At 43.0% G+C, this 144,179-nt stretch overlaps 5 protein-coding genes across 7 annotated transcripts; 3 read left to right on the top strand and 2 right to left on the bottom strand.

Annotated features, from left to right (window-relative positions):
• Positions 1–15,075: 15,075 nt before the first annotated feature.
• fndc5b (fibronectin type III domain containing 5b) lies at positions 15,076–41,213 on the top strand. Of its 3 annotated transcripts, none has more exons than XM_075450091.1 (6): positions 15,076–15,574; positions 22,382–22,500; positions 24,009–24,207; positions 29,942–30,031; positions 35,656–35,846; positions 36,812–41,213. In XM_075450091.1, the coding sequence occupies exons 1-5, from the start codon at positions 15,499–15,501 to the stop codon at positions 35,793–35,795; spliced, it is 624 nt and encodes a 207-aa protein (XP_075306206.1). In that variant the 5' UTR covers positions 15,076–15,498; the 3' UTR covers positions 35,796–35,846; positions 36,812–41,213. The 3 variants fall into 3 exon arrangements, with proteins under 3 accessions (XP_075306206.1, XP_075306205.1, XP_075306207.1); XM_075450090.1 differs by having other exon boundaries at positions 36,824–41,213; XM_075450092.1 differs by lacking the exon at positions 29,942–30,031 and having other exon boundaries at positions 36,824–41,213.
• Positions 41,214–56,356: 15,143 nt separating this feature from the next.
• ldlrap1a (low density lipoprotein receptor adaptor protein 1a) lies at positions 56,357–69,803 on the bottom strand. The gene is made up of 9 exons (XM_075449598.1): positions 69,652–69,803; positions 63,242–63,384; positions 60,966–61,078; positions 60,725–60,839; positions 59,046–59,118; positions 58,818–58,913; positions 58,539–58,660; positions 58,311–58,345; positions 56,357–56,515 (listed from the first exon to the last, which is right to left on the bottom strand). The coding sequence occupies exons 1-9, from the start codon at positions 69,734–69,736 to the stop codon at positions 56,371–56,373; spliced, it is 927 nt and encodes a 308-aa protein (XP_075305713.1). The 5' UTR covers positions 69,737–69,803; the 3' UTR covers positions 56,357–56,370.
• Positions 69,804–72,829: 3,026 nt separating this feature from the next.
• maco1a (macoilin 1a) lies at positions 72,830–84,413 on the bottom strand. Its single transcript, XM_075449313.1, has 11 exons — positions 84,135–84,413; positions 83,067–83,208; positions 82,817–82,943; positions 81,940–82,063; positions 81,559–81,737; positions 79,763–80,300; positions 78,708–78,866; positions 78,395–78,577; positions 78,168–78,288; positions 77,734–77,908; positions 72,830–74,969 (listed from the first exon to the last, which is right to left on the bottom strand). Exons 1-11 carry the CDS (start codon positions 84,212–84,214, stop codon positions 74,767–74,769), a joined length of 2,031 nt encoding a protein of 676 aa, XP_075305428.1. The 5' UTR covers positions 84,215–84,413; the 3' UTR covers positions 72,830–74,766.
• On the top strand, positions 84,394–87,262 carry srfbp1 (serum response factor binding protein 1). The gene is made up of 3 exons (XM_075449314.1): positions 84,394–84,503; positions 84,970–85,431; positions 85,594–87,262. The coding sequence occupies exons 1-3, from the start codon at positions 84,501–84,503 to the stop codon at positions 86,887–86,889; spliced, it is 1,761 nt and encodes a 586-aa protein (XP_075305429.1). The 5' UTR covers positions 84,394–84,500; the 3' UTR covers positions 86,890–87,262.
• Positions 87,263–89,021: 1,759 nt separating this feature from the next.
• Positions 89,022–94,571, top strand: e2f3 (E2F transcription factor 3). Its single transcript, XM_075449329.1, has 7 exons — positions 89,022–89,179; positions 89,483–89,617; positions 89,774–89,993; positions 90,158–90,289; positions 90,513–90,627; positions 90,714–90,909; positions 92,475–94,571. The coding sequence occupies exons 2-7, from the start codon at positions 89,581–89,583 to the stop codon at positions 92,720–92,722; spliced, it is 948 nt and encodes a 315-aa protein (XP_075305444.1). The 5' UTR covers positions 89,022–89,179; positions 89,483–89,580; the 3' UTR covers positions 92,723–94,571.
• The last annotated feature ends 49,608 nt before the right edge of the window (positions 94,572–144,179 follow it).

A 144,179-nucleotide genomic window follows, 5' to 3' on the forward strand; every position in this document is an offset into this window, starting at 1 on the left:
CTGTGTCCTGTGAGCCGAGTTCCAGCCGAGTTTTGGTGTTGATGAAGGTAGTCCGGCTAGTTGGCTGGGGTTTAAAAAATAAAGCGTTTTGCTTCTGAAAACAATATGTGTTCAAAAGAGTAATACATTCGCATCACAAAATCGTTCTCCAGGAAAAAGTCAGACCTCACAATCGCTTGGCGCTATTTCTCTCTCCCTTCGTATCACTGCGGGCTGTGTAAACCGTGCAGACCGAAGTGCAGACCGAGCAGTAAACACCGTAACAGGCGCGGCTGTCGGCAGGTGGCTGAACGCATTGATATGAAGGGAGGCAAAAATAGCGCCAAGCGTTTGTGAGGTCTGACTTTTTCTGGACGGACTATTTTGTGATGCAAATGTATTACTCTTTTGAACGCATATTGTTTTGAGAAGCAAGACGCTTTATTTTCGGGACCCTAGCCAACGAGCCGGACTACCTTCATCAACACCAAAACGAGGCTGGAACTCTGCTCACAGGACGCAGCAGGGGGTAAGAACATGTTCATAAATGATATTGCTAATATGGGATGTCATACAGCTTCATGTCAAAAGAGGCGAACTATCCCTTTAACTCCCTCCATTGGCTCCCTGTCCTTTATAGAATTGATTTTACTGTAAAATATTTTTAAGGGGACATGTTGAGGGTGACACAGTTCACTGCATCAATAGTTCTATCATCAGTCCATGTGCTCGTGTCTCCTGAAGTCTCAGCCCCCCCCCCCAGTCCGATCCTTCCACCTCTCTTGCAGAATGTTAATTGTGTTTCTTAGTTTTGAAAACTGAGAACTACCAACTACACTATTCAGCACAACACTAAGAATGCTGGCTATACGTTTTTTTTTTTTTTTGAAAGGGCTCCATTATTTAGATATGAAGGGGCTCCATATTTCATAACACTGACTTACCTGAGACTCTCCGCCTCTCCCTGTCTGAGCCCAGCTCTGCTATCTGTGTTGCTTTCTCCTAACAACACAATTAGGAAACTTTTTCATTGAAACTTCATTCCTTTCTTACAAAGACTTTATTAATTTATTATTATAAATATAAATTATTATAATATTTATTTTTTGTTCTCTCGGCTATCCTAACTGACCCGACTGCCTAACTGATAGACACACGAACAAAAACATCCATTATATACATTTACCCCAGAAACAACACCTCTAGATTAAGCTAAAGCCAAAACATAAATAAATAAATACCAAGAAATAGTTTTAGTTTTCTTGATGAAACAGATGTCAGTGTGTGTTTTTCAAATATATATTAAAGTACACTTTCAAACAAAAGAAAACATAATGGCAGCCACGTAATAGGCAGTATAAAAAAAAGAATATTTTACTGTATCATCATCTATGAAAGACAAAGCATTGGGTCCGGCCTTTCAAGTAAAGAAGAAACACTCACAATTTTTGGGGAAAATTGACTTAAATTAAGTTATGATGATTTAAGCTTTGTGTACCAACTTGTCTCCATAAAGGCACACGGACCACAGCGGGTGCAGCAGTCTGAAAAACCTGATTTAACACAGATTCAGTGGAGGGGAAAAAGTGCTGTCTGGACCCAGCTGTAAACAAGTGCCACGGCTGCTCTTAATCAGACTTTTGTGTAGTGTGTCTTTCTTTGACTCTTTGTTAGACCTATTGCAAAACGTTTCGGACCCAACTAGTCAGGCTTCAGTGTCAATAGCAATTCTATTAATTTAAATTCAATTCAGATAGATAGATAGATAGATAGATAGATAGATAGATAGATAGATAGATAGATAGATAGATAGATAGATAGATAGATAGATAGATAGATAGATAGATAGATAGATAGATAGATAGATAGATAGATAGATAGATAGATAGATAGATAGATAGATAAACTCCCACTTAGATGTTGTCATGGTGGGGTGGGGATGGAGGACACGGATGCGGACTTTCAAAATATAATGGTTGATTTATTAACAAAAAACAAAGTAACAGAAAGCGCGGCTGAGCCGGAGAAAAACGTAGCTATAAAGAACAAACAAAAATACTTGACATGGCAAGGAATAAATAAATACTTAGCTTTGTAATATCGACGTGGAACATGGATAACAATAATCTTGGCATAGGCTGGCAAGCAACATTCAACAAAGATCCGGCAAACTAAATAGGGAGTGAGAGTGATTGGAGAGTGAGTGCAGCTGAGGGAAAAAACACAGGTGAAGTGAGTGAACTAATAAACTGAGTGGAGGGGAACTAAGGCATGACTAAAAACTAAACATGGACTGAAAACAAAAGCATAACCTAAAACATGAAAACTAAAAACTAAAAACGAGTCCCTGGGCCTGACAGATGTCTGCATTTACATTTTAATTAAGGTTTCAGGAAGTCCAATTTTGAAAGGTAGGTTTTATTATTTGAAATTAAATTCAATAAATGTTCTTTCATTGCAAGTATGACAAAAACTATGAGATCACTCTGTTTTATTTAGTTTTCATTCCAATAATCAGCCCATTTAGTTACTGAAAACCAACTGATGGGGACTATGTATCTTGGATAATGAGCCGGATGTGCTAACCTTTGCCCAGGTTCTACACAATGGCGGAATACTAGAATTGTTGTAAATCATATTAAAAAAAGAAAGAAAAAAAACTCCTTTGCAAAACCTACTAGTTCCTCACTTTAATAGGTTGTATGTTATATCAAACCTTGATCATCTTCTGAACTTATTAACTTTTTAAACTGACCAGTTTTGGTTGCGTAACTCACAGGAAGATAAAAACGTGATAGGTGAAAAAACAATGGCTTCACTTTTTGAGTTCGGCCGGCGCTCTCACAACTTATTCTACTGCTGCCCCTCCAACCTGCTATTGTGTTGCTGCAAAAGTGTTTGGTGAATGGCTGAGAAATGTCGAGCGTGTACGTGTCAGTAGTTTGTAGAAACACAAGTCTGCTGTGTTCAAGAGGGATTAGACAAAACTCATTTGACTTGAAGGAGTCTTGAATGAAAGACTGGAGGATTGAAGTGATGAAGATTTATTAGTACTGAAGAGAGATTCAACAATGGATGGGCCCCCTGAGGTGTTACCCCTGCTAAATGAGTTCAATTTCACTCTAAATTCAGTCACATGAGCATATCCCATTAGGGTCTGAATCAGAAAGGACGATTCAATAGTTTACCCCATCATCGCTCTGATGATATCCCTGGAGAGATAGCAAACAGTTGTACAATTAAATATTAAACAATCATTAATGACAGCATTATGTGAGGGTTCAGGGACTAATCTGGACAGCTCTATCAACTTAACCTAATCTGTGGTTAACTGAAACAAGCATACGAATGTATCTATCTGTAATATACCGTTAGATACCCTTTGATCAGAAAATATGCCTCAGTTCAAAGTGACTTTTACACATCTATGCGGCACATGGACACACATGCTTACACTGTAACACACACAGCTGCACCTGAGCCAGCAGCATCTTCTTCCTGTTAGGTAACAGAGGGGGCTGCACCCTCAGCGCAGGACATCTGTCCTTGTAGAAAGAAAGACGTAGTCAGGTGCTAAGAAAAGACGCTGACATCACAGCATTGGCCATATACATTCAGCTCTCTTCCACTCCATGCATTTTCTTTCCCTTTTGACCTGCCTGTCGATCTTTCCTCCCCCTCTTTCTCCCCTTCTAAGGAGGACAGCCCCTCTACCTGATGCCAGCACTTCAATCGGAACCACTTTAGAAAATAAGCTGTTGCCATCTTTTTTCGCTCCTGTTTGCTGCTACCTTTCCCCTCTGCAACCCCGCTGAAAAGCAGGTGCAGAATTTCTGTGAGAAAGAAATAAAAAACAATATAAAAGTTTATATGTATCCAAAAAAGCTTGATGCTTTGGTTGAATCCATGAGGTTAAGGTTAAAATAGTGAATGTCTTAAAACTAGGTTTTGACATACGTCTCTGAGGTCATGTAATTGAATACTTTTACGATGTGGCCAGTAGTGAATTTGAGTTGAGTGAATATTTTACATTTGATAACATTTCAGAAGTAAACTTGTTCTGTATTCAGATCCTATCAGTGTTAACTGGGGTAACTATGCTATAAAAAATATCAAATAAAAACAAAAATAAAGGAATATGAAAAATAAAACCCTCAGATACTTTAGTCATTTTTCCATTACGTAGTAGCTTTATTTATTTTTTACATCGTAGGTAGTACCATGTAAGAGATACTAGCTAACTCTTTTTGGTACAACCTCAAATCTAGCGAGTCCAACCAAAAAACTAAAAGGTGATATAAAGAATCTACCAGTTAAAGAATTGTCACACTGACAGATCCGACACACAGACTTCAACAACATTTTATTTGTTACATAATAGGAGTAATTAAAGACCATTCAGTGCTTTTTAATGTGTTGGAAATACAGCGACTGTAAGTTGAAATCCATTGTTAGCAAACTAGCTTCCTGTTTAGCCTACATTTCTGTCGACTTTTAGCAAACAGATTGGTCATCTCAGATTTAAGGTGGGAACTCCAAAACTCTTCTTTTCTTTAACAGTGTCCTTTTTTTCTTGCTGCTATCATCCGTTTCAGAGCCTTCAAAGCGGAGTACGGCTCAGTGAGTAGCTTGTCTGACTGTGCTGTTAGAGAGCTGGTAGAGCTGGGTGGGAGTGTGAAATGGTTTTATCATGGCACGCTCATACAGCTGCCTGCCAACCTTGGGCTTGAGAGTGCAGAGAATGAGCCAAAGTAATAATGACAAATTCAAAATCCACAGCCAGCATCACAACACATCCCTTGATGATCATTTTCCACCTGTCAGCAGAGGCATCGCCAATTTTCAAATTTTAGGTGCCATGTTTCTTCTCAAAGTTTCATAGATGGCTGCAGAAGTAAGCAAAATGAACTATAAAGCACAATTATATGACATGCATTGTTTTATCTGCCAGCAAATTGTGAGCATAGGGCCACAACAGTTCACTAAACTCTAGTAGAGTAACTGTCATAATTTCTACCTTGTATTTTTAAGATTCAGTAAGTAATACATGAATTATGGGGGAAGAGTAAGTTTTACTTAGGTTTGTATGTACATAAACCTAAAAATACTACATAAACTTTACTCTGAAAGTGTATCGTTAAAATCTACTAAATTACTTCATAACATCAAATACTACAGATGTATAAAATTTACTTAAAATTTTGAGTAAAATGACGTTCCTGTCTATGAAAAACAAGTAGACTTTACTTAATTTGTTTAAATAAATATAACTTAAAACTTAGATGTAATTAAGTAAATGTTACTTAATATCTTCAAAACTGTTATGTTTTATGGTAAGTAAAATTTACTTGATACTGGCAAGTGAGTGTTACTTGATATTGCAGCATTAAATATTACTTAAATCATTTGAGTGCAAATACTTACAAAGGGTTTTTTAAGTAAATCTTATGAGTTGTTTTTTTCAGTGTGTAGTCTTCATCACATTCAGTAGGTAAAATTACACAGCTACATCACAGGAATAGCGCAAGAACAAGCCTTACAGTTGCTGTTCGCAATGTTGGCAGTAATGATCCTATCATGATGAACAAGATGCTGTTACTCACTTGATTTCTTACCTAATGTGTCTCATGGCCTCTATATCTTTTTTTAAATCGTATTCAACTTCCGGATCTTGCTGGACCTGCTCATCACCTTTGTTAAATTATTAGCATCAGTAGGTTGCTTACTATGATTGGTTGTTAGGGCTAGGGTAGGATAACAGCAGCGCTGATCCAATTCAGCATCATCCCGCTCACCACTGAGTACAAACAACTCCCACAAAAACGCAAGGCCATGATCTGAGCCCCAGAGCTGCTCAGCAGCAGTTGCTAACAGTGTGAGGTAGAAAAACTATATGTAAAGATTACACACATTTATAGATGACAGCTTTAGGAATTCCCTTTTTCAATATTCCAAACATTTGTTGACCCATAAACATTTAACACTGCCTCTAGCTTGTTCTCTTTTTGCCGTTATTAGTGGCTACTGCACTGAAATAAGTAGCACAATATGGGAAGGACTTTCTTCTTAAGAGTGAACAGTTAAGTAGCGTACAAAATTTTAGCGTGATGTGGGGAATGTGACCTTTTCTTTCCACACCCTAAATAATCTGCACTGTCGTATATCAAGCCTGCCCTTGTTAACTGAACAAACACATTATCTCTGTTGTGCAATAAAACCTATGTTGCATGTTTTTTTATGACTGTAGGATTGTGCAACAGCGCCGTCTCAAAAAGGAAAGGAATGATGAAATGAACACCCTTGGCTTTCTGTATGTACGTGTTATGAGGGATGGTGAAAATATTTCCATAAAATCAGGGAACAGAATCAAAAGACAGGCTTTTATCATGACTTTAAGGGAAGGCAAGGCAAGTTTATTTGTAGAGCACAATTCGTACACAAGGCAATTCCAAGTGCTTTACAGCTACATAAAATCACAAGAAAGCAAATAAAATCATTCCAAAATACATAAAAAATAATCATTAATTCATTCATTTAAAAGCGTAGAGTGCAGATAAAATACTTTCATTTGTCATATGCACAGCTAAATAGAAATGTTTTCAGCCTGGATTTAAACATTGTCAGAGTTGAGGCCTGTTTCACATCTTCTGGAAGACTGTTCCAGATGTTAGGAGCATAAAACGCAGCCTCACCTTGTTTAGTCCTGACTCTGGGCACCAGCAGGAGACCCCTCCCTGAGGTTCTCAGAGCCTGAGTTGGTTCATGTGGCTTTAACATCTCAGAGATGTACTTTGGCGCTAGACCATGAAGAGAATTGTACACGAGCAGAGCTGTTTTAAAGTCTATTCTCTGAGCGACAGGAAGCCAGTGCAGAGACCTGAGCACTGGACTAATATGGTCGTATTTCCTGGTTCTAGTCAGGACTCGAGCAGCAGCGTTCTGGATGTACTGCAGCTGTCTTATAGCCCGTTTAGAGCCCAGTGAGCAGGCCGTTACAGCAGTCTAACCTGCTGGAGACAAACGCATGGATCAGTCTCTCTAAGTCTGACTCAAATCAACATGGAAGGCTTGCTTTGCTCATGTCGGTTTGGGAACTAGTTTCCGGTGCGGAAAACACAGCCGAAGCACACTCCCCACTACGTCATTGGGAATCCCCACCCCCGCTTTCCTCAAACAAACCAGCGTGAAGCAGCCGGGGGGTGGTGATTCCCAATGACGTAGTGGGGAGTGTGCTTCGGCTGTGTTTTCCGCACCGGAAACTAGTTCCCAAACCGACATGAGCAAACCAAGCCTTCTGTGTTGATTTATACAGTCATTTGCACTCGATGTGAAAGTACACCACTCACACAATAATTAGAAGGTAAATCAAGTAAATTAATTCACGTTGGCCGAAATATTTCGATTGGCGACGCTGGCGACGCTAGCATGTATGTATTACGCGCAACCAAGCAGTGGTCAGTGCTGTGAGATTCGGACAATGCCTGGGTCGCCAGGAAAACGCTCCCACACACTTATTTATGTCTCGGGAATGCGGGGATACACTTAATTTGGCCTGGGGGTGGCGTATCCCTTTAAGAGAGAGAGTCTCAAGGTGACTGATAACACTTTCTCTTTGTTTCTGTGGGCCAGAGACAACGATTTCAGTTTTGTCTGAGTTTAGCTGGAGAAAATTGTTTTGCATCCACACACTGATCTGTTCGATGCAGCGACACAGTGTATCTACAGGCCCGTGTTCTCCTGCCGTCAGTGACACGTAGATCTGAGTGTCATCTGCATAGTTGTGGTAGGACACATTATAGCTGCGTATTAGCTGGCCTAGTGGAAGCATGTACAGATTGAACAATACGGGTCCCAGGATTGACCCCTGGGGAACCCCACAGCTCATAGCCATTTGGTCTGAGACACAGTTACCAATTTCAACAAAATATTTCCTGACTTCGAGATATGACTTGAACCAGTTTAAAGCACGACCAGAGACTCCCGCCCAGTCTTCTAACCTCTGTAATAAGATTGCATGGTCAACTGTGTCAAAGGCAGCACTCAGGTCCAGCAGAACTAAGACTGAGACTCTGCCTGCATCTGTGTTCTCACTTTTTCCTCTGCTACTCCTTTAAGTCAAAGCAGCCATCGGTGCAACTGGTTTGACCGTGAATTTTGAATGTCCTTGCATTGCCTTGCTGTTAACAGTCTCATCTTAGCTTGCAAAGTGCATGAAGACGGATGCATCAGGTTTTTAATTTGTTCCCTTTTTTTCTTCTATTAAAATCTGTTCTTTTTCCCATTGGTGAGTAAGTAATGTATTTAGATAAACAGAGTTTCTTGTGTTACTGTTGTGCTGTGTGCTAATGCACCCGCATTAATGGAGATTAGGGAGGTGAATCACTTGAGTCCCATGAGCCTGACTACTGAATGCATGCCCAAGGATAAAATGAACAGATATTCAGGAATGAAAGGAGATTGTAAGATGTCAGCATCTCTTTGGCAATGGATTTTCATTTTCTTTTTTTTTTTTCTCTTTAGGATGGCAGAATGCGTGGGCGACATACACGTGCAAGGGCATATGCAACACTGCAGAGGCACCTCCATGCCAAGTTGAACAGGTTCAGTTTGGCATCGGAGGGACTAGAGTTAGGTAATGAGCTGAAACTCATTTTATTAGCTCTATATCACATTCTTGACACGTCTTCCTTTTCCTCTGCTACTTATATCCTCTTTATTTTTGTCTGTCTCCTCTATTGTGTTATTCTACCGTCTTTTTTTTTCTGCCCAATTTCTAATGTAATTCCTTACCCCATTTCACTCGTGATCCTCCTTCATCTTCATTTGCAAGACAACCATAAATATTCCTCTTTCCCAACACACACACAAACACACATGTAATTAAACCTCTCCAGGGGCGGTGTGGAGGTTAGCAGTGAGGAGACGAGGAAAAAGTGAGCAATAATGCTACTTCAAAGCGGGCTGCAGAATTCCTCATTCCCCTGCAGCTTCAGATGGATTAAAGCCTCCTCAGACCTGTTTTCTACCCCATCAAGCATGCCTTCAATTCCAAAGGCAGCATACTTTTAGACTCCCCCGTTCAACGAATGATGGAGAGCAAACCATACAATATGATGGCTGTAAACTTCAATATAAAGGTACTGGAGTAAAATAATGGTTTACGAAGAAATGTGTGGTTAATGTGTCTTTTGCTTTTATCCAGCCTTACCTGAGTCAACTCTTTAATAGCATTGCTAGCAAGCTAAGCATCCAGCAGGGGGATTTATTGAGAAGGGCCCCTCATAAACAGGTTATTGTCAAAGAAAAACTGGAAACAGTTTTGGACCTAAAGTCCTTTCACATCCAGCACAATTATTTAAAGTTATGGCCATGGCCCAACTGGTAGAGTGGTTGTCTAACAATTTGAAGGTTGGTGGTTAAAATGTCTTTTGGCAAGACATCCCACACTGCTCCTGATATGTTCACTGGTTTGTGATAATAGAGAAAAAGCTCTGCGTATTGTATATAGGGTGCATACTGTAAATTAAATTTTGGAAGAACCAGTCCCAACAATTTACTGGGTGTGGCTTTTAGCACTGTCAGGAACCAATTAAATGAGTAGCTGGTTCAAGCGAGAGGAGTATTATTATAATAGTGAGGTGCATTAGCGTTCTGATATTTTTACCTCCACCTTGTATAATTTAGCTTCCTCTTCTGAAGAACTGCTCTCTGGTTTAGCCATTTAGAGCTGAATTACCAGTATAAGAAGTGCTAAATGAAGCATAGCATGAACCCAGCCAGAGTAGAAAAGGCAGGCAGTGTCGTGTGTCGTCGGGAAGAGATATGGGCTGTGCCAGATTAGCATATTCATAGATCCCCATTCACCGAATGAAGAAATAAAAATGCAGTCACACATCAAGCGATGAAAACGTTTAAATGGCAGAAACGTTTCAAAGCGTTTCAATGTGGGACACTAAAACACACTTTAACAACACTATAAACACAAACAGAGACTGAAAATAAGACTGATGAGATTTAAACTCGCTTCAGTCACGACAGTTTCCCAAAATGACTTGAGACTGCACTCCTGTTTGCGGGTATTTAAATGACCCTGCCACGGAACACAAATCAATGTGCAATTTGTTACTCTTCCACAAACTTCCGTGAGACTGTTTTCACATCGTGAAAATCCTTTTGGCTGCTGAATTTGAGTCAAACATTTTGTACAAATTCGTTATTTTTCTATTCTGTGCTTTAATGTCAGTGTACACTGATGTATTGCACTGTGTACATTTCTATAATAACATGTAAAAAAATAATATAAAACAATGTAGGGTCTTTTGTGGTTTTGTGGATAATTTGTTATGTTCATTTGGTTTTAGTTCACATATTTTTTTGTATTCTAGTTAATCTTTGCCATTTCGTCTTTCTTAGTTTTTAATGTACTTATGACCATAGTTTAGTTTTTTGTTATATGCTCAGGTTTAGTTATTCTTAGTGCCTTGATCTCTGTTCTGTGTTTTTTTTCCAGTTCCTGTTTGACTCGAGGTATTTGGTTGGATTTTTATTCTTTGCGTGTTCTCCTTTAGTCTTCAGGTAGATTCTGCTGTATTATTCTTTTTAAGGTTTCTTTTGCTGCCAGCTTGGCAGTGTCCTTTGTTTGGTTTGCTGACCTTTTTTCACCATCCATCTACCTCATGTGAGACTCACTGACTTTGGATTAATCCCCTCAATCTTCTCTGCCATGAATCATAAAAAGGTGTATCTATATTTTACACCCAGGCTTTCAGTGCCACCCCCTGTCATGACCTAACTTGAATAACCTAAGTATTACTCTGGGGCTGCATGCTGTTTGCATTTTATGCAGGCACCTCATTAAAAAAATGACAGTAACCTTTTATTGAATGGAGCTGAGTGAAGACTCAACACCTGTGACTGTTACAGTACACTGATTGGAGAGAAATGAATACATTACTGAAAGGGTAAAAGTTCTTAACTCTGTTACATTGTTAAAATGCTGCCTCACAAACAGAAACAAAACACACCTTCACAGCAACCATTAGATTTATTCATTCAGCTGTCTAGTATTCAAGACTGCTATGAAATACAACTGACACAATCAGAATTCAAATGGCTTCCTCACTTATTATAGCCGGCCCGTTGGGCCAAAATGCACAAAGCAGCAAACACACTCAAGACCACAACCAGGCTCGTAAAGACCGAGAGAAAAGTGTTACAGTGTTTCATTGATAAGGTAGGTCAGGTGTACCTGTCCTAATTCTTTGACTGAAAGTGGAGTTAAAAGGGATAGTTCGCCTCTTTTGACATGAAGCTGTATGACATCCCATATTAGCAATATCATTTATGAACATTGACTTACCCCCCGCTGCGTCCTGTGAGCCGAGTTCCAGCCTCGTTTTGGCGTTGATGAAGGTAGTCCGGCTAGTTGGCTGGGGTTTAAAAAATAAAGCGTTTTGCTTCTCAAAACAATATGCGTTCAAAAGAGTAATACATTTGCATCACAAAATCGTTGTCCAGGAAAAAGTCAGACCTCACAATCGCTTGGTGTTATTTTCTCTCCCTTCGTATCACTGCGGGCTGTGTAAACTGTGCAGACCGAAGTGCAGAGCGAGCAGTCCCCTGCTTCTGAGCAGCAAACACCGTAACAGGCGCGGCTGTCGGCAGGTGGCAGCACGCAGTGATACGAAGGGAGAGAAAATAGCGCCAAGCGATGGTGAGGTCTGACTAAAAGTCTATGGTGTTAGGGTTATGTAGGATATGCCCAAACTTACAAATGATTGCTTAAAACGTGGCATTCTATAACGTAGTCTCTATTAGTTTCAACAGCAAAGAGTATTCACGTGAGCTTGAGCATTATGGGTAATTTGGTGACCTGGTGACCCACCTGAGTTTCTTGGGTAACTTTATCACTGTTGTATGTTGAGAAGTTCTCAAGCAGACAACATTTTACCTCAGTACAGCCCTTCCAGAACAAAGCTCATGCTCAAAGCACAAACAAGTAACGATATCAACCAAAAACTGAACATTTTTACATAAGGTCATCAGCATTTATTACATTTTCCTTTACACTTTTTATGCAGACGCTTGTATATTTTGCATTTTGCTCCCACAACATGTAGTTTAATAACATAAACTGTGATAAAGTCCCTACAAAATCCCTACTGATCACCATGAACAGTTGTGTTTATGTAGAATTTTCCTCACTCTTCTGTAGCTGATTCCTTCACCCTTCAACATCCTCACCATAACAGCATTCTAACAGGTTCTCATTACTGCTCCCAATACATTAACCTTTAAATGGATTTCTTCAAGAAAATATAAATCTCTCTGCATCATGTCCCATGAAAATAAGTAATGGGACCAACAACAGACGGATAGTCAAGGTCTTCTTTTTTCATGCTGAAACCTGCGGCCCCTGAGGGAGATTTTCCTCATCCGAACATAAGTCGAGTGATAAAAATGTCGGCGGCGGAGCAAAGAGATATGATTGTTGTCGTCTAAAATGTCTTGTAACCTTCAAAGACTGCGAAGAGCAAAGTGGAGGAGAGGATGAGAGTGGCACCTTGGTCTCCTCTCATTGAAATGAAAGAGACATTAAGGGGCTTCTGTTAGGAATATTAATCATGTATTGATCTGTGTAATCTACAGCCCACTCTCGTCCCAGGATCCCGTTACATGTGAGCAACTAAACTCATTCTGCAACAATGCGGGACAAACAGCGGCCATTTTTTTCAATTCTTAACAAGCACAGCACAATCCCCGTTCCTTCTTTATTAACCTACAGCATAATGTTTTGCTTTTGTCTCCTGGTAACAGTCAGTAGAAAGTCCATGTTTCTTATTTAAATAAGGTATAACAGTTATTCCCTTTCATTGACCAGATGTGGGACACATCTAAACTTAAAGGTCACACTCAGGATTATTTCCTTTCCATAAAGGGTTCACCCATTTTGTTTGTATTTTATGGTGCAAGTTGACCTAAAATTTGCCTTTGCAGCAAGTGAGATAATTAATTGTTATTTTTACATTGTGAAATAAAGATGACTGCAATCCTCTAAAGAGCCAACCAAGAGGTTCAGAATTTCACTGAAATAAAACTGGAGGATTTGAGAGAAACACATAAAAGTCTAAACGAAAGCAGAAGAGGCCAATTTATCCTGACTATGAGTTTGCAAAAGGAGCTCCTGGAGGAGGCGTGAAAAAGGATTGAAAAGGGCCATATCACTATTAACTTAAGGAGTCATTTTCCAAAAGCATTTTAGTGTCGTCTGAGGGAAGCCGGAGCTACAGTAGACCTGATGCCTTCTCACTTCACGGCTGCAGCTTGTTAAGGAGGCAGCAGCACTTTGAAAATGACTTGGCTAAGAATACAGTTTTGTACTTGTGTACCCTGTGGCTCTCAAGCAGAAGATCTCGAGTTCAAAGCTCACATCTTGCTCTGTATTTTCACTTTTGGTCCCACCTGCAAATGTTTAAGGGTTAGAGGTTAAAAGTGCACGCTAGGGTCTACATGTTACAGAATCATGGTTTTATATATCGCTGTGCACTACGCAGCGTAAATCTCATTGTAGCCACTGGCCTACACAAAATGACTGCCGAATGAAATGTTGCCATCTTCCATTTCTGAACCCTAGATTGTAAAATAAATGTTTTTCGACATACAAACACATACACAAACTACATGTTATATGGAGAGATAAGCATGATGACGAAACTATATGGTCTGCTTACAATCACTGACTAAGTTGGTAACCTCGGAGTGTTGATAGACTCAGATCTGACTTTCAGCAGCCACATCAAAGCTGTCACCAAGGCAGCTTTTTACCACCTCAGAAACATCAACAGAATTAAAGGTTTCCTCTCCCAAACAGACCAGGAGAAACTCATCCATGCATTCATCTCCAGTAGACTCCATCACTGTAATGTTCTTTTAACTGGACTTCCCAAAAAGAGCATTAAACATCTGCAGCTCATCCAGAACGCTGCTGCTGGAGTTTTAACCCGGACTAAGAGATCTGAACACATCACAGCAGCTTTAAAATCTTTACTCTGGCTTCCAGTCAGTCACAGAATAGATTTTAAAAGCCTGCTGATGGTTTACAATCTGTGATATGTTCAGAGAATATAAAGCCAGCAGAGCTCTTAGATCCAAGGACTCAGGTCAGCTGGTCCAGTCCAGAGTCCAGACTAAACATGGAGAAGCAGCATTTAGCTGTTATGCTGCAAACAAGTGGAACAAACTGCCAGAGGAGATTAAACTTTCACCAAATGGAGACATCTTTAAATCCAGGTTAAAAACATTTCTTTTCTCATGTGTCTATGCATGAAATATCTTTTAACTTATCTAGACTGTTGCCTGTTTTTAAATTAATTTAAATGATTTTATTTGTTTCTCTTTATATTCTTTTATGTATTTTTAATGCTTCTTCCACTCCCTGCTGCAATGCTTTTATTTTATGTAAAGCACTTTGAACTGTTTGTACATGAAATGTGCTATATAAATAAATTTGATTTGATTTGATTTGCTTCAGAAAGTGAGCAGAGTTTGGTGACACGCTAAAAACCTTTCTTCACAATTCATAAAGGAATGATGGGAAGGCTCGAGACCTGGACAGGTAGCCTGCCTTTTTTTTTTTTTTTTTTTTTTTGGAAAGCACAATAAAGCATCTTTACTTATAACTTTGTTTTACAGTCTTGCTTGATCAATGATCCAAGCAAATCTTGAACATAAACCTTTGAAAAAAGTCATTGGAAAACACACCAAGAATGTTGACCAAAAAATGGCTTAACAGCTCATTAATATGTATATTTCCAGAGTCAATTGAGCCAGTGCTGTCAGAAAAGAGGTGACAAGACAGAAAGGTTTAAACAGACTCTCCATAACTCAAATATATTCATAATGACAATACTGATTAAAAAAAAGGTGGGGTGCTTACGCCAGGTAACGCCAGGATACAGAAAATGTGTCAAAATGTTTACAAAGCTTATCAATGAAGTGATGATATCGGCATCTTTGTGGTTGGATCCGGATGACTGATATTCAGATGTTCAGACTGCTGCAGGTGTTCGCGTGTGTGAGTGTTTGTCTGAGAGAGAAAGAGAGTCAGTCACAAAGCGTGGCGGCACGTTGCACTCTGCAGCACTTGCGCACGCCTCTTACGCTGCGCTCTCCTCGAAGTAACAACCTCTCCAACCAGCAGCCGGTGGTCTGAGCGCCTTCCGCTCAGGTTCCATCGGTAACAGGGCACGGCATCGAGCAGCAGCCTCCACCCAGTCACTCCGCTCTCCTCTGAACGCCCCCACCACCTCCTCCTCCTCCTCCTCATCCTCCTCCTCCTCTTCCTTTGGCTGTTGTTGCGCCTCTGCTGCTGCAGCCTCTAAGTTCCAGAGAGCCTCGTCTCCCGGCACAACAAGTCCATTCTCCGGTACCCCCAACAGGGATGCTCGTTTTCCTCGCTTTAAATGCGATGACATAAATGGGCCGCGCAGGATGTGAAGCCTCTCTAGAATTAGCAGGAGGATGGCTAAACCAGGCTCGTCTGCGGCGGTGCTGCTGCTCCTGCTGGGCTTGCTCTCGGTGTCCTCCGTCCGTGCCGGTGAGTTGTACCACAGGTTGATGAGCGATGATCGCAGGTAAACAACCAGGGGAGGGGGTGTACGCGCTTGTCAGACACATGCCGTTGTGTAGTTTTATGACCACAGCCGTCTGATGTCATGTGTGCTGTGCGTTTTAACGGAGATCATGCCTTTGGAAACTGACGTGAAACCTGGACGTGCGCTGCGTGTCTGTGCTTTCATCTGCATTAACACACTTGCACGAGCTGGTAAACAGTGAGCTTTGTAATGCCAAAAAAAATGGCTGACACAAAATAATCTGATACTGCATTAAGATTGGACTTTCACCCCAGTTTTGGGAGCAATTCTAGAAATGAATGGGATTTTTTGACACGTTGTGGCTCAAGTGAAATGCCCAGATTGTGCGCTAAAAGAAGATCAAACTCCGCTCAGGTTGATGAAACTCAGGAGTTTATCACGATTAACACTTTCTGGCCTTTTAAATAAGAACATATGTCACTTTTTTTCTGATGTCTGGCCAAAACAAGACATTTGAAATCATCTTAGTGGGCTAGAAAACTCTGGTTTCACAATCTGCATCTTCTTTTTTTTTTGGCAACAAGATTGTTATCAATTAGGTAAAATGACCTTTTGTTTTCCCCCAAGGGTTTAAGTGTGCTCCCCAGCTTCACCATCCATCAGTGCTCTGAAAGGCTAGAAAACAAGAATGAGTTACACCTATTTTAAGCCCCAATATCAGAGCATATCGCACAGGTTGGATCAGGTTACATTCAAGAAGAAACTTCATTTCAGGTGTAAGATCTTGGTTCCATTGTGTCCTGATGATAAGCTAAGAGATGACAGAGAGGTGTCTGAAAAGCCCCACTCTTGTTGATAAGATTGTGTGCTCTTTATCTGAGCCTGCAGAGATTTCCTTTGTTTGGCTTTTCTTGAGGCTGGAGATGAGTGTAGTTTTTTCAGGGAGAGCTCTGTAATTCTGCAGCCATCTTTTTTTGGCTCGTTTGGCAGCAAACGACTTCAGAATGGATGGGAATCCCTCGCTGGTGTTGGAATGTTTCTGTGTGAGCGCCGGTAGATAAACAGTGAGAAAACATCTAGTCAAACGGGGAGTCACAGCAATGGATCACACAGTGTTTGGGTGCACGCTGCACACAGGGCCTTCAGAAGCCGCTCAGAGTTTATTGATCACCACAATGAGAAAAGGAGAAATGCACCCAGTGAGCACGAAATGAATGAACCAATTGGCCTCGATTGGGATCTTTGCAACCTGCCAATTTATCTGTGGATCATGAACATTAACATTTGGACAGATATCCTCATGTTCATATGTACCTAATTTCTGTGCTGCAAAAATTCTGCAATTCTCAAGCTTTTTCCCACTTTATCAGATTAAGATCAGCTTTATTTGTCATGCATACACATGAAATTTGACCTCTGCTTTGAACCCATCCAGGTTGGCACCTGTTGACACACACATGCACATGCTCACACACTCACACACACTCATGAGACAGATGCCAACCTTGGAGCGGTGGGCAGCCGTTCGCAGCGCCCAGGGAGCATTGGGGGGACGGTGCCTTGCTCAAGGGCACCCCAGCTGTGACAAGGAGGTGGACGGACACCCCTCCAGGGGTCAGTTTTTTGAGTAGCGAGAGTGGGAATCAAACCCGCCAACCTTCCGGTTATTGGACGACCGACTCTAACCACTGAGCCACGGCCGCCCCTCATGGTATTTGACTTTTGAAGTAGGGGGTTATAAAGGCAGATTAGGAGTGTGATTTAACCATCCATCTAATCGTCAATAATAAACTTAATTTGAACAGATTTGGAGCAAACTTTGTATTTCAAGTCACTTTGTGTACAAATTTCCCTTACAGAAATGACTTGTTATTGTTCCTCTAAGGTAGCCTAGAAATCTAGACGCCCCTAGCGGCCGCAAATGGAATTTGCTCCGGGGCTATGTACTGCTTTTTGCTGTACGGGTCTGGCTTGCTAGGCTACCTCTAAGGTTATCCTTACTAGCTAACATCGAACCCTCGTCCAAATTACAGGCCAAAAGGAGTGTTGTTCCACGTTTTTCTCCATCAAATTCAAAAACATAAACGAGAGATGCTAAATCGATTATAGTGTCTCCAGTTTTTATTATGTTGTAAAAAATACCATCGTAATGATATTGATTGTTTTTACTCAAAAATCACAACACGTTGAACACAAAGTGTTTGTTGCAAATCCACGTGTCTGCGCCTGGATCGCAGTTGTCTCTGTCAGAAATCCTTTTGGTTCTCTTCTCTTTGCTTTTGAGAATTTTGTGAAAAAGAAAACCCACATTTTTTTCTGAAAAACCCCCCAGCTGGTCGAGGCCGCCCTTCCTGAGTGGTTCTGCCAGAGGTTTCTTCCTGTTAAAAGGGAGTCGTTCCTTTCCACGTTCGCCTCAGGCACGCTCAGGACGGGAGATTGGACTGAAGAGAAGCTGCGGTGCAATCTGTTGGTTTCCTTAGCTAGGAAATTGGCTCTGTATGTCTTAATTGGACTCATTTTGAATTTAATTAATCGGATTTGATTGGATTATAATCACAATGAATTGAACTCCAATTGGCTCGAATTGGACTGTATTGTTGAAGTGTCTTGAGATGACATTTGTTGTAATTTGACGCGATATAAATAAAACTGAATTGAATTGAAATTGATGGTACAGTCAGCTGCACAACAGCTCCTCATTAATCCAGACGTATGTTTCGTGTTTTCCAGTCAAAAAATCTCCAGCCATCAAACACTTTGTAACCAGGAGTACAGTCACATGACTGATGACATCACGCGCATTCCCTCTACACAGGCCGTATGCTGCCAACAAGATGCTTGTAGGACATCGTAAAGGGAGCGGTGTAATGCACAAGCATAAAATATCCAATTAAGCTTCGATTTGCATGTGCAATAGCTTTATGTTTGATGAGAAGGGGGTATATATGCAGTCATGGCACAGAAAAACAATTACAAACTTGTTAATGCCGTAAAGCCCAGACATTAATTTCTCATTTCAACCAAAGAAATGCTCAGTGGATGTAAAGCATATGGAGACTTGTTTCTTTTAGGCTGTATTCCAGTGATTCCAGTGAGATTGCATTCTTCTTGCAATACAGTTATTGTCTGAGCAGGTCTGAGGCTGGGAGCTCAATATTTCAAAGGGCTGACAATGTGTTTTCCAAAAAAAAAAGGTGTCAGGCAGCAGTTTCTGCTGGTAATCATGGCAGGTAAACACAGACAGTAAAAACAATGTTGCATAATCAGATTGCAAACACATACACACATATCCAAAGTAAAAGCGTTCAAAGAGGATTCGTGTAAAGGTACGAGCAGCCTGTGTCTTACCTGCAGCAGACTGCCTTCAGAGGGGCTGACAGGCGAGACAAGCCAGCAGCTGCTCAAAAGTGGGACAGGAGAAGAGTGAGTTTTTGGCGTCTAAAAAAAAATCTGACCTCATAAACTTATAGTGGTTTGAGCAAAAGTATATTGTGGATCTTTACACCAGTTAATTTTTGCCTCAGCCAGGGTATTACCCCTCTGAGACCAAAGTGAAGCATTGTAATACTTGACAATTTAACTTTTTGACCCTTTTTCAGCAAATTTCAGGATAGATTTTTTTTTTTAGCTTCACACAGCTGAATCATTTTGCTACAAAACTTCACTGGAAACAAACCCCCTTAAAAAATTTTGAGTCTGGCATCACATAAGAAAAAAAGAATGCTGATGATTGCGTTAGTCTGACCAAAGCCGGACTTTTAAAATGTATGAAAACATGTGGGTCTGAGATCAAATAGGCTTTGGTGCGTTGCTCCGGCGTTGCATCTTTTTGCATATTTTGTAAAAAAAAAAAAGTAAAGTGTAAGTAAAGCTGCTCTCATTCACATATTTATTTTTTCAGACAGCCAAATGTGTAAGAAATTGAAAAGCAGCTAATTAAGACTACAGTTCGCGTCAACTTGCTGGGGCAAGGATGGTGTTCAAGTTAAATAGTACAACGTGGTTGTTACCGTAGCTCGACTCAATTGTGCTTGTGACTGTACTCACTGTCGATCTGTCGTTGGACATTACCTTCTGCCCAGATGTGGAGCTGTAGTGTTCCTCAGATGAGCGGGACACCCTGTCCGTTGTTGCAGCGTTTTTTCAAAACTGTGTTGTTGCAGAAAGAAACTAATTGAAGAAATACTGAACTCCCTTGTTCTTAAGCAGTCGTTGACAGTGCATCATCCTAAAGTTGCCCTAACTGGGCCATGGGTATGTGATAAGCTGAAAGACCCGGCCCCTGGCTCCAGGGGAGCCCCTGATCAAGCCCTGCATAAACCCTGGCAGGGGCAGTGGTCCCTGGCACACTCATCCACCTCTAGCCCAGCATTACAGTATATACGTAAAAGGCTGAATTTCTCATTCATCTCATAATAGCATCCTAAAAGCAATTAATTTGACCCAAAGTGTTTTAGCCACTAAGGTGCAGTAGAATTGAGCTAACACAGTAACACAGCTGCACCCGTCAGTTGGGAAACTTGTTCGCTAACTAGGGTTGCCAACCGTCCCTCGAAAAACGGAATCGTCCCGTATTTAGAAACAACAGCACCCGTCCCGTATTGAGCTGAAAAGGGACGCAGTTTGTCCCGTATTACTGTGAGAATCTAAAAATAGTCAGTATCATGCCAATGGAAATTGATAACAGGGGGCTTTATATGAAAATGTACGGTAAACTTTTTCCCAGGCCCTGTCCTGCTCGGTGACTGACCAATGAGCTGACAGCATATTCACACACGAGAATACGCTCATCCCATTGGTCGAGGAGGTACTGCGCTGGCGGAGAAGATAGCGGAAGACAACAAAGCAGCATACATGGCAGTTACGCAGACGCCGACACTACTTTAAGCAGTGGGAGACAAAGTACTCAACTCCAATACTTGAGTCAAAGTATTGATACTCATGGTCAAATCTTACTCAACTACAAGTAAAAGTTTTCTGAATGCTTTTACAGAACCATGTAACTCTGAAACCACTTAATGATGAACAGACATGTAGACTTTTTGCACCACTCTGCTACAAAATAACAACAACACGGCAACTATGAGCTAACAGTGCAATAGTACTTTTACTCAAACAGGGGGAAAAACATTTTTACATTCATTCGTCTTAAAGTATTGGTGAAATAAAGACACAGGTCCAGGTTAAAAAAAACCGAACTTCTCCTTTAAGAAAGATACTTATTTTATTCAGTTAATTTTGTTATTTTATATTAAAGTGAATTGCTGGATAATAATTAGTTTTCCAGGTGTTCATGTCACTCAAAAATATGCATCTAATTCAATTCAGGTTCGAGTCAAATAGTTAAAAAATTGTTTCACTCACAAAAAAAGGGGCTAAAAAATTCACCAGGCTAGGAAGGGTGAAGGCAATCGGTTTCGGCCGGCCCTTCTAATGAGGTGTCCCTTATTTATTTTTCAGGGAGTTGGCAACCCTATCGCTAACAGTTGCCTAGCTAAGCATTCACCAAATACGGAGCAGCAATTTTAAAGCTTATTTTGTGTTGCATGTCCAACCACTGGATAGACAAACTGCATTAAGACCAATTTTCACCATTTTATTGCTGTCTTGTCCTCCTCCTGTAATTGCTCATTATTATATTATTATTAATATTATATATTATATGTTATAATTGCTCTTTATGCTAATTTGCTAGCTGCTTACTGATGAGAGCAGTAAACAGACATACAAACCAACCGTCGACAAATGCTAGAGCATTCCTACTGAGGAGATGGCTGAAAGTTTTTATGTTTGTTCGAGGGAATATGTTTTATATTTAATGCCAACAAGAGGTGTCAGAGGGACTGGATAAAGTGTGTAAAGCTTTTTTCTGCAAATTTTTATGGAGAAATCGGTGCGTTAGGGGGAGACTTAAGGAAGAAAATAAACTTGATGAACTGGAAATCGTGCATGTGCTTGTCCATCTTGAGTATTTATAGCACAGATAAATGGACAATTGAATGCTAGTCCCGTGTGTGTGTGTGTGTGTGCGTGCGTGTCCTTTGGTGTGTGCACATGTACATTAGCAGCCACGTGTGTGTTCAAGAACAATGTCAAGGTCTGACTCTGACGTTACTCTGTCAAGTCAGGCTCATGGGAAATACAGCTCTGACTCTGTTCATAGAAGACCTTGAGTTGGTCTCACACACAAGCTCTTCTCTGTCTCACACCCAAACACACACACACACACACACACTCCATTTTGTACTCTTTTTGCAATTAGAAAATAAAACAAGTTAAGCGGAACAGTGATGCAATCCATCACAGTTTATCCACTCATCAACAATGCATTACACACTGATAAATGGATTATTCATTCCTTTTAGCAGAAATGTTCAAATCAATTGGCGGCGGCAGAAATATGACCGCCTGAGTCACACTTTAACGAGATGCGTGTGTGTGTGTGTGTGTGAGAGAGATAGAGAAGATGGTAAAGGTGAAAAAAATATATACGAGAGGGAAACAAAGAGATAATGAGAAGCTGACTCTCAAGGGAAGCACCGGTAGCTGGTGTTTGGTTAATTGGGCCTGGTATTAATGAAAGGAGAAAGATTCATTTGTGGGAGGTGGAGAGAAGATCTCAGTGAAGGTGGGCTGAGAGAGCAAGAGGACACTGAGTTCAAAGAGAAAGAGTGATGGTGGGGGGGATGCGTGTTGAGCTTTCCATTGAAGCATCTAATGTATCCATCACAAGGTGTGAGGCGAGAATATTTATGAGCTATATATGGTTTTATTTGTTTCCTTTGGCCATGCATGTGTGTGTGTGTCAGACTCTCTGCTGTCGGCGCCGCTCAATGTGACCATCAGAGAGCTCGAGGCCAACTCTGCAGTGGTGACGTGGGAAATCTCGGAGGGAGACCCCGTCATCGGATTCGCCATCACCCAACAGGTACCTCTGAGCACGCTGTGCACCTTCTATGTGGGATTTACCAATCAGAGAATCTTATTATTCTTGATATTCGTGCTGAAAAAAATGCCCTCTCACTATAAAATAATTAGAAAAGATGCTCCTCGTGATTCGTTAACTTGCTTGCTGGCTTTCAAGTTTCCGTCTGCACCAAATTAATCAGGGGTAGTTGTCCATACGTCCATGTGTACATTACAAGCGAGAACTGCTAAAAGCTCATTTGTAGGGCTGGGCAACGATTAGGAATTTTTATCTAATTAATCACATGATTTCCCTGATTAATCACGATTAATTGCATTTGTACACAAAATCCAAAAATGAATTCAAAAGTAGCGTATAGCTTTTAGCATTTAGCTTTATTTTAAATGTGCTGCCATATGAATGAAAGTGCCATAACATTTGTTGTGCAAACACTTTTAACATCAGCATCTTTCTGTAGTTTTTATGTAGAAGCCTCGCTCCACTGTCTGTTTCCTTGAATGACTTGCTGCTATCAGTTGTGTGTTTTGCCTTTAAGTGATATTTTAGACTGGAACTACTACGCTGAGAAGACAATTCAACTTGGCAGTGTTTACAGATGACTTTGGTTCTGTCGACTCCGCCGTCTGGAAGAACTTTAAAATGAAAATGGCCGAGTAAAAGTTCCGTACCCTTCTCCATGTTTGGTGGATCCGCCGATTACTTTCTTTTCCGGTTCCGCAGCAGACGGCAACAGACTTTTTCAAAATAAAAGCCTGTGAGCAACAAACTTTTACAATATTAAAATAAATAACAAAACCTGCGTTAATGCGCGATAAAATATTTATTGACGTTAAATAATTAAAGAGTTAATAACGAGTTAACTCGCCCAGCCCTACTAATTTGGCATATTTTAGATAGTTCCAAAGAGTTCTTGTTCAGTGTCAAACTTTGAAAACCCCTGATTTACATGAAATATACAAAAAAAACTTTTTTATACACACAAAGTTTAGTTAGTTTTAGAAATTCTCTTCTTTAAATGTGTGATAAATAGAAGTGCCCTCAAGATGCTTTAATCTTAAATCTCGCAGAGGCCAATTGACCTGAGCAAGCAGAAAAATAATGTGCATTTCTAGTAGACTATACATGACCAGAAAAGCACTCTCTTTCTTTTAGCTTAATTGCATTAAGGGGGGGACCCAGCTGGCTTTGTTTAAGCTTTTTTTCTCAAATGTCAACCAAGACATTAGTACAAATTGAGCTCTTAAAAAGGGAAAATGGACTTTGCCACTAAAAAATCTCCAATATTTACTTATAAGGCAGAAGAAAGTATTTGTCTCGAGGGAGCCAACTGTTGTGAGATTACAATTTACGGCAAAGATATACATATATGCCGTTACTTTGTGACAAATACCTGTAATAAGTGGGTCCCCCAGAATGTTGTTATATGTTTAGTGGGAAAAAGGTCAAATCGAACCAACTGCAATGAGGATTTCTCTTCTGCCGCTCGTCTTTTCTTTGCGCGGCTGCAGAAGAAGGATGTGCGCATGCTGAGATTCATCCAGGAGGTGAACACCACCACGCGCTCCTGTGCATTGTGGGATTTGGATGAGGACACCGAGTACATCGTCCACGTTCAGAGCATTAGCATGGGAGGCAGCAGCCCCCCCAGTCAGCCTGTGCTCTTCAGAACGCCAAAAGAGTCTGAAAAGATGGCATCCAAGAGTCCTGGTGAGTTCTTTTTTTTTCATCAAGGAATTTCTCTTGATTTTTAAAAACAAATTTTATTTTTTTTGCGCTTCTGTCTCTGCTTAAATACTTTACTGTATGCAAGTGAGTGTTTCTCTGGGTTCCATGTGAAAACTTGTGTAAGAGGAGATTTATTTTGGTGTGAATACATATTCAGCAGATTGCCTTATTTTGCATTGTTCATTATTTTGAGTCCACATAATTTAACTAATTGTTTCTACATTTAAAAATATTATATTTTGCTGTTTAAGTGTCATCTGGAACTATATGATATGGCGCACTTTACGTGCAGGTAATGTGAGTGATGCTTAAGACTGGCGGAGTGATATGTAAGAGGTGAGCGTTGACGTTTTGTTTTTGGTTGGACATAAAAATGGATCGAGTTTTATGGCCGAAGTTGTCCTTGTGCTCTTACTTTACCCACAGCCCTCCGATAGTTTATGTGAGACAATAATTCAAACATACATCTTACACTTGTATCAATATCCAGTGTGACGTAGTTTTTACAAGAAGAGCACATACTACTAACACACACATAGTGTATAAGAGGAAGATTAAAATGCAATGCATGAGAGAGCACACAAACATCAGTGTGAAATCAAACAGAGAGAGAAGCAATCGTGCATCCTCATGGGGATGCAGATGGCGTAAACAAACATTTCCCCCCTGCGGGCACCCACAAGTCTACACATACAGGTACACAGATTTTAATATCAGCTTTTCCTCCACAGACAATAACAGTAGCGCACTAATATTCTGTTAATGCTTCTCCAGGACATACACAATGGGTACAGAACACAGAAATCTCTTTGAGCACCCCTCCCCACCTCTCATACAAGAGCATTGCTCTCATTCAGACACACACAGAGGCTGCTGTTATCTGGAGCAGCTTGCAATTCTTCCAAATTTTATCATGTCCGACCCAGTTCCGCTGCCAAATGCAGCTGCTTCAGAGGGAACCAGCAAAATGCTGAAAGGCTCATCAGCTGTAAGGCGATAAGAGAGGAAACAGAGGACTTATGGGGGCAGTGCAGTGTATTCCCTAGAGACACCAACATCGAGAAGCTTGTCAAGGGCCCTAATGCAGTGGAACATGTTGAAGAGTGTTACTATACTTATATTAAAAAAAATGTCAATCTTGTGTAATTAAAACCCATTTTAAGCTACTCGAAAACCCTGCTAATGCTTGGCTTTTTAGTGCATTGGGAAAGTGTTTGGTTTGCGATCACACACTAATTTTCATTGGGGATGCTTTGGCCGGGGCTACAAGAACGGGTACAGCTAAGTCTCCCTTTACAGAAACAAATGTTCACCAGTCTCCCATGGAGGCTTCGAAGCGGACACGAACAACTCAAGACTGAGAAATCTTTCTGTCTGTAAAACAGCTGGCGCCTCACTCTCTGTGCTGCTGGGTGGGGCTGGCGTCCACCGTCCTGTTAGAAAATAATTAACTCGCTTGGTTATCCTAGAGAACCTTGATAATCAGATATCGGTCCAACATGGCCTGCAGGAGACCGTGTAATGCCGTTCCTTTGTGTTGTTGTCATCACAAGCTCATTCTGGGGGAGGCAGTTGGATGGCAGCAACGTTGGGAGCATCAGTGAACATATATGTTGCCTTTGTTCTTCCAGTCCTACACTGTAGCTACTGTCTGTTGTTTTTTTAAGTTTAGCTCCAACTCAGGAGTTGAATATGATTTGGCACTTAAGGGGAAAGAAATCAGAAACCAACTTTAGCAGTTTGACAGGCGGATGTGGTCTTTGCGGTGCGTGCATGTGCTATGTTTTTCAGAATTCACAACAGGCGGCATTACATTGCTGCGAGTTCTTGGCATTGCTTTGATATCAGGACCTTCAACAATCCTGTAAATTTTCACTTATAGTGTACACGAACAGGTCATTTTCTCCCAGTTTACAACGATAATGAGGGCAAATTCATCACTCGAATTTTTGGCTAACTTTTTCATCAAGACCAGCTCTGGCCTGCAGTAGCTCATCTTGCCCACAGAAGCAGCAGGTGTTGCAGGGTTGTATCATCTGTAGTTAGATTGATAATAAAGTTAATGCAGCTTAATAAATCCAAGCCTTGGCCAAGGCTAAGGTTACTAAAACACGGTTGAAGAATTGCTTTTTTGTTGTGAGCATAAGCTTATAGTCAATTGCTGCTGCTCGGTTATTAGACTTTTAAAGAATCCTAACTGCACGAAGGTCTTTGTTACTGTCGCTATGTGTTGTTGTGTATGTCTGCGCGTGTGAAGCAGGTGTTTAGAGGGGCGATTTGTCTCGATGTTGAGGGGTTTCGACTTAGATGGATTTATTTTGTGTGTGTTGGTGGAAGCATTCATTAGCTGTCCTGATTAAATCTCCAGGCCATTACTGCTCTCCTCCCTCTGCTAAGCGGGTATTAATCAGCCTGACACAACTTTGTATTTATATCTGAAATACAGCCCCACACACAGCATGTCTCTGTTCTGTGTTTGTGTCAGCCTATCTATCAGGTCACCTTTTTGCACTTAAGCTTTCATAACGTGGTAAAAACATCAGTTGAGGCGTCATGTCTTTAAGTTGGTTGTAACATCTTACGGGAAACTGAAAAATATGAACATTTTGTAAATCCGTCTTTTGTAGCAATAAAATTTTACCAGGCTCCTTATCGTTGGAGCTGTTTAAACATTTAATTGGTCTGCTGAGTACTGTGTTGCTCTGTAGCAGCAGGCTACCTCAGTTACACTGTTGAACTCATTTAAATACAGTATGGAGGATTCCACACAGCTTGTTATTCTTCCATGTTCAGCCGTAGTAGAGTTTTGGCTTGATTTTGTTTTATGCATAGACCAAAATGAGCAGTTGCTTTGGTTCCACTCATAGAGCTTGTTTTTTGGACTTCTTGCGGATAACAGTCCTTTTCATCTTTTTTCTTGAACACATAGCTTCCATTTCTTCCAAAAGAAGATCTTTAATTGCGATTGCTCTGAGCACAATACACGTTTCCACTGTTTGATGGTCTAACCCTGATGCCTCTGAGCCCAAAGAAGTCAACACTGCCTCCTAAAAGTTTAAGGTGGCATTTTTTAACGTGACTCCATGTTGAATTTCTATCCACTGTAATCCCTCGCCAATTTGGTGACGGTTGGGGCTTTATGAAAGAAGTCAAATTACTACCGTTATGTAAAGGCTTTCGGGCTGCACGGTGGTGTGGTGGTTAGCACTGTCGCTTCACAGCAAGAAGGTTCCAGGTTCAACTCCCAGCTGTGTGGAGTTTGCATGTTCTCCCTGTGTATGTGTGGGTTCTGTCTGGGTACAGCTTCATCCCACCGTCCAAAAACATGTAGGTTAATTGGTGTCTCTTACATAGTCCTCAGGAGTGCGTGTGTGGTCATTTGTCTTATTTGTCTCTGTGTGGCCCTGTGATGGACTGGTGCCCGCTCCAGCCCCCCTGCAACCCGGCCGACGGATTCAGCGGGGTATAGAAAATGGATGTAAAGGCTTTCATCACCACATGAATCTCCATGTAGAGACAAATAGTCATTGTGTGTATGGAAATACATTGAACTGATATAAAACTTACGGTGGAGTTTATCCGTACCACCAGCAATCCCATAAGCCCCTCCCTGACTATATACCGTGTCTTCAGAGGCTTGATGTCAGCCATCTACACTCTATACCTGATGTCCTCAAGGCTGACATGGGGACTTCACACCCACATTGCATTCATCTGCTCTGCTGGTATCTGTGGACCTCAGCGTACAGCTTCATGTCTACAGTGGTAGAGGCAGAAGTGTGCCCTCCCGATAGAAATATGTAATCTGTTATTACTAGCCGTTTAGTGAGTAAACCCACCACCCCTTCTGTCAAGCCTGAGGCTTCATGGTTTAGCTCAGAGGGATCACCGTGGTAACAGGAGACTGGACCATAGAGAAATGGAGCTCGTTACCTTGAACTCATCCAGGCAAAGCTGTGTCCTGAGGACTTCGGACTTATGGAAAAGTTACCTCTCAACTTATATTAACCGACTAATGAGATCTGTAGGCCTTGATATTCTCTAACTATCCTACTAATAATTTTCATTTAAAATCCTGAACTATTTAGATTCTTTAAAAAATTCTCAAAGTTTTTTCTAAGTGCACAAAGCATTTGGGGTCAGTCAGAGAGCCCTCAGTTTGCCACAGTAGAACTTAACGAAGATATTCCGTGCACAAAGGTGAACCACGATAACATCACAAATAAACAATTTGGACTTGAATTTAACGGTAGTCTTTGCATTAAAAAGTGAAAGCCCCCCTCAGGTGACTATATTAGCATGTTTTTGTTACATTGTACAGGACAATGCAGCGGGGCTATGGTAGCTTTAATTCTTTTATTTTCATATTTTTTGGATTTTTTATTGTATATAGTATCGTCTAACTGATGCCGATCCTTTTTTCGGTACTTTATCGGTCTTGTCTCCAGATGATTTGGACGCCAGATGTTTACCTTGAACAGCTGATGACAAAGGGGCACAGCTCCACATGTTCAACTCTATCCTTTGCTTTGAAACGCAGCTGCTCCACAGACACTGGAGACTCGAAATACAATTCCAGTCTTCACCACTGACGCTGCTTTTCGGGATCAGGTTGAAAAGCCTGAACTGAAGTCACATGTATCTCACTGAAGGCCACAGAGGCCAAGGCCTTTCCAGCCAGTTGCCATCACTGCCAATTGTGATGTAAAAGGCAATGGCAGACTAAGAGTAGAAGGATTTTGCTTTGTGCTATAAAAACAAAGTTATCTTTATACTCCCAGTGCCAGAGGTAAGATATTAAATCAGACGAGTCGTATCAGTCTGGGATCTTTTGAAAATACAAGAAATAGCTCAGCTAAGGTTTTGGAGTTAGTGGTTAAACCAAGTCAGACCTACCATCAGAAAGGTCAGTCATAATGAACACTGTCGGTATCTATGAGAACATTCATTTTAAAGCCTGCTTAATGAATTTGGGTTTTATTTACTTTGTAATGCAACAATGAAACCAAATATAATGCCATCTTATACAATCAGCAATCTGCATTTTATAACATATTTGATCATATTGAGTTTTTTTTGTCTGTGACAGCTTCATTAACAGCAGTAGAAATGCTGTATATGTAGTCCAGTGTACCTTTAAGACCAACTTGTTTCAACCAGTGTGTGGTCAGTGATTCCTTTGAGGACATTCACATCACGTCGAGACGCAAGCAGAGATGAAACAGTGACAATGGCTTCTTTCTTCTGTTTTAGCTGAATGATGCACAAAGCCAGGGGATGCAGACCTTTTTTGAGATGAGCAGTACAGTTGAACCAGGGGGATATGTTAGGTACTGCTAAGCTTTCTGATGGCAACAGAGAGTAAGGGGCTGTAGTGCAGACTGTGTTCGAGCCTTTAAGCCTGTGATTGGTGTTGTGCTGCAGCTGCCAGCATGCTGTCAGCAAGAGAATCCCAGTGAGCGATGGGATAGGGATTCAGCTCTTACAGTCTCTGCAGACCTCTGCTCTCACTTAGCTTTAATTACACTGACCAGAGAGGGGAATTTACACCACGCGGCCTCTGCACCCTCATGTCACACACCGTTTGATTCTCTGATCATTCGCTGCAGGGTTTCAGAGCAATGGCAAATTTACATTCATTCCCCGGCCAATGAACTGGACTTTGTTGACTCTCCGTACGTGTTTGCGTGCGTGCGTGTGTGTGCTCTCTCTCCAGACGAGGTGACGATGGAGGAGGTTGGTCAGGGTGCCCAGCTGAGGGCTGGAGAACTCATCATCATTGTGGTGGTGCTCATCATGTGGGCAGGTAAAATTCCTTTTCAGCACTGTACATTTATAACCGCAGGCTTTATATGCAGCCACAGCCTTGGGAGCAAATAAGCTCTTTTATTGATTTTTTGATGAGTATTTAGTATTTTTGCAGGGCTTTGAGGATGTTTTGAGTATACTCAGTGAGGGATTGGCTAATTAGTCAAAATATCATATGACAATCTTGAGTCATATTCCACAATTTCTTATGGAGAAGCAGATCATGGTCCAAACGGGAATTGTCTGATCACCCATTACTAATCACACATCAAATCCTTAAACCACTGTTTGGAATGTCTATGTTATATGTCTTCTGTATGTAGGATGATCACATTCACTGCTGTAAAGATGTTCTTTTCTCTGCTAAAACCACATATTGTACATACTTAGTAGGTTAAGACAGAGCCCTGTTTTGCAAAACATCAATCTCCGCCACCACCATCCAACCGACCTCTTCAAAGAAATGCAGCTTGAAGTTCTCCTCGCTCAGATTCTCTGTTCCCTCAGCCTCTTCATCCTTTAGTTTTAAACCTACATATGCCTTTGATTGCTCAATCCTCATTTAAAAATATAAACCTTTTACCTGCCAGTAGTTGGGTTTCCATTTACAAAGCAAATCTGAGGTGATCTTTGAAAAACTGTGAAAAATGAAAACAAATGTGAACGTTATACTTTCCCATCGACTGCAAATAAACTAGGCTGCGTTGTAATTCAGTAGAAGAAGTAGTTCTCCTAACTTTGAGGAAGAAAACAACAACTGTGATGGAGGTCCCCACAAAAGGTAAATTAAGAATTCTTCAGGAGCTACTTTTATCTCAGGGACTATCTTGGATCATATCTGGGAAGATGCGGGTCAATCACTTGAGTTTACTTTTTGATGAGAAAAGAAACAGCGGGTGAGGCATTTTTATCGTGGTCAGTTTTTTTGCCAGTGTTTTCACGTCACCTAATGAGCATCGAGTATCCTTGGAAACAGGCAAAAACCACCTCAAGTGAGTGAACTTTTTTTGTGCATCAATGGAAGTTTTTCAGTTACCCTTTTTTTTATTCACATCTTTTGAATGCAAATTAAAAACCACAATGAAAACATAGCCAGAAAGATCCTTTACAAAGTTACTTGGTTGAAGCCTTGTCCTTAGCACGTTTATCACACATCCCTCCCTAGCTCCTGGAAATGTTTTCTCATCACTTTAAACAGATTCAGTAACCCATACTCAAGAAACCTGATGCCGACCCAACAATCTGCATAATTTTCAATATTTGTCTCTAAAGTTGAAAGACATATTATGCTTAAAATCACTATAATGACCTCTTGGTGGCTGCTGACTCTGGGATTTTAACTCTAAATTGGTCCTTGATCAAAGTGCAGCCTTTAACACAATTTCACATCCTTCTTCAGAGAATACCTTCTATTGGAATTATTGACACCCCTCTTACTTAATTCAGAACATGTATTTTGCACCACACCCCATCTGTTCAACAGTAAAATTCCAGATCACAATCCACATGTTACTCTCAGTGATCTGTTCAGGTTCTTTTGCGATCGATTATTTTTTTACTCTTTGACATATATTTAGTGTCCAATTTCACCGCTATGCAGACGACATCCTGCTCTATGTGACATCCGCGACTCCCTCCTGTCTTCCACCTTCTTCTCTTTCTGACTGCTGATTGTTCATCATATTCAGGTTTTTGTAGAACTAAATATTGCTAAGATTGAGATTCCCCTTAAAGCAAACACATCTTGCTAAACTTGACAGATTACTGCTGACTATTGACAATTCCATTGTTCTTTCCCTCAAGGTTAAACGCGGGTCATTCTTGACAGCACATTATCCTTGAGGCACATAGAGATAATGTAGTTTGGTCTTCCATCTTTGCATTATTAATCATCCTCATGTGTGGCTTTCACCTAAAAGCACTGCCATCCTCAGGCCCTAATTATTTCCTGTATTGATAACTTGAATTCAATCCTCTAATTTTGGCCTTCCTCTCAAGCTTCTCCATCAACTTCAACTTATTCTTGTCAAAAACAGTATTGATTTCAAGATACTGTCTCTTACCTTTAAAGGGCCTCCATAACCTAGCTCCCTTACATCTGTCTGAACACTCTCATATCTACACCTTGGCTAGTTTAAGGCTAATTCACAGTAGCATGCCTATTTATAACATCACAGTGTTAGGGTTGCCTATTACTTGCTTTAAATACCCCCTCCACTGCATTATGGGGCTCTGATTTCTTGACCAACCTTAAGAATCCTGAACAGAGAAGCATTAGAAATTTGTTTGGGTCTAACTTCACTTCACAATTAATCAGAATATAGCGATCGGCCTTAGCTCTTTGTGTTTAAAGCAACTGTTGTTTTAACACATGTAACCTGTTTCCAAGGGATCTCCAAATTTGCTTAACATGGCCTTTAAAATCAAGAAAGTTTGATTTTATTCAAGCACAAGTTGAAGTGGCTCTTAAGCTTGATAAGAGAAAACTTTTTTTTCTTTTTAGTACTATCAACAATGAACCCCTTGGGCAATATAAAAGCACGTCTTCATGGAAAAGCGTGAAATCGTCACAAATCAGAAGACTTTTTATGGGTGCTATAGAACACAAAATCTGTGATTGTCAAGCCAACCAGCACAACTTTAAAGGTAATGTATTGTAGTAGTGTTCAACACGATATATCAGTCCTGCTGGAAAAGGATATTTTGATGCTATACATTACAATCTGTTTTAGCCTTGATGTTTTCCTAACCTTAACCACTTATAATGTAATGGCTAAGCTTCACCACGTAGTTTTCAGTGTGTGAAACAACAACCAAACAACAGTTAAAAGCGCAAGGAAACAGTGACTGAATCCTAAAAAGATCTTTTAAAGTAAAGTTGCTTTAAAACACCAGTGGCTGGGATGAGAATCAAGCGTGGTTGTTCAACTTGACAATCGCTGTGTTGTTCCATACCCTAATCTCTTCGGCCTCCAAATGCAAACGTTGTTGCTCAGTCATTTTGTGACTATCTCACAAAATGTGGTGATTCTGTGTTCCTTGTTTTTGTTTCTGGTAGCAAAAAAAAAAAAAGATGAAAATCACATCTGTGGGCATGAATCAATAGATTATGTTTTTGTGACTATTTAGCTTTTTCCTGCAAAACCCGGTTGAATACATGGTGAAAAAAAAGGGGGCCTAAAGGTGGAGCCTTGAGGAACATCACAAGTAAGCGGGCCTGCTGTTGGAGGATATTTGAGAAGGCTTAGTTCTATCACGTCTAAACACATCAGAATAGGAGAGTTCCCCTAATTAGACCGTCATGCTGGGAGGAACTTGAATGTCTAAATTAAAGGTGATGGAAATCCAAAATTAAAATCTTTATGGCACATTCTTTCAGAAACACGAGTGTCTGTGCTGAGATTTACTTTATTACAGATGTGGAGGCTGGGATATGTAGTGGAATACGAGGAAGCTTTAACCTGCTGCTTTCATCATAGAAAAAGTCAGGGATCAACAAGGTTTATGCACTTCATGTCTGTGTGTTGTTTAAGCTGTAAGACTAATACATCCTTTGGTAAATCTCAGCCCTGTTTCAGAGATGGATGCAACTATAAATATTCCTCCTTAACCTACTTCATGAAGTGCAATGTGATACAAACATGGCCTAAATACTTTATATGGTATATACAACACAGAAAGATAACTACAGTAGCTCTCCCTTGCCATTTACCAGTAAGTGGAGTGAGAGGCTGAGGAGAGATTCAAAGAGAGATAAAGTTGGAGCATTAAGATAAATGAGGGAAAAACTGAGCAGAAAACAGGATAGTGAAAAAAAATGTAAAGTGAACGAGGCGAGTCGTGTTTTTCAGCTTTTAATTGGGCCTACAGGGCGTGCCGGGGGATTTCACAGGGAGATATTCCATCTTGCCCTTTGTTACTGCTATGATCAGATGAGCAGAGGCTGACATAAGCACAAATGCTGAAGCCGTTTTGGGCTTGGATTCAACCCACCGCATGCTCCTCCACCATCATGAATTATTCCCTTTCTCATTTCTCTGAGCTTGCGCTCTATCTGCTCTCGCATCTATAACTCCTCTGCCGTGGTTTTAATCTCTTTGACTCAAGGCAGGCTCCATAAGGCAGTCTCAGTGTCAAATTCAATTCCCCATCTCCATCCGCCCATTTCACACTCTTCTCGTTTCTGTCCCAGCTCACTTTATCAGCCTTATTGACACATCAGGAGTAGATATCTACCATCCACCAGCTGATATTGACAAGAAGTCTTGCTCCGTGTCAGATCAACGCAATGAATGAAACAGTTTCCACTTAGTGTCCATGTACTTGCATATTCTGAAGATTTTGGTACGTTATATGGCTCACGTGAGTCGATGATGTTTGCTGAGTTATCGAAGAGCTGTCCTACATGTTGGAAGTTGAGACTCACGATTCGCTCTCGATGTTTGAAAGCGCATTTGACAAAATAACCTCAACTCAGACTTCTGGAACCCGTCTTTATCAGAAGGGGTATGGTATGTTAACATTAAATAAAAGAAACGACGGTGAAAAAAAATCCCCATCAATAGAGATAGACATTAGAAATATTGAATCATTTAAATTTGCTGTTAGGCAACGTATTTTTTAGAGGCATCCGACATAATAGAAAACTACATAGAGATAAAAGTGCTGAGGAGGTTTTGTTTTTTTGTTCAAATGTCCAAAGATGTTTTAAATAAAAAATTAGCTGAAAATGACCTCGTACTCTGGTACAACTTAAAGTGATAGTTCGGAGTAGATTCACCCTGGGGTCATTTGAACCGTGACATCCAGCCAAGTAGCCCACCCGAAGTTTTTTCGATCTTGGCTGAACATCAGCCGAGTTACTGAGTTATCCCGAATAGCTTAGTACAAGCGCTAATGGACCCTGGCAGTATCTCCAAAATTACCACACTAAAATCATATGCCATGACACCAAACTCCTACAGTAGTACAAATATGGTCTGTACTCACAAAACGATGCATTTGGAAGTTTGTACATAGTCCAGGAGTTTATTATTATCAACACAAGCCTAATAGCTTCTCTGCTGCTAAAGCTGCGTCGACGTCACTTCCTTGATCTGGGAGCTTCAAAGTAAGATGAGGGTTGATCTACTACTGTAGACAACAAAGCAAGGCTGCTCAATTTCTCCATTGATAAAATAAATTCACAACTCTACAACATAAAAATTCATAAAAAATCATGTAGAATATAGCATATACTTTGTTAGGGTGAATCTACTCCGAACTATCACTTTAAGATGTCTATTCAGGAAGAATGGGACAAAATAACTTTTGAAAAAGCTTCATTGCTTGGTATCGTCAATTCTAGAGTGGCTTTTAGGTGTTTCAAGAAGGATGGGCAACATTACAAAGTTGTTAAAGTTTCACCATTCCACCTTTTTATGAATGAGTTTCAGGCCTGAAATGTGAAAATGGATGGAACTTAACATAAAAATGTAATCAAAGAAACAAAACATGGCGTCTAGAGTTTTATCTAGGGTTCATAATGTCTGCAATGAAATAAAGTTCAAATACCAACCCAAATGTATCTGATTTGAAGTTGTATTTGGGATTGTATTAATGTTTGATCCATCCGTCTCTCAGGAGTGATCGCCCTGTTTTGTCGTCAGTATGACATCATCAAAGACAATGAGCCCAACAACAACAAGGACAAAGCCAAGAACTCCTCGGAATGCAGTACTCCTGAGCATCCACAAGGGGGGTTACTGCGCAGCAATGTCTAAGACCAACCCTGCATCGCCTTCTGCAATAACCAACCTAAGACCTCAGGACAGGTGGGGAATTCCGACTGACTACCGTCAATAAGAAGCTCACATCATGCCTCATACCTCTGCATTGCTTGTATACCTATATGAGTCCTCCATACTTGAAATGTTGATATTGTCCATAGTTAGAGCAGGTACCCCCTGCGTCAATAGTTCAAAAACCAAATATCTTTTTTTAACAAGTGTAAAGAATGGACTGTATTTTGTATAGAGGTGTGATGATTTTGTAAAAATTTCATTGGAGTTGTTAGATTAATAAATAATCTAATAGTTTCTGCGGCCATCTTGTTTTAGCGCATTACTACCACGCACCCAGTCATTTCTCATGAAACAAAAACAGAAGAATGCTTCACTATTGTCAGGCTGTAGAATCCTCATAGTGTACAAATAAGTGAAACATGCAAAGCCTAAGACCACAGCTGGGAAAAAGTCATTTGTGGAACTCCTTTAAAAATATAAACAAAGATGTCCTCTGGCAGGTAAAGCTAGCATACCATAAGTATGTTTTACTTGCTCAAGTATGTTAGTTTTACTAGCAGTTTACTTGCTAGTTTTACTAGCATACTTAAGGTATTATTAGAAAAATGGTCAAATGTTCGAGCAACTCCCAGTTTCAAAGCTTGAAATGCCCGTTTTTGGATTATGAAGCAGGGAATGTGAAATATAGCATGTTGGGCTACTAGCTACAGCGGTAACTTGATGTTATTTGAAGCATAAGGGCGTGTGATATGATTACATTTCTTAAAAGTCAGGAGTCGTTGTTCAAATAATGAATATTTATTTTGAGTGGTTACTCTACAAACTGTTTTTTCAAATGCTAAAGTGGAAAGCTTGGTAGAGGCATGGATGGGATGAACAATCAATAGGGAACAGGGAGAGAGATGTTGACTGTGGATTTTATTTAGCTTTTGCTCTCTGTCCATACCATCTCTGAAATGTCACTGCCCTTTGTCTCCCTTAAATTACAATAACAGTGTTTTTTTCAGACCCTGAGACCAACAGAAAGCCTTCCTCAGAAAAAAAATCCTGAAGAGCGGATAAACCACGACAGAAATCTTCTTGACACAATGGAGAACTCTACATTTACAACGTAGACAACCCTGAACTTGCAGAATCACCGGCTCCAAGCAGAATAAAACTTTTCTTTTGTTGCAACCAAAACTGGTTTTCCAGACGATACAGACAGGAGACATAAATGGCTGTTGGTCAATTTCTTCTTGACGAGAACTGCTTGATTCGTACATTTTGGTTACTCCTCTTATTATTGGCATGGAATCCCTGGAGTTGATCATCAAACATGAATGTCAACTTCACATATGGATCGCAGAGATGGCGGAAACTTTGGCTGCCACGCAAGTTTCACTGGTCCAGGTACCAGTCAGCACACAACAAAACAAGCTAAGCTCTGTTTTAAACCAAGGACTCTCTCTTTTTCTATCTGTCCATCTGCATTACCTCCTTTCTGTCTTTATTACAGCCCTCTGTGTAGCAGCTCATGTCTCTCCCTGTCTCTATGTGTCGGTGTTTCTCTTATAAGCACATTCCTGTTTGGTGCTCCTCCTATTGTGATTGCTTGAATCCCTGAAAATCCTGATCTTTTATGGTATGATTTTATTGTTGGATCACAAGTATTGCACGATGAGTTCTGTCTCCTGCCTTGATCTCTCTCTCTTTCTTTTTGTCATCAACTAAATGATGCCTCTCTTCTCTCGCCACACTATCTGGCACTTCCAACCCGTGTATGCGTTCAGGGAGAAAAACCTGGCTCGCTCTTTGCACCTACCACATTTTGGGTTGGTGACAATGATCGAATGCAGCTATGAACAAGGAAGAGTTTGAGGATTGGCCAGCAGTCTCTAATCCACATCAAATGAATAAAAACAACTTCCAGCTTTGAAACCCAGAGGCACGCATCAGTGAAAACTTTTTAGATGAGTAGCATGGCTGGATTTAGAATCACACTGGGCTTCACTGTTCATCACTGAATATTGAGCACCATATGCTGTCTGTATTTTGCAGCAGGATGTGGAGGGAATATATATGTGGCATCATCCCTAATATAATGCATACTGTGGGCTGAGTTTGGCTGGGTTTCCTTTGTGGTTTGGCAGACCACCAACAGGAATACCAGGAAGTGGAGGCCCAGCGATAACGCACTTAGCTGTGTGGCTAAATCATGTCTCGAAACCCCTGTGTGACTGTACATTGTAAGTGTGAACACAATTCGAAAAAAGTTGGGACGCTATGTAAAATGATCATGAAAACAGAATGCAATGATTTGCAAATTTCTTAAACTAACATTTTATTTACAACCAAACATTAAAAAAAACATATTGAATGTTGAAAGTAAGACATTTTACTAGATATAAGCTCATCTTGAATTTGATATGAGCAAGACATCTCGAAAAGTTGGGACTTTTCAGCACCTAATTATGCTAAATGCTAACAGGTCAGTAACATGATTTGGTATAAAAAGAGCTCCTGAGAGAGGCAGAGTCTCTAAGAAGTAAAGATGGGCAGAGGTTAAGAAATGTGCAGAAGACTGCATCTTGAAACTGGAGCAATTTCAGAATAACGTTCCCCGATGTAAAATTGTAAGGTTGTAAAGATTCTGGGAATCTGGAGACACATCAGTGGCCAAGTGACAAAATAAATTCGGTACCTGCGAAATTCATGCCCTCAGGTGACACTTTGTTCAAAATAGTCGTGATTCTGTCATGGAAATCACTACATGGGTTCAAGAATGCTTTTTTTTACACAGCAACTCAACTTTTTTGGAAACTTTTTTGGAGAAAAATGGGCCGAATGCAGATGTAAAGTAGCTAAAGAGGCTTTTGGTAATTTTGGTCAGCCAACCTGCCAACCATGTGTACCACCTCGATGGACCAGATGTGTGATAAAACAAAATATATAGAACAATAGTATATTTATATATGACACTAGATGAGATTTATCCAAATTAAAAGAAAGAAACAATACTCTTAAAACGACAAAAGCATATTCGACAGCTGTCTGATGCCTTACCTGCAATGCTGCCTGACGTTTTTCTCTTACAACCAAAAGTGGTTCGCAATATATTTTAGGTCAACCCCTAAAAATGATGATTCGGGCTCATCAAGCTGCATGTGACGACGCCCTGTATAAAAGGTATTTTATAAAGAAAGAGATTATTTTATTTACCCCAAACCAGCAAGGAATCCCACCAACATATCAGTATATATATCATAGTCAAATCCTGTTGGTATGTACTGTGTTTCCCTCTGTGCCAGAGAGCTTTATTGTTCGATAAAAGCCTATATTAAGGTACCAGAGTGACAAGTTTCTGCAATATAACAGACGTAGGCTGTCATTTATTCTGAGCAATTCCCACAGCATCCTGCTGCTGCTGCAAGAACTCAGTACCACATCAAACGTGTATTAATCCACCACTGAAAATAGTCCAAATAGCCCGGCTATTTTAGGGAAATACAGAGCGTTTTTGGACCCTGGAAACTGGACATTTGTATGCCTGTTTTAAAGGTTTGCGTCTTTGCCAACGCAAAGAAGCAAGAGAGCAGATTGTCGGTTACACACTCTTCTTTGGATTTGGAACCTCAAAGATAATGTAGAAAAAAAAACCTCCTCCTCAAAATGGAAAAGGAATAGTTTATCAGAAAATGGGGGAAATCGTTATTACTTCCACACTCGACACTCATGGAAAACCTTGAGTTGTAGAGTAACCTTCCCACTTATTCAGTTACCGCTTCATCAAGGGTTTTATGTGAAGGAGCAGAGGATTTAATCAGAATTACTTAGCTAAAGATAAGGCTTCATTATCTCCTTTCAGACTTCCTGTTCAATTAAGTAGTGTTATCCGTGCCCGACAACCAGTTGAATTCAGTCAAAACGTCAGACAGAGAAAAAGCTCCAAGGCTTAACTCAGCAGAGCTGCTCTCTTTTTAGAGATAATGAGTGAATGCCTGAGTGCTTCGCTGGTTGAGATGACTGCTAATCATTTTCGCACACACTCCCATATGCGCGCGCACTCGTGCTGGATTTAAGGCCTGGCCTGTTTAAACACAGATCTGTGCCTTTCGTTTTCAGCTCAGTCACCAGTTCGGCGAACGCGCCTCACCCTGCCACCCATTTTTCATCCTTTCCTCCTTCATCAGCCTCCTCTTTCCTCCTTAATCTCCAGCCACCCTCATCCTCCTTCATTTGCCCATTTATCACTTCACCCTCACTTTCTATCACTCTGTCGCAATTCTCTCCCTCATATATCTCTCCACCCTTCCCTGTTTCTCTCCTTCAACGCTCTTGTCCACCCCCAACCCAGCTCCCCTGGTTCTCATTATAGCCACTCTCAGACTCCCGTTAGCCGCCTTCTCCTGCTCCGCATCAGCTGTTCACTCTCCTATTCGGCCCCGGCCCACTGCCTATCCCTCGCTCTTCTGCTCATTTATCACCTCTTGGTCTCAGACTGGCTGGAATGAACACTTTACCTGGTAAATAAGTAAGGAAAAATAGATCAGAGGGTGAAGGTGAATGAAGGAATCGATGAAAAGGCAGAACTCAGTGCAAAGAGAGATAAGATGCGTGAGAAAAAAGAGGCACCTTTTACTCTATTAATGAGCACATACTTGTGCAGGATTACGATAAGAACAAGCAAAGCCATACCCAATGATTCGAAAAGTTTGGCGGATTTGTTACAAAAGAGTATAATAAATGAGTAAAAGTGTTTATTGCTCAAATGTAACCATGTGCTTGTGTTTTATACTGGCTTACAAACAAAGACGGAGACCAAAAGAGCAGACTTGCCATTTTTCTCTAAGCATACACGACTTGAGGTGGTGACAGAGGTGGGGCATGGTTGCCACCAATGTAAAAAAAAAACAGCAGAATTAAGGAACAAACATGTCTGACAAAACAGGCACTTGGGAGGTGCAAGCTTTCCTTTCTAACGGGGTCGTAGCGGTCTGAGACAGCCTGTAAAAAGCTGTAAAGAGTTGGAAGGATTGTCGCTGCTCACTCTGCACGGGTGGGGCAGGCGAACGAACAGGGAAGAGTCCAGTCAGCAAACATAGAGAGGTTTTTAAATCCCCCTCCCACTTGTTTCCTCTTCATTGTCCTGTTTTTTTTTTTTTCCATCTCTTCTCGTAGAGCAGGATCAGGGCCAGATTTCATCAGATGTGCAGCTGTGATCATCGACACGCTTAATTAACATATAGGTCAACATTTGCATATGCTGTACTTCTAGATTATTTAAAGCAGTATTTCAAAGTAGCCTTATTCTGTTTGCTCTACAAAGGAACAGTCCACGAGTATGTTGAATGTGCCTTGCCACCAAATGCAGTCAGATGTTAATAAGTCACGTCTGTTAGCCTGCTAAATTCCAGCTATGCTCAATTCTAGACGACCACAGTCACAGGACGTATCACTGTTTCAATCCAAATAGGTCGAGCATAAAACTACAGAAAGTTCGAGAAACGTGAAAGATGCAATTGCACAAGCTGTTACAATTCGACCTATCTAAATGGAAACTATTTACTTTCCTTTCTTTTCAGAGCTAGGAAAAAACTTCAGGCTAACCGCTCCCTCACTAGTACTGTAGCATGTGTAAAAGCGGCTGACGTTCCGTAAAATCTCCTTTGGTTTGTGGGCTACTGTGTTGAAGTCTTGATTTTAGTGTTTAGTGTCATTTGGGGCTGGAAGTGTAACAAATTTAGACAAGAGCATTAACCTGGAGGGGAACAAATGGTTGACTTTTCAGAGAACCAGCAGGCACTATGCAGGCCCGATCTGTACCAACTTTTCAATCCCAAGGTCGCCTCAACCGAAAGCTTGCTCGTTAATGCTTATTTCAGTGAATATGCTAAGTTAAGGAAAACTTGAGACCAGTGAGAGTAGGGCTGAAATGATTTATCAGATAACTCAAATAACTCGACAACTAAAGATCCTCCGTGCTAATTGTTTGTTTCGGCGTTTCGTTTGATCCACACAGCTTCATGCTGCTCAGGTTTTTTTTTTTACTACTGTGACACAACGTTTGACGTGACAAAAAGACAACAGACAGAGCAGCAAAGAGCCAAATTGGGAAATAGACAAAATTATTCTAAAGTTTGGGACCATTTTATACAAAAGAAAGGTGAAGATACTGTTCGGTGTGCCCATTGTAAAACCAAATGAGCTCATCACAATAGAACAACGGTAATTCATTATCTCAGGAGTGACCCATAGAGTGATCGATTCTGATCATCTTTGTATGATTACGAACTGTTTATTTGGAATGTTGTTTACCTCTGACTTACATTACATAATCTGCGATTAGCCTGAATCCTCTCATGCCTTTAGCTAAATTCCTTCTTTATTTTGTCATTGATCAGAGGAAGCAAACACTTGGGATTCTGTACTTTTTAGGTGCCACTGTCAACCTGATGTGGAGGGTGATAAAAGCACAAATGCGCCCAGTGGACGTGATGCTATTGAGCCCAAAGTGGTCATTTTCCTATATCCGTTTAATCAAAGCACACATAATCTCTCTCACACACACACACTTGCACACACTTTAACACTAGTTTAGGTCCTTTCTCCAGCTGGCTGTGGTCCAAAGCGACACATTTGGGGAAGCAGCAGAAGGCAGGTCTGGCCCAGACAGCTCAGTCACTGTTCATCTCAGGCTGCAGGAGGCGACTGAACAGCTGCTAAAGGAGGACATCCAGTGAGGCATGTGCAAATGTGGAGTGAGGGACTCGAAGAGAGACTTAAAGGGAAACAGAGAAAGAGAGGGAGCGAGACGGACACACACAGAGGGGGAGACAAATCAGGGAATCAGAGGGAACAACAGTGCGAGCGACAGACACGGACTGACCGAGAAGATCATTGCACCCAGGGGGAGGTTTACAGACCAAAGCTTTGAGTTCAGTCCAGTCACAGTGATGTCTGAACGTTAAAATGTCCGTGTGGTTTGAAAGTATCGTAGTTAGTGCAAATGTGGGGAAAATAGTGACAGGAGCCATTCCAAGAAAAGGAACTTTGCATCGTAAAAGACTCTGATAAGTTACAGTATACCGGCGGTCCAATTATATCTGATCAGTCATCAGTCATTGCTCTGCTTTGTGTGCATTTACGCTCCGCTTCAGGGCACTAGCGTGCTTACTCACCATCACATCTTTCCTAAGTAAGATGTTTGTGTGAATGCTTTTAGCCTTCAGTACTGATACGGCTATGTGATTGAAGTAATCTAAAGGTATGTCCCAGTAGTGCAGTTAGTCCTAATGAAACATCACAAGTGACTCAGTAACCCTGACCATAAACCAGCTGACATCATCTTCGTGAACCAACTGAGGCCTACAACATGGCTAAATCCCCACTGGTATGACTGTACTGTAAAGGACTGGATGAACAATTACTGAGAATTACGAATAATCCCCCTTAAGGCCCCATGTCGAGTAGTAAGAAATGGGGCCGTCTAGTTATGGCATATATTTGTACTTTATGTGGAAGAATAACCAAGAAGCATGGATTTAAAGCAGAATAACAGAGTCAGTGTTTTATGTACAATCACGGCGTCTGTGTTTAACCATGTTGATGTTCATGGGATAAAACCTGTTCATGAGGGCTAGCATGACTCTGCTATTGTTCGCTCACATGGTAAACATATATAAATATATATATACTATTTCTATAAAAACTATAAATGTCTAATTATGTATAACACGGAAAAGAAATAAAATATTTTCAATGCACCATTGATGCGTCTTCTTGTTTGCTGCGGTTTGTCTGAGGAAATGCATGTGGATAGGGTAGTTAGCAGGGACAGCAATGGTTCGGTCATTCATCAAGTGAAGTTCTAACGATTTGCTGTTTTCAGTTCCACTAATCGGAGGATTTTCCTCAAGTCTCACTTTTATATTACTATAAAATGAACGTTGTTTTAGTACACAATATCCCCAGAAAGTTAATATACCGATAGGAGCTGGTCTGAAGGATTTAAAAATTTGTTCGTGCATTTTATTTGTAGCGACTTAAGGACTCAGACTTAAGGATTCAAGATTTGTCTATGCTCGCTAAGAAAGAGTTCAGGCCTTTATTGCATTCTTAAACAATTTGTCCTGCCACAATTAAGTCATCAAGACCATTTGTCTGTTTTTCAGCTTTCTAGCATGTTACATGATCTTTTCCTTTAAGTAAACTAAGTAAGTAAAATGCACTCAGATACACAGGAGACCTAAGAGAAGTTACAGAGCAATGTGGTAATAACATTGGGACTCATGCAAGAACATTTTCGTATTTTTATTCTAAATTTCTCTTACTTTTTTCGTAAGAAGGTCTCGTACGAACATGCCACATCAGATTCAACAAACGCTCTTAACTTCGGGAAAAGTGTGTAAACAACTTGCGTAAATGATGAATCACACCTGTGCGTATCTAAGTTCACGTGCACGAGGATAGTAGATTTGCATACTCCACGCCCAAAATGATACCATATAAGGCTGTGCTTCCTCGCTCCTGTGCCAGGAAGTGTTGAGTGCTGAGTCATGAGAATGGCAACAAGGCGCAAAAACGGGCGCTGAGATTGAAGTTCTGCTTTCAGAGATCCAAAAAGGAAAATCTGTCACTTTTAGCAGTGTCAGCAGTGGAATTACGGGACCTGCTAAAGCAAAGAAATGGGAAGTTATTACGAGTGCTGTTAATACCATGTCACCGAAATAAAAAAATAAATGGTTTGATATGAAAATGGCTTAAAAAAAACGTCTCGCCATGGGCAGGCGCTCGATGACTTCAACTAAAGCCGTGCAATCAGTTGTGGCCTCATCATGATGGCTCTTTGATGGGGTGGTCCATGAGGGGGGTCTTCTGCCTGGGCTGATTCAGGTTGTAGGAGACCCTCGTTCATGGCAATTTTGCGCCATGAACGAGGTATCGAGACACACCCACCTGGCCTTAAGCAGTGCGCTCCACAACAGAGGCACGGGTGCTTTGATGCGTATATGTGTCTCGTGCTCCAATTATGATTGGCAGTCCAGTCATGGCATGAAAGTCCCTCTTAATTTGTACTTGTTGGACAGCAGTGTATGGGAATTTGATGTACCATGGGTGATAAACTGATGAGAGCTTTGATGACCAAGGGGAGCACACAACTCACAGAGGACTGGGACACCCCCGATCTGTCTCCAATCTCCCTCTGAAAGGTTCCAGTGGCCAAAAATCCAAGGGTGGTGAAGACCTGGACGTGGGGTGGAATTGGGTTTGATTGACGTGTTTTTCTCTGGAGTTGTGGCTCTAGCAAGCTGCATATTTGCTGCAGCACAGTCCTTGGGAATCTTAATTGCGATGTCAGCCATTCGTTTGTCTCTACACAGTCTCTTCCAAGAGCCTGACGCACTAAGGCATCCGAAAGTAGAAAATCAGCCGCTGCGCTTCCCGTTACAGATTCAAATGAACCTTCAATTAGTGCACAATTTAAGTCAAACAGAATAATGTCAGCATAATTATGGGGTATAATGTATATTTATTTATTTATGTTTTCTTCAAAGTAATTAAATATACAATCCATTAGTCAAGCAAACTTGATTGGAATAACGGCGGACTATTTTACGAAACTCCTACGACAGGTCTGGATCACTCGTAAATTCTGTTCGTACCTGAAAGAAAACGTATAATACGAAAAGATTGGTGAATGCGCAAATTCTCTTAAATCACTCGTACGGACGATTTAAGAACAAATCTGTGCGTACGAACGGTTCTTGCATGAGGCCCATTGTGTTCTAACCTGCATTTTTCTAAAGTCAAAAACAAATGCCAAAAAACAGGGCCTCAGTTTAATAAGGACAGATCAATAGGAAGGGAGTAACAAAATGTATTGATGTACAGAAGTGGAAAATGTCTGGTGACTTCGATGGAACACTATGCTGAGTGAGGTGTTAATGAAAGTAGTAAGAGGACAGGACCCCCGGCGTCTAGACACTGGTGGTGGATGAGCTGAGATAAGGAGGCAGGGACTTCCAATGGTGCCCACTGAGCAGATAGAGGTGAGGTGGAGATGGGGAGAAGATAGGGAGGAGGTGAGTTGTCCGAAAGAATGACAGAGCAGGAGAGAGATTTAAAGGACAACGAATTTACCGATTCTGCAACGGCATGCACTTAAACCTGATTAGAAAGAGGGAAAAAAAAGGCACCACTCAGGTCTACTATCTATATTTGAAAAAAAAGTCACTGCCAGGCTGCCAGCACACTAATCAGAGGCAGTGAATCCAGTAATTGACACCATATTGGTACATTTTCCTCACATATATAATCTAAGTAGGTTCTGCAAAGCTCTTTTCTCTATCGGACCCCCTGTCACACAGAATCTGGGGCTCAGTGTCTCACCCAACACAAAGACAGGGAGGGAATCATACCACCAATCTTCAAATTATTGGACACCTGCTTTATTGGCCAAACCAAGTCTTGTGGTATTTCATGAAAAAATATCTACGCTTTTTATAGTGGGAGTCTCCTGGAATCACGCCGCCATTAACCCTCTGGAGTCCAAGGCCTTTTCAGAGACTTTGAGGCAGTTGTCACCACCTTGACATTTTCAAGTATTTCAACTAACTGTAAACATCTATGCAAAAGTGACACATATGGTTGTATTCTGAAAAGCCTAACAAAAAACAATATGAGAGTGAAGTGAATGTAATACAAACAGGTTTTATTTAAATTGAGGGGAAACACAACTGTACAAAAAAACAGGTTTTAGAGGTCTTCAAACAGTGCAAGAAAACACACTATAAATATATCTAGCCAAGACTTTTGAAGGATGAACCTTGTAAACAAAAGTGTTGGCTGCATAAAAGTAAAAAGTGCAGTCAGAAATGTTTTTTTGTTTTCACACAAACTAAAAAAGTTTTTGTAACTCCAGGCAGTGTCTCTGTTAGGCTGCGGCTACACGAAAACGAAACAAGGTTTTTTTTTAAAACGGGTACGAAAATTCTTGCGACCACACGGCAACGCGCTGCTGTAAAGACTCAGGTCCAGATGAAAACGGATGAAAACGATGAAACGATGCAGTACACACGCCGCTGTGTCACGCCACGCTGTGAGACAATAGAGAAGTGTTAAAATTGGCTCACAGCGTCAACGTTTGACTGACGCAAAAACGTTTTAGCTGTAACAATGGAAACGAAACGAGGCCGTTTTCAAACTTTCCCACTCTGGAACCCGTTCTCAAAAACTATCGTTTTGGGGTAGTGGGAACGCCGGCTCCGTGTGGCCGCGACAGCGAAACGATAAGAAAAAGTATCGTTTACAGTGAAAAACGTTTTCGTGTAGCCGTAGCCTTAGTTGAATACTAATTAGATGGGTGTGTAACACCCCTGATTCCCCCCACCCCCCTGTCACTCTCCATGTGATAATTGTCTGTCACTGGCAGGACATTGCTGCCTTCCCCCACATGCTGGCTGAATGGGGCGTGTTCTCACCTGTGAATAGCCACTCACTCACCTGGTACTTTACATGTGAATAGCGATAGGTGTGGCCTAGGAGGCTGCTGCAGTCTGAGAGTACAGAAAATCCAAAGATTTCTGTTCACTCTCTTTAAAAAGGGCCAGCTATATAATTTTGTATAAATATATATATTTGAAAACTAGAAGTTTCAAGGTTTTTAATGGTGTCACTTATATGTTTCAATAACAAAAACTCACAGAGTTACAGATGTGTTTTTGGAGATGTGTCAAAAATGCCCACCGGTGGGCATTAGACCCCAGAGTGTTAATGGCATTGTCCTGATCTGTCCTCGCTCCACTTCTCTGCGTAAAAAAATAAATAAAGTAACTTCATTCTGATGTTAAGCATCAACAGAGATAGCAGATGCTAAAAACTCGACAAATAGGTTCCTCGTGCTGCTCTTCTCCACCAGCTTTCATAAGACTCAGATTGGTGGAGTCATTGACCTCCTGATTTATTCGTCAAAATGATTTCATCCCCATTTTGCTACTTTTGCTTTGTGGATGTTCTTCTCACCTGTTTCGTGTTCTGCTGATTACACTGCGGCTCTGTTCCACCACATGCACCTGTTTGCCATCAGTCATTACTCCCCAGGTAGATATAATACTGGCTTCTTGTCTCTTCTGCCAGATTGCCTGGTGTGTCTGGAACGGTCCTCACCTGAGTCATAGGTTTTCTGTGCCCACATTACGGCGTTGTTCCTGCATTCTGCCTTTGCCAAGCCCCCTGTGTCAACCTTTCCTCACTGGCGGATTACCTGGTTTTGAGATCTCTGTAATCTTGCTGACAGAAACGGACAAAAAAGAAAAGAAAAAAAAGACATGAACCACAGCTCTGCCTCGGCAGGAGAGCAGTCGCCAGCTGTACCTGGCCTCAGGTTTGCTGTGTATGGAATTGGTTTTAGGTCATCTTATTGAAAACTATAACAACTCAAATACCAAAACAGTCTTTTAGATGCGGCCCTTCTACCAGACAGAGATGCATTGAATGTTTTAAGCTCCAGGTCAGCATGTCCTGCTCCTTGAGCTCTGCACACAACATTTTACTTTTATTAATTAAGCTATTAATCATTTAAAAATCATAATGATTTAAAATAGGGCTGGACAACGATTAAAAGCTTTAATCTAATTAATCACATGTTTCCTGATTAATCGCATTTGTACGCAAAATCCAAAAATGAATTCAAAAGTAGTGTATAGCTTTTACCATTTAGTTTTATTTTAAATGTGCCATATGAATGAAAGTGCCATAACATTTGTTGTGCAAACACACTTTTAACATCAGCATCTTTCTGTAGTTTTTATGTAGAAGCCTCGCTCCACTGTCTGTTTCCTTGAATGACTTGCTGCTATCAGTTGTGTGTTTTGCCTTTAAGTGATATTTTAGACTGGAACTACTACGCTGAAAAGACAATTCAACTTGGCAGTGTTTACAGATGACTTTGGTTCTGTCGACTCCGCCGTCTGGAAGAACTTTAAAATAAAAATGGCCGAGTAAAAGTTCCGTACCCTTCTCCATGTTTGGTGGATCCGCCGATTACTTTCTTTTCTGGTTCCACAGCAGACAGCAACAAACTTTTACAAAATAAAAGCCTGTGAGCAACAGACTTTTATAATAATAAAATAGATAATAAAACAGGGGTGGTCCGTGACGTAGTGGGTTGAGCAGGCCCCCCATGTACAGACGCTACAGTCCTCACTGCAGCTGTCCCCGGTTCGAGTCCCTCATCGGACGGCCCTGTGCTGCGTGTTGTTCCCCCTCTCTCTTCCCCCTGCTTCATGTCTCTCTGAACTTTCCTATCCATTAAAGGCACAATTGCCCCAAAATAGAATTAAAAGAAAAACTGTGTTAATGCACGATAAAATATTTATCGGGTATAATAACGAGTTAACTCGCCAGCCCTAATTTAGAAACATTAGTTTCAGTTTTCCTTGCCAAAATGCAATTTCATCTTTGTAAAAAGAAGTCAAAATTACTGTGAATATATTCATTGTCAAACTGTATCATATTCATCAAATTTGCAGGTGAGAGTTCATGTTGGTTCAAAGTGTGATCCTAATGAAAAACCAGCTCTGACCCAATATATCAGCTCATGTCAGAGCTGGGCAACAACAGATGTCATCTCTCTGAATGCTAATGAAGCGTGTGGGTGGCCAAAGTCGGCCTCCAGCATATGGGGTGTGACAAGGTTAGATTGCGATGAACGCAGCCCAGGCCTGAAAACTCAAGGCTTGTTTATGAGGCTGGATCTGCAGCCGCCGTGTATCAATATAACTACCCCCAACACACACACACACACACACACACACACACACACACACACACACACACACACACACACACACACACACACATACAGAGAGACTCACTCCCAAGCATCCTGAGCATCCTGTGGAACAGAAAACATCAATTCAAGCGTGGCTTCACAGAGTGCAACGACTGCAGGTGTTCACACACTTAGGTCCTCACGCACGTGTTTGCTAATGGTGTTAAAATAAGACTGATGTTATTTCTATGATAAGTGGCATGGACACTAACAGCAGATGACGACTGTGCAGATGAAGGAGTCTGATGGAGCTTAATGACTAAATGACTGCTACTCGTCTTTTGATGGCAAGAAGCTACAGTATATACTGACTGTCTGAAGTGACGTGCGTGTAGAAGACGAAAACAAGAAAATGAAGATGTACGCAGGCAATACAGATACAGGGACATACAATTACTCTTCTGCTTCAAGAGCTCATTAAACCCTGCACTCATCGCTGTCCAAGTCTTTCAAATCCCCCTAAATATGGCTCCCTTGTGAATGTCATTTGAATATGCAGATGGAGGTACAAAAGTCATGTCTCCATCAAGCTGCCTCAGTACATCACTGGTGGCAGGTCACTTTATGCCTGAAATTTATTATCTATGTGAATTAAGAAGGTGTTGATCGCAGTCACTGCAGATTCATTTTCTCCAAAGCTGAAGCCATGAATTAAAAGTTTATTCAATGCTAAGCCAGTTTTACTGCAGTGCTTATCTCAGCTTTACAACGACCCTGAACACACACTTTAGTTGTCCGTATGACATGACGCCCGTATACCCTCTTTGACCGCTGCAATGTGTTTACACATGAGATCTGGCTGAATGAAAGCCAGGCAATTCTAATTGGAAAACACTCTGATTAGCATAATTCTGTGAATTGGATGAGAAGATTGATGCCTCTCCTATGTCTGAATGCTAATTATTAATCCATGGCCAGGGAGTAGCCAAGCATAGAGCAAAGCATGAGCAATACTGAAAGCAGCAAGGAGGAACGTGCTAGCCTTCGTCAGTCGATAAAGAAAAAAACAGGATTCTAGAACTCCCGCTACCAGGATGACATGTTAATGATTCAGATTATACACATCCATAATCTGAAGTGAGAAAACTCTTTAAAAAAATACAACCTGCATTAGATAAATTATTTCCTTTAGATGGAGCTAGGCTTGCTTTTTTAAAAAACGTTTTTATCAGAAGTTAAATACTTCTGTGCTAAAAGTCATGTTTTAACCTTGTTAACATGTCAAAGAAATGTTTTTGTTCTTTTCTTCGCAATGCTAAGGCTGAGAATATCTGCTTTGAATCTGCAGAGCACCACCCAAACTCTAAAAAAGTAGCAGTGGCTGCTAGATGTTGCTGGACTGAGATAGGCAGGCCCAAACTAGCATTTCCATAGTTTCTCATTCACTTAATGAGGAAAAACCTTTGGAGCTACATCCAGTTAAAGTCATGTTTGCTTATTTTTAATGGCAACATCGAGGAAAACTAATTGATTTTAAGGATTTAACAAGTGAGTGGGATTTTGGGATGCCACTTAACTAGCTACATATTTAGCTAAGCACACATAAAAAAAAATATCAGACTATATCCTCTCTGTCTTTCATCACACAATAAGCTCAAGGTTTCCATGAAATAAATATTCATGAGTGAGAAGGTGAAGGTATTCTTCTTGCCAATTAGGCTGCAGTCCCATTTTTCACAGAGACGCTTGCGCCACTATAGGGCAGAAAGCGTTAGGCCTACGCATCACAGTTTGTTTGGCAGAGATAAGCTACTGAACAGAGTGACAAGGCAGTTAACCTTCATCAGCTGCAGTAAAAATGGAAACTTGGACATCCTCTAATTTCTCTCTATATTTTATGCCAAATTTTTTAATGTGGTCCAAGCTAACAATGTAACCAGTTCCAGACTAAGCTAGCTGTTGCTAGCGTCTACAATGGCTGTAATTCTGTTAAATGTGCTAGGTTGTCAAGTATATCGGATTGTGGAAATCTTTTATTAATTGAATTCAGTGAGGCTAATGTAACCACAAAGCTGCTGATATTGTCATAAGCAGAACAGAAACACACAACCACAAGTAAAAGAACAACAAAAAAGAACCCACAGAAACAAGTAAGATAATTCAGAAATATCGGCCTGCATCTTCTGCAAGTCTATGTTAAAGAGACTGGCTCCGAGTAACATGCTCCATGGTGCTACACGATGTTGCAGCCCTGACTGCTTTGGAACGGACAGAATTCTATTCTTCAGGAAGTGCAAATAACTGTCTGAGGCAGAAGTGACGCAGTGTAAAAGCCAGCAAAAGTGAATTCACTCAAACTGCAATGAGATTATGAGGTATGAATTGCTTTAGATGGGGGTGGTGGAATGTTCCTTTGTCCCTGCTGATAGTTGTGAGCTTAGCGCCTTGCTAGAATTTCTTCCCCATTCTCCAAACCGAGAGCACTCCACTTTTCTATTGCGGGTTAAACACTGATTACTTTGGACAACCTCAATTTTTAGAAAAGCAAATATACATTTAAAATGCTGAAGTATGAAATAGTGGTTTGTGATTGAGTTATTTCATTGCTCACTGAATTTACAAAATTTCAACAATTTCCAACAAATAAATGTGTTTAGACAGCATAATGAAAAATAGTAAAAAAAAAAAAAAAAGACTAAATTGAACATTAAATTGTCTGAATGGTCGCACACTGAATATTTCTGCTTCAAGGCCTGTATGTATCGTTTAGTATGAGCTGTGCTTTGGCCGTTGAACTGTGTGCTGATTACAGCAGGACGTTCAGGTGTATTTTCACTTATCAGACCGAAGGACAGGTTTCCACCTCTCAGTCCATCTCAAATGCGCTCCAGCCTAGAGAAGGTGGGAGTTTGTCTGGATCCTGGTTATATACAGTATAAGACTTTTTAAATTTGCACTTTGTCAGATTTTTACTTATTTCAGTGAAAGCAGCAAATGGTTTTAAGAAAAGTTCCTGCGACAATGCTGTGCTTTCCACGACAGAACAGTATCTATCTTGGGCAGCCGAGGACCTGAAAATGGTGGTCGGCATCATCGCCTCCCAGCAGGAGGGTTTGAATCCCAGCTGAGTTCATGGGTTCTCTCTGGGTACTCCGGCTTCCTCCCCCATGTTAGGTGAACTGGTGATTCCAAATTGACCCTTGGAGTGAGTGCTAGCATGCATGGTTTGTTTGTGTCTGTGTAGCCTAGGCTCTGTGCTGGAGCCTATGGATGGGAAATAAACATCACATTTCCCAGAATGTCAAGCCAATCCTTCAATCTCACATGGATGTTTCGCTGTCCTTCTTTATTGTCTTTGGTAAGGGGTACAGTTGTTTGGACATTTTTTGTTCAATGTATATATCAAAGTTACGTGTAGGTTTGTTGCAAAGGCCTTTAAAAGGCCAGAGGGAACAAAGAAAAATGTAGAAAATACCTGAAATGTAGACATGAGCCCTCATTTTTACAGGTTTCCCTGGATGTAGAGTTGGTCAGGAAATATCTGTCGAAACAGAGATTAAATACGCCTCACATTTCTGTGCTGGTATTCATCTGATGGCACTTGACCTTAATGCCTGAGGTACTATTGCCTGTTAAGTGCACACTCGAGGTATACGTCTCTTTTCTGACAGAGGGGACCTAAAGCGTGGCTGTTTCTCCCCGTGCATGCTTTCATTAAACTTACAGGGTTGAGACAGAGAGTTGGAGCTCCCTTTGAGGAAAGACTGCTAAATAATGCAGGTGGTTAAGCAAGCTTGTCGGGACGAATTGTAAAAAAGCCCCTGCTTCACTGAGCCAAAGCCTGTTAGGGAGAGAAAAGGGGGAGACTGCGTGACTTTCAGCCCTCCAGAGTCCTGCTCACACACGGATGCCGAATACAGAACGTGGCAAGGAACGTGTGTGTGTGTGTGTGTGTGGAGGATGAGGAAGTCCTCCTCCCTGCCACCATGTGCCTGTGCTGGCGGTTTGTAGATCAGTCTCACACGAAAGCCTCCTCTCCGCCTCCTGACAAGCTCTCTCGCAGCTTATAAAGTTACGTTTATTGACCTGCACGGTCACTTTGAATTTAAGAAAATGGAGCTGGAGGAGAATGGCTTTAACAGACTGAAGAGGGCATGTTATAGCACCATTGTTGGGCAGAGCACAAATGACTGTCTTGGTGAAGAGAGGAAGATGCGATGAGAAGCGGGCGGCACTGGGCTGCCCCCTGCTGGTGCTACATTACATTACACCATGATCTCATAGAGGCTACAATACATTTAATTCACAAGACAACCGCATTATTGATCAAAAACCGCTGTTTTAAGAGAGTGTGGCAAGGAACTTCATGGAACACTTACTGAGACAGGCCAACATTTTTAATTCACTTTGATTCCAGGTAAATTCCTACATAATAAAGTACTCAGATACAGAATATTTGAGAACCACTCTCTCTGGGGTTTATATTGTAGCGCTCCATGAGGTGTTCATATCACATAAGTTAGCTCTCTAATGTGTAGATGTTCTAATTCTCTATGCTCTCATACCTGCTTTCTGGATAAAAGATAGAAGAGAAGATCTCTGATCACCCAGAGATATCCCAGACATTGAAATGTTTCCTCTTAAACCACCAGTGTTGCTTCAGCAACATCCTGAGGGTTGTGTTCATGCCGACAGGTGAACCCCCGTTGCAGTCTCAGTTCTCTCGAAGACTTAAACACGTAAAAACAATGTCTGTATAAAGAACCAGTCACTGTTCCTTAAATCCCGATGAGTTTCATAAGCCCTGCGGGTGAAAAAACATCCTCACAGCAGGATGCTGCCACCACCATGCTTTGCTTTTGGATTCTCCAAACTCAATTAGCTTTTTCCTAGACGGCCCGATACTGTACTGTGCAAAAGACGAGCAAACAGATACAACAATACACTAAAGGCAAAAAGAAAAGAAATTCTAAAAAGATTGGAAGTCAGTATTTGGTATGAACGCTTTCTGTTCCGTTCTCTGCCAACATGATCCCACACTGCTTCAGTAATGTTGAGCTCCGGGCTCTGGGGAGGATTCATCCCTCCATCAGACCTGCTGCCGCTGATTTTCAGCCCACTTCTTGTGTCCTTTGGCACAGCTCAGCCTGTTCTCCCTGTTTCCCTTCCTTAAGAACGGCTTCCTGACAGCCACCCTTCCATGGAGCCCATTTCTGATGAGACTTCAGTGAACAGCAGATGGATCAGCTGAAGGTCCAGATGCATCCCTCAGGTCCTGTGTCAGGTCTTTGCTGGATTTTTTCCTATTTCTTAAGAACCCTTTCAGATACTGTTATCTGATGTAGATATAGGCGTTTTTTTGTTCGGCCTGCTACTTCTTCCTTTGTTCTCCACTTGCTCAATTTTCTCGATTCCTTTAAGAACACACTGCACACCATGCTGAGATCTGCCAAGTTTTCAGCTAATAGCTCTTTGGGAATCACTTTATTGGTGCATTAGTGGGTTGGCATTTTCATAGATGAAACTAAAGAAATAGAAACCATTTATGTGTCTTTGAGGATTTGACAAATTCAAAGTGTGCCTTCTTCCCTTTTCCCCTCACCACTCTTTGTGGACTGTAGGGCTTAACGTGCTCTGCCCAGGAGCTTTGCAGCTCTTCCAGGATTACCTACGACCTTTTTTTTTTTTTTTGCTACCCCTCTTATTAATACCATGGATGAGTTTTGGAGGTCTGTGATTTCCTGGCAGGTTTAGAGTTTTAGATACTTTTGTCTTTATAACCAAGCCCTTATCTGTTCTTCTCCAGAGCTCCGTTTCTGACCTGTCGGAGGGGCTCCTTCGTTTGTTTGGTGGTGTTCCAGAATCTGGGGCCTCTCAGGCATGTATACATGTATATATGTATATATGTCCATCTACATAGATCATTTGACTCTCTTTGATGACACACAGGTGAAACATGTTTCCTCCTCCTGTTCAGCCACCGTAATCTTAATAAAGTATACCTGTATACCAAAAAGACTGCTGCGTATTCATGAATATATTTTAATTCTATACAAAGCTGGTGGATTAAAGAGTACACCGACATATCTGGGCTTCATTCAAGGCGACACCACAACAGAAAAAAGAACTGCCTGTAACAACGGGCCTCGAGTGAGCCAGTGACATATAAATACAAATATACTGATTTTTCAAATTATACACATAAAACTATTCTCAGTCAGGATCCGAGGCAGAAGAGGAACTGAGCTAAATTCACTTGTGGCGAACCAAAGCAATTGGGCGGAAGCCTGATTGTTCTGCTGTTATTGAGGCCTGTTGATACGGTCTGTGCATCAGTCCAAGTTAAGAGCGAATTAATCCATAAAAAATTGTATTATTTTTCATTATGAATTATGACTAAATGCAAACGGGACACGTGCTGCTGATTCTGCCGCCAAAACCCGGCTACCTGTGACAGAATGTTGGACATAAATTGTAAGTGACATAAATTGTAAGTGACTTTTGCAGCGTGACGGCCGAGCAGATGTCGGGGCGTTACAGGATGTTGTTGTTGTTGTTGTTGTTGTTGTTGCTTTGGTCTGCAGGGGCAGCAGCCTGCGCAGTTTCCACGAAGAAGAAAAACTGCTCACGGGGAGGCTGCACTGAAGTTTCACAGTTCCTCCCGTGCCCTCACGTGGATTTACTGCTGCCTCTCGTTATGTAGGCACTCCCGGCAGGTTAATTCTCAGGAAGTCAGCCCCCTTCATCGTGTATTCCCCCCCTCCCTCCCCTCTTTCTCCCCTTCCCGCTGTGCAGTGGCGGTCAGAAGCCAAAGATATCGTCGCCGTAGGAGCTGAAACAGTTGGGAGCGTTTCCGTTGGTGCTGTCCCAGTCGGGTTCGGTGAGCCAGTCGTGGGGCATCAGCCCAGTGTCCAGGACCTGGGGGTTAGTACGTGACACTGCCAGTCTGAGAGGACGAAAAAGAAATGAAGATGGATTAAAATTTTAAATCCTGGAAATGAGGCTGAAATGCTCCCACTTTGAGTCAACCAGCAGCACGAAAACCAGACCAAAACCAGCACCGTGTTTGCAGGAGTTAAATCTCTCACGTTTCTTTGGGTGTAAGTGTGTATGACAGCGAGGTGGCAGCTGTGGCATACAAGAGGAACTTTTTAGAGCAACAAGGAGATATCACAAAGAGAAATAGTGTGGCTGTTTGGGTGATTTTAGACCCGTCTCTGTCTAAACTGGAGGTCTGTGGCACAGGAGAACAAAACCAGCGAGGCCCAGTAACACAAAGATGAAAAACTCTTACTGCTTTGGGTCATTCTAGCTCATCTAAACAGAATATTGATTATCGACTTACAACTAACACCCCAACAAAAACTCTTTTCCACGTCCGAAGGAGGAATTTAAATCCTCTACATGAGAGGCATTTTAGCAGGCCTTTGAGTTGGTTTTTTGGAGCTCTTCATCAAATCCCGACTTCTTTTCTCGTCTTTGTTTTTTTGTCTCACCCTCACACTGGTGAGCAGGAAAATTAGTTGTAACTTCTATATTTACAAGCCTAAGTTAGGGAAAAGTGGGCTCAGTATGGAAAATACAAAACGCAGTCACTCTTTCATTTACTTTGGTTGACAGCGTGGACCAAAGGCGTTTCAGATTTCTACATAATAAAGAAGAGTTCGAGCAATTCGTACAGCTAGTAATGCCGTAAAGAGTTGATTATAATCTAGTGCGTGACTTGGTCCTTGAAAGGCTGAATCTCTGAGAAGCAAAGAGAGCAGAAGCTCTTCAGTTCGTTAACAAACACGCGATTTAATCACTAAACCGGTAAAAACGCGTTCCTAAAAATCGAAAACTGAATGGGATTTGCATTTTCCTCCCTCCGCAGTGCAGAACGAATCATCAGTAAATAAGAAAATCATCAAATATTTACAGTCTGGAGGAATTTCAGTAAGTAAGGCAGATTTAAATGGGACACCCATGATCCCAGTCATTCATCTACAGCCGCTGTAACCACACGGAGAGGAGATCCCCGTTGGAAACACAGTTCCGTTCACGTTCCACTTTAAAAACATTTACTGTGCACTTTTAGACCGGCGACACAACCACAGGAACAGCGCCAACAAAGGCCGCTGTGTGAAGTGGAGTCACAGAACTCCACTGTTCAGTGCAGTCAGAAGGGGAATAAATTAAAAATGCATGCTGTATCATAGATGAGGGTCATCGGGTGGGAAGAACTCTCTTTGGTGATTAAAAGACGAGCAGACGGAGACATCACTTCACAGGACACATTTTCTAGCTACTTCTAACTACTGGCGGACATGACTGAGCTGTAAAGCCGTGTTATTGGGTTTGGTAGTGACTCAACAGATTGGTGGTTAGTGATTAAGACTATCACACTAAGTCACGGTTGACGGTAAAGCTCAACTTTACCTGGAAATGAACCATAGCTATCCAGAGCACAGCTGAAGACACAAACACACAGCAGATTGAGGGCAGTTTCACATTTAGCTACCGTGTTACTTCCAAACCCCCCCCCAATGTTTTCAGTTTCTAAACAATCAGAGGTCTGAAGGTCAGTGTGCTGCAGTACACGGGAATCATCAGCGGGTGGCGCCGCGAGGCCAAGCAGTCTGCTGCAGGCGGATTTGTGGTGACGGAGGCGTTTCATTGCAAACAAGCAGCAAAGGGAATCAACCCGGGTGGATTTTTTTTTTTTTTGCGTTACTCCGCACATTCGCTGCAAAGTGTCTCACCTGGAAAAGGCTTCATCCAAACCGTCCTCCATTTCCTGGAAGAGAATGGATCTTTATGTGCACCCAACATTTTCAAGCAGTGGAAAATATTTCATATTTAGTGGGCCTGGAGGCGCACAACTTTAGAAAAAAAAAAAAAAACATTTTGAAAAGAATGATTTGCAACAGCTTCATTGTTAAGTCTGCGTAACAGCGAGCCAAAGCCAGGGCAGCAGGAGGGGATCGTACCAGGGAAGGATTGTTTTTGGTCCCTGAGGGCCGGCGGTTGTCCAGCTGATCCTCGCCCACGTTCCCGTTGCTCTCCCCCATCACACTGTCCTCTAAATCCAGTAGGTTTTCTGTGGCAACATCTAAATTAGAAGAGATGGAGAGGCATCCAATGTCAAAAACTAGCCACGGTCCTTTTTCGTGGCCTGAGATGAGTTTATGTGCAGCTAAAAAGAAAGAAAGACTAAACGGATACGGCACGCTATCCGTTACAAAATGTTGGGTCACACTTCACTTTACCTATGCCTTTCAGACTCCCGAAGCTGTTTGATCTCTCCGAGTGGGAACTGCTGCTGGCATCTCCGGCAGAACCAGACTTCACTCTCTTCCCTTTCTCTAGAGGAGACAATCCAGACCAAACACAAGCAGGTCAAGACCCGCCCTCTGAAACCGTGCCGCGGATAACCACACTGTCGGTGTCAGAAAACAACCTGTGTGACTTGGAGGGAGAGGAAAGCGGGCGCCTACCTTCTTTGGCCACTTGCCAGAGCTCAAAAGCTACCGTGAAGGCCTGGGCTACCGTCAGAGCCACAGCCTGAGCCTGGAGAGAGGGAGGAAAACACTTTGTAACAGAGAGGAGAGCAGGGGTAAATTAGTGCCGTATGTATGGACTGAGGAAGAGGAGCGGTGGACATCATCTTCTAGAAGCGCCAGATCACAACACTTTAACTAAGATACTAAGAGATCTGAACACATCACAGCAGCTTTAAAATCTTTACTCTGGCTTCCAGTCAGTCACAGAATAGATTTTAAAAGCCTGCTGATGGTTTACAATCTGTGATCTGTTCAGAGAATATAAAGCCAGCAGAGCTCTGAGATCCAAGGACTCAGGTCAGCTGGTCCAGTCCAGAGTCCAGACTAAACATGGAGAAGCAGCATTTAGCTGTTATGCTGCAAACAAGTGGAACAAACTGCCAGTGGAGATTAAACTCTCACCAAATGTAGACATCTTTAAAGGTTAAAAACATTTCTGTTCTCATGTGTCTATGCATGAAATCTGCACGATATCTTTGAATTTATCTGGACTGTTGCTCGTTTTTAAATTAATTTAAATTATTTTATTTTATTTGTTTCTCTTTATATTATTTTATGTATTTTTAATGTTCTTACACTCCCTGCTGCAATGCTTTTATTTCATGTGAAGCACTTTGAATTGTTTTGTACATGAAATGTGCTATATAAATAAATTTGATTTTGATAAATACTGAGATTACCGTCTCAGAGACTCTTAGAAGGGACAGCATCTGCTTGTTTTTCCATGCGCTCCAAGGAAACAAATCTACCTTTACAGTGTAATACAACAGACATGTGACATAAAAGTGAATCAGTCGCACAAAAGAACATGAAGCTACAACTATATCAGCGAGTCGTGATCTCCATTTTTCATTTGCAGACAACAGATAAGCCGTTTAAAAGGGCCACAGATGTCTCCACTAAGTTTGCTATTGAAGTTCTGGTGAAGCAAAACATGGGTTTGAAGAACACATCTTCGTGCCATCCAATGATGCTTCTCTTTAAACTCCCAACTGAACCAGGTGCTCGACGGGTTGGCGTTTTAGCCCAAAAGTTGTGAGCTGCAGGAGACGTTACCACACTGCGTCCAACACGGATTCTGGTGAGCAGCGCGTCAGTGGAACTGCTGAAGTCTTAACTCTACAGTCCCTTTTTATACAGAGGTCTCAGCTGTTTTGTCTTCCCCAGAGCAAACTGAGGATTTCAACCTGTGAGTGGCTGGGGTTGATAAGACACAGTGCACTGACAGCTCCTTTCAACAGTCGGGTCAAGGGGCAGAGAGAAGCCATCCGAACTATCTCCACAACCGTGATAAGAGAGCGAGGAGGATTAACGAAGGGAAGTGTTACCGTGTCATCCTGGGAGGGAAGAAAAGGGGCCGAATGTGGAAGCGTGGGTAAGATGAGAGGAAAAGTGCCCTTCTGCTTTTAACACAGGAAGACCAGATGAGTTTGACTTCTAGGGTTTCCTCTTAAGGAGGAGGGGGGGGGGTCTGGACATGAAGGAAGAGCTTTCATTCAAGAGGACTGTGGTTACAGGGCAAAATGTGGCCAAAAAGAAGAAAGACAAAAAAAATAAAAAATAATAAAGTTCATTTCTAACCAGTCATAGAAACCCAGATACACTCGACTCACCTCTTTCCTCTTGGAGCACAGGTAGGCGTGGCACTCCAGCGTCCCATTCAGGGTGTTTTGAGCGATGTAAGCAAACACTTTATCGTGCAGTTTGTCCACTGTGCAGTAGGATATTCTGCAGGCCGAGCGGTGACAAGTTAGGCAAACAACACACACACATAAAGACGTCAAGAAGAGTTCAGAGCATGCGCGATCATGTGCCAGACAGGGTACGCACCGGGCTCTCGCTGACTGCACGTACCTGTATATGGAGACGTTTTCCTGCAGTTTATTGGCGGGCCTGTCGAACAGAGCGATTCCCTGAGGAGAAACCTTCAGAGCAACCTTCTGGGGCTTTTTCCCGCTGGCTTTTGCCTGTCAGGGAAAGTTGTAAAGACACACAAATATTCTTATTATCCATCACAATAAAGTTACTTATTCACAATTAATTATCTCTTTTCTGTTCATTTTATGCCACAGTTCAAGTTTTAGGTTGGCGTCAGCAACACCGACCACCATCTTTTCTGTGTAAGGTATATTTGAAAGCTTTGCTTCTTAATGTAACGCAGTGACGGTCTTCCCCGTTTTTCAGTTCTAAACATCCAACAAAGTGGTTACTTGCAAGCGTCACCACTCTGTGTGAATGACTTCCTGCAAGCCGTTTACGCAACGCGTGTCTGGGATCGCAGGGTCCAGTCTGGAGAAAACGCTGCTGTCGAATATCGATCAAAACCTACATCAGACTCGCAGAAGGTCTTCCGGCCTACAAACGGTCCACAACTCAGTAGTGCATCTGGTATCCCCCACTTCAAATTCAGTGCCAACTGATCAACTTCAGGGTCCAAACTCAGCCATTCGGGCTCATTTCTTCTCTCAGTAACGTGTCGGGTATTTACTTACAAGGCAGTTCTGGTCGACCGTTCAAATTGGAAAGACCTTACAATGCAATCAGAGCAGGGTCGTCCCATCGAGAACAGCCTTGTGTGAGGAACCTGCACTCAGGCACTTTGTTACCCTGCAAAGCAGCTGGATTTCTTGCAAGATCACAATCACGAGAGAATCCATCTTAAAAGCATGCAAACTATCTGTTTGTAGCCAAAACATAAACATTCCAACTAATCCGCGTTCCACACTGATGGCTGAGGCAGGGTATGACCAACAACAATGGCCGCCCCCACTCACTCAGATCGGGAATCACGTGTCGACGGCCTTTACTTCTGATTCGCTTGAAATGGGGTGGCGTCTCGTGTTGCCGAATCTAGTCTGGGGTTTGTTTCTTTGCTCTGCGAGCGGAGCTTCAGCAGCAAAGATGCGAACAGTTCAACTTTTTCCATTGGCAGCGGAGACGCTGGACAATTTTTCTTCATGTTCCGGCCCTTCTCAGCTGAGCTGCTCCAAGATGGCTAAGTGAGACCAACCATCTGGTGCGTCATTATTGTCCTTAAAGGGATTGTTCGCCTCTTTTGACATGAAGCTGTATGACATCCCATACTAGCAATATCATTTATGAACATTTTCTTACCCCCTGCTGCGTCCTGTGAGCCGAGTTCCAGCCTCGTTTTGGCGTTGACGAAGGTAGTCCGGCTAGTTGGCCGGGGCCACAAAAATAAATTGTTTTGCTTCTCAAAACAATATGCGTTCAAAAGAGTAATACATTTGCATCACAAAATCGTTCATCCAGAAAAAGTCAGACCTCACAATCGCTTGGCGCTATTTTCTCTCTCCCTTTGCATCACTGCGTGCTGTGTAGACCGTCCAGACCGAAGTGCAGACTGAGCAGCAAACACTGTAACAGGCGCGGCTGTCGGCAGCGTGCAGTGATATGAAGGGAGAGAAAATAGGGCCAAGCGATTGTGAGGTCTGACTTTTTCCTGGACAACGATTTTGTGATGCAAATGTATTACTCTTTTGAACGCATATTGTTTTGAGAAGCAAAACGCTTTATTTTTGTGGCCCCAGCCAACTAGCCGGACTACCTTTGTCAACGCCAAAACGAGGCTGGAACTCGGCTCATATTACGCAGCAGGGGGTAAGAAGATGTTCATAAATGATGTTGCTAATATAGGATGTCATACAGCTTCATGTCAAAAGAGGCGAACTATCCCTTTAAAACAATTCTCACACTGCCCACACACTTTGTTGTGTGCTGGCATCATGTCTGAAGTTCGATATAAGATGGGAGGTGTCAAAATCGATTAACGGCTGATGCACTTTTGAGCTGGCGAAAACGGATTTAATCAAAAGATTTGTGGCGGAATGACTAAAATGTCAACGATGGCGAGGAACTGCGTGAAATCCTCTTATCTTTTTTAACAGTATCACTGCAGCACATGTAACCTTATCAATAAATTAAATTTTTTTTACATTTAAAAAAAAAAAAAAAAAAAAAAGGTCCTAATTTTGATGAGTCGGGGAAGAACAAACTGAAGCATTTGGCAAACCAAAGGGAAAATGCTTCCAGCGGGGCTAGATTTACACATTGATTTACACAACAGGGGAACCTCCGCAGATCCAGCACTTTGTTCCTCGAGCTCTGACCGTGGCAACGATCCTCTTCACAGCAGCTGCTGACAGCTCCTCTCCTTTGGGCTGGTCCACCAGTGTCATGCCGAGGTGACGAAGGTTAAAGGTCATCCCCTCTAAGATGGTCTCCCGCGTGTCCGTCCAGTTCTCCGGAAGCTCTAGAGGGTGTTTTAAAAAGGACAAGTGGGGTCAACACATCGATCGGCAGCGCGAGTGTTTTTGTTGAGCTCAAGACATCAAATATTAACAGACTCAAAGACAAAAAAATCTCATCAAAAAAATCCCCCCCATTTGGCTTTTAAAAAAATAAATAACGGTTGTAAAAACATGAAATGAGTTTGAGAAAAACATAAATCCGAGCGATGTAAACAGCCCGAGCCGAGCGTCTGAGTTCAGCCATTTCATCTGATCTTTCTCTGAAGTGGAGAGCCAAAACAGGGTATTTGGGTCGAGGTTCTGAGGATGTAAAGTAAATATTGCATCTCCAAACAACCTATAGGGCCCGACGCTAAAGAAGGCAACGCATTGGGAACAAGCATACATGGACTCTGGCATTCTGTGATAAGAGGAAAGTGTGTTTTTTTTGTTCTTTCTGAGAGGAACCAGAGTGATCTTTCCAAAACCAGGCCACACTTGTTGTTCTGAAGTTTAAATCCTGGGTCCAGTTTCCTCACATTGGCAGGAAAAGTGCGTTACAACCGCGGCCGGGGAGGGAACAGCTGCTACCTTCGTTGGGGTTTCTTATCAGGGCTTACGTGGTGCCGGCTGACCCTGACCCAGTGTTTACACAGATAGCCTCAGAGAAGGAGAGTGTGTGTGTGTGTGTGTGTGTGGGGGGGGGTGGGTAGGACGATAGCAGAAAAACATCACCATTACCAAGAAATCCATCCTCCCAGCATTTACCTCCTCTGGGATATAGTGCATACCACAAACTCATGCAGGCACACACACACTAGCAGAAATGAGGGGATGAGTGCACTCTTTCTGGGCAGCAAGAATGTCTCGGAGAAGTGATAAAACAAGAGCAGAAATTCCTTCTGCTCAATGTTATCGGTTTCAGGTTCACGAACACCAAACTGTACCAAGAGAAAAAAAGAACGTTTACACCGTGTTCTCATTATTTTTTAATCCTGCCACTGAGTTCTAAACTTCCAGATGAATAAATTCCATCTTTACACACACACACACACACACACACACACACACACACACACACACACACACACACACACACACACACACACACACACACACACACACACACACACACACACACACACACACACACACACACACACAGGTTTTGCAAACTACCGTGAGTGCTAACGGGGGCAAAACTCAAGGTTGATCTGTCGGGCTGTACTTGGTCTGTCGTTTTTAGCTGGCTGCTAACATGCTGATACACAGAGGGGATTCCTCCAACCTTTCTCTGAGTCTTAGAAAACATTGCTATCATAACTGCAATCCGCTCATCACTATGAACGAATGTAAGGCTGGAGTTGATGCGAACCCCACTGGTTTTCGCTGGTATTTGGTCAAAACTTTTAAAGTGGACGCGATCGTTTCCAGTCGTTTACTTCCCAATGTTGGTGTGCGGAGGTTAAAGATGACTCGTTGAATGTGCACTACTACGGTTGGAAGCGACAACATATAAACAAGGGAAAAAAATGCTACATTTTCTAGCATGACATCACACGTTGGGGCCATGTGTGATCAGGTCCCGAATATCAAGCTGTCAACACAAAGTACCGTTAGCCCCCTTATGTTGCCTTTTTACTCGATGTAAACAGGATGTTTGTACTTTAGTCCGTTTATACGTCTAAAGCCAACACAACAGATCTTTGAAGCAGTCTCGCACACCTCTTGGGGTTCAGACTCGTGCCCTTTTAGTGTTGGAACAGCCTCGGTGTTTAGTTTCAGTCTCTCGTTAAAGCCAGCATCGCAACGGGTCTTGTTCATAGCGCCATAGCCCGTGAGGCGTAGCGAACGAATCCAAACCTTTTACCGACTGTGCTGCTGGTCTGGAAAAGCGTTTGGTGCTCTGTGAAGTCCTGGTGGATCACTTGTTCCTCGTGGTGTTAAACTCCTTTTTTAGCTCACTGAGACATGCGAGTGAAAAGTTGTGGGGAAAAAAAAATAATCTTGCTGAAGAGTCTAATTGATATAAGAGTCCTCTTTATCGAGCTCTGGGTGATGTTTAGGGCGATAATACATCATTTAAACAAAGCTAGGACACATAGAAAAGGATGCCACAGGACCTTTCAATTCAAAAGGTAATGAGAACAAAAGTTCAGATTTCTCCTGAAGGCAACACCTGCAACTAAATACGGACCAATTCCACCAGAAATGGCTGAGATCGCAGTTTTAACTAAGAGGCCAGCATCGGTTTTCCAATTCTGGTAATCCTGAGAGCGCAGCAACAGAGCAAGTACCAGGCACCGTTCAGCCTGAGAATGTGGAGGGCTTCGGGGTCAAGGGTCAGCGGCAACTACACGAGAGAGGACACAGCTGTGTGCACGTGTGAACTGAGACCAAGTGACCTCTGCTCCGCTCGCTCGCTCGAAGTGCAGAGTGATTAGTTACTGTTTATGACGGAAGATGGTGAACCTTTTCAAATCAGAAGTGGAAGTGTCTCAGATGATGGGAAGAACAGAGAGGATTCTAATGCTAGTGCTAATAAAGCACGTCGATTTTTTTTGTTATCATATCAGATTGTAGAAGTGCCACTTTGGCTCCTTTGTCTCTGGACACGATCTCATCTAAACACAAACTAAGCCAAAATGCAGAAGCAGCGAGTGGAAATCAAGCACACTCCACGCTTCCGTTATCAGCCCGTGGGTGCACATTGAACACGAACGATTAAGAGTTTGTAGTTTTCTGTGAGACGTCAGAATTCCGGCCCACTCTTAAGGTCCGGCCGCAACATTTCAATCAGGTTGAGATCTGGACTTTTGACTGGACCATTGCAACACCTTTGCTGCTGTGTTTGGGATCACTGTCCTGGTGCATGACTCCATTTCAGCCAAGCTTCAGCTGTCAGACAGATGACCTCACATTGGATTCGAGAATGATCTGGTACGCAGAGGACTTTAGTCGTGTGTGGTGATCTGGTCGGACTGACCGGTTTTCCCTTCAATCAATCTGCACTGTAAAGTCTGTGTTTGCATTTTTTTCCGCCCCTGGGGCTCCTGCCATCACCGGTTCATGACTTTGGTTTGGTGCGTAAGAACTTTGACAACAATGGCGCTAATTACCAGGCAATACACTTTCTGGCCAGTTTGTGTGTCTGCACCAAACACCGGATCGCTGAGGAAACCAACTGTGCTCCTACAACTCTGGGCCACTTCAGTCCAAAACCTCTGCTGCCATTTCAAGTGTCTCTTAAAGGGATAGTTCGCCTCTTTTGACATGAAGCTGTATGACATCCCAAATTAGCAATAACATTTATTAAATTAGACTTACCCCCTGCTGCGTTGTGTGAGCCTAGTTCCAGCCTCATTTTGGTGTTGACGAAGGTAGTCCGGCTAGTTGGCTGGGGCCACAAAAATAAAGCGTTTTGCTTCTCAAAACAATATGCGTTCAAAAGAGTATTACATTTGCATCACAAAATCGTTCATCCAGAAAAAGTCAGACCTCACAATCGCTTGGCGCTATTTTCTCTCCCTTCGTATCACTGCCTGCTGTGTAAACTGTGCAGACCGAAGTGCAGAGCGAGCAGTCCCCTGCTTCCGAGCAGTAAACACTGTAACAGGTGCGGCTGTCGGCAGGTGGTAGCACGCAGTGATATGAAGAGAGAGAAAATAGCACCAAGCGATTGTGAGGTCTGACTTTTTCCTACACAACGATTTTGTGATGCAAATGTATTACTCTGTTGAACGCATATTGTTTTGAGAAGCAAAACGCTTTATTTTTGTGGCCACAGCCAACTAGCCGGACTACCTTCGTCAACGCCAAAAGGAGGCTGGAACTCGGCTCACAGGACGCAGCAGGGGGTAAGTCTAATTTAACAAATGTTATTGCTAATATGGGATGTCATACAGCTTCATGTCAAAAGAGGCGAACTATCCCTTTAACCGCGTCGGAGTCCTGAACTCACCGAGCTGCCGGAGAGATTCTAATGTAGCAGAACACAGATTAGAGCCGACATGTTTGTTTGTTTGGGAGTCTCTGCGGATGTAAGGTTAAAGCAGCATTTCAGAAGAACTTCTCCCCTGATAAGCCGAACAAACAGAGCAAAAGGGAGCAGCCTCAGTCGCGGACGTGGAATGCAGAGTTTGTTCACCCCGTCTGTTGCTTCTGTGAGTCTGTAAAAGTACTCAGCACAAAGGGGCGCATACGTTACAGCAGCTGCAGGGCCAGTTTGTTTGATGACTGCCCCGTGTGCCTTTAATTGTGAAGCAGAGCTTTTTCTTTTTCCGTTTTTGGTCAGTGAGCTGCGTTCACCTGGCGTCACCTGGCGTCCCCAGGGGTCATCAGTCCCCCCCCCCCCCCCAGAACAAGGAGATGTAGGCCAATCCAGACTTGGTCTCACTGGACCAAGGTCAGACTCGGAAGTCTGGCATGAATGATGTGGGTCAGCGCTGGTGAGGAATGCGTGCCCGGCAGTCAGGTGAAGAGCTGTTAATCTATAGTACAATACACTACTTCTCCTACAAGTGGGTCAAGAACGGCCGTTTCCCCCTGAAGCCGCTAATTGGACTGGTACTCAGGGAGAGAGCCCGTGTACAGTGGAAATTAGTCAAAGATTTGAGCTCCCAAAACAAAAAAAAAAGAAAGAAAAATGGGCTCGTTTGAAATAGGACTCAGAAAGTGATGGATGAGGAAGTTTACTCTGATCCGAGATGCCGCTGAAAGGTCTCTCAGTTTATGGTGGAGCAGCTACATGTTCCTCATTCACGCAACTCTCTGTTGGATGGTTAACAACCAGAAGAGATCTAAGAGGGCATCTTAATTCTGGAGAACACGCAAAGAGAGCTACGGACGCGAGATTCTCATGTGATCTCACTCTGTATTTTCTCATGGCCACATACATTCGTCACGGCTCTCTGGACTCTAAAACGGTCCAGCTTGAACTCATTCCAGAGAGGCCGTGCATCGAGCGACCCGCAGCATTCCTGGCTCGTCCTCTTGGTTACAGGCAGCTGGACCGGTCATTCCCCCTCAGAAACTTTACAGCCGGAATCAAGTGAGCTTCGGCTTACCAAGTGGCCCTTGAGTCCTACAATGGGGACCAGAGCCCTGCTCCAAAAAAACCCCAAAACATTTAAATAAGACTTTCTCGTTCAGGTCGCTGTGTAGTACAGCTTTCACAAGAAACAAAGCCGACAGATAAATGCATAAATGGTATCAGTCTCAGAGGTGGGTGAGACCCTGACCTTGGCACTTCACCTGGTGGTGAAGTGGAAATAAAAGAGAGGGAGGGAAGGGGGAGGGGGGGGTCTGAGGACTAGGATTATGAATAAATCCAAAACCCCTGCTGCATCAACAAGGCAATAAAGAAAGTTATTGTGCTCGCCACCACATCACAGGAACCCTGTGAAATCACCGTGGTGAAGTTGGTTTGATATTGGATATTCGACAGATATTCACAATAAGGAAATAAGGTGTCTTTTTTTTCCAATACCTCCCAAGCCATGTGACCTAGTGACTCCAAACCAATGCAGAATAGTTCTCCTATGTAGTACCAACCACACACACCTTTTTTAAAGCCAATTGTATGCACACTCTATTTTATCTGTTGTTTTTTTTAAGGAAAAGCCATTATTTCCTATAGGGAATGGTCTCTATAAAATAGAGTGTGCATTCAATTGGCTTTAAAAAAGTGTGTGTGGTTGGTACTACATAGCAGAACTATTCTGCATTGGTTTGGAGTCACTAGGTCACATGGCTTGGGAGGTATTGGGGAAAAAAGACACCTTATTTCCTTATTGTGAATATCTGTCGAATATCCAATATCAAACCAACTTCACCACGGTTGTGAAATCTTAAAATCCTTCCCCTGAAACTTCTGAGGAATGTGTGAAGTGCGAGGAAAACCATATTCCAATATTTCACAACAAGAAAACTGGGTCCGGAATAAGATTAACTTCCGGCCAGTTATTCTAATTATTTTTCTTCCAAAGAAGGAGAAGAAGAAGAAAGAAAGTAATAAAGTATTGCATGCCGTTACTCAACCTCCTTCGAGAGAAATACAGACATAACAGCACCAGGAGAAATAGTTCATAGCGCAGATATATATACACACATTTATATTTATATATAGAAAAATATATATTTCTGTGTGTCTGTGTGTATAAATTTAGTATGGAAAGAAAATTCGTAGAGCAGTGAGTATAAATCAACTTTGTCCAAACTATAGCTGACGGTGAAAACAGAACGTATTCAACTTTTTCCCCTTTCGGCTAACTTTAAAATCATTTTCTTACTTCGGTGCCTTCCGGCAGTCCACGTCTGTTTCGCCACACTTGGGCTGCGGATAATAGCTCTCCCGGCCGACTTGAGGGCATCCATGTCGGTGTTCTGAAGTGCAGAGGAGCCGCCGAAGTTTGGTGGCGAGTCTTCCAGGAGAAATGTTGTTGCCCTGACTGCTGATGGGGGAGATGCACGCGTGTTGCCTTCCCGTGCACTCAGAATTCACGCTTTTTATGAGCCTTTAAGCGTTGCTGCATTTCTGTCCCGTGGGAGAAAGTCGCACAAAATTTTAACAATGAAATGATTAAATGATACCATATTGTTTTCTTGTTGTTACTTTTATATTGCTGTGAGCGTAAATATCCAATTTAAACAAAGAGTTTGTCTCTGCTTCTTCACTGAAGCACAGCTTGGGCTTCTGTATTATAAGTTAGATTTTTTTTCTATATTTCACCACTTTTTGCTACTTCTGAAAAGAGGGCTTGTTTATAGAGTTTTCCCCTGGGTCCAAGGAGCCAAAAAGATGTAATTAAGAACTAACTTCACCCATCGTGGCACACACACATGCAAGGTATTTGAAAATTATATTTCCAGATGGACCCTGAAGGCTGCATGGAAAGGTACATATTTCCCCTGAGTTTATCTGATAGAAAACTTAAGTAGAGACAGAAAAAAAAAGAAAAATCAAATCGATCAATGAATAAGGCAAGCTAGCTTAAATATCAGGGAGGTGAAAGGTCAAATCAATGGCTTAAATCTCTGTGAACATAAAGTTAATGCTTGATATGATTTTTAATTATTCTATATTTACCTATTAATATCACTATTCTCACAGTGTTGCTTTGCTGTATTCTTTAGCAGGATTTTTTTTAAATAGTTTTAATATATTTTCTTTATTTAAACTCATTTTCTTTAGTTTAGTTGCAAAGAGATTAGCTAGTTATTTAGAAAAGAATAGCTTAATAGATACTACTGTGCAGAAGGCAGGAATACCAGGTTCCGCAGGGTGTTTAGAGCACACTAGCATGATTTGGCATCAGATTCAGACCGCCAAGATTGAGAAGAAAGACTTGCATGTTATATTTCTTGATCTAGCAAATGCATTTGGTTCAGTGCCGCATAGCCTTACGCAAAGCATTTGAGTATTTTAGAGTGCCCGTAGTAGTTGTTAACTTAGTAAGAACATATTTTCAGGATATTAGACTGTGCCTAAGTACAGCAGGTTTCACAACAGGTTGGCAGAGGCTAGAAATAGGCATTATGGGAGGGTGTATGATTTCTCCATTAGCTTTACAATGGCGATGGAGATAATTATTAGAGCTTCCAAGTGGGTTGTGGTGGAGAGAGACGTCAGGATGGCATGCGCCTTAAACCAATTAGGGCATACATGGATGATATGACGTTAGTGACTACAACAGTGCCATGTATGAAGAGAATACTTGAGACTTTATAAAAATCTAAAGTGGGCTGGTATGAAAATAATACATACTAAGTCTAGAAGTATCTCAATAAGTAGAGGGAAATCAAGTGATAGAAAGTTTGTAATTGATGAAGAAAACATTCCAATAATTAGGGAAAAGGCAGTAAAGAGTTTAGACAGGTGGGGCAGGCAGACATGAATGATGGAGAGCGGGCGGTGTAGTTTCGGAAAGCTGTTGATGGACTGGATAGAATAGATAAATCAGAGCTTCCAGGAAAGTTGAAGCTGTGGTGTCTGCAGTTTGGATTGTTTCCTAGGTTGATGTGGCCACTGTCTGTGTATGAGATTCCATTATCTGTTGCAGAAAAAATGGATTAGTTAGTTTTTACATTAGGAAGTGGCTAGGTGTTCCTAGATGCTTAAGTACTGTGGCACTGTATGGGAAAGGCATACTCCAGCTCCCAGTATCTAGTCTAGTAGAGGAGTTTAAATGTACTAAAGTTAGGACAGAGCTCTTGGGCTTGGGGCTTGGCCCAGGCAAACCAGTGTGGAGTAGAGCAGGTCCAAAGAAGAGAAAACTGGTTATTGAGCAGGTTCGTAGACAGGAGGAAATGTTAAGGGGTGCATAGGCAGTGGCTCAGGCTAAGCAGGGACGGTGGTTGAATTGGGAAGGTGTAGAGAAGAAAAAGCCTAGTTGGAAAGAGCTGTGGAGTATGGAGGAAAGGAGTATTAGTATTAGATTTAGATAGGGGCAACATATGTTGTATTGCCAACTCCCCAGAACCTAAAACTCTGGGTAAATGGAGACCCGTTATGTTCGTTTTGTTCAGGTACTGCAGCTCTAAGGCATATTTTGTCAGGTTGTAAGGTTAGTCTGTCACAAGGCTGGTATACGTGGTGACATAACCAAGTATTAAGAAGCTTAGCTGCAGGTAAACTTAGGAGGATCTAAGGTGAAGAGAGTGGCAATTCAGTTTGTTCAAGAGGGGGAGAAAGTTAAAAGACGATAAGGAGGCACGGCAGCTTGGAGGATGCTTGTGATGGGAGATGCAGGTAGATTTAGGAAATAAGCTTGTTGTTCCCCAGGAGATAGCCTCTACAAATCTAAGGCCTGATATAGTCTTGTGGTCTAGGAGTAGAATGAGAGTCTATTTCATAGAGCTGACTGTTCCTTGGGAGGAATTAGTAGCAGAAGCATATGAAAGGAAAAAGCTTAGGTATGTGGAGTTGGGGGCAGAAGCAGAGCAGCGAGGATGGAAAGTTAGAATCTGTCCAGTGGAAGTAGGATGTAGAGGATTTGTTGCAAAGTCTGTTGTCTCATTGTTGAGGGAGTTGGGTGTAAGTGGACAGAGTGTGAGGAAAATAGTGAAGGAAGTGTCAGATGAGGCAGTAAAGTCCAGTCAGTGGATTTGGATTCGAAGAAGCAGTAGTAGCTGGGGGCCCAGCAGGGGGAGCACTTAGGGAAAACCTAGCCTCCTGGAGGTGTCGTGGGTTCCAACGAGATGAAACGCTGATGAAAGGAGGTTCCCACCTGATGACCCCAATGACATGTTGGTCAGCACTGCTCACTGATCTATATAGGATAGGGAATTATTCACAGAGTCTGGTCCATTTTTTCTTTAGCACAAGTTTCTTGTGTTTACCTTGAATCCCAAAGTTTGTGGAGCTCACTGAGCTCAGCTTCACCGTGTTGTGATCAGTTTTACGTGAGACCCTTACAAAAGCCGAAGGAAAAAAAACACAGTAGACAAACACATAATGACGTACACGGACTCCAGAGCTTGCCACCAGCAAGACTTTCTTTAATGGTGAAGATCAAAGTGAAACGTATGACACGGCCACCATCACTGAGTAAAGAAAATAACCATGGTGGAACAATAAAAAGATCAAACAAAGCACTTTTTTTTGTTTGTTTTTTAACCGTCTCTTCCTTCCACACAAACTTGTAAAAAGCAACTCGAGAACTCAATTCACAACGCAAGAGTGATTCACAAACTATACGTTTTTTTTTTCTCTTCCTTTTTTGTTTTTCTTTCCAGGTAGGTGGCGTGACAACACGACATGATCAAATGGTTCGGGGGGGGGTGTCACCCTCTCCCAACACAACACATTCACAGAATCCTTCCTAATTGGAAAAAAACAACAACAAAACAAAACAAAACAAAAAAAACAAAAACACAGGAAACCTAGAGAATATGAGGGGAAATATCAACAAAGTGCCACTCGAGAGAAGTCTGCGACGAATAAATTAAAAGTTTGAGTAACGCGTCTGCTGCTTCACCGTGATCTACCCAGAACCATGTAAACACGACACCGTCCGAATATGTGCTGATGACGAAAGAAAAACCCAAACAGAACGGCACGCTTCCGCAAACATTATGCTAGCTACATCGATCAAAGTATGGATGGAAACCCAACATCAACACTTGGCACTTAAGAACTGAAACGAAATAAGCAAAGAAAACATTCCTCAGTAAGTTAATGTACATCGTTGTAAACAACAAAATGCCAGCTAGAGGGCATGATAATAGACAATCAGTTGGGTTGGCGTTTGGCATACCAAGACTGTGTCGCTATGAAATGACTCGTACCGCGTCGAGTGTTGCGTTTTTTTCCCTTTAAATCTGCAGCACTGTGGTCAGCCGCCTGCGAGAACCATTGAACGCGTCTCGCGAGACACTTAATTGCGCTCGCCTTTGAATACTGACTTGGGGTGCAGGAGTAAAACGAGGCGAGTCGGAGAGAGAACAGTGGCTTTGAAGCGTCATACTTTTAGCTCCCAGGATTTGCAAAGTTTAAAAAAAAAAAAAAAAAAAGAAAACCGCAAGGCACTGTAAAACCTGCAAATGATTGGTAACGACCAGTTACCTCGACATCATTTAATCCTGTGACAAATAGAGCCTACGGGGTTCTAATTTGGTCCAGAAAAGGAGAGGGAAGGTGTCTGCAGCAAACGAGTGAACGTTAATGTATCCTTTTCTTTTTTTTTTTTTTTTTGGCAGTGCCGAGTCCAAACCAGCAGTCGTATTCTTAAGGACAAAACTATCTGCTTCGTCCACCTACTGGCGTCCCTGGAGGATCCACTGTTCCAGGATTAGGAGACTAAACTGTATCAGAGTAATCTGAGGAACACAGCAAACGATTATCTGTTCAATATCACAACCTTAGAAGAAATGCACAGTCAAACTGAAGCGAAAACATTACAAAACAATCACTGATTAAAGTTAATGCTGATATCAAAACATGAACAGTTTTACATTCATGTATCTCTCGCGGAGCTTTACTTTACAGACGAGCTTCTTATTCACATCACAACTGAAAAACACGCCCTTCCGTCTCAGTCCAACCGTCGTGAAAGCCGACGGATTCTTTTAATCAAACGCCTGGGTGTCGGTTTATCGTGGAAGAAAAAGAAGTGGCTGTGGGCGGGGTTCACACTGTAAAGAGGACTGACATAAAGCGATGCATGACGGCTCTTCAGCAGACGCTGTGCCAACCAATCGTACGGCACACAACCCAGACAAAATAATAGTTCTTGTAGAAGAACCCCACCCCACAAAAAAAGGGGGGAAAAGAAAATACACGTGTGTATGGCGGAGTTGTGTCTGTGTGTGCTAAGTGCAAAAACCTGTCAGGGGCTCGTAAACTTAGACATAACCCAAACTGGAACTGAGAGCAAAGTAAAGAAAGAGGATCAGTTCTGTCAGAGTCACTTTTTGAGGGGCTGGTAGACTGAGGCGTTGGGGTCCAAGGAGGAGGGACTATTGTCCATGAACTTGGAGGAGTAGTGCGGGGTGACGGGGCTGAGGTTGTTGCCATCCGAGGAGTAGGACAGGCTGGGCATCACGGCCATCACCTCTGCTATCTTCTGCTTCAGCTCGGCGATCTCCTGCTCCCTCTGGTGGATCTGGCCTGGGTGAGACACAGGGAAGCAGAGTTGTTCTTGTCACATAGATCGGAGCCAAGAAGCAGTGGGCATTTCTTCCAAATACCTCTAGGGATAGATAACAATAAACAGCATCTTTCTAAAGAATGCTGGAGCGTGCCTTAAGAAAACGAGAAAAGCAAAAAAAAAAAAAACGGGGAACAACATGCGGGCAAAACAACTAGAAAAGTAACTCAAAATAACTCAAAAACTACAAATAAAAACAGCAAAATATATCAGACAAGGCAGAAGAGATCAGAGAGTAGCCAATATAAGGCTTCTAATAGCAGAAAGGTCAAACCTCTAGGAATAACCAGCTGGACTCTGCATGTGGATGTCCGTGATTGGGAGGACACAAACAGAGTGCAAACGTCTCGAGTCACCTCTCATTTTTTCATATATTATCCAGAAAATGGAAAATAGGAGTGGGGATTTATTGAAATGTGTTCATATGTCTAAAAATACTGTCTATAAGTCATAAAACAGGCTCTAATGAGCTTAAAATGAGATATTTGTTTGAGCACCTTTATTCTCCACCACAGCCTGAACCCTCTTAGACCAGCTTTCTATCATCTCTTTAAGTCGTCTTCGGGAATAGTTCTCCAGGACATCCCAAAGCTCTTCTTTGGATGTTGGCTCCCATTTGTTCCGTTCTCTGTCAGCACGATCCCACGCTGCTTCAGTAACATTGAGGTTCAACCCTCCATAAGACCTGCTACCAGCCGGGTATTTTTAAAAACGAATATTTCCCCCCCTCCGTTTATAAAATAATTTGTATCCACATTACCTCGTTTTCGAAAAAAAAAATTCCACACATAACCGAACATCTGCGTTTTCACCTGTCTTGACAACCCAAGTGCATTTGCTGTTTTGCGTAATCTGCCCTCGTCAGCTAAATAATAAAGTGTGCACGCAACTTTTTTGAGCACACTGACAGGTGATCGCAAGACAGTGGACTGCCCCTCGATATGAGGACGTAATAACTCCGACAGCGACAGGAGTGAGGTAGCCTGGGTGCCAGCCGAACTTAGCCCCGCCCATAAAAGTTTTGGTCGGGAAGTTCGGTCTGGCTCTGCTCAGTTGGGAAATCATTATGCCCGACCAAGAATTGGTCGGACCAATCAGATTGCCAGGGCGGGCTTTATACGATGATGGACAGATGATCAACAGGGACATTATCGACTACGTCACTAAAGAGCTGAACACGGCTGCCGCTGGAGAGCTAGGGTGTGTAGATTCTGCCATCGAGTCTGTTCTACAGGATCTCCACATTGCATTCATTTTGAAAGACGAACAGAGGAACGTGATAAAGGCTTTTATCGATAGAAAAGATGTTTTTGCCGTCCTTCCTACAACAAGTGTGTGTTGCTTAATCTACGTCACATACTACGTTGCTCTGATTGGTTTTAGGTCTATCCAATTGAGCGAAGAGGCATTTTTTCTCCTGGTTCGGTTGAAACACGCCCCATACCCAAATCTCTATTGAGCGGTATCAGACTCACATTCTGACTAGAATCGTGAGTATGACGTAGTCAGGCTAGGAGTGAGGACCGGGACATGCGGAAATTGTCACGCCATTCCTCTGGGAGTACGACTTGGGCGTGTAAAATCAAGGCAGTAAACAGCGCCTGCACAATAATAACCACCACAGTTCTCAAGGCATCCATGCTTCTTCAGTAAACAAAGGTCGCACGTTTGACGTCAGAGCAGATTTGTTGTTGTTTTGGCGCATATTGTGATGTTCGAAAACGCAAAACTCCGGTTATCTCTGTCTACACGCAAATGCATAAATGGAGTTTTCAAAAATCTTCACTTTGCCCGGAGTTTTTAAAAACATTCGTTTATGATGCGTTTTCATGTGGATGACAGGTCCAAACGTAGAAAAATATATTCGTTTTAGCAGATACCCGGCTACGTGTGGATGGGGCCTCACTCCTGGGGTCAATTTACAGAGACCCAGAGAGAACCCCCGCACATACGGGGAGAACATGAAAACTGCACACAGTAAGGCCCCGGCCCGGGATTCCAACCAGCAACCCTCTAGCTGTACGGCGACTGTGTGAACCAGCACAGCACTTTGCAGCTCTAATAAACGGGTGACAGCCGGAGGGAAATCCCCTGGGAACTTCAGAACTGGCATTTCATATTCCCAACTTTTGTTTCCGTTTTAGACAAACAAGAAGATAAGTGACCCCAATCAAATTCAACGAGAAAAAAAACTAAACAATCATCCCTTTATCTGAGAGCAGTATGCTGCCACGGTGACTCTGCGGTGTTGTGATAGTGGCTGCGGTTTATTGATTCTATAGGCCTTCCTGTTAGCACTTTGGTCAGCTGTTATTGTTGTTTTAAAAGTGCATTATAAATAAACTTTGACTTGACTTGACTTGACTATTCCCTGATATTAGTTTGAAGTTATGGTATTTGAGCGGAAAGCCAGTCCATTATTGTCTGTATTAGATTCGATGTGGCCACACTTCGCTGTGTTTTCAGCTGTCGTCCTCTTAAGCATTTTCCACCTCCTCGCATAAAGAGGGTGGATCCCAGCTTTGCATTGTTTGCCAGCACAGGAAGAAGAATATTTAGCCAAACCATAAGAGGCGGTCTTTAGCAGACTTTTAGCTGTTCAAAAAGGTAACATCACATTTCCCTTGTGAACGATCGAGTGAGGAGGACTGGAAAAAACAAAAAAGCGGGTGTTTTCAGAGTGACTAATGAGTGACTCACTGCAGCCATACAACCACGGTGTACCTTGTGCTATCTCCAGCTGCCTCTTGGCATCTCCCAGTGCAGAGAAGAGGTCCAGCTTGATCCTGGTCTCGGCGCTGAGGCTGTTCTCCAGGTGCTGGGTCTTCTCCTGCATGGCTGACAGCGCAGACATCAACACCTCCGTGTCCTTCTCGTTCTCTTTATACTTGCGCAGCTCCTTCAGACAGAATCAGACAAGAAAGATGAACAATGTTTTACGCGGAAAAACGTTTTGCACTAGCAAAGCATCTGAGCTAACAAGGGCCGTCCTGTTTAATTGACCTGAATTACACAAACTAGCCGTCATATTATTTTAATCAAGGGACTGCAGCAGTTTGATAATTACAAATCCCTATGCTTGATAGAGTTCTGTTCAAATAATGAGTTTTTCCATATTTGCATTCACAAACACAAAGCATTTCATTATTTAGCCTCACCTGACATTTGCCTTCCAGGTCTCTAATCTGCTCCTCCTTTAGCTTCATGTCCATGCTGAGCTTCTTGCACTCCGTCTCCAGCTCTCTGATCCGACCGCGAAGAGAATCGGTGGACTCCACTCTGTAGCACAGACGAGAAAAACACAAAACAGCTTTTTCTCTCATGACCGGAACCAGCTGACACGGCTGCTGAACGGCAGACAGAAGTGGCAAACACCAAGCGGTACCTTGTTGCAGCAGCTAAAGCCACCGCTCTGGCGGCAGTGGCTTCCTCCATCTTCTTCCTCTTCCTCTCCTCAGCCAGCTGTTTCTCAGCCAGAGCCCGAGCCTCCTGCTCGGCCTTCAGCCTCTTCTCCAGCTGAGAGATGGTCTGCTTGTCCTTCTGCTTGGCCTGCACGGCACTGTGGAGCCTAAAGTACAGAGCAACGTAGTCAACCCGACTGCAGTTGGACTGTTGGTGACACGGTTTGAGACACGGTTTGAGACATATGAGCCTTCACCAGTTTCGGAGGCTCTACTTAAGATTGTGCATGAACCCACTTGTTCTGCAGCAGCTCGTTGTCCTGGCGCAGCTGGCCCAGTTCTGAGCGAAGGCTGCGGTCCTGGCTGCTCAGAGAGGACAGCTGACTGCGCAGCTCCGACTCCAACTGCCTGTTGGCCTGAAGCTCCGCCTTCAGGCGCTTCACGTCCTGCTCCAGCCTTTAGGAAGAGACGCCGGAACGACATTAGCAGACATGTCGCCACACACACCCGGTAGTTCTACTATAAAGAGTAAAGCTGCGACTCATTTAGCAACTGCTGGCTTAAAGGGATAGTTCGCCTCTTTTGACATGAAGCTGTATGACATCCCATATTAGCAATATCATTTATTAATTTTATTTATTTACCATTTATTATTTATTTATTCATTCATTTTTCTTACCCCCTGCTGCGTGCTGAGCCACGTTCCGGCCTTGTTTTGGCATTGACGAAGGTAGTCCGGCTAGTTGGCTGGGGCCACAAAAATAAAGCGTCTTGTGAACGCATATTGTTTTGAGAAGCAAGAGTAATACATGTGCATCACAAAATAGTTCATCCAGAAAAAGTCAGACCTCACAATCGCTTGGCGCCATTTTCTCTCCCTTCGTATCACTGCGTGCTGTGTAGACCGTGCAGACAGAAGTGCAGACCGAGCAGTCAAAATAGCGCCAAGCAATTGTGAGATCTGACTTTTTTCTGGAGGGATGACTTTGTGATGCAAATGTATTACTCTTTTGAACACATATTGTTTCGAGAAGCAAAACGCTTTATTTTTTAAACCCCAGCCAACTAGCCGGACTACCTTCATCAACGCCAAAACGAGGCTGGAACTCTGCTCACAGGACGCAGCAGGGGGTAAGAAGATGTTCATAAATGATGTTGCTAATATGGGATGTCACACAGCTTCATGTCAAAAGAGGCGAACTATCCCTTTAATGATCAAGTAAAGCAGATAGTTAGACACCATGAACAACATCATTTCTTTTATATTGTGCAATAAATCTGATCCTGGATGTCATCATGAAACGCATAAACCGTGCGTTGTAAAATGTTAAATTGGATGTTGGACACCTTACCGCACTAAAGCGTCTGGCTTGCCCAGCTGGTTGTTGGGGATGCAGTTTTCCACTGGGTCCTTCTGCCCCTTCCCCGCCCCCTTCTGCTTCTTCTCATTCTTATTGGCCGACGAGCCTGGCGGGAGGCTGCCGTTGGCAGAGCTGTGGTTCCGTGGGGACGAGTTGCTGCCCCCGCCTCCGCTGGCATTTTTGTAGTTCTTCCCCGTCCCCCCCATTTCCTCTTTAGAAGTGGTGTGTGTGTTGCTGTCAGCGTGTGTGTTCTCGCCTGCCAGGTCGTTATTCAGTCTCTTTGCCCCGGCGTAGTTCTCAATGTACTCTGCCTCCTGTAGTTTGGAGTCCAGTGCGTGTATAATACTGTTGTTATTGATTCCGATTGTGTTTTGTTTCTTGCCCTCGCGCTCTTTGGCGGTACTGTCCTTCCCTTTTTCGCGGTACTCCAGTTCTGGTAACGGGACTGAAGTGCTTTTCTTTCCAGGCGGTCCTCCGTTTTGGGATACCACCGTGGGTTCTACCTCCGAGATCCCTTTAGCTAAGGCAGCTGGATGAAAGCAAGAGGACGTAGTGTTAACACGCACATATAAACACAGTAAACTGATTTAACCAAAGAGACAACTGAAAACATATTTAGCCATAAACAGAGGATGGACCTTTGACTGAGACACTAAAATCTCCTCTTCGAGTGCTTTTACAACTGGTGCCTGTTACTGTTTGGTTCACATTATACGAGTAACTGGACCACCACTGCCTGAAAAGTGGTTTTCTCTAAATCTAGGTTGTTTTGAGGTTTAAAAACCAACCAATGTGTTCTGTAACAGCGGTTCAACTTTAGCAGCTGATCGTCACGTGTGTGTCAGCTAAAGTGTGGCGATTATTAGTTTGTAAAACAGGTATACAGAAAAAGTGACTTTTGGTTCACCGACTGAGCAGAGCTGGCAACATGTCGCCATCACTGTCATGTGGGACCATTAGTTGTTGATATTCAATAAGGAACTTTATTTCAAAGCTTTGTTTCTGTGCAGTTATTCTTATTTCTTTTTCTTTTTCTGGCATGGTCCGCACGAAACCGATCCGTACGGCCCAGCGTCCTTATATGAAGTCTCATAAAATAGGCCTATAGTCTCCACACAGGCACACTTTTTTTACTCAAAAAATAGTTCCTGTTCAAAGGCGATGCTAAAGGGTTTACACATATGAAGTCCTAATAATCCTAAACAGCCAGGAGACAGCATAGCTGCTATCAACCCACGATAAATATAATGATTTCTTCACTGCTCTTTGTCAAATCAGAAGCTGCAGCAGCGTTACGACAAAACTTTTGCAAGTCCTTCTGGAGTTAAAGTTTTCTCGTTACGACAGTTTTGCCATAAAAAGTCATATCAAGCTAACAGACGCTCTGCATTGTGTTGGAGAAAACGTCGGTGGGTGGGAGCAGGTGAAAACACAGACGAGAAGAGGCTTCAACTAAAGCGCAAACACTTTTCTGAACAATTCCCTTTAACTTGGGCCCTAAGGCGGGGGAAACTCAACTCGGTGCAGTTGCGGCTTTTTGGAGGTAAAACCATGGAGGATGAAAGTTTGAACAGGGCTGTTGGATTCCTCTGAACAGCTGATCACACGTAAGATTAACCCATCGCTGCCGTGCATTGTCTGTCTGCTAAAGTGACAGCCGTGCTGACTGGAACGCAGATATGTTACTGGCTCTGACCGAGTCAGACTGGTGCTATGGAGCGTTACCTTTATCGTTGCGTTTTAACTCCACTATAAGCAGCGTTTTGTGTCTGAGCTGTGCGTCTCACCCTCTTCTGCTTCCCGCTCTTGTCTCTGCAGCATCTGTTGCTCTGGCGGTAAGGCCTGCTGTAGGAGCTGCATGTAGAATTCGTTCTCTTTCTGGACTTCCTTTTGTTTCCTCAGTCGCATCTTATAGCTAACATAGCTCTTGAAACCGAAGCCTAGAGTCACCACTGGATAGCCAATACTAGAAAAAATGAGGAGAGACACGGTCAGTAAACCCTCCGCATACCGTGTACGCTTAGAGTCATTGAAGAAGACCGACAGAAATGCTTTGCATTTGTGGATTTCTTTGCTTTTTGTCACCGACAATACTTGGGGGGAAAGAAATTTGCATGGTAATTACAAAAAAACCCAAAAAGAAGCACGGGATGATCGATGACGCTTACCAATGAGCAGCAAAAGGTCTGCAGAGATCTACATGAAAATTCTTCAGATCTTTGAACCGTATGGCAGCTTCGATGTACACAAAGAGGATCCACAGTGACACAGTGGGTAGACAAACGCCTCTCTCTGCACGACAGAAAGACAGTTTTAAAACTAAATCTGCACCTTTGATCGCCAAAGACAATCTGAAACAATTAAAGGGATAGTTCGCCTCTTTTGACATGAAGCTGTATGACATCCCATATCAGCAGCATCATTTATGAACATCTTCTTACCCCCCGCTGCGTCCTGTGAGCCGAGTTCCAGCCTCGTTTTGGCGTTGACGAAGGTAGTCCGGCTAGTTGGCTAGGGTTGCAAAAATAAAGTGTCTTGCTTCTCAAAACAATACGCGTTCAAAAGAGTAATACATTTGCATCACAAAATCGTTCATCCAGAAAAAGTCAGACCTCACAATCGCTTGGCACTATTTTCTCTCCCTTCGTATCACTGCGTTCAGCCACCTGCCGACAGCCGCGCCTGTTACAGTGTTTCCTGCTCAGTCTACACAGTAGGCAGTGATACGAAGGGAGAGAGAAATAGCGCCAAGCGATTGTGGAGAACGATTTTGTGATGCAAATGTATTACTCTTTTGAACGCATATTGTTTTGAAAAGCAAAACGCTTTATTTTTGTGGCCCCAGCAAACTAGCTGGACTACCTTCGTCAACGCCAAAACGAGGCTGGAACTCGGCTCACAGGACGCAGCAGGGGGTAAGTCAATGTTCATAAATGATATTGCTAATATGGGATGTCATACAGCTTCATGTCAAAAGAGGCGAACTGTCCCTTTAACTTCCCGTGCAAGTCTTTGAGGTGAAAGCAGCCATAATCAAGTACCAACCTGTGTGCCAGACATACTGGACCCATACGTAGGTGCTGGCAGCAAAAAAAAGCCACTGGACAGGGATGAAGAGGAGGCATATGATGTCTGATGTAAACGCCACACATACGAAGAAGACAGAGAACGCCTAAATGCAGAGGAAAAGAGAAACAGAGTTAAAAATCTGACGGCCAAAGCTCCAGACTAACCCCGGTGCGGGTTAAAGCCAAGTGGAAAGAGCGCGAGCAGGCTCAGACAAATAAGCTCTTACCAGCCCCTGATATCTGAAGGAGTCGTAGACACTTCGGATAAAAAGCCAGAAGGGCCACAGGTACTCGAACCTGAACTCCAGCACAAAGTCGGCCAGCAAAACCAACACCCACACCACCAGGAACTTCAGGTACAGGAAGGTGCTGTGAAGAGCAGACGGAGATTAAACTCAAAAGTCAAACAAAGAAACAAGACCGAGGAAGAGGAATTACAGTGCGACGCATTTCATGGATGAGGCGGTTGAGAACGCCAGTGATCTGGACTTCAGGTTTACACAACAGTCTTAAAGGTTTTAAAGTGTGTTTAAAAAATCCACACGTCCAACGTGACTTTCAGACGGCGCTCTAGATTTAAGGGCAGATACTCAACGAGGCAGCAGTGACCGTGAGAGTAAGATGTGGCACACAACAGTGATGTGCTCCTCTGACAGAAGGCTGGGGAACATATAGTAATGTTTAGGTGGAGAGAGTAGCAGAGTTTGCCATGCCTGGACATGTTGGCCAGCACAGCTGCTTTCCATTTTCTGGCTTGCCATCAATCAATGCGCAGGCCAGATGTTCATGTTGCAGCGAGTTCAATTAAAAATGGCCTTACGTGTTACATTGTTTCATTGACGTGTTTAAATCGAACCCCCCCGCCAGACAAAGCGCAGGCGACCACCTCGTCGACTTCAAAAACGAGCGCCTCTCACGTTGCTGGTGTCATTTTTATTTTTTTTCCCCTCCTCACAACTTTACGCTGAATCCATTTTTCAAGCAAAGAATGCCCGTCATTTTTAAATAGACACGCGCAGAGCGTCACTGGTACCAAATGTCACAATTTGAACGGAATTTGAATTTCAAAAGCCAACGGTGGGAAAAAAAAACCGTGTGGAAATGCCACACTAGTACCGTTAACCTGGGCCTTTAATTGTGACAATATACGGGTAGGTTCATTCAGCCTCTAAAATAGCTCAAAACCAAAGCGTGCTGCCATACGGACGCAACACAGCACGGTAGCCGCGTCTTGACAAATGCAAAGAGGCGCCATTGTTATACAATAACGTCCCTCCAACCCCCTTTTTTTGTACCTGCTATATATACCCTCGGTGATTCGGTTCCGTTTTAACGGCCGTCGGAGTTTGCTGCAGTCCGCATTGCGCCGCTTCATCCTCCCCCTGTTGATTCACTGGTGATATCGGTCTGATAATTGTAACTGGGAATGTCATCCGCTCATCCTAATATTCACACTTCTTCAGTTATTCCCCATTGTTGTTGTTTTATGCACATGAAACAAAGAAATAAATAAAAACAGTCCGCTGAAGGCCCTCCCCTTCGCACGACACGCCGCGTCGCTATACTGACGTCTGACGTCATTCCGCCGTCGAGGACGTACGAAACATGGCCGCTCCCTGCTTCTCTCTAGTTTAAGTTTTAAAAAAGATTTCCACGTCTAAATGGTGAGTGTGACAGAAATATGGTATCGTACTTTTTATATATTCCGCACGTAAGTTAGTTTACGCTACTGGGACGTAAGGTACGCTCACGTAGTCCCCTGTATACTCTGTAAAACTTCTCCATGCTTCCTCACCCACGTTTGTTTTGGCTCCCCTGACCAGGTATTTCACCGAATGTGTGCGTTCTTGGCGTAAACATTTGCTGTCTCAGATGTATTACGCGGCGACAGTTCAAGCAGTAGATAGTGGACTTTATTCGGGGGGAAATCAGCTGGACCCTGCCTCAAGGGTGGAACAGCTTACGTTGTAAATGAAGTGTGGCGCTTTTTAAAAATATACAGATGAAAAGAAAATGGTACATTAGCGTTCGCTATTGATTATGTTTTTCTGTTTTAATAGTTTATCCTAGTGCAAAAGTTGTTGCTACTGATAAAGATGGTAATGCAAAAATTGCTTTAACCTCCAACAGATGATGAATAGCGAGGAAGAACTGATGCCATCTGTTGAGGAAGAAGAGAAGGAGGAGGCAGAGACAGAAGAAGAAGAAGAGGAGGACGACGACGAAGAAGAAGATGACGAAGAGGGAGGAGAGAAAAGCTGTGACAGTGATGAGGAGGAGGAGGAGGAGGGTGAAGGTGACGTAAAAAAGGAAGTAGAAGCAACGCTGCAAGCCACAGGTGAAAAGATCTCATTACCTGTTGACGCCACAGAGAAAAAGCAGCAGGCTAACGTCCTGAATCTCAACAACGAGGTGGTGAAGATGAGGAAGGAGGTGAAGAGGGTGAGGGCTTTGATCATCCGGAAACAGACGCGTCAGATTGCTGCGCTGAAAAAGAAGAAGGGGAACGAGACAGAAGTTGAGAGGAATCAGAGGAGAGCTGCGAGACTGCTGGAGGAGGTCCATAGCATGAAGAACCTCTCACCAGACCTGGTAGGGCTGTTGTGTTTCTCTACAGATCAAACAGACACTATCATTTCTGCACTGATTTTTAAAGTCAGATGGGCACACAAGTTGGTTAACAGTTCTAACCTTGAGCCATTTTTTAAATGGCAAATCATCCAATGTTTGTTTTTATTTTTCCCCAATCGGCAGGTGACCAAGACAGCCTTGCAGAAGAATCTCAACTTCGACCAAGTGTGCAGAAACCCAAAGTCTATTATATCCGACCGGGCTGTTGCGCGCATTGCCACCCACCCTCAGTTCAGTAAGAAGATCGAGAGCATCAAAGCTGCCGTGAAAGCCTTCAAAGAGGAGCGCATGAAGAGTGGAAAGCAGGAGGGAAAGCCAACGGCTCAAATGCACACTGAAAAGGCCACTCTGCCTTCTCAGGACAGGAGGGGGAAAAGGGAGAACGAGAAAAAAGAGGAGGACGAAGCTGTGGAGTTACAAGAGATCGCAGACACAGAGGAAGGAGTAGACGTCCTTAAAGACACTGAAGATGCAGCCGGAGCTGAGAAGGAAACAGAGAAAGATGCTCACCCAGCCGGTGTTGCTGATATTCACAGAAACGAAGTGCCGGACTCTGCGGGTGTAAGACCAACTTCAGTAAAAAATAGTGATGAGAAGGTCATTGTGAAAACTAAACCTCAGAGTAAAGCTGCAGAAAAGAAAACAAAGCCCCCCCCTGCCCCCGTGGCACTCCAGAAAATAGCCGATGTGGATGAGAGCGATGTCGAGTCATCCGATAACGAAGAGAAAGAGTACTTTGATGACAGCACGGAGGAACGTTTCCACAAGCAGTCCTCCCAGTCAGAGGAGAGCGATGACGACGACTTCTTTGTAGGGAAAGTGAGCAAATTCAAGAAGAAGAAGAAAAAACAGCAAGGCATAGAAGGAGAAAGGAAGGATACGGGACAGGAAGTGAAAAAGGACTCGACAGACGGTGTGAAATCTTCTGACAAACTCCAGAGAGAACTTGACGAGCTCGAGTCCAGGTTGAAGTCTAAAGCGACCGCGCTTCAGTCTGTTTTCTGTTCGTCCCTGACGAAGGCTGGAGGAGGCAGAGGCAGAGGCAGAGGTAGAGGAGATGGTAAATTTATGGGCCAAGGAAAACCGAAAAGCCTAAACAGAGATTTTAGTAAACAGTCCAAGTTCCAGAACCAAGAGAGGAGAGCTTCAAATTCAGGGTCCGAGTACAGCAAGCCATGCCCCGAAGGCAGACGCCCCGAGTCCGACGGGAAGGTCTCTGCATCTGCCGGGAGAGGGAGGGGGCGAGGCAGGGGTGACGTTCGAAGGCAGAGGGATCTCAGGGGTGGAGGCGTCTTCTCTCATCCGACGCCACAGCCCGCACTCCACCCATCCTGGGAGGCCAGCAAGAAACGGAAGGAGCAACAAGGACAAATCCTGGCCTTCCAAGGGAAGAAAATTAAATTTGATGATGATGACTGAAATAATTTTGTTTCTATTCAATACTTTGTCTCTTTTGCTTCATATTTGGGGGATTTTACCTTATGCACCATCCTGGGAAGGTAAAAGGAACATCGTGATCTCGGTTTTGATCAGTAATGATATGTTGATGGTTGTGTGAGCTGCTTTTTTTGAAATTTTATTTTGACCCCAATTACTCATCCTAAATCCCAACATTTTTGTATGGAACATTACTAGAAATACGTTTTTAAAATGTAGTTATTTCTGACATTTCCAGTATTCATTCCAACATATTTGTGATTCAAATCTGTGAAAGGAGTCACCTTAGCACACTTCTTTTTTTTTTTTAAAGGTTTGTAAGGATGTGGTAAGGTAATGTCACAAATGTAGAAGCCCCCCAGATGATTTCCATACGCAGCTCTCATACTCTGTCAAAACACTTGTACCTGTATGATTCCAGTGATTGTGTACATTAAAACGACGGAGTGTGACTGTCACAGAAATCCACTGCGGCAGAACTTGAACCTGTACCTTTTACTGTTTATAGTTTCCTTATTATGAGATGACTTTTAGTAATAACAAAGATTACATTAACAAGTCCAGGTGGTGTTGTCCGTTCCTGCCTCACCTTTGTCGTTTTAAGCTGATATAAAGCTACATCGCAGTGAACTACAAATGCTACTTCCGGCTTATTTAGGAAAGTAACCAACGTTCTGGCAAGATCTGACACTATTGGTCAGCTCAACTGCGTCAGACGTACGCGACACTGCGTTGCACGGAAGTGGCCAACAGACGATTGCGTGAAAATTTTATTTGAAACCATATCCCAGGAAGTACTTTCAATGCATTTTGTATATTGTTCAAGCCAGGGGTGGAGCAGGGATTTTAAATGTGGGGGTGTTACAGGGGGGGCACATGAGCGCCACATCAAGCCCATAGACACGACGCTGAAGTTGGCATCCGATTCGCGAATTAAATGGATGGGCATAAAGGGCCATTTCACTGCATTTTGATCGGCTTAAACTAGATCCTGTATGGAAACTACAATAGTCACACTGCTCAAATCAGGATGGAATTATTCTAAAGAGGCTATAGATTCATTAAAACCTTGTTTGGGATTTGTGAAACCTTATTCTGATTTATAAAAATGCAGAACAGGGCCATTTTACTGCATTTTTTGCATTTTGATCGTCCTAAACTAGGTCCTGTATGGAAACTACAATAGTTACACTGCTCAAATCTGGATAGAATTATTCTAAAGAGGGTACAGGGTCTTTAAAACACATTTTATGATTTGTTAAAACTTTATTTGGTCATTGAAAATTCAAAAAGGGGAAATCATCTTGCTGTAAAAGTGGGGGGGTCGAAACACCCCACCATCCCCCACGGGTGCGACGCCCATGGTTCAAGCTATTTTATTCATGGTTAATATTAGAAGTTTAATTTCTAGACACAGTTTGTTATGAGATTCTGGTGGTAAGGTACCTTATTATGTATTGTATAAGCAATAGAAGTGATGGATTAAAAGGGTACCGGTAGTCAGTCCTGGACGAGATAAAAAAAAAGAGGGAAAAAAAGGTGTTTCTCGCACTCTTCTCGCACAGTTATTTCTGTTTTTCAAGTTAACGTCACTAAAAGTGGTATTCGCACCACTCGCTACGTTGGTCACGTTGACGTTGCCAGGGCAGCACAGTATAAAACCGGAAACTGTACACCTGCTTTCAGAATAAAGGCATGTTTAATTTATTACGCTTCGAAAGTCGTGTTGGTGAACTTGACATGAAGTAGATACGGCGGAATAGTTGGGAACACATTGTGGTAATTAAGTCAACTAAATGTAACTGGAATCTTCTTGTTATATATCTGACGTTTTAACAGTAAACCACAATGATAATTTGTATCTAAAGAAAAAAAAAGCCACCAAACCAAAAGTGTTCATTGGAAAAGCCCATATAAATGTTCATTGAAACATTGTCACTCTGATTACTAAAGAGTTCCGCCTGTTTGTGCTGTAGCTATACGTACCGTATGTTAAACTTTGAAACTCAAAAAGTGTTAAAATATCCGTGACGGAGAAAGGACAAGAGTGTGCGTTAACAGTGTGCCTCTATTTTGAAAAGTGATCGTGTTTCTTCGTCTTTGTGTATCCGGAAACTTCACGCGTGTTTTTCAAAGCTTGAGCTTTGGCATCTTTTGTGCATTCAGGTGCTGCACGCCTCTATAACTTACTCAATCGGTGACAAAACGTCGGCGAGGAAGTGACCGTAAACTGTTCAGTTTTGCCAGAAGAAAGTCACTTTAAAGGGTTAAGGTGAGTCTGGGGAGGGGGGATGGGGAGTGTTACTCCCACTAGCTTAACACACTCGTGAGGGAAGCTAGCCTCTGCCCAGATGACAATCCTCAGCAACGATGAGTGAGCTTCGGGAGGCTTACTAAAATCACTGTTTCACACGTTAACATCTCAGAAAACGTGCGTTATTTGGAGTAGGCTCTGAAAAAGTCAGTTTTCCGCTGAGTTGCTGACCAAAAATGGCGGCCCTGTAAATAACTAGTGTAATAGTAAAGTTTTAAGACGTTTTAATGCCAAACATTTGAGGTGTATACTTCTTGTCAGGCCAAAAAGAAAGGCTGGAGTCGGCAGTCGGTGTTGCACAGGACCCTCAGGATGGCGGTGGGACCGAGCAGCCTGTGGGCTCAACTGCTGAAGCCAAGATGTCCGAAGCCAGTCAGAGCCAAGGAGGAGCAAAGTGTAAGGACTCAGACCTAACTTTATCCTTACACTCGTAAAGCGCCAGATTTCATTGTTCATTTTTTTGCTGTAGATTTAAAATAAAAAAAAAAATAAAAAAGAATCTCAACCTGTTTGTTTTTGTTTTTTTAAAATCTCCTGCCCCAAAACTCACAGCACACAGGTTACGTTTGGAGAGGTCCCGCTGTGACACTTCGCTGGGACTCCTGACAAAGAAGTTTAAGGAGATGCTGAGATCCACAGCTGACGGGGTTTTGGACCTGAACACCGTCTGCCAGGAGCTCAGCGTGTCCAAGAGACGAGTCTATGATGTCACTAACGTCTTGGAAGGGATCAACCTTATCACAAAGAAGTCGAAAAACTACGTGCAGTGGCGGTAAGTATGAGCATTACGCAGAGCATTGGGTACGGAGCTGTTTGTCCTGTTGAGTTGGTGAAGAAGGAGCTCACACCTGTCCATGAGACGAGGGCCGCAGCTTCCCGTGGATGCCTCGCATCTTACTTCAGTTAACCTTGCTGTGCTCTGATGTGCGCGCACAGGGGCGGGCAGTTGAAGGGTGAAGCGGATTGCGAGCTGACGGTTCTGCTGGACAAGGAGAGGAGGCTTGACGAGCTGATTCAAAGCTGTACACAGCAGATAAGCAAGCTGTGCGTGGACCGTCACTACTGGAGATATCCTTTGTTTGCAAAATTTCCCTGAACTCTCTGTAACCTCGTCAGCCAAAGTTGAGTCTTTGGGCCGCGGGCGAAGGCAGCGCTGTCGGACGGGAAGTCCGTTCATCCTCTTTCACACCCACAGCGTTGCTTTCAGCTCGCAGAGCAGATGCGTTTTAGTTTAGTTTTTTATTTTTAAAAAAAGATACGGTTTCTGATCTTCCTTGACCTGGCGGATCACATACGCCTACTTGACATACGAGGACATAAGCAGGATTTCGAGTTTGAAAGATCAGACTGTGATGGTGATCAAAGCGCCTGCGGAGACCAAACTTCAGGTGCCGCATCCAGAGGAGGTACGTGGACCCAAAAACGTCCGACCGACAAAGTTGTTTCCCCCGCTGCGCGTGATAACCAAACTGTCTGCTTTCCCGACGCTCAGAGCCTCCAGATCCACCTAAGCAGCAACCAGGGGCCCATTGAGGTCTTCCTCTGCTCTGATAAACCCGTTCCTGTGGAACCTGCAGACGCCGCGGCAGCCAGCAGTGCCAGCGGCAGCCGCTTGAACCCAACCACCGGAGAGAATGACGTCCTCCGCTCTCTGCCTTTCTTGTCCCTCATTCAGATGTCTTCTAAAGGTGAGTCCTGTATTTAAGGAGGCTCGGTTTTTACAGGTCACTCGTGCAAAGGGTTAAAGGGACAGTTCGCCTCTTTTGACATGAAGCTGTATGACATCCCATATTAGCAATATCATTTAATAAATTTGACTTACCCCCCGCTGCGTCCTGTGAGCCGAGTTCCAGCCGAGTTTTGGCGTTGACGAAGGTAGTCCGGCTAGTTGGCTAGTCTCAAAACTATAGCCGCATTCGCACTGTGGGAACCTTTTGCAGTTCCTATAACCTTTTCAGGAACGGGGCCGTTTTTTCCCGCATTCGCACATACAGGAACTCTGAACCATGGCCCTCAGTTCCTATAACCATTTTAGCTCCTTCTCCAAGGCTGGGTCTGTTCTGGGTTCCATAGGAACACCTCTGATGGAGGTGTTTGGTAGCTCCGCCCCTTGTCATGTTGTCATGGCTGAAATGTTTCCTCATACAACACGGACACAACCGGTGCGTGTTTAATAAGTTAAACTTACACGTGGTCTCCTTTGTCTGCGACGCTCTGCTCTCCTTCCTTCATGAAACGAAGAAGTATGGCCTGTGCTCGTCTCCTGACTCTCTCTGTGAGCTCTTCCAGCCTCCATGTTAGACGTCCGATGTGATCGTCCATGATTAATATCACCATCATGCAGACCATAAACACGGTGGCCTCCCCGCTCTCCATATTAGCTTCTTTGTGGTGTTTTTTCTTCTCTCCTTACTTTTACCGGGTTTTGTTTTGTTCTGTTTTGTTGTTGAATGTGGCACTAAAGTAACACGTCGCTGTCGCAGATGGCTGTGCGTGCTGCATCAGTCCCGACTCATGTGCGAATGCAGACTGAAACAGTTCCGCTGGGGGGGAAGGACAATTATCAGAACGAAATTTGAGAAGGACAGTTCTTAGAACGGCTCTGTCCCAATGCGGCTAATATGCGTTCAAAAGAGTAATTCATTTGCGTCACAAAAACGTTTTCCAGGAAAAAGTCAGACCTCACAATCGCTTGGCGCTATTTTCTCTCCCTTCGTATCACTGCGCGTGCAGAGCGAGCAGTCCCCTGCCTCCGAGCAGTAAACACCATAACAGGTGCGGCTGTCGGCAGGTGGCAGCACGTAGTGATACGAAGGTAGAGAAAATAGCTCCAAGCGATTGTGAGGTCTGACTTTTTCCTGGAAAACGTTTTTGTGATGCAAATGTATTACTCTTTTGAACGCATATTGTTTTGAGAAGCAAAACGCTTTATTTTTTAAACCCCAGCCAACTAGCCGGACTACCTTCGTCAACGCCAAAACGAGGCTGGAACTCGGCTCACAGGACGCAGCAGGGGGTAAGAAAATGTTCATAAATGATGTTGCTGATATGGGATGTCATACTGCTTCATGTCAAAAGAGGCGAACTGTCCCTTTAAATTGTCTGAACAGAGAAGGGGTAACTGAGCACACACACACACACACACGCGAAATCTATAAAATACTGTCTTCACTTCTGCTGTGGGCTTTTAAAGTGTCATCGCTCATGCTCTCTTCCTCATGTCTCCTTACCCACTTCCCCATTATCTTTCCAGAAAGTGCTAACAGTAGTTATGGAATCAATAGTTTGTCAAACTCGGAGTCCAAGCTGACACAACACCCATCAGTGGTGCCCAGCTCCGTCCAACCTGCCTCTGAGGAGCGACACAGTGTTGCCAGCCCGCCTCGGGCCGCCTCTCTCTGTGGGGAGGAGTACCTCATGAGCCTGGCCAACAATGAGGGCATCTCCGACCTCTTCACTACCGACTCGGACCAGTCGCCCATGGATGTGGCGCTTAACTGAGCAGATGTTTTGGAAAATACACTCATTCTGGCTGACACAGAAATCTCCAGGAAACAGCGCAGCCCCGGGGAAACAATTAGAGAACAAAATGCTGAGGCGAACGTGTTATTTTGGATGTATATTTGCATTCGCCTCACTGGGGTTGGAAGGACTCTGGAGTGGGGCGTGACCCAGAAATATCAAACCGGAGATGTCTTGGCGCTGCCTTATAATTCCAGCCTCTGATTCATCTCTTTTGGCCCGTGGAAGAGCTTTACTCTGTGCTCGGGATGGTTTTAAATGTGCTTTCTCCGAAGTACGAGCTTCGCAGTCTCACACGGGTCTTCATCCAATCAGTCACGTGCGTTCAAATGGTCTGGAGAGGTGATGGGGGTTATTTCTGTTATCGGATCCCATAGGAACCTTGTGACATAGAGAACAGGGCACCGACTGTTGCGATAAAACGAAGACGCCTTTTACTTTCCAGCCAAGGACCACAAAAGCTTTGGCTCGGTGCCGCTGACGCAGCATTCTAGCTCCCGGCTCAGTTTGAAACCGGTTTGTTCAGGGCTCGGAACCTTTTCTATATGTGCCCTTTAGACATAATCATACAGTTTTATCTTAAAAAAATGTTTTGCAAAGTTTAACATTGTGTTGGTTGGAGCACTGCTGCAGTGGAAAGTCTTTTATTTCTGGTAGCAAAGCTGTGATCTGTTCCTGGACCAGTGCCCTCTCTCTGAGGGCTGTTAGCGGGGAAGGAATTATTTCCTGATGACACCGAACAACTGAAAGCATCAGAGAAACCTTTCTTTCTACCATTGAATCTGGCCCAGATTATAGAACTTTTGAATTGTGACAGTTTAATACATTTCTGGTGAGTCTGAGCTTTTTTTTTCCTCCAGGTGCCTATAAGATTTTCTTTTCTTTTTTCCACTGATTGATCAGCGGCAACCAAACGGTTGGTTTACTTACTTACTTACTTACTTGTTAATCCGGCTCAGGCGAAGCCAGATCCAAGCTGCTAGACTGTTCACACTGTCCTCATTTCATCTCGGCTCACACAAGCGAAGCCACCGTGAGGTTCAAAGCGGCCAGCGACTGTTTGATCCCAGCTGCTGCAGGGAGAGGCTTCATGTTTTTTTGTTTTTTTTTAACATACTTTTGGGTTTTTAAATCCACAAATCTGAGTGTAGAAACGGAGGATGTGGCTTTCAAATCAAATCCATTCTTGAAAAATAAGGAAACGAATGATCCGATCTGAACTCGAGTACTTTTTATATGTGTGCGTTTAGCGGCTGTTCAGATCTCTGCGGGGTGTATTCTCACCTTCTTTTAATTTCCCTTGCTTGACAACCACTTTAAGTCACGAGTCCCTCACACCAAACTTCTGCCCTGTGCACCCTTTGTACCCAGAGGACCTTCCAGGCTTAACGGCCTCCTAACCAATCGTCTCATTTCTGGTGGAATTGAACACCGTGTCAGAGGTCAAATGAAGGGACGCCATCTGGTTCGCAGCTCGTGGAAGTGTTTCTGTTTGTTTTTCTTTTGCAGCTCGACTCACGGCCCTCCTTTCTATTATCTGAATCGCAATAAAAACTTGAAATGTCGTTTGCTCATTCGTTTGAACTCCAACAGACAAAGGTCCAAAGAAATGATCATCCTTAAGCGTCTCCTCTGACCCATTGGACCGTGTTTAGAAAACACGTCTCACCTTCGATGTGGTCGACTCGAGCTGGTGGGGAGACGACGAATGACAAGTTTCTAGAATTTCTCAGTTATTTTGGAAGATCCTACAATCGGCAGGTTAATCGGTGAGGGTGTAAAAGGCTTCGGGCTCATCTCGTTTCTTTCATTTGAACCTTTTAGTCTCCTCTTTCCTCCTTTTTTGACCAGGAAGTTGTTAACGGCGAGGGATTTTTAAGGGATGCCTGAAGTCTGAGGTGGGATCGAGCAGACTGGTGTCGCTGGAGTAAAATATGAAGAACACAAGTGTGTAGCCTCAGTGTTCCCTTTCTGAATTATTATTTTTTTTACTGGGCGTCTGAAGGAGGCGTCCCACGTTAATCTTACACTTTAAACCGAGTGAAATGTTCCAAAAAGTTGTGTATTAGTGCAAAATTGCAAATAATAAAAAATAAAAAACCTCCAGCATCTACAGAGCATAATATCGTGGAAGGATTCAGGTTGTTTAGGTAAATATCAGCGCTTTCAAAGCCAAGAACAGAAAGCACCTTTGGATTGAAGTGACCTTCGAGCCCTCGGGCAGCTCTGCACCAGAAGCCGTGACGACCGAAGCAGCCACATGTGCTCAGGAGTACTTTGGAAAACCATTTCGATTCGGCACGCTCCACCACCGCATCCAGAAGCGTAAGCTGGAACTCCCACCAGGGAGGAGGACATCCATCCAGTCTGTCAGAGGACACATGTTCTGTGGTCAGAGTCATACATGTCGGCTGCTTTTTTTGGGAGGAAACCAACGTGTGTGTGCGGAAGGTCACGATGAGGAGAATCAGACAGCAACCGCAGACTGTTGAGCTGCTGAAGTCTCATATTTAGAGAAATATTAAAACCAGAAAAGATGGACAGAATTTCTTTTTGGACTTGATAGATGATAGATTTAAGAATTTGCTGCAAGTTTCCCAACTTTGCTGGGATTGGGACAAAGATAATTGGACAAATGTTGATCCATGGCTCGCTGTGGCAGACTAATGCAGCTGAGGGTCTCAGATCTCTCAAAATAACGAACAAAAACGATCAGCAAAATGAGCCCCGGGAGCTCCCGAGCCACATTAAAAATCAGTTGTATAATTGGTTATTTTTCTTAACTGACTTATTTGAATAATCATGTTTCAAGTCTCTCTGATAAATGGCTAATCCTACAACATAGAGGCAGCTGTTGTTGTTCAGAGTGGTTCTGTCCGTGTTGGAAATGAAGAGGTATCATCCGGTGAATGTCATATGTTTGCCTGGCTGAGAAATACTGAAGGGGATGTCCTTCATAGGGGATTTCGAAGTGGGTATGCTTTGTGATGACTGAAAAATCAGTGCCTATACACTATATACACATGTACCCTGCACTTCACCACAAACACCTTGGCTCGCGATCAGACCTCGATCTGAGTTTAGATTCTTAGTGGAAAGAGGGAAAACTGCCCACGTCCATCCTATAATACTGATGTGTCAGCCGCTGTAAAAGAAAGCTGGAACCTGACTGATGGCTGCAGATGTCCATATCTCACAGCACTGCCAGAGGAGGGGCAACAAAGTGGGATTTTTATCTACATTTTTCTGGTTTATGATTCCATCATTTTTTTATTTTTTACAACAATTTTAATAGCCTAATATTTTTTTCCAGGTATGTTTTATAAAGTCAGTGTTCAGCTATTAAACGAAATTGTTCCTGTCACATCTTTTTTTTAAAATGTTTTTTTTGGGCTTTTTATGCCTTTAATGACAGGACAGTTGGTGAGAGACAGGAAGCAGGGGGCAGAGAGAGGGGGAAGACATGCAGCAAAGGGCTGCTCGGTGGAGGACTCGAACCGGGGCCAGCTGCAGCGAGGACTGTAGCCTCTGTGCATGGGGCGCCTGCTGTACCCACTACGCCACCGACCGACCGCCCCCCCGTGTCACATCTTAATTTTTTAAGCTAGATTAAAAGAAAAGAAAAGAAAGCAGCTGAATGAATGTGATTCCACTGCTTTAGGCAGAGCTCATTTGGATCCCAAACCTCAGCTTGAACTTTCCTTTCTTGACTGGCTACACGATTAAAAGAGTTGACACGTTCTGTGCTTCAGTATTCCGTTCACATCTTCTTAGGCCTAACCCTAACCCTAAGCACCTCAAATGTGTCCCATCACTCCAGTCCTACTCGCTTTGGACCGCGGTGCAGTGTTTACGTGGAGCCACCAGGGGGCAGTGAGATCCCACAGAATCGCTGAGCTGCTCCTGTTGTTTTCAGACTGAGTTTGACCGTCACCCAGGCCTTTTTTCTGAAAACAAGCCTTTATGGCTTGAAGTGGAAACGAGTTGAGATTAAATTCAGTGCGTTTGACATCCTGTAAGATTAGCTATCGGAGGATGTCTGGGCTTCTTCTTGGAAACTTTAGGAGGAGAAAAAGGGTGAGTGTTGAATGGAGCACCAATATGAAGCAGATCACCTCAGCAGGGCGCACACTTGCTGTTGTGTGACAGGGAAGTTATTTTGCAACGATTGTCTCGCTGGGGGGTGTGCATTTTCAGACTTGAAGTGAAGTTTACACTGGAGGCATTTGGGAATAGAGGGTGGTGTTTTTTTTTAAATGACCGTTGACCCGTTTAACCTTTTACTTGCAGCTATGTACTAAATATTAGTGAAGAGGATTGTCCCTGGCAGGGCAGGCGGGGGTATATGGGACAGTTTTAGACTAATTTGAATATTTTTGTTTTGTTTTCATTGTATGTATAAGTGCAAAATGTATAGCTCTAAAAAAACATTCACATTCAGCACATTGGTCCGTTATTGTAGAAATGAGATGAAAGTAAAGTTGATGTGAGATATTTAGATCTGTAAAAAGACGCGTCTTGAACTCCTCCCGTGTATTCACAGGTCTCAACCATCCCTGTCCCTTCCCCTCTTTGTCTGAGCCACAGCTTCTTAGAAAAACACCTCACCGCTCTGAACATGATGATGTAATCTTTTGGGTGCTCGCAGGGTCCCGGGGTGACCATAGATGGCAGTGTTGCACTGGAAAAAACCCTCCTGAACTCTGTCAACCCAGTTCCCCACAAACGGTGGCACACTCGCTTTGAGTTCATGGAAAGTCACTGGATCATTGCTGACATTGGTCCTGTTTTATTTATCTATTTATTTTCTGTCTTCTGTGATGTGTGCGTTGCAAAAAAAAACCCAAAAACAAACAAAGAATATTGAGTTGGTCTCCTTTTCAAATTTGGCTCGACGTCAGCGCCCTCCCATCCCAGGAGGGTCAGTCAATACAGCTGTCAGTCAGCCAATCCAGTGGCTCAGTGAAGTTGAATTTTTCGTGCTTTTCCTTGTTACCTACAAGGAAAGGATGCACGGTGGGAGGTTTTGAAACGCTGAACAACATGCACAGATGGCTGGGCTTAAAGAGTGACACAGGACCGAGTCACCACTTAAGACTCTGTCTCTGTGGCAGTTCAGGAGCGACTCATAACAAGTGCAATCCACTCCTGACACGGTGGGACGACAGGCTCGTCCAGCTGTCCCGTTTTACCCAAAATGTGACGCTCGTTCCCGCCGGGCTGCTGTTTTGACTGCTGTAATGCAGGCGGGGAGCGAGGAGGAGAGAGCAAAAACCGGAGAGGGTTAAAGCGGGAGCATGGAAGCAGGAGAGAGAGCCTACTACTCGTCTCTCATTGGCACTGAGAGCGCGGCGTCTTTTTACGCAGCGCCATCCCAGCCAATGGCCATCCTTTTTCTTACATTTAGTTTTTTATGAATGAAAACGGATAGTGAGAAAGGAGCACGGGAGTAGTTTGATCCATCACCCGTTGCTCAGGGTGTAAAGTGTTGGTTATCAAAGAGATGGGTGCAACTGTTCTCTGTGCCGTCTGACTCAGAGGGGCTGTGGACGAGCAGAGATGAATGGGTGACAGCGACGGTATGTGAGAGAAGCAGCTGCAGGCTCACCTCTGTGCGTTTATTGCAAAGTGGATCCTAGGATAACGGATATCTCAGGGAGGGGAAAAAAAAATAAAAAATGTTGCCTGATAGACTCGGATGCTGACTTCAGTTCTACACCAGAGAAAGAAACCAGTTGCATATAACAGGCCTCAGGAAGAATTTGAGCAAGGCCCCCCTCGGACAGATAAAAACCGAAATCAACACTTGGCAGAGTTTGGAGATGGAGTCATGGAGGGACTGAGCGGATGCAGTGTTTGCTGCGCTTCAAGGTGCTTTTTTGGAACGTGATCTGTCAGACGGTCGCACGCAGAGACCAGTCAGGTGTGCAAAAAAACCAGGAGCTTTGAAGATTAGAACTTGAGCTCTATTTTTACAACCAAACACAACATGATAAATGCCTTTGGCGAGAGACTGTGAGACTGTGCCCATTAAGAGCACATATTGCACATGGTTTACCTAAACCTAAAAAAAAAAGTCTGTTTTGAGCGTTTAGAGAAGCAAATCTGGACCCTCCACCCCTTCTCGTGTCCTTCCCCTTTGCCATGTCTGCGGCAGCCACGCTGTCATCACAAGTTCGGAGGGTTTACATTGGACTGTCTGTCCACGGGTCAAATACGGTGAACTAGAATCAGTTGCTCCTTTTGGATTTGTAGTTGTTCACAAGTGAAATGCGAGCTGGTGTTGGCAACTGCACTGATTAAAGCAGAAGTGGTGACGCACAGCAGTGTGTATTTAAATATTGTGTTTAGGGTCTTTTACTGAGAAATCAACTCACCTGATTTGATTCAGAATCTTGGGGCTTCGGAAAGATTCTGGCCCCGGGTTCTGGCCCCGGGTTCGGGTCCCGGCTCGGGCCTTTGCTGCATGTCATCTCCTCTTCTTCCTCGCTCTCTGCCGCCGTTCCTGTAAATAAATAAAGGCCACCGGTGCCGACAGAATCTTTCAGATCATTCATGAAATGCAGTCGGGCTCCAGATATTTGGGTCTGTGTTTGAAAAGACTTTTACTTAGGACAGAGTGCTCTCCATCTGCCATCGCTCGGGTAAAAGATGTGAATATTTCCCCAACCATTGATCTGTAGGACAGCAGGATATAGTGTTACCAATCAGCGCTGCGGACTCGCATGTCAGATGTAACATAACTGAATTTTACTCACTGAAATGTGCATCCATTTGCTTCCTGCCCTCGAGTTGATCCACTGACACTGGTAATTTCATTAAAATTGACCGATCTTTTGCCCCTAAATGTCACACTTTTCCAGACTGCTGCCGCCGGATAAGCTGGACCTTCGCTTGTTTACTATGGAGGTGGGAGAGTCTGTAGTTTGAAGTTGGGCCTGGGTCTTGTCCGTTTTGGAGTCTGAGTCTTCCCCTCACATTTCTTTCCGTGCTTCATATGAATGTGCTTGAAATGACACAGAAGAAGAAGCAGCCGTGAAGTGAGTGCAGTCGGCGTTTGTTTCTGAGTGTTACACGTAGAAACAAAATGGCTCTTTCATAGGCAGCATCTTGCTGTGGGGGCTCAGACGTGGCCCAGAGAGAAACATGAAAAGAACGATTAGTTTAGGATTGCATATCTTCTTCAAAGCTTTTCATCGTATTACTTTGAAAATCACAGATCATTGCAAGTTTCAGGCTAGCTTTGAATACATGCTGAAAAAGGAGAAGTTGCCAATAGTTTTGTTCCACGTAGTGACAGAGGGATGGAAGGGAGATCAATGATTGGTCTGCAGGTATTGTAGGTTTGTCTGAGGAGAAAAAGTCATTCTTCTATGTCACATGCTTTTTAGGCGCTTGTCTGCTCAAAGGTTCTATCTCTTCCCCGGAGGCCTTGGCTTTGGAATAGCCATCGATTGTTAATCCAATCCCGGCCATGTTGCCATATTTCTACGTGGGCTTTATACTGCGGGGCTTGATCTCAGGGGTGAATTTTGAGGCACAGCTCCAGATGATGTAGGAGTTGGCTGGATCGTGCACAGCTGGGCTCTGGCTTTGGTAAATGCGGAGCGGTTGGAATGCACTGTCTGGTTGCCTCTTGTTCACTGGTTTGAGGTTTGCATTTTTCCTCTCCTGCGCCGGGCCCAGCAGTGTGGGTGTATAATGCTTCAGCTGTTGTGATGACAGCCTCATGACCTGTTGTGAACCCCGTCCACCACTCTCTCTAGTGGCTATTTACTTTCTTTAGTTCCACTTGGATAGATCAAATATTTGCATAGACAAAACCAGACATGAACCAGAGCCCATAGGCTTCTAGCCTTTGGCCAATCCAGGCAAAGACCATCAGTTGTCATTTGCATGCAATTTGCATCAGATCCCCCGATGACTGTTTGTAATGTCAGAAGGCCAAATTAACCAGTGTTCCGTTTTAGCCTGATTTACATCTCGTTTGCATTAGAGTTGCTTAACTAGGGCTACTTAGCTGAGTGACCCCTGTGGAAACTCCTTGCCTCCCGCTCAGAGGAGGCAGATAGCGCGACCGGTTAATTTCATTAAGGGAAACAGTCCTTTGACTAAGAGAGTGCCTTTGGATGTAATCGTTAAAAGGGACGATGGCTTGCAAGCTGTTTGTAATCAGGCTGTTTTTGTGTGCATATGGACATTGTGTCATATTTACTGTAAGGATGAAAGATTAGACATGGAGGGGATAGCAGGCAGCATCAATCTCACTCAGCATCTTAGAGCAGGCACATTAATCATCCCATCCACGGAAAATCATCCCCATCACACTCGGGGCCACAGTGCGCACACATGGCGACAATCACTGGATGTGGGAATGGACAGAAGGGAGAGTTAGTGGCTCACTGAGCACAAGCACCACAGCCAATACTTCTTCATTGATCCCAGAAACTTGGACTGGATCTTAGATGGCGTTTTGTCTTGCTAATGCGTTCATATGGCGGCGCCGGGCTGCAGAGAAGTCCCAGCGCGCAGAATGGGCCAAATCGTTTACGTTCTGCTTCCCTCAAGTTGATCACATATTCCTTTCCCAGAGAGACTCCCGTTTTTCCCATTTTTTTTCTTTTTCTTTCTTCTCCTCCTCCACTCTCCCCCTTGGTTCCGGTCCCATTCACAGTTGGAAGGGGAGCACGACGGGCAGATTCCCGCAGATATCACACGGTGGATTTCAATAAGAAGGATCAATTCCGGTTTGTTTGCGGAATCAAACCTGCTCTGCAGACTTCTGCACAGACATCAGCCGGGGTAATATATCGCCCACAGAAATGTCATCATGTTGTTTGTTTGCTTTGAAAAGAAAATGGCAAGACGCTGAAGTCAGAAATCAAGCCCCGTGTTCCACAGGGAACAAGGTTTTTTTTTAAATTAAGTATTACCTCTGCTTCTCCCTTTGTTTATTTCTTAAGAGTTTGTTACATCTAGACTAGAAGTCTAGAATAACCACCTTATGGTTGTATACCTCTGTCAAGTTGTAAGGTTGCATTGTACGTGCACGTCTCCAGTTTTTTCCAACGGGGGTAAGGACAGTGCAATGCAGATTGTGAGGCCCCCGTAAAGGAAATGTTTGATTCATCATAAAAAGACATTAATTAGATTGATCTGACTTGGTTTGCTGGTCTTTCTCATTTAAAGTACGTGTAAGTTAACTGAGGGAAATCTCAGTTAAGCTGATACTGATTCATATTTTTTTGTTTTTCAGCCATTCTGGTGTAGATTTCCTAATATTCAGGATATCGTTGTGCTGTTGTGGGATCCAATCTCAGCCAAGCTGTAGCAGTCAGACAGATGGCCTCACATTTGCCTCGAGAACACTTTGGTTTACAGTTTACAATATAGAGTATGTAGAATAATAGAGAGAAGCAACCTGAGTTTCAACGCTGGCTTTTGGCTGAAAATGGTTTGATCTGAACTCCTCAGAATCGTCTTTCTCGGCACAATCACGTGTCATTAATTATCATTTCTTTCCTTCCTGTAAATTCCAAAAGATTTCTAGGCTGCGGCCTTGATGATGCGTCGCAAACGGCATCAGGTTGTAGTTTTGTTTTAAGCTTGCAAGCAACAAAGGCGGACGAGTAGTGTTTGGCGGTCATATTTACACTTTACGTAGATTGGCTTACTCGGCGCAAAAACATTGGCATTGTAACCATCTGGACACGCTCTCACATGCACTCAAACTTCGATGGGTACATTTCTCATTAACTCTGCGCTGCATCTGCAGGAAAACCTTAATTTGACTGCAGAATCGGGACATGGACTGGGTTATAGCAGATTTTATTCAATCCATGGGCTCAAGTACCAACCTGATTACATCTTTAGCGTTAAAATTGGGTTTCTTATTTGTGTAAGTTAATCTTCCCTCGCTCGGCATTGAGAAATGCTCAGGAGGTGTGTATGACATCATCACATTCTGCACTTAGAGTAACTTAGAGTTTCAGTTTCAAACTGCAAATACTGTGCCAGATGCAACTAAATTCCCGGCCGGTCGGACAACCCAAGCGCACGATGCCTCCGGTCACACCTGTCACTAGCATGGGGGGGGCGTACGAATGTGGTGAAATCTTTTCTTCTCTTTAGCTGGAGGATTTACCAAAAAGCTGTCATACACATTGTGTGCATTGTCCGGGCACGGTTCCAACAGCTTTTTCTACTTTTTGAGTGTTTTTTTTACGGAGAAAATGAAAAATGACTCCTGTTTTCCACATGTACGATAATCCCGTTTATGCAGGAGAATGAAAACACCCTTGTTGGGTAAATCCATTATTCCCTCTGTAAGCAGACGAGCAAGCACTCACACTCTCATTACCAGTGTTTAAGTGTTTAGTGTGGTGTGAGGTGCTTAGCCTCAGATGCGTGCGCGCACGTACACACTCGCTGTGAGGCTGGTGCTATGTCTAATGAGGGAGACGGCCTTGAATGGTTCCTATGCTGTGATGCATTAAAGCTTAATAACCTGTCCTTTCAGTTTGCTCTTAAGAACATGCTCCAGAGCTGATAATTGGAAAGATATTTGCCTTTTTCTCTAGCTCGCTCTCGTCTCTTTTGTCTAATGGCTGCTTTCACTTCAGTCGGGTCCATTATTTGCCCTTGAAAAGAATATTTCTTCTGTTTTGGCTCTTCCCCCAAAGCTTAGCTTATGAATTAGGTAAAAGTGGCTTGTTTAGTTCAGCGTTGGTTTCCACTAAAACATCCGCCACATTTAGCCTCACGGTGAAAGCGAATGAATAGACATCATCCAGGAGTAGTCAAAAGGTAGTTGTGTCATTAGATTTTTGGGTAGAAAGGCACCGAATTAGCTGGAAACACTGCTTTAATGTAAAAAAAATGCCCCGTATTGGCAAGGATCCCAACAGAAAAAGAAGGCTCCTCTCTGCTGAAGATGCAGCAGACTTGCCTCTGATTTTGTTCAAGGTAAATCGGAGGAAAGAAATCGACTTGGCCAACAAAAAGTGTCAGAACAAAAGTAAAACTGAGCATGAAAGACACGGAAACAGTAGTTTTATGAAACATTCAACTCAAGGTCTTGTTACAAGCTCTTTGCGAAGCTTTCAAACGTATCCCGAGCCCTTTCTGCTAGCTATTGAGCTTGTGTCTCCACAGTTCCATTTCCATGACAACTGAGGAGCTACATCACTACCGGTGAAAATCCTTAATTAGACCTGGGGCCCATTTAGAAAGCATTCTAAAACCTAAGATTTCTTTGAAAACAGCCTCTTAAAATCCGAGGCTTTTAAAAAAAAAAGCCTCTGAAGAAATCATAAATATGACCAATTCAGTTTGAAAGGTAAAAGCACACGTACTTCGCTCCCGGTCTGAAAGGGGACATGCGTGCGTATGTTGCATCTGCTCTTAATGGCTTATAAGTGCAGTTTAATTACCTCCGAAAACCGCTGGATGTTGCACCAGATTTACAACCGTATTCCAAAACAAACTCAGACAAAACAGAAACCTAACAAGGGGCCCTTCCAACAGCAGGATTCCTTCTCTTTCTTTGACAAATCAGAGGATTGTTTACTTGGGTCTTTTTGGGGGAATTCTTTTAGCAGAAGAATCTGGGAGATCACTCGCTCCATAGCGTAAAGACACACCCGGCACTCATGCACGTGCACCTGGATTAGCTGACACAGCCCAGTGAGCACTACATATTGTTTCAAAGTGATGTTCAGTCGTAGCCCTCATTTAGCCAGGGACCACGTTTAGCCCGAGCACTTCATTCCACGTTACTCGACTTATATTCGTACAAACGGCTGTAAAATCGTAAGATGAATCGTGCTGAAATCCCTAAAAAAAAATACCAAAAGTATAAAAGTAACATGGAACTACAGAGGCTGAGCGCTGCCAGACAAGATGCTTTTGGGATTTTAAAAAGGTAATGTAATGTAAAAAAAAAAAAAAGAAATGAATAAAATAGATTACATTACATCCCAGTTTCAACTTCTCCACAAGCCATGTCTACGTGGCAGTGTAGGTCAGTATAATGTGAGAAATGCTGGAGGAGGGGAAAGTCTGGAGTTCAGCTCCCACAGAGAGAAATCTTGGCTAAATGCTAACGGTTAATCAACACCTTTGAATAGGTCTGGAGGTCCATTAAAACCTTCACTCTTTAACCAAATGTAGCCCCATTTTAGCACGGACGTTTATGGACCATTTAGATATTTTTAAAATGGCTCTTTAACCAAAGACGCTCAGTAGGAGAGCACACGAGCAAAACACAGCAAGCAGGGGGAGGGGGGGGGGGGTCTCTGGTAAGATCATCGCTGGATTGCTACGTCCCAGCATCGCAGATGCTGTGCGTTGGAACCCAAAACAAGGTAAGTGGGAAAGTTGGAGGTTGAGTTCATCAAATAAACAACTAAAGGTAAAAAAAAAAAAAAAAAGTCCCAAAGTTTCTGTAAATGCAGTCCTAACTGGAATGAGTTAATATGTTTCCAGATTCCCTTCAGGGCAGAGTGAGAAAACGCCATCCACAACAGGAAGTTTATATAACAGGTCAGCAGGACGTGTTGTGACATCACCCTGGTAGTGAGACTTTAAATCACTTTTTTTTTCTTTTTTTCTTTTTTGGATAAATATTGATTTGACAATATAATAGTTGGACGGAAAGACTATGTTGGAAACTCTAGCATACGGTACTGGAACTCAGTGTTGTATAAAGTACTGAAATCTCACACTCAAGTAAAAGTATAGGTACCCCTCCAAAATATGACTTTGGTAAAAGTCCAAGTCACTGACTGAAATGTTACTTGAGTGAAAGTCTTAAAGTATCCGAAACGTCTTGTACTTAAGTATGAGAATTACTGTAAAAAATAGATGTACTTAAGTAATGTAATGAAAAGTATAAGTAAAAAGTAAACAAGGCAAATGCAGTTTGAATGACATTTTTTTTTATATATTTTGGTAAACTTTAAGGGTCAAATACACTTAAAATCTACACACAACCAAGTGCAGGCAACATTAAGACCAGGTTTAGACAGAAAATACAAACTTTGTGAACCTTTAAGTTTTTCTTCTTCAAGTAAGGTCAGTGCCGAAAATGAGGCGTACATTACACCAGGGGTCCCCAACCTTTTCAGCACCAAGGACCGGTTTGGTTCTGCAATTTGTTCCCGCAGCCCGGGGGGGGGGGGGGGGGGGGGGAATACTTTTTTTTTTTTTTTTTGTACTTTATGTTCAACAGACATTACATTTAGCAGATGCTTTTACAAATTAGGATATGATGACAGACAGACAGTCATCATTGAAAAAAAATAAACGTGCACAATCGGCCTCCTATAATGCAATCTATGCAGTTTCCAAGTATAGAATCTAGCGAGTGAAATGAAAGAATTCCCGATTTCCATGTCTTTTTAAAAAAAAAAATAATAATTTTTTTTTTTTTTTTTCTTTTTTTTTTTTCCCCCAAACTCACGGCCCGGTTTCGAATGTCTCGCGGACCGGTACCAGATAAACTGCAGCTTATCTGGCATCTGAAGAGGGAGTCCAGTTTGAAACCCCTTTTGTAAACCTTTCTAAAAAATAAATAAAATAACTCAGTACAGAAAATGCGGCCAACATCACCAAGAAAAAAAGCTGTTAGGATTACTGTACTTCACAAGCTATAGGAGGTGCACACACAAGCGGCCATTATACAAAAGAAAAAAAGAATTGGGAGCGAACTGCAGCTTATCTGGTATCTGAAGAGGAAGACCTTTTTGGTAAAACTACCTTAAAACCTAAAAAAGGGGAGTTTCTGTAAGATAGAATTTCCACGTCTATGGGCAGGCATAACATGCATGGGGTCAAAACACTGTTGCGTTTTTTTCTCTCTCTCTCTCTCTCTCTCTCTCTCTCTTTTTTTGTAACGAGTAACTAAACCGAACAATGAAAATGTATTGGAGTAAAAGTATGCAATTAAGTTCGGAAATATAGTGAAGTAAAAGTGAAAGTTGTCAAAAAAATTGAAACTCGAGGAAAGTACAAAGTATTCCGAAATATACTTAAGTACAGTAGTGAAGTATTTTTACTTCGTTACTATACAACACTGCTGGAACTTGATTGGAGTTATGATGTCTCAATCTGTCGCTCTTTGACTGACCACTCTGTCAAACATCTCTGTTCTCTCACTTTATGACATTGCAGAATCCCATCATAACATCAACAGCAGCTGGTCTAGTTCAGGGTTCCAAAATGCTTTCCTACCTAGTCTCTGGCTAAACAACCACAAGAAAATCACATATGAATAAGCTGAGTATGCCCTGCTGATCGCTGATATACATCATACTTATGTCCCATACCATGTCCTATAAGCGCAACAACCTCTGCTGATGAGAGCTGTGGTTAACGTTGGTCCCAGTTATATTTCTCACAACCCACCGCTGTCTGTTGCCTGCATGGATGTAGTTCTTTGTGTGCCTCTATATATTGAAATAAAGGGAAACTTTATGTGTTGACGCTCTGAGCTGTATGGCTTGCAGGAAGTCCCTAATGTGCAGTCACAGTTGGTGGAAGCCTGTCCACAATGCTGTTTCGCCACGGGGCCACAAGCTACGGCTCAGTGTGGCTGCTTGTTTCATGCGCCTTGACCCAGAAACCAGAAGTCTGACCTCTTTAGCTTCTGCTTATAGGAAATGTCCCTCCGCACCTCGTCCTCTTTCCCCGTCTGCCGGCCATCTCTCCCTGCCACCCTCCCCTGTAAACTGTCACTCTGAATCACTCATTGTCTTGTCTGTCCAGCTTCTTCAGTTTGTTTCACAGCAGCAAATGTCTTTTTTTTTTTTACATTTTTTTATTCCAACTCAAAAATGTTTTAAATCCTGGTTTGTTCAATAAATTCAATACTCTATCGACCTATTGAATCCCTCGTTGACAACTTTGGGTCAGTTGAGTCTAAGTGGCATAAATTGTTTCACTTGTCCAACTTTGTGGGGATAGAAGTCAAACGAATTCTAAGTGTATCCTATGCCCCTAAAGCAGGAAAATGTCATAACTAGTTGTTACTCCTGATCTAAAGAAATGTGTAAAAAATAAAAAATAAAAATTCTGGAAACCAGAAAAATACAGCCAACGTTCCACCTGCAGCTTTGAAGCCGTTTTTAAAACCTGCCTCATTCCCTGGTGACTGGGCTGGTATTTCGTGCCAAACAATGCTTCGCCAGTGAATTAAAACAGGCCAATGACACAGTTGGTGCTGCAAAAACACAGGTGAGATGTAACAACTAGGGGTTATCTGCGCTAACTGTGACAGATTACATAATCGCTACCTTCTGATGTGGAGCTAGTTAGCCTAGCTTACCAGTTTAGCTTTTGCAGTGGAACACAAACCTGACAGCACGTTGTGTCTTCCCAAATGTCGAAGGTTAGAAAGGACCAGACAGCTTAAACCTCTGATGACACACTTAGTATAGTAGATACTTAGTAGATACTTTTACTTGTAAGTGACATACATGTTTTGTCAGAAGCTAAAATGGGGTTTTGAACAGTGATTGGGTCGAAATGAAACGCTCACACACAGTCATATTGGCACTATGAGTCATGTATACTCATTTATACTTACTTTTACTAGTTGTGAGGAATTAGACTTCAAACTACAGTGTTCTGGATTTCACTTTTATGAAATTTAAGGTCATTAAAAGTAAGTCTTTTTTGGAAAAACAACTGCTTTCTTATACTATTGAGAAGGTTGTCCAGAAGCGAGCAGAATCAGCTCTTCCTCTCTACATGCAAACACACTCACACTTCTCTCTCTGTTTCCTCCCCCCTTCCCCCTTCCCCCTCCTGCTCCTTTTATTGTGACTTATATAAGCTGTGCTTCTGTTTCTGTTTGACCTCTCACTGTGGTGACAGATAGTGCTGTTAGAGCGCCGCCCAGTCCCGTTCAATCAGGCTCAACAGATCCGTGTTTGTTCATGTGTATAAGTGGGATGGCCTCTTAAAACATTCAATTGGAGTGGAGCAAATATTGCACGGGCAAAATTGAAGTCTGCCAGAAGTGTGAGCACTCCCGCAGGAAATGATATTTAAGTAAAACGTGGTCCCCTAAAGTAAAAAAATGCATGTTTATAGATGCCCTTTGCCTATAAAGTGGCACAACACTTTGTTAGAATGTCTTCCATATGTGACGGAATTACACACGAAACTCTTCACAAAAGCATGTAAGTGTCGAAGCTGAGCCCACTGAGACTGAGCTGCCCTTTAAACCCCGGAGCTAAATATGTTGCATCAGGTCTGAATGTTTACAATGGGAATGCGCACAGAAGTCAGAATGCTCCCTAAATGTTCTCAGCATTGCAAGCCTTTTTAAATAAAGCAAATTAGAAGAACTTTGATGAAAAGAAAAAAGTCTAACTGCTTATCTGTGAATTGTCTTTGCAACCGAAGGCGTGTGTGCATGTCAACATGTGTTTATCGCCACTCCGGACCCCCCGTCTCGCCCATCCTAAATGTCCCCCCCCCCCGCCCTTTTGAGCAGCGCGGGAATTGTTATGCAACTTTATCCCAAACAGTGCAACACTCATCAACAAAGCCTGCTGGCTACAGATCGCTCCGCGACGGCCTGTTGTTTTTGTTATTTTCCTCTCTCTGTGATTACTGACTACATTAGCGAGTTAATTATATGACCTGACATGTACGGCTTGGTGAGAATCACGCTGGGAGCCCGATAGCCAGAGAGCCCATCTTGCGCAGCCATGATAAACAGGCTGAAGAGAAGCAGGTTGAATGATGGACGTCTTTGTGTGTGTGTGTGTGTGTGTGTGTGTGTGTGAATGTCTGGGGAAACTGATGTGTGTGTGATCTGTCCCCATTCTAGTTGAGCTCTCACACGTCCGAGCCGGGGTTGCACCTCTTGCCTTCCGAGGCCCAGTTCTCTTAGCCCTTGCTCCCTCCCTCTGTTTATGGCTATGTAACCGGTGGCCTGGTTGTTGGGTTCTTGTGCACTGAGTTCACCCCCCCATCCCCGGATGAGTCATGGCAGGATAATCAGGCCCAGAGCTTTACAAGGATAACTCAGCCCGACAGGATAGACAAACTTTAACCACCATTACCACCTCCTCAACCCCCCCCCCAGAAAAAAGAAAACCGGACAAAATGAGGGACTGATTAAGAGGTGCATATGATGTGGATGACTTTAGTTCATCTGTGTGCAGATTTCCTTTCTCTACAGCTGACTTTGGGTTGTGTGTATATGCTCATCTTTGCATATGGTCAGCCTGCACATGGGTATATATATATATATATATTTATATATATGCTAGACAGTGTGTCCCCCCCCTGCTGGATAGTGTAGGTTACTGAGTGCAGTGAGTTGGCACTTCAGAGTTTTCCCAGGTTAGTACCCATGATAACTGTGGTATTATTGCGTTAGTGTGCCTGTGTGAGTGTATTTTACCAGAACGCTCTCCTCTTCCCTGCGTTCCCCTCACATTCCCGCTCTGTCCCGTGTCTGAAGCCAGTGGTGCCATCTGTCAGTCCTGTGTGTGCGCACCCTCAGAGTTTATTATGCAAATCAGTGAGAGAATAAGGGGGGAAAAAAGCAAAGGGTGGCAGTGTGCGAAGGGGGGAAAAATGGAATGGAAATGTTTGTGTGTGTGTGTGTGTGTAAGTGTGCATTTGTGTGTCTGAGCGCCTGCCAGAGAGCTGCAAAGTCAGCCATTAATTTGACCCCTTCCTGGCAACAGGAGTGTGTTGTGGTTTGACACCGTGTGCGTGTGTGTATGTGTGAACTGAAAAGCGTCTGGTACCACCAGTTCCTTTACTGGAAGCACACTGTCAAGCTGGAACCATTGATATTGTTATTTGGTGTGCTGGGGTGGAAAGAGGACCAGTGACAAAATGTCCCAGCCCTGTAAAAGACCATTTGATTAGACGTTGTTTTCATTGGGATCGGAGTGCACAAGAAGAAGAAAATGAATCGTAATGTTGATGCCACGTGAATGAAGACCAGCAGGTCATGTATCCTTCATGCTCCTTGCTCATGTCGCACCTCTCCGCCTGACTTTAGAATCTTTCCTGGCTTCATGATTCAATTCAACTACGATTTATCCATCAATGATTTGTTGTATCTACATATGCATCTCAATGTCTTTCATCCTCAAATTACCATCCACCTGCACGTAGCTACTTCTTCTGTATCAAATACAATCAATCTTATCTAAATTCCTTTAAAAAAATCCGACAGCCGTCTTCAGTGTAAAAATCTTTTCAGTATCGGTGTCTGAGAAACCCTCCCCGATCTAATAACTCAGGTGATTCTTAGCTATGAAAGCTGCCACAGATTTGGTCGGAGCACAAAGACGACGACGCCATTTCTTACTCTTGTTCTTGGTCAGATTGCCCGTTTTTCCTTGAACTCGCAAACGTTGGATCACCATAAAAACAGCCAGCTTGGTTATTTAAATTTGTTGTATTACTAAAGTCCTGCACACCACATTCTCTTATGTGGTTTTTGCTTCCCTGTGAGTTCATCTAATCTGTTGTGTTACTGTGCTGCTCTGTATGCCACCTTCAAATCACTACGGACAGTTTTGTTACGATGACCAAATTGTGTCTTCTTTGGTATTTTACACTAACTTTGCGACGACCTTGTCTTCCCCTTTGATGTTTTATGGTATTACTGTAGCAACTGGAACTTCCTTGTTCTGCTGCGGCCGCCAAAATCGCAGAATGTGTTATTACGATTTTGTATTTGCCGCAAAGTAATTATGTTCTGTCGGTGCATCGATGCCGATTTACAATTTTCAAACTGCCCCTACTTGATGCTGACTGATGCTGAGTCATCACTAGTGTTAACTCATCCATATACAGTCGCACAACCCAAGATACATAAACTGACTTTGATGCATAACTACACATTTGGCACATGAAAACCAGTCGCTTTATTGATTTATTAAGATTCAACAATTGTACTTGAAATTGCGTTGTTAACTCAAAATTGTGTACGTTTAGTTTTTAATGAAGGACAGCCGTTGGGAGTACAGGATGCACCTTATTATTATTCAGTGCAACAAGTCTCAAGGAGCTGAAAACATCACACTGAACAAAACAGAAAAAAAGGAAAAAGAAAAGAAAAGCAAAACAGGACTTGGAGCAATTAATTCAACAGCTGTCCAGTTGATGACGTGAGGGAAGAATCTGCAAGTAATTTGAAATGTAGCAAAGAATAATATTTTTCTTTTTACAATCTTCGGGGTTTATTGGAGGCGAGGAGAGGAAGTGAAGTGTGGAGCTTCCACTTCTGGGGTCGGGCATCGCTGCAGCTCACGCCCTGCTTGTTGCTCCCAGCGGCACACTGCGGTTTCAGCTTCGGTCATGTCAGACTCAGAACATCTTACAGTAAGAACCACTCAGTGTGCCACATCCGTGCCACATGTTATTATGACTGAGTCATCGGGACTTTGTTGCTGCCTTATTTAGCTCCTGAAGGATAATTAAATGAAAATGCAAAATGTGAAGTTAAGCTGCTTTACTTGTTCATCCAGCAACAAAGGAGAAGAGTCTTAAAGCCATGTGACGAAGACAGACGATGCGCTTGTGCTTTAATTGTCACAGATTAGTACGGACAGTTTCACGCTCAACATATACTCCAAAGCTGGTCAAAACAATCCTGAAACAAACCGTAACTCGATCGTGAGAACCTATTCTGTCATTTCAAAAGCACGACCAATTCACTCACCAGGCTGTTTCACTTCATTTTTAAAATGTCCTCAGTTTTCTTTGACACCGTGCCACTCTGATTGCTTTCTGCGGTGCGAATGTACAGTGTGATCAATCAATCAATCAATCGCCTGCTGGGCCGAATCAGACAAACCCCGACGCATCTCATCTGGATATCAGAGGGCCTTTTTCACAGGAGACATGTCAGCGTGTCGCTGTCCCCCAAAAAGCACGTGATAACACGAGTGATGGCCAAATTCAATTTAGCTTTATTTTTTTTCATAATGACATACCACTGTAATCCTGTAGCACATTCTATAGACGCTTGGAAACAACAGAAAATGAAATGAATTACAGGCATCACCACGGAGCCTTCGTGCTTTTGTGGAATCTGAAGTCATACTCCATGTCCGCGGAGGAAATTAGAAATAAACATCACCGTGAGGCAGATGTGAGAAACAAAGATGCTTTTATCTTGATCGAATAGCATAAAACATTCAGTCTGACACATGGAATGGGACAAGAAAGGGAAATGGAGTGCTGTAATGACAGTAAGGTTGGCATACGGGCTGTCAGCCTACAGGGACATCATTAGATGAGATTAGGAACAGCAGAGAGGTGATGTTGTTTGGCCCATGGTTCAAAGTTGTCAGCTGGCTGAGCTGTGGCCCTAATAGTCTCCCGTGGCACTCCCTATTGACGGATGGAACTTGGATGGCCGCTGCTTGCCGATTGCTTGGCTGCCTTCCGCACGCAGTGGGTGTGTAGAAGTCAGATGAAGAAGTCTGCTGCAGCACTACAGAGGAGCAGACACAGATGACATAGTCACGAAATTCTTTTGAAAGCTAAACGACTGACACAATTTTGCTCAATCAGTCAGGTTAAAGCCACTTTATTGGAGGAAGAAATTGTGGCACTTTAAAAGACTTTTACCTTCCTGCTGTTCACAGGTACTCGTTAGGAGCACTTTACCTACTTAGACATTGAAGATGTGACAGCAGGGGCGTTAAACTCGGGTAACATGTTTCCACGTGTAACTGTATTTCATACAGTATTTCTGACTGATTGGACGATATTCTCATTGTCCCACAGGAGTGCATCTTCCATTTTTTTCCCTCTGCAGGAGGGGAGAGAGCCCACAGACCCGTAATTGCAGTCAATGCAACATTCATGCGAGGACTGCTTTGCTCGCCTCACAGGCAACTTTTGTCATCTGTCTCACGCTGCCTCACATTTGTCTGAGCTGTCAACACTTTCATCACCTCAGAACGCCGCATTGGGAAGTCATCACTGACACAAAAAAGAAAGAAGGAGGTCTTTAAAAAGCATCAAGGCATCACCTTCTGAGGAAACCTGTAAATACCAGTGTACCATTGCCATATTTCACAGGAATTACAGCACAAGAGAAGGAACATGGCTGTGGCATAGTGCCCTATAATTCCCAACAATGGTATTGTCCATCCATCAATCCTTCCATCCATTTCTTGATTTTCCACTGCTTATCCAGGATTGGTCACAAGCAAACAGTCTGAGTAGAGATCGCCAGTCCTCCATCTCCACAGGCATCCCCTCCAGCTCTTTGGGGACACCAAAGCATTCCCTAACCTGGCTGGGAGATATAGTCTCTCCAGCAAGTCCTAGGTCTGCCCTGAGGCTTCTTCGCAATCTTACATGTCTGAAACAACTCCCTTAGAAGGCATCCTGTAGGCATCAAGAGCAGATGCTCAAACCACCTCAACTGGTTCATTTGGATGTGGGGGAGCCGTGACTCTACCCTGAGCTCCTCTCAGATGACCAAGCTCCTCATCCCATCCCTAAGGATGAGCTCAGCCACCCTTTGAAGGACGATCATTTCCACTGCTCGTATATGTCACAATCCTATGTTTTTGTCACGTGTGTTTTTGTGATTTTGTCTACCCAGTATTGTCATTTCCTCACCTTTCCTCAGTTGTCTCCTGCCAGTCGTCAGCTCCACTCCCTTCACCTGTGCTCATTATCCTCAGCGGTACCTTCTCACCAATCACTCTCCCCACTGTATTTAGTCTCCCAGTTCTCTTCATTCTTTGCCAGATCCTCTGTAGATATACCCATGGTTTTCCCTGTCTGTCTTCTTCCTGCTCTGAGTAATGTGCAATCTGGATTTGTTATTTTCCTTTGGTGTTTTTTTTTTTATTTTTTTAACTAGTTTAGCTTTTTGGTATTTCCAGCTTTGCTGTGATTTCATTTCTATTCAAAATAAACCATTTAAGTTCCCACCTGGCTCCAACTCCCTGTCTGCACCTGGGTGCTCCTTCCTCACCTCCACCCCTATACTTGTGACAGTATAATTCAATATAACCCTGATGATGGAGAGTGCAAGGCACCAAGATACCTCCCCTCGGTTTGAGAAAGAGTTCTCTGGAGCTGGACGTGGGGGAGAGGTTAGAAGAGAGCTGGTAGCTGGCATTCGCCCATGAAGACTGGCCGGGCACAGCCTGTATGGGCTACAGGGGACCACTCTCTGCACATGGCCCAGGGAAGTCGAACCACCAACCTTTCAGTTGACAGACAACTGCATGATCTTCATGTGTAAAAGCTTTATTGTGGCCTTCAAACTGTTGAAATGGAAGTAGAGATGTTCTAGTACCTAACGGCACTTTGTATATTTTTTTATTTCAGGATTGCCGGGACTCAGGTGATAGAGCCGCTTGTTTTGCCAAAGTTTCCATGTAAAAAAGACATTGAAATTGCCAAATTGCTCGCAAAATCCCCTGTATAAATCCAGTTTATTTATGATATACAGTGCGCAGATCATGCGGTCATGTGGAAAAGGTTATGTCCTTTGGACTTCTTTCAGCACAATATCAATAATTGTAGAGTGCTCATGTGGAAAAAGTATTGTACTTAGAAGCTATTATCGTCCCTTTTGGTAGAAATGCCTTTTTTAAAAAAAAAATAGTTTTTCACTACTCTCTGACATCTATTGTCATTTTTATTTTTTTCATAAACGACTCTTCACTTGCAACGTGTTTTCGGGTTTTTCCCTAAATGTGCTTCCTGGCTTAATTCCCTTACAGTATTCACGTGGAAATCCAATCTGGGCTATCACTCGACCATTCCGTAGCACACTGTTTTTGTGGAGTTTCTTGTGTGAATATATATCGGATGAATATATTGTTGTCAACTTCCACTTCAACTTAAACTTCAGCGCTCAAAGAAAGCAGAACTTTTTCTCAATGCTCCACCACAAACTCAGTGAATTCACAGCTTTTTGGCACCTCGATCAGAGTGAATGTGACCCCTCTGTTGCGTTTTCCAGCCAAATAGTTCGAAGAGCTTTGGATGATGAGGACTCGGGAGTTCCCTGAGGGACTACCTTTAGTCAAGGTCTTTTTCTCTCCGGTTGCGTTTGCACCACAGATTGCACATGACCTAGTATGTCGGCTCAAAAATAGCCCAGGCTTCACTGTCAGTTTATTCCCCCGCGTGTTGTTGAACTTTTTATGACTTCAATAACTCCTTAATATTGGCGACTGGATGAATCACTTTGCTCTCATGTCACCCGGACCAGTTGCCATAGAGTCGCGTTGCAGAATGTTCCCGTCATCTTGGAAAAGTGTAGAGGCTTAAAGAGAAACACACAAAGGGAGTTCTATGAATTACAGGAATCGACAGTTCGTGCACATAAAAGATGGTGGTTGTTGAATGAACAAGTGTAAAAAGTTCCTGTGCTCCAAAAACACTGTATCTGTGGTTTGTCTGTCCACAGTTCGTTGTTCCAAAGGAGTAAGTGATTCCTTATTTTCACTGGTAGCTTCTCTCTGAAGGTCTCTCCTGGTGTTGACATCGTTTGCTTGTTTTTCACGCCTTCATAGAAACTTGCACAAGCCGCTTACAGATCCCGTACCGACAGTTCTTGGAGATTTATTTATCTATTTTGCCATCAGATGCATTGCCATCGAGAGGAGTCAGATGAGGTGGCTCGGGGATCTGGTTAGGATGCCTCCTGGACGCCTCCCTGGTGAGGTGTTCCGGGCCCGTCCCACTGGGAGGAGGCCCCGGGGAAGACCCAGGACACGTTGGAGAGACTATGTTTCTCGGCTGGCCTGGGAACGCCTCGGGGTCCCCCCAGAAGAGCTGGAGGAAGTGGCCGGGGACAGGGACGTCTGGGTTTCTCTGCTTAAGCTGCTGCCCCCACGACCCGACCCCCGGAGAAGCGGAAAATAATGGATGGATGGATGGATGGATGGATGGATCATGGATGGATGGATGGATGGCCATCAGATGCCACACTCTTCTGGGGTAGCCGGTCATGGGCAACGGGTTTTCTTCACAGAGAATTGATCCCTCGCCAGACTTACAGACTACCAAAATGCGCCCCCCCCCCAAAGCACTTGATGTTGGGACACACTATTCATGCAGAGACAACTCAGGTGTGAGATTTCTGAAGTTTTAATAAGATACTTTCCACCTGTCATTCCCTATGAAGGCTCTAATTGTTGGCATCTAACATGGAAAGTTTCTAATTTGATGGGTTTAAAGGAGTGATAAACACGGGGCTTTTTTTTTCCTTCTTTTTGATACCTTTTCCTTGTAAGTGAATTGATTCTGTGGAATAAAAATGTGAAAAATTGTGTGCAATTTCTCTACTAACACCAAGAGACCAGTTTAAACATCACCCTGTATGTCAAATACTCAAATCTTTGATAAAGCGGGGACACTTAAGGGACACTTAAAACTAATGATAAACTCGCCAGGTCGTGCTCCTCGTAACGCCTGAAGTGCACTACGCAGACGGATTTCTTAGACCTTAACTTTCCCTCCAAGGCCTCGAACCCTCCGCCGCCCCCTTGTTCTCTAGGAGCGATTCAGGGTTTAGCTTTGCACGGAACTGATCGTTTGTATTTCTTGCCAGACAATAGCCGCACTCTGTCAGTCTGGTGGAGGCGCGCTGCGCCGTTGGTCTAGACAAAGGCGGAAAAAGACAAAGTGAGGGAAAGCACTGGAAGTTTGTATCAACAGAGAGAGAGATGTGCCTGTAACACACTCGTGATCATATCTGATGCAGACAGAAACCTTCTAAAAGCCTGAGATGTGGAAAGAGAGTGTGTGTGTGTGCATGTGTGCGTGTGCCTGCCCCCCTAATAACTGATTCCGATCAACCGCCCTGCCATTGTTTTGTAGTTGCCTCTCGAGAAATAAAGCAGGAAAGATAAAAAAATGATGGCAGAGAGAGGAATCCTAATTAATTGTGATGAATATGCAGATTGGGTTGAATCCTCGGGACAGCCGGCTCTTTTCACCGTGATCTGCTTCAATATTTAGACAGAGCTTAGGGACAAAGACAAGTCTGCGCTGAGAATACAATCAGCCTCAATTTAACTGCATTGCTAGTCCTTGGACTTATGAGTGCACGTGGGCGTGTGTGCGCCTTCAGTCTTTTTGACAGACATCCGTCTGTCTCCTCTGCTCCTTTCCTGCAAGACTTTGCATTCTATAAAACGACTTCAGGTTTTTCTTTGTGCTGCTCTCGGTTTAAATAGGAGTCTCTATAGGTGAAACAGTGTGTTGTTTGAGAGAATAAGTGCGAAGATGCTTTATGGCGCGCAGCGGGGACAGAGTTTGTTTGAGTTGGGATTAGATTTGCTCTCAGACTACTTTGACACAGAAGTTCTTTGAGCCACTTGTGAACGGTTGAGATGAGCAGAGTTTATGGAGGCAATCACGAGGGGAACTTGGAAATTTGTTAATGAAATTCAAGATTTTTTAAAAATATTTCAGTCCCAACCAATGTGGTGAACCAATATCCTGGCTGCACATGTGATTCTCAACTACTTTTACAGATCTTTATCTGCATGATAGTCAGTGAAGCTGCCGTAGCATTAGGACTCTTTAGATTCTGCGATTTCTCTTTCTCTTTGTATAACTTGCAAACGACTTGCAGGCATCCAGACTTTTTTTTTACTCCGTTCTCTCTGCAGAATTTACTGATCTGTCTGGCACGGAGAAATGAAAACAACAGTTCCTGAGGTGAAGAAGGATTTGGTCTGATGGACTTCACAGTTCAAGGCCACAAACTAAAAGCAACAGAATGCTGCTGCTCTTTAGTGCAAGTTGGAACAAATCTGAAGTAAAGACACAATTCTTGGAGTAGGTTTGAATGCTGTTTCACGCATACACAGAGACTAGTGATGGGAAGTTCGGCTCTTTTGACTCGGCTCCCAAAGAAGAGCTGGCTCTTTCGACTCCCAAACGGCTCCTTATTTAGGATCTTTTGTAGCCTATATTTTACCTTAACTTTGTGTTGAAAACCCTTTTGCTTTCTGTTTTTTTATGAGAGACCTTATAATTGCCTAATTCTTTGCATTTATTCTGTGACAAAACCACTTTTACATTTGTTTCAATTCAACTTTTTTATTGCACAAATTAACAATAAACTTCAAACACATCCACAGAACAGAACCAAACTCAAGCTGACATTAATAATGTCCTCAATTAAACTTTTTTATTGGACAAATGAACCAAAACATTTCAAACAAATCCACAGAACAGAACCAAAACCAGAACCAAACTCCTTAATTCTCACGTGAATACCGCATGCTGGTCCCATGCTGGCCCCATGCTGGCCAATCATAACAAAGCTCTGTGGTAACCAGAGCTGGGACTGAGCACTGAAAGTGAAACCTAAGCAGCAAATGGAAAAAAAACTTGGAGTCGGCTCTCACTTGATGCGAGCCGGCTCTCAAAGCCGATGCTTGTGCGCATGACCTATCACTAACAGAGACACACACATACATACACACACACAAGCATGCGTGTCCATCCATCTGAGGTTAGAGCGAGTGTCCTTTATCATCATCTCAGTGTTTTTTTACCTGTGGTATGGTACTGTAGTTACGTGTGATGAGACTTTAGCGAGACGAACACAGATGGGCTGCATATCTTTGCATGTAAATCTTGTTATCTTGACAGAGATGGCATTTTTACAAGAACCGTACGAGGAGCATGCTGTAGCTGACTGTGTCGAATAGCAGGCAATCAGACTAAGTAGAACGCACCGTCATGTCTGTTAGTTTTGGTCATGTTTTTAGGTCCTGTTTAGTTTTTAGTTTTTCCATGTTTTACTGTCTGGTCATGTTTTAGGTTTCTGTCATGTCTTAGTTCTAAGTTTCAAGTTCCTGTTTAGTTTTTGCCATGTTTCTTGTGCTCTGCCATCACCTTCACTCACATCACCTGTGTTTTTCCCCACAGCTGCGCTCCCTCAGTGTTTAGTTTCCAGGTTTCCCATGCATCAGTGCCAGATCCTCACCGTCACCCATGACAGTCGCCGTCATTCATGCGCCTTTGCCACAGTTGTTCATACCAAGTCAGGTTTGTTCTTTTATTTTGTCATAGTCATGTTTTTGTTTTTTGCCAAGTTTTTCATAGTTTAGTTTTTGTAATCCGGCTCAGCCGCGCTTTTTGTTCTCCTTGGAAATAAACCAAGTTATTATTTTGAAAATATCTGCTTCCGTCTCCTACCTTCTCCATGCCATGACACCACCAAACGTGACACACACTGCATTAACTCCCTTACATGTCTTCCCCTACCCGAACCAGGGTTTGCATCCCATTCCTGCTTTTCTTACCTCTTTTATTTCTTCCCCTACCCGAACCAGGGTTTGCATCCCCACCCCGCTGTGACTGGTGTGCAGTTGGTGAGAGGCTGGTTGGTTATCGCACGTACTCTAGCACTAGTTTTGCTCTTAGCTGTTTGGTATTGGAAGGAAATGCACTTATGATTTCTTGTGACCTGAAGTTCTTTTGCCTACCGATGTTGAACGCACTTATTGTAAGTCGCTTTGGTTAAAAGCGTCTGCAAAATGACCGTAATGTAATGTAATGTAATGTAATGTAATGTAATGTAATGTGCCTCTTCTGCTTCCTCATAAGAGTGGCAAGCTAGCAGTTGAGTCTGGACATTTTTTGTTGCTGAATAAAGGCGGAATTATAGTCGAAGCGTCGCTCACGTCGCTGGCGGCCCGTGACATCAAAATTACGTTTCAGGCATGGCACTTGCCTTGAAAAGACGGCGCAGCGCGATGTCGTGCACCACTCGATTTTTGTAACTTGGCTGCGCCAACAACGACAAACCGGATGGACCGATTTGAGACCAGGCTCAGTCAGGAGGTGCGTATGTACAGGTAGCTGTACGAAACTGCAGTGAAACAGCACAAGGACCCAGTGGCGGCTCCTCCATAGGGGCGATTTGTGCGACGCACTACCAAACACGGAGTTTTTTTTTTTTTTTTAATCTAGTTGCTAAAGTGGGACTGATCTACTGTGGGCAAACTGGTTGTATATGTCATTGTCCAATCAGATTAAGGTCGCGCCTGGTGTTGCTACGCCCATTTTGTGCGATTTCTGTCAGGGTCGAATTTGCACCAGGAAGCTCCCATTGACATGAATGGGACCTCGGTTTTTTTCAAAAATCCTGCTCCCAATGCATTTTCTATGAGGGTTTATGTGCTCGCACAAACGACGCACAACGTGCTTTCGTCATATGTCTGTTGCGCGGGACCATGAACATTCTACTTGTTGTTGTAACATTGTGGTTTTCAATAAAGAAAAAAAAAAAAAAAACATTCTATGAAGAAGATGGCGAGTGTCGAGTGCAACAATACGGTAGTGTTTCTGACAGAAGTACCCTTTAGTCGTCGTACTAATGCGGAGAAGGAAATTTGGAAGAATTTTGCAGGATTTTCGGGCTCGCCTTGCGAGGCAAAGATGAAACCCAGGGCTCCACCAACCCTGCTATTTTTCCAGGTATTTTGATGTAGCTAAATAACTTACCCTTTTGTGCTCAGTCATTGACTTGTAATGATTTAAATCTTTTATATAATGTTGACAATGATAGCAGAATGTATAATGACACATTCATTGCTAATGGTGCAGTATTATATTTAAAAAAGAGAGAAATCTCACATAAGTAAGCTGCACTTAACCATGTTTAACAACTGGTTATGCTTTTCTAAGTCATATTTTCCAAAACTTCAATAAACACTTGACTTGGATTTATATGCTGTCATTTTAATTACATTCTTTAGAATGAAAATTGAATGAATCTTATCATTAAGAGCTTATGTGTTTACTTATTTCATAGAATCCTGGAACAATATGAGGAAAATAAATAAATAATGGTTATAAGGTGTAATATTAACTGATTGGCAAATTATGCAAAAAATAACAAAAAATGATTTAAAATCATTATAATAAATTATGCTACCTAGACAAATATACCTCAGTCCTATGGACTTTGATGGTACTTATGGACATAACGGGGGAAATTGCAGTCACTTTGGTTATTTGGCAGACCAAATAACCCCTCGACTCTGCGTTGTGTTTATTTAAGGAAGACAAGGAGTTTCTGGACGATTGGACATTTTATTTCCTGTGTGGGAACATAACAGGTTTGCATCAGTGCAATCGGTTCAGCTTCGCACAGCACACTCTGATGTAGCTTTCACAGACTGGAAATTGCACTACCTAAAAAAAATGTCAGGAGCCGCCACTGCAAGGACCACGTAAACTCCCAAAACTGGTGCACAGATATGGGCAGAACTTTGGGGAAAGAGGGAGAGTTCTGTAAGAATGTGTGGAGGAAGCTACGGGACAGATACGTGAAGGCAAAGAAGAGGGCAGAGACTCGAAGTGGTGATGCCGGGGGCTTCAGACCTTCACCTCTTTTAACTGAATTAAAAAATTTAAATTATCCGAATACTGCAGCAGCATCATTAATGACAGTGTTCCTGCTCTTCATTGTTTTCTTCTCGACTTTCTTGGTTGTAGAGTAGCGGTAACATTCACGTAGCAGCGACACCTCTGTGACGGAGAAAATTGCAACTAGTATAGTATGTCAGTATACATAGCCGGCACGAAATCGTGACGTCATCAACACCGCTCGCACTAGCAGACGCGGCACCATGCTAGATCCTTAAGGGAGCTGCTTAGAAGAAAGAATAATCCCATATTTGCTTGATGATATATCACTGTGGTGTAAAATCCAAAATGTTTCCAAATAGCGCGCAGATTATTTGGTATTGTGAATGTCCATTTAAAAGGACTTTGCTGGTTTCCTCAATTTTTCGTAGCAACCTAGCAAACACAAGGTTAGCTTATATAGTGAGAGGTTATTTGGGCATTCACTGGATCGTGTGTAGTCCGCCATCTGCTGGTTCGGAAATAAGCAGATGGCGCACTCTTTTACACAGCCTATTGTCTGAAAAAGTTGCCTACACCACTAGGTCATCTCTCTTCTAAACTACGTTTATCCGCAAAAGGCTGAACGAAAAAATTCCTGGAAGGTAAAAGTAAATACATTTAAAAGTGTCTAGGTAGAAGTTTAATGCTAATTAATCAATAACTAGTTGCCAAGTTGCCATTTCTACCGCTCGTACTCTCGTTCTTTGGTTCACTATCCACAGATCGCGACTATACGGGATGGTATGTAGAACATCTGGCAAATCAACGTTTACCTCTCAGCTCAGCTTTCTCTTCACCATGACAGAATGGTACAATATCTGCATCACTGCAGATGCTGGCCCGATTCGCCTGCTCCATTCTACCTGCACTTATGAACAAGACCGCAAAAATCCTTCAAATTCCTCCCCTTTCAGCAAGTAACTCTTTCCCAACCCAGAGTGGACAATCCACCCTTTTTCTGACCAAAGACCTGGAGGTGTCACTTCACATCGCAGCCGCTTCATATTTGGCAGCAAACTGGCCGGCTGGTCCACTCGTTGAAGCCTGTGGGACTACATCGTCTGAGCTACCCGAACAGGAAAAATCCTCCAGTAATTATCATAATAATAATAACAGTCCTGGGATAAGATAAGCATCTGGTTGGAAGTTTCAGGTTTACTACAAGTTCACTTTCTGTTTGCCAAAGTGAATTGTTTGAGCAGTGCCTCACATTCAGTCGTATTACATCTTTATTTCAAAACTCTGTCCAGCCAACAGTTTAATGAAACATGTTAGGCAGCTGTGACCCACAAAAAGGAAATAGAAATCAAAGCTACATTTATTCAGACTTCAGTTAATTTGTCTTTGATTCATGAATGTAGTGTTTGTTTTTGTTTGAAGAAAGCACTGTTTTATTAAGGAAGGAAAACACAAGATATCTAGTGTAAGAAACCCAAGAATGAAGAATGACAATAATCAAAAATGATTATGAGGAATTTCAAATAATGAACAAAAACCATCCACCATGCTGGAAAAGGTCCATCACCGCTGACCTCTATGGGAAGGAATAGCTGCGAAAAAGAGACGAGCTAAGAAAAAGAAACTACTTGAGATCAGCATAAGACCCAAACTCAAGCTATGGTCCCTTCATCATTACTCCCTTTCATCTCCAATCAACGCAGACTGACTTTTGAGTCAATGTTGAGAGTGTTTGCACACGAATGGTTCGTCATTTAAATGTCTGGAGGCTGTGTTGTGATCTCTGAACCACGGACTGGCCAACAGGAGGCAGCCTGACAGTTGGTCATCTGGTATGGGCTGAGATATTGAAGCCTGGGTGTAAAACTGTGTGTGTTTTTGAGTAAGCCTGTGTGAGTGAGAGACGAGCAGAGCTGCATGTGAGATTACTTGGACCAGCCACCTGTGCACAGAAAGTACTGCACCTTATAGATTCCATTCCAAAGTTGATGCAGGAACTTTTAGGGACTCAACCATGTGGCTTGGTTTGTCTATGTGAATAACATCCAGCATTCACAGTATATTGTAGGTCGATATTTAGGTCAGTGACACAACAGTCAAGCTCTAAATACTGTTAGTGCAAGGCTTTAAAGATGATTCATATGGAAAGCTGAATTCCCGTTGACTCATTCCAGCAAACAAGTTTTCAAGAAAAATTAATTAAGAGACGGGTGCTATATTAAAGCAACAAACTGAAGCCTTGAGCCTGCAGTAAGGGGACCTGATAGCATAGATTGCATCCCCTTGTTGCTTGAGAGGGAAGGGCCACCGGCAAATCTGTGTTCCTCGTGATCTCATTTGAGAATCCATAAGGCACGAGAAAGACAGAAAGATCGTATGCTATGACCTTCACTGTCATATATGACCTGAACCCAGCTAAACACCTGTGGTGACAACTTTCTTCACCAGCGCCATCAAACACCAAATGAGGAAAGAATGGCATTCCATCCCTCCCGTAAAATTTCAAAGACTTTTGAGGGTGAAGGAGCATCGAAGGCCTAACATCCACTTCCCACTTGTCTTATAAATTTATTTACGTCCCTAAGATGGGACTCCAAACAAGCGACCGAAAGAATCTGCTGGTTTCATTTATTCAAACCTGATGTGCAGACCGCGTCGTTCTTTTTGTAGACACACACCCAAAGTCTTAGGGTTCAGTGTTCCAAGTCTCATCAGAGGAGGAGTGAGCAGTTTGAAGTTGGCCAGAGAACCCTAATGTTCAGGAAGGCTTTGGTCTGAATGGGTTACACAATGTTAATGAAATATGAAGTATCAGATGCTACCATTTAAGCCCTCCATCAGGTTGGCAACCGTAGACTGCTGAAGTGCTTTCAAGTGATGGCCGCTTGACACTGGCTCCAAAACAACTCTGGCTTCAAAAGTGTCAGCTTCTCTTGTGAAATACCAAGTCAATGCATTTTTGCCACAAGTCAGGATGATGTCATTGGCAAGATTCACTGTGTCTGATTATTGTACTCGCGGCCCTACTGAAAGTAATATATGCAGAACTTAGCCACACATTTTTGTCCAGTCGGGCATTAAATATCAGTATCAAGTTCCATCCTCTACCTCCAAACAGACTAACATGGAGATGACCGAATGCTACACACGAAGCTTCTAAGAAGCAATTTAAAAACCTACAAGGGGCATCATGGTGGCGGTGTCTTTCTCTTTCCCGCGTTGGCATCATCACATACAAACATTTCCTCTCCCTTTCCCCTGGTGTATACGAGGACACCTCCAGCTCCGTCATGACCCTGATAAAGACCAGCAGGACACAGAAAGTGGATGACATTGAACAATTCAATTTAACAGAGAGTAATTATATGACATTTCTAATTAAGAAAAATCCAGATAACTGAATTTTTAGCAGGCAATCACTTACCGAAGCCGGTGACATTTCCGACGTGGCCCGTGTCTGCAGGAAAAGTGCGTGGAAACTGGATGAACGTTTTTTTTTATTTTCAAAAAAAGATTTGTATCAAATATTCTGCTTCAAAGGGTGGTGTAACAAACACTCAAGGCCTGAACAATTCTGTTGTTTATTTGAGTGTGTGTGTGTGTGTTTTTTTTTTCTGTTTTGGAGGCTCTTTGATGCAATTATGTCTTTTCCCTTATGCCTCCCAAACTGCTTTTCATCATCATTACGCCTTTCAGTAACGAGCACTTTCTTTCTTTTGAATAAGGGAAAACCCAATTCTGCACAATAGAATATTCAGTGGTGTTACGTGTCCTTGGATGGGTTTGCTGTCCTTTGCTGGAGAGGTTAAATTCAAAAGTGTGTGTGTGTGTGTGTGTGTTTGAGTGATGAGGCACAGCAGGAGGTTAAGACCTGAGATGGGATGAGTCTTGTTGTCCTCCCTGCATTATTTAGCACACCGGGGAGTATATGAGTGAATGCTCACCCCAGTTAGCATGGGAGACCAGGGAGCAGTACCTCCTGATTATACGAGGGTTTGTCTTCAGAAGGAATAGAGCCGTCACCATTTACCATTTAAAAAAAAAATAAAAATACCCGGTAGTGACTACAGATAGACCGACCAAAAGCTCGTTTGTAATCACTTTGCATTCTTTAGCGATGTTTCCCATTTCTCAGAATTTGACACAAACAAGTAAACGAAAAAAAAAGGAAAAAAACCCTAAAGGACGTGTTTGGGTGGGGCAGAGGCGATCTTTCCCGGTAAAGCCTCTTAGAGCTCTGTGGATTTACACTCCTGTCAAGTGATTTGGTGTGTGTTTTCTTTTTAATGCCCTCACAAGCATACAAAGATGGGGGGGGGGGATCCTTTAATGTGAAAATAGCTATAGAAAAATAATTTTTTTGTAAGGGTTGCGACTTGGATTTGGAGTTACGGATTTGGTTTACTGTAAGTCTGAGCTACAGGCTCAGGAACAAATGTAATTCAGCTTCACGCGCGCTTTCACATATATTCCACAGCGGTGAAAGTATCTGAACTTGTGAACTCCAAGTCTAACCTCAAAGCCAACACATGAACAGATACACACATACATTCTCTACACCCCCACAGGCCGATGTAGATGTCCCACGGGGCTGACACAGTGTACACAGACTATATTTATGCACCTTTACACTCATTACATCAATATGACCTTCAGACTTTCATCTTCATCATGGGGATTTTTCACTACAACCAGATTGTTTTTTCTTATGATATTTCCCGTCTTGTCCCCCCTCTCCCCACGTCTGAAGTCTCTCCGTTTGGCTACTCACCCACCCACTCATCCACCTATTCAGTAAACATGCTGGCACACAAGCACCGTTTTTAGAAAGCAAAACAATGTGGGGAATATGAGTAAAATATGGAAACACTTAATCTCTCTGGGTGGATGAGTATCAAATCCGCAAGCGCATGATCGAGGTAGAGACAAACATAGGGGGAGAGAGAGAGAGAGAGAGAGAGAGAGAGAGAGAGAGAGAGAGAGAGAGACTGTGGAGGGACACTGTGTTCATTTAGCCAAGGCCAGATGGTGAGGGCAGCTTTGGTGCTGCACGGCTTCTCTCTGCATGTCAGGCCGTGACACACACACACACACACACACACACAAAGACACGATTACCTCAGCCTGTTTGTACAGCAGTGCTCTTCTGTGTGTGGTGGCCTAGACTTATTAGATTAATCTTTTATTTGTCTGCTGCTGTTATCACTGTTTTCCATCTCAATGTGTTGCTGGGATTAAGAGACTGTTTCTGGTTTGCCTTCTCCTTGTTTAGATGGTTGGTAATCTGCCTCAGTGTGTGTATTATTCAGCGCTGGAGAGCAGTGCAAATATCCAAAGGGCTACTGTATAAACTTTGAGGATGGTAGGCAGCAGAGCTCGGTGTTGTAGAGGCAAATTTGACTATGATTAAAATGTGTTTCTGTGTTTCCTGTGTGGAGTGTGCATGTCGTTCTTCCAGAGTCCAAAAACACATGTCAGGTTGATTGGTGTCTCTAAAGTTTTTGCAGAGGTGAATGTAATTGTGCATGGTTGTTGGTCTTGTTTGTTTCGGTCTTGGCCCTTTGATGGACTGGCAACTGTCCAAAGTGTACCGGGGTTTGCTCACTTCCAATTCCCACTCCTGCGGTGTTCGGTAGCTCTTATTTTGGATCTTCTGAGTTGTGGAATCCAGGGACACCACTGAAGATTAGGTTTCTTCTTTAGTGATGCTCTGCCAGGCCTTTACTGCGGCTACAGTATCTTGGATTGTTCTTTGCTTCTGTATGTTTCTGCTTAAGTTTTGTCCTTAGGAAGTGAAAGGGAGCTCAACTGTGTTTTCCACTTCTTTTCACTTAGAAACTCTTGGGTTGCTTCCACAATATGTTTTGGGTCATTGTCATCTGTAATGTGATGCAACATCTCATCAGCTATGCTACATTTGGCTAAATTTGAGCAGACCGTATATCCCCATGTACTTCTGTCTTCTGTAACATCATCACTATACAATCATCACTATGACTCATTCCCCATTGGAAGCTATGGATGCTCATGTCTATACTTTTTTTTGCTTTGGCTTACGAGCCATTCCAAACCATCTTCACAGTTTTTTTTTCTGGTTCAGGGTTATCTTAGTTAGACTGGTTTTAAGGATGCTATTCTAGACCTGGAATGGTGTCTTTATTTTTAATTTTAACAAGGTCAGTGTAGGCCATCTTTATGCTTATTGGTGGGATTGCTTTTGTTTTCTCTCTATGGTAGACTTGAGTAATGATATACCATACCTTGGATACTGCTCTTCACTTGGCTGGATGTTGTACAATAGTTTTCCTTCATCATGGAAAGGATCCTGTGCCCATCTGCCACCTTTGCTCTATGAGGACATCCTGAACTTTTGATTTTGCCGAACACAACAGTGTTTTCTTTATTTCTTTCAGTGTACCAAACGGTTGATTTGGCCTCACCTAATGTTCCTGACATCTTTCTGTTGGATTTTCTAGTCTTGTTTTGCAACCTAAGGATGGTCTGTTTCGCTTAAACTCAAATATCCTTTGGCCCCATGTTGTTGGTTTACAGCAGCAACCTGTCCACAACACTGCTGTGTGTCCCTGCATCTGAGCTCCTGTAAAAGAAGGTTCTGGATTTGTAACAAATTAGGGATTAGGGCCGATACTATTCTAATATACTCGTACTTGTACTCGTTAAAGTTAACCGACACCATGAACCGATACCAATTTATTGCATGAAGACCGCAATCAGAGGGTGGCTTGTCATTTTTGTTGTATTTTTTTAGATTGGCGGCTAGGGGAGATGTCGAGCTAATCAGGAACAGTGTGGTTAGGCTCGTGACACTTTTCATGGAAACTAAAGCATCTTTTTCTGCTTTATGTTATCTTCAGTTTTCATATCAACGCATATGAGGTGGCATACACAATCACCGATTTTTGATGCCACATTTTTGTTGATTTACTTGTGCTCAGGTCATTCTAATGACGTGCCAAAATCTGATCCAATTGTCATTTATTCCTGGGAGCAACGTCAATAACTCTTTCAATTACCCATGAGTGTGTACATGACAGAGAAAAAAAAAAGGTTGCGTGGACTGAGAGGTGCCGTACAAACGCATGGATGAATGAGTGAATGTGGCTTGTTCTGTGAAGTGCTTTGAGTGGTCAACAAGACTAGAAACAGCCTTGTTTAGAAACTAAATGCAGTTCAACAATACTTTCAGTGCCCATTCCAGCTCTGCTTGTCCTTTCATGTTTTCAAATAACACCTCATTTATCTGAAGCCATTTTCCCCACACGCACTGGAGTCCTGAGATGTTCTACAGATGTTCCGGAGCGGTGGCATGTGAGCACACAAATGTCTGCAACATTCGCTCCATACTTTCGTGGGCAGATTTTCCACTCAGCCCCCTCTTAGAATTTTGAAAACATCAACACGGGTGACACGTTGGAACATTCTGAGTGAGTGAGTGTGTGCTGGTGAAAGGTTGTCCTTTCTGCTGACCTGTATGCTTGCTTTCCGCTTGTTCCCCACTGTTGTGGGCACGTGCAGATACATGCGGTAGTCGACACAAAAAGGAGCCTCATCTGCTATTCTCAACGTCCCAAAAGCCTGGACCAAATTAATGGACAAAGTTAATGTTCACGTGCTAAAGCGCTTTGACTAAATCGAGTGAGCGTGACACCTTCTCCCGCATTAACACCTGTGAGCTGTGCTGTGTTACTCTGGAGCAGAGGCTGAGTCCTCGAGCTGTGCGTCCAAACTAATTCAGCCAGAAGGAGTTAATTACTTCTTCCAGGACTCTGTGTGGTAATAAAACATGTTAGATTGCAAGATTATTAATACATCTTTATTAGTCATAAAAAGAAGCCAAGACTGGCAGGATAAAAAAGAATGGTGCTGAATGCTAAATATACCTACCTAGCTTTTTTCCCCCCCTTAATAATCTAATGTAGGGTATATGTGCAGTCCGTGTTTTAACAACCTGGGCTCAGTTCAACGGATGACATGTAAGAGGAATCGGTACCAACCGTCTGTGGTTGAACTGCGAGCGAGAAAATATCAGTCGGGTATTTTTCCATCAGTTTGGTGGGTGGTAATGTGAGCTGTCAGCCCATTAAGTGTATGCTCCATCATATTGTAATAATGTGCTTCTAGAGTTATTGAGTACTACTGATCTCAAAAGAGGCAGGCCCTGAGGAAGAGAGGGGCGGAGTGGAGTGCGGGGCTCCCTCTACGCCCTAAAACAGGCTGATGCGAACAGAGTAAATTCATGGGCTAAAACATGGCTGGTTGAGACTCTTTTTTTTGTGGCATTTTGACCACAACATGTCGCAAACATTTCATTTAGACCTCGGATGATTCAGAAGATTTCAACTTTTGAGAAAAAGGAAGAGCGCGACTCCTTATTATGACCCGCTGCCAAGTTGTAGGTACTCCTAAAAAGGTAAGAGTTTCAGAAAGGGAAGGTGTGATCATTTGGAAGAATGACACAGCTGCTCCAGTGAGAGTTGATTCTGGAAAGATCAAGAAACTGACAGATTCCATGGATGCAGAGATCATGGTGAAGATGACATAGGCTTCGGGAAAATTTGTGGTGACTGTTTTTTTTTTGCCTCACGTCCTCTATGAAGTGATAATCAAAATAAGACCCAGACGACATGCCAGTATCACTGTGCACCCCTTGACTGAACACAACTGATCAGCAATAATATAAATCTTGAGAAATTCTTCATAACTGTGCATGCAGTGTATATAAATGAGAAGTTAGTGTTGTTGATGGATAAAATCGCATGCTTCGCTCTGGAGCCGCTCTGCAGTGTTTATTGATCGACTTCTTTCCTGCTGGATTCTAAATACTGAAACCAGCCACTTCCAAGTCAAAAATGCCCTTTCGAACCCCTCCAAAGCTGCGTCTGCGCTGTTTAAATCAATCCGGCTGTCTACAGAGGCCACATAACAACTCGCACTTCAATCACACTGCACACCCACAGACACGACCCACAGCATATTTTTACTTTTTACACGCACGGCGGTGGCGGCCTCCGAATGCAGGTGACCTAAAAAAAAAAAAAGCCTGAGCGCTTTCCACGATAAAACACCTACCCAGGCCCAGTGCTTACACAACCGTCTAACCTCATTACTTTCAGCATCAGACGGTTTCATGTCATGCCACGTGTCAAGCATAAATCCCATCAAACACTTGAATTAGCTCACCTTGTGCCACTCAGATCGCTCCTGGATAGCTGTGGCTGCCACTTTAATTCACGAGCGACACGCCGAAGGGTCTGACGATAAATGAGTGAACGAAGCTGAGCTAGATTCACTTTTTCCCACAGGGCCGCAGAGAAGCGCAGAGCACACGCTGACCCCGGGTGAATTGTGTGGAATGCGCGGCCGGTTCTGGGAATGCAGCTCGGGGCGTCAGCGCTGACGCTCTCACATGGCAAAGGCTGAAGGAATACGGACGAGAGGCAAAGGGTGGCTGCCAGAGCCACACAGGCAGGCATTGTATGAGCTGCTTTTGCGGATTACGTACAAGTGGGCCTGAAGATCATAGGTTTGATTGAAAAATTCTTAGACAAAGAGATCAAATCTTTTTCTGTACAGTTACACCTTATGATCACCACCCAGCCTCTTACATCACGAAGACTTTTTCGTTTTTTTTGGAATCTGTGTCTTGCTGTTGCTTCTTTGTTTCCTATAAAAGCCCTGCTGTATGTGAGGGAAGCTGTGTCAGTGATGGAGTTGGTGCTGAATACTTAGCCCTGCCATATTCTTGTTCACCTCTGCTGGCTCGACATAGCCGTGGACGAGAGTTGAATAAGTTGTAATTCATGAAACATCTCTAACAACGTTTTAGGGCTGTAGTGATAGAAAAATGTCTGCTCTGCTCTTGTCCTTGCGTGGAGCATTGTGTGTGTGATATTCTATTTGGAAGGCTTCTCTCAGTCTATCTTTTATTCCCACTGTATTTCTGGTGTGTTTAATCAACACTTGGCGCCCGTTCGCACTGCAGATACACTTCGCCATTCTCTCGCTCCCTTTCTCCGGAGCTCTTAAGCTCAGACTTCCTTACTCCCTATTTCAAAAGATAAAGGCGCTCTCGTGCCATCTGAGGTATCCAAGGCTCTTTTAGTGCAGAATAATGTCCGGACCCGCATGAAAGAAAAGCAGAGGTCTGTAGGTCGGCCGGCGAATGCAGAACAAAGCTCAGAAACGGCTGGGCTCATTGCCATGCCAGGCCATGTGCGCTGAGCAGAGAGACAGAAGCACGTCGGGAGGGAGCCAAGGTCTGCTCAGGATACAGGCTCATCAAAAGGTCCATGACCCTTCCCAGGTGACCTCGCTTTGACCCAAAGAGTTCCAAAGCCTGGGGGGAGGGAGGGAGGGGGAAGTGTTTTTACGTGTTGAACAGTAAAAACTGTATCTGATTTAAGCGTCTGTGTTAAAGCACGTCTTTCCGTGTGTTTTCCCAGGGAGAACAAACTTGGCCTCAGACACAGTGGGATTTCATCTTACGTGCTATTATGAGTTTTAATCGTCGTTCTGGAGGTCACGGTGTCACTGTATTATCCTGAAAGCAGCAACGTAGATTCAGACCCGCAGATGCGGGGCAGAGCAAATGTGATGAAACCACAAAAGGATGACTTACATCGTGAGGAGGGGACGAGGACGATTGGGAGAGGCTTTTATCTGCCAAGTGTGACTGTTGATGGTGTGAAATTAAGTAAAAGGAATAGACACCGTCCAAGAAACACGAGTCGAGTATAAACATTACTATTTAGAATGCAATTAATACGCATAAAATGGATTCGTTTGTAGCTTTGGCGTTTAACCGTGTTTTTTTTTTCTATTCTAAGAAATCAGAAGTCAGAATTGTTTCCAGGTGGTCCGCAACTTAACAACTTTTTATAGCGACAGTTAGAATGGACTGGTCACAGATTTCTGATAAGACACGGACACACACGTAAAACCTTGTATGCATGTATGCTTTTCCTCCACATGGATTTTTCTTTCTATACAGAGAATGCGCAGGGGAAGTGTGTGCGTGAGAAAGAGGCCACACGATTTCCTATAAAATACAAGGGTTTCACGTTGATTGCTCGGTATGATTGGCCTGTTTATTTTTTACCAAAAGCCCGCCTGTCGACGGAGCTCCTCTCTTTTTCATTTCGCCATACATCACTCTGTTTATTCATCCACGCATGAACTCTCTCACCGATTGCCACATCTCAGAGTTTTCTCAGGTCATTTAATGCTGTATTTGCATAATTTCTTAAAATGACAACATTCAGAATTTGCTTCTTCTCTTTTGTCGTGGCTTTGGAGCAGTTGCTACAAACACCTGCAGCCGTGTGTAACGGCAGCGGTGATGTAACCTCTCTGGTGACACTTTGAAAAAAAACAACCAAAAAAAAAAGACGCAAACTTTGTTAGGTTGTTCGGATTTTCTCATAAGTCTCATAAGTTTCCACGGGTATGTGTTAGAAAACAGCAAACATACCATGATCCATCTGGGCATCTGTGTCTTCCTCTGTATCATCTATAAGAAACACAGAGTGTTTCCTTTGTTGTATCTCTCACATTTTTCCAACACTCGGTCAGCTCAAAGGTCAATATTATCTTCTCAGACTGAGAGGACATGCTTCGTCTGAGGCCTGAATGGCGCTCAGAAAGTCTTGAGTCAGAACTGAACGCCTTCAGAATTGATAAAATTGTAAACCAGCTTGAAAAGCTTTATTTCTTAACTACCTATTTGTTTGTCCAACACCCAAAAGGACATTCAAGCCCCCATGAAGCATTTTTGATCTGTTTTAGCTGAATAAATCTACTTCACTTCCAACATCAGTTAGCTAAAGCATTTTATCTAACGTCCCTTGCTTTCTAACTCGAGCGCTACACGTGTGGGTTCTGAACTGTATCAAACAGCCCCGGATGGTAACGGGGTACCTGCTGCTTGTGCGATAAGCTCTGACGTGCCTTAAATGCCCTGTGATAACTCCTGCGGGGAGCATGTTAAAGCATCACTCGAGTGCACTGTAAGCTGCATACTGAGCAGAAACAACAGAGAAATGTGGGTAAATTACTCAGTAAGCAAAAGTAATGCGCGTCTGTGCCGGCTTCAGTCTTGCTGTATGTTCCCTGTAAACTCGGTGCCAGATGTGAATGCTATTTACAAATGTACACATGTTGACATCTCACTGTATTTCCCCCGTTGTGATTTACCTGGCAGCGCAACTAGCAACCCTGCTTATGCAGAGCGATCCTTTGATTTAATCCACAGCCAGATTGATTGAACATAGCCTCAGGTCTGCGCCTGGCCCCTGCATAAACAGATCTACTCTATGTTATGTTTAATTTAGAGTCCTTCCACTGGAATGGAACCAAACTGATCAGAACTTGTTTACTTTCAGTGGCTCCAGCAAGCCATGGCCTACTTTTAACGACTTCAGCGCACTTTAAACGGAGTCAAGTGTATGTTTGCTTGTGTTTGTGTGACTGACAGTTTGCTGCATATGTGGGCACAGCAAATTAGCTTTGCATCTATAATGCAGGACTCCTCAGCTGTATCCATATATCGTCAGGCTTTGAGGTGTGAGATATCTTTAGCCGCCTGGTCCAGGAGACCTGGCCTACACTGCCTGTTTGTGAGAGACTCGTTGCATTTGCTCATCTGTGTGGAAGATGTATAGCTCTGCTGTATGACCTCTTTTGCCTCTTGGATCACTCTGAAAAATGTTGAAGTTGGGCCCGATAAGAGGTAGCTATACACTTGAAGATCAATTTAAAAAAAAAAAACAGATAACACGCCTGTACCCATTTTAACTGTTCAACTCTAATGCTTAGACTTTATCAGTCCTTCTCTTTATGAAGTTATGGCAGAGCTGGTATATTTTAAAAGTACAATTATATAACCATAGGGACAGGAAGTAAAATCAGTCGCCCATCTGTCTCTTAGAACATGTTCCTCTGTCAGTCAAGCAGCGAATTCACACAGACACATAACCCTGCAACCAGATTTAATGTGTAGACTTCTGGACAAAATCAGCGGAGGTGTGTGTGTGTGTGTGTGTGTGTCTGTGTGTGTTAGTATGTCCCTGACAGCTCACTGCTCTGTAGCAGAGCAGATACCAGCCAAAGATTAGGATGTAATTACACGCCACTTTCTGCTCCATCCCTCTGCCCAAGAGAGGAAGAGAAAGAAATGGAGAAAGAAATGGAAGGAAAGGAGGGGAGCTAAGGTGGAGATAAGGGTGGGTTGTATGTGTGTGTGTGTGTGTGAGTGTGTGAGGGGGAGTTTTGGGTGGTGCGTGAACATCCTAACGACACACCCCAGCCCATGCCAATCTCGCTCACACTACCAGTGAACTCCTCAATCCTCTCTCAGAGGGAAAAAAAAAAGAAAACCGTTTCCCCCTCCTTACTCTGCCCAGCACGCGTCAAATGTTTTGACTCAAGATTTACCCCACTGTGCCTGCGTTGGTCTGTCTGTCACCATGGTAACAATGTGATCAACCATGTCCCATTCCACACATGCGAAGGATGTGTGTGCCACACTTGTGCCCTAAGCGTCAGACATTAGGATAATCCCCTCTCCTCATTTAAATGTAAAGTCAGCAAAAGAAAAAGTCGCTCTTGCAGAAGTGTTTTGTATGTATGAGCGTGGGAGGAGGGGGTGCACGAGGCGGCTATTTGCTTCCTGAATATGTGTCCCATGTGCAAGCATGCGAGTGAGATAATTTGCAGGAGGAAAAAAAAAACAACAACTTTTGGCATCATATTTCGCTCTTATTCTTTTCTATCTGCCTTCCCTAATAACCCCCTGCTTTGTTTCTGTCTTGCTCGCATCAACTTCGTGTTTCCTCTCCTTTTCTGGTAGTGACATTTTTAGGTCATCCCTCACTCACTTTCATCATCTTCACCGTGGCGTGTAGTCTGCGCATCTGCGGCGCGTGTCTGTGCAAGGTGAAGCTAGTGGGATGTGGGAGTAGGATGCAGGATAAATCCCTCAGGGGAACGTCAGGGAAACGATCATCACCCAGCATTCCCGCACACATTCCCGCTGCATTCCCTTTGAAGATGGGAATGCGGTTGTTGGAAAAGAGTGCTGTCATATACGCCGTGGCAACTACACACACACGCACCTCCATCCTAACCTCTATCCTAACCACACTTGTCCACCTAATTACAGATCTGTCAGTATTTTTGGTAAGGGTGAGAAAGTCCATGATCAGGAGGAGTATTGATGTGAGTTTTAATCCTTTTTCTGAGAAAGAAATACTGTGTGTGTGAGAGATAAAGAGAGAGAGAGAGAGAGAGAGAATGGGGAGTTCCACATTTTCACAGATCAAAAGCTTTCAGGGGATTTTTGAGCTGGTATCTGTGTTTGTGTGTACTCGAAGTGTCAGTGTGCATTGGTATGAAGGGGGAGTGGGGGTTTCAGGGAGCTTTGACACAGATGTGAACGTAGAAAAACAAAAACACCACACACAAGCCTACTGCGTTCATGCACACATCGCACACACACATATGCTACACATTATCATGTACAGATGGAAGCAAACACTTTTTCTCACGTGAAGCTCGTCCCATCTTTGTCGGCGCTCTCCCCACATACTTCACGCACACACCTTGCCATCGCTCAAACATCTTCTAGCATATGCACACATGTAAACATTGTTTGTTCATTCATGTTTCAAATCATGGCTGGATTTAGCTTTTGAATCTCTCTCCAGATACAAACATTTGGTTATATTCGCTACAAACCCAAATACATACGTAGCATTAGTTTAATATGAAAACGGTTAAAGGATGTTTTACATTATACATAAAATGTTAAGACAAACAATGTCAGTTCTCTGCTTATTAAATATAAAGAAGTGCATAGCATTTGACACAACTATGCTCCTTTTCAGTTAAATGTCCAGTGAACATCCCTTTCAGCTGTTAGCTAGCAAATTAATTCAAACGATTAGCTTAGCTAATGTACCCAGAATTTCCTAACTTACTATTAACCTTGCAAAGTTGGATAGTATATTTTTTACCAATACAACGATTCCTGAGTTCTGTTATTCTACTTTACTTTTAATAAGGAAACTTTATTTGAAAGTTGCACCTTGGCCAATGCTAGCTAACATTAAGTTGCAACAGAGCTTTCGATGTAGGCTATTTGCTAAATGGGACAGTCTAATTTGTGATGATGATTGTTAAAGTAGTTAACCTTAAAATCTGCTGGATGGTCTTGAGGGGTGCTGTTTGACAGTTTTTATATGGTTTTGGAAGTAATGGTACTCATATCCCATCATGCCTTTGCTGGACAGAGCAGTTCGTCACCACTTAATAATGTGTTTCACTTCATAGATCAAATGGCCCTGCTAGCGTTGTTAGTTAGCCATAAATGAACATTTGCTACGGGTCCAGGTGTACATGTCCACTGCTGCTTTGTGTAATGCATTTGTGTTGGAAACTACAACAACAATGGCACCCATATTCCAGTTTCTCTACATCTGACCAACTTTGCTTGGGCTAAATATATGTTTTGAACTACATTTGGCAGTGATTCTCCACCTTACACTTACCTACAGATGTCTGCCTTAATTACCTGGGGCAAAAACCTTGTTTTGGATAAATTATTGAGATAAAACGATCAATGATGTCCAAAAAAACCAAGCAGCAATTGTTTTGGTTCTTAAGTCACCGCTACAGGAGAATCGGCTCACCGGGCACACACTTTTTGACGTGTTGCTCATGTAGATGCTATTGCCACCTACTGACCCAGTATGATTGCTTCAGCTTTCGTAGGGATTTTCTTGTCTGGACATGGTTATTTTGAGCTTGGAAGGGGAAAAATATCCATTTTGAAAGAAAATAATATTTAGAATAGTGCAGTTCAGGCCTTAAAAAGGAGAGATGGCAAACAAAAACATAATCCAGTGCCTTGGGTCAATTGCTTGCCAAGAACTGAGGAACTATACTTACTTGAACCCTGACTTTAAATGTACATATTTTCCATTCTGTCATGTTGTAAATTTGATTAGTCAAGGATGTCACATTTGAGCCAAGACCCTGAAAAGGGTAAACATTGGTTCAGGAGCAATTTGAACCACACACACACAAACGTGCCGCCATTACTTGCCTGTACTATGTTGACAGTATATTAAAATCATGAGTGGATTACCAACCAGTTTTTAAATCATACCAAAAATCATGGCTGGATTAATTCTATGTGACATCAGCTTGTCTGCGGTTCCTAAGCCATATTTAGTTGAACGATCAAAAAGCTTAACCTGGCCAGTAAATCCTATCCTAATATTCCACTAATCTGTCCCCAATCCAAACTATACCGGAATCAGCATCAGCCCGTTTGTTGTTTGCCTTCGACTTTATTTTTGGTGTCCTGCTGATTTTTCAGCCGTTGACAGCAAAATAAGTTTTGACCTGGGCCACAGTTTGTGTTTCTGATTCTGAGTGTGCATGGTTTCTGTAAATATTCACCATGTTCAGGCACCATGACTCAAACTCTGGCAGATGCAGTGCTATATCACACACAAACACACACACACACTTACCACTGCGACCTGATTGAAGCCACATACCTAAACAGAGGATTAGAGGCTTATCATCAAGTCCCTGGAGTTTTGATGTTAGCAATGTTATGTTTCCTGGTAAGGTTCTTATCCTCCACGATAAGCAGGCTGTGTCCAAATGTTATTCATTCTGCTTTTGAATAGCACTTTACTTGATGAAAAAAAGTGCGTACAACCTCCTGCTGTACTTGTTTGTTTGGGACGGATCAAATGCCATAAACAGATCGGCATTTTCCAATAAAGACAGATATGGGAATGAGGGGTGGGGAGTATGTGGTGAGGATGATGGTGATGATGGTAAGTGTTTAGTTTTTAGGAGGAGGAGGGGGGGGCTGGAGATTTGAGAGGAAAGGATTTGCAGAGACGGGGATGGAGCAGTGGGTGGAGATGTTGGAAGGGAGCAGCAAAGGTTTAGAATCGGATGGGAATGACTGGTGAGTTGAAGAGTAGAGTCGGGGGTGGAAGTTTGTATCAGAACTGTGTGCCAGACTGCTGGTGTTGCTCTCTAATTAAAAAAGGATTCATCAGCTTCCCGCCTTTGATACAATGGAGGTAGTGCAGCTTGATTGATAACACCCTTATTTGGAAACTGATTTATTGGCAAATGTCGCGTCTTTGTCACGCACTTGAAATATACTAGTGACACATGTTGAATACGTTTCTGCACAACCGTACTGTCCCGTGGCTGAGCTCATCCTGACAGCTGACACAGCTGGGTGAAATCTTACCGATCAAAAAGAAGGCAGCAGTCATGAACAAAGGGGAAAAGGGGGATTTTACTGCACAAATGTGACATTCCTGCAGTCATATTGTCTTTGTAAAATACAAGCAGTAAGAGGTAAACAAATCACAGAAACCCCCCCCCCCCACAAAAACCCTGCCGGTAAAAAAAAAAAAGCCACACGCAGCACTGCCAGCAGTCTGGCTACACACCAGCTGTATTTCCAGGCCCCATTGTCCACCATTTCTCCGGGAAAACACACTTTGTCTGTGACACACGGTTCAAAAAGTCCACAGAGAAGCAGCTTTTTCCTGGGAGGTGACAGCACACTGTGTCACACTTCTCATATATTACTCCTCTCTTCCCAGAGCAGACTGAGCAGCGCAGCTGAACTGGTGTGCTGCTGAAAATGAACCGAGTAGCAGTTGCTTCATATTCAGTGAGATCCTGTGCCAAACCTAGCTTCTCAGAGCCTCAGCCTTTTAAGGATAGTGGTATTATATCAAATTGTGATAGTAATCACCTGTTTGAAACAACATCATTCGGAATTTTTACCTAATTTTCCATATTGGCACTTGTCCCGACTTGTTTTGGAAATCGTTGCAGGTCTGAAATGCAAAAACAGAACTATAATGACAAAATAAAGTGAAGAAGAAGAAGAACACATGAAATATATTGGGTTCATACTTTAACAATGAAATTAAAGTCAAAGTCCATCCATTCATCCATCCATCATGTTCAACAACACGTCCAGGAGGTAAACACACACTTCCCTCTCCCCAGCGATTCTCTCCAGCTCCTCCTGGAGGATCCAGAGGCATTTCCAGGCCAGAAGGGAAATCTAAGCCCTCCAGTGTGTTCTGGGTTTGCTCAAGGACCTGCCCCCAGTTGGGGAAGCGTCAAAGAAGCCTAGTCAGATGCCCAAATCACCTCAGCTGACTTCTTTCGACGCGGGGGAGCAGCGGCTCTGCTCCAAGCTGCCTCCGGATGCTCGAGCTCTTCACCTTATCTCTAAAGCTGAATCCAGCCACCCTCTGAAAGAAACTCATTTCAGCTGCTTGTATTCACTTGTATCTTGTATTTTCTTCAGTTTTGACCCAGCTCTTCCTGATTTGTGATTGTAAAACCCCACGACACAGAAAACATGAGAATGACATCACGAGGAAAAGGGCTATCTCTCTCTCGCATCTGCTGCATCACAGCTCCTGCCGTCCCTTGCATTTTCGTCCTCTTTTTTCTTTTTAACACGTTCACCGCAGCTGAAATTTCCATTAATATTTAGTAGGTTCTGCTGCTTACATCTCTAATGGTAAGAGTGCAGGGGTACATAACAGTTCCTGAAAGGCTTGAAGCTCTAAAGAAGTCCAACAGGAATTTCAAGCCGTTGGTTTATGTTCGCATGCTTTCTCATGTTCTCATCTGTTGGTGAGGCTCTGATGCACTTCTATGACACAATCACAATTATTTTTGTAATTACAAATGGAGCATACGTGTCAAGGCTGCTATTTTCTTTTCTCCCTGATAATGTGTTCTGCAATAAATTCCTCAAGCAGTAATGAAGCACAGAGAGCTCCAGTGTTGGGATCACCCATAAAAAGGCCATTCCAGTTGAACCCTGGCCAATGATAAGATAAGGGTGTTTGGATGAAATGTTCCCGGGCTGCATGCAGTGGGGGTGCCGTGAGTTAAAACGAGGTGAGAAAAACGAACTCTGACACGGACGGATGATCGATGCAGTCTTCAGAATGATGAACAGCTATATCAACTCTCATGCAAAGCACTACTAGAAGTTGGTGTCTGCATTGTGTTGCCAACACGTTTAGATTTGTGACTCATTTCAAATAAAACATTACTGGAGGGGCGTGAACGGCATGATTTTCAGCATCCACAAGATGATTTATTGAACATGGAAAAATATATCCCCAATGTGCAAAACGGCTCTGTTTTTAATCATAGTAATAAGAGTTTTAGCTGTCAAGTAATGAAGATTTTCTGCCCCGAGGCTCCTGCCTGTAATTAAAAAAAAGTGAAACCTCCTGTCAAGGGAAAATAAAACTTGTCATTTGGTATCAAAGTTTACTGTTTTGTATATAAAACCACAGGAAAGGGGCATATCTGGAGCTGAAGTAGGCGTTGATTTATTTTGGGGGATTGTTGGCTGTGTGTTTGAGAACCGGTGTTCCAAGAGCTTTAGTTCGAAGGCATCTGGAAAGTGGTACATGCAGTGCTGGCACAAGCATTTTAGATGACAAACTGGATACAGAAGAATGAGCGTGTTGTCACATTTGTTTTCATGCTTCTATAATCGCATTTTCTTCAGCCAACGAGTGAATTTACTTTTCCTTTCGAACAGTATTTTCTGTTAGTTTCCAGCACGATGACACGGTCAAGCCTTCCGATCGATATCCCATGAAGCTTCCCATTATGGTTTCATTTTAAGGGCACAGTGTGATGGCAACATCAGGAGGCTGAGAGCCGGGACATGATGGTCACAGTGGGGGTTACAGGGTTTGGGCCGCGGGGGGGTGAGGTATACCCCCATCTGCACCATCTGTGACAGATCCCATGACCCCATTCATCGTCTTCCACCCAATGATAAAGCCTGTGATCCCGAGTCAGTGGACCGTGTCCCTCTTGATGTGTCATAATGATGAGTAACCAGGACATGATTGGAATGCTCATTTCAAGGTGTCGCCATAGTACAGTCTTGATGCCTTTTACTGAGTCCTCCACAAAAGCCAAAGTCAAACTGAACTGTTTGAAGAAATCATTGTGAACTTTGTTCTCCTTCTTGTTTACAAAAAAAAAGAAAAGAAAAAGGTTTGCTTCTGTACTGTCGGTACAAACAATTCTCATATTCTTTGAATTTTCCAATTTCTTGCTTCTCTTACATGAACACGACACGTTGCATTCTGAAAACAGCGTGTTTTGGACTGATATATTATGGATTCATTCATGTATGGTAAGACTATGGGTTGCTCAAACCCCCTTTTATGCGTGCAGCTGGAATGCAGGCCTACGCTTAGGAAATGTGGTGGATAATCTAGCACTGCGATCCGATACGACCGAGCTGAGTCTCTGTGGTTAGAGACGTATGGAAACAGCAACCGATAATGTGACGACGGCATCGGGATCATAACAAAAGGTTTGATCGTATCATTTGGTCAACCGACTTTAAATCCGAGGCACATGTATCGTCAGTGTGTGTGTGTGTGTTTGGCCTCTAACAATTCATGAGCATATGTTTAAGAGATCAATCAATGACAGTTATTTTATTGATCTCCCTCTTTCCTGCACATGGGCCACTCACACTCAGTCACTCTGCGTATGACTCAGGGAAACTGTGTGGGAGTGATTTATATAGGCGTGACAGATGTGTCTACTATAGACAGATCTATGCTGCGTGATAAGATTAGCCACACCAGGACCACTACCCATTATAATTCTGCCTGCGTGTGAATTGAGTGGAGGGCCTAGCATTTGTTGATAAAAGAAGAGTGTGTTTGTGCGTTTGTTGGCGGCGAGATAATCCCGGGAAGCAGCTGTGTTTCGCCCCTATAGAGCATCTGCTCAGGATGGCCGTATGCTTATAAACATGCTGCTGACCTCAAATTACTGACAGTCAATAATGATGATTAGGTCTGATGTAACAATGATTATTGGATAGAGGCTTTATGTTCTGTTGTGATGGCCATTGTATCATTTTTGCATTTTTACGGGATTAAGCCGGGCTGCATTATGGCAACTGTGACCTCATTAAAAGTGTTAAATGACCCATCACAGTGGGCCCCCTCACACCGAGTTGCCCTCTATAGAAATCAATGCTCTCAGCTGTCTTGATTCTTTTATTTGTAGATGTGGATAAAAAGGAAATCAGTTTTAGCTGTTGTACGGTAAACAGTCATGTGAAAAAATAACCACAGCCCTCTTCCAGTTTTAGATTTCTTTTCACTCTGCTTTTCAGACAGTTTTTTTCCTTTTGTGCAACTCCTCTCCTCCCCGTCTTCTCTTTATCTGGGTTTTTTTCAGGGTGCCTGAACCGTCTTCTGCATTTGCAACCCACCTCTCAGAGATCCAGGAGTCCTGTTCCCGTCTCCCACCTTTACTGGGAGTCCACTGCTCGTATGATGCTGTTCCTCGTCACTGTCAGAGTCTTAGGGCTCATCTACGTCCATCTGACAAACGGCCGTCGATCACTTCTGGAGCGTCAGTGAATGCCTGTCTCTCTTGTGTTTTTTCGTTGTTTAACGAACCGCCTGCATCGTCAGACTCGATCAGTGGATGTTTCAGTGTGTTAAGTCTGTGTTTGACCACTCTGACTGGCTGTTCGAGCAGGAGACGGGTGGCATAAGTGACCGTTTAACTTAACATGTCACACACAGTCTCTTCTCATTTGTCATTTCTCCAAAAACAGGCCACACTTTTCTCAACGTGCACATGACCAATGACCAAACTGAAAATCAACTCATAATCATGATTCAAGAGAATCCAGCTCTGCACGACAATAGTGAAAAGCACAAACTGCGAGATTTTATTATTTTAAATCTATGTGGTCCTTCAGTTTCCTTCATTGTAACACACACACTTCTGCTTTCTTCTGCTCTGGCGAGTGATGTCTTGTTGCCAGACGTAGATTTCCATCCTGTTCGCCTCTTGTCATTTTATTGTCAGTTTGGCGTATCGGAGCCCTAACAGGTTACTCCCATTTTAGCCTCCCTCCACTGGCTTGCCTGTGCATTTTAGAGTCCATTTTAAGATTATTTTATTTGTTTTTAAATCT

This window comes from Odontesthes bonariensis, chromosome 18 (genome assembly GCF_027942865.1).
Source record: "Odontesthes bonariensis isolate fOdoBon6 chromosome 18, fOdoBon6.hap1, whole genome shotgun sequence".
NCBI lineage: Eukaryota > Metazoa > Chordata > Actinopteri > Atheriniformes > Atherinopsidae > Odontesthes > Odontesthes bonariensis.

Bases quoted from the DNA above. Each gene is read 5' to 3' on its own strand.
- e2f3 (XM_075449329.1), top strand. From the start codon at position 89,581: ATGTCCGAAGCCAGTCAGAGCCAAGGAGGAGCAAAGT. The intron at 90,628-90,713 runs GTACGTGGACCC...CCCGACGCTCAG, and splicing joins AGGTGCCGCATCCAGAGGAG to AGCCTCCAGATCCACCTAAG. The intron at 90,910-92,474 runs GTGAGTCCTGTA...TTATCTTTCCAG, and splicing joins CATTCAGATGTCTTCTAAAG to AAAGTGCTAACAGTAGTTAT.
- fndc5b (XM_075450091.1), top strand. From the start codon at position 15,499: ATGGCTAAACCAGGCTCGTCTGCGGCGGTGCTGCTGCTCCTGCTGGGC. The intron at 24,208-29,941 runs GTGAGTTCTTTT...CTCTCTCTCCAG, and splicing joins GATGGCATCCAAGAGTCCTG to ACGAGGTGACGATGGAGGAG. The intron at 30,032-35,655 runs GTAAAATTCCTT...TCCGTCTCTCAG, and splicing joins GGTGCTCATCATGTGGGCAG to GAGTGATCGCCCTGTTTTGT.
- maco1a (XM_075449313.1), bottom strand. From the start codon at position 84,214: ATGAAGCGGCGCAATGCGGACTGCAGCAAACTCCGACGGCCGTTAAAA. The intron at 78,578-78,707 runs GTGGGTTCATGC...TCTGTACTTTAG, and splicing joins AACGAGCTGCTGCAGAACAA to GCTCCACAGTGCCGTGCAGG. The intron at 74,970-77,733 runs GTACACCGTGGT...TGTCTCACCCAG, and splicing joins GCAGCTGGAGATAGCACAAG to GCCAGATCCACCAGAGGGAG.
- srfbp1 (XM_075449314.1), top strand. The intron at 85,432-85,593 runs GTAGGGCTGTTG...CCCAATCGGCAG, and splicing joins AGAACCTCTCACCAGACCTG to GTGACCAAGACAGCCTTGCA.
- ldlrap1a (XM_075449598.1), bottom strand. From the start codon at position 69,736: ATGGATGCCCTCAAGTCGGCCGGGAGAGCTATTATCCGCAGCCCAAGT. The intron at 63,385-69,651 runs GTAAGAAAATGA...AACACCCTCTAG, and splicing joins GACTGCCGGAAGGCACCGAA to AGCTTCCGGAGAACTGGACG. The intron at 59,119-60,724 runs GTGAGTCGAGTG...CCCTCTCTCCAG, and splicing joins TGTGCTCCAAGAGGAAAGAG to GCTCAGGCTGTGGCTCTGAC.